This window comes from Sinohyriopsis cumingii, chromosome 8, assembly GCF_028554795.1.
Source record: "Sinohyriopsis cumingii isolate HCF-2022 chromosome 8, ASM2855479v2, whole genome shotgun sequence".
NCBI lineage: Eukaryota > Metazoa > Mollusca > Bivalvia > Unionida > Unionidae > Sinohyriopsis > Sinohyriopsis cumingii.
Window position 1 is genome coordinate 95,171,744 of NC_142968.1, and position 144,179 is coordinate 95,315,922.

General features: G+C 36.1%; 1 protein-coding gene across 1 annotated transcript; it reads right to left on the bottom strand.

Moving 5' to 3' along the window:
- Positions 1-26,572: 26,572 nt before the first annotated feature.
- Positions 26,573-95,208, bottom strand: LOC149794172 (lysophosphatidic acid phosphatase type 6-like). The gene is made up of 11 exons (XM_089968277.1): positions 94,971-95,208; positions 81,150-81,284; positions 73,272-73,402; positions 67,228-67,319; positions 65,115-65,273; positions 62,328-62,398; positions 57,906-58,006; positions 53,995-54,075; positions 51,918-52,083; positions 46,106-46,241; positions 26,573-40,300 (listed from the first exon to the last, which is right to left on the bottom strand). The coding sequence occupies exons 1-11, from the start codon at positions 95,187-95,189 to the stop codon at positions 40,236-40,238; spliced, it is 1,356 nt and encodes a 451-aa protein (XP_089824403.1). The 5' UTR covers positions 95,190-95,208; the 3' UTR covers positions 26,573-40,235.
- Between the last annotated feature and the right edge of the window lie 48,971 nt (positions 95,209-144,179).

The window sequence follows — 144,179 nt, forward strand, 5'->3', positions numbered from 1 at the left end:
AATACTTTGTTGGCATGGCCTAATGAATGATTTCTTTAGAGAATGAAGTGACATAGACTTTGATTAAATTCAGTGACATTGGTAACTAAGAGCAACATACACATGAAAGGTCAAACGGATGCTCTTATTCTGTTGGGTGACAATTATTATCTAGTAACGATGAAAAATCCAATAAGAACACTTTGCTGCACATGGCAGTGTAAAAGAATAGCAAAAATTATCTGTGACTACAGTGATGTATTAGAAAAACACAACGAAAACAAAATATGACGGTAAGTAATGAACATTTCGCTTTTATGCCCGGTAGCTGGTGCATGATGATACAGAACCAGATCCCTGTCCATAGATTATACAACAGGACTGAGAATAATGTTTGGCTTGGTGTGGTGTCTACTTCAGGATACCAAGGAAAATAAGTGTGCTCATGAAACTGGTTGCATAAAAGGCGACAAGACGGTTACATAGTTGAGTTCTCTTTGCACTCTCCAAAGAATTAGTAATCTACCAATACGTTTGTAACTGATTTACTCCAGATTGTGTCAACATACCAACATCAGAAAGTCAAATTAAAACAATTCAATTGGCTAACTTGGAAATCATCTACATCTAGCAGAAACAAGGAACGAGTAGCTACCTACCATTACCAATTATCAAAACAATTGCTTAATCACTTGATCTCGGTAAATGGGATAAGCATGGTTCTTCTTGTGTGGGTTTTTATTTTTTAGTTTGACATTGCACAAGATAGAGAAACTAAAACTATTCTATATCGATTTTGACCTTTGGGTGGCTATGAATTTTTATGAATCACTTAACTTATTGATAGACATGAAGCCGCGATTAATATGATAGGTTTATTGACTTTTAAATAGTTACCAAAAAAAAAAATCTGTAATTAATGTATCCTGCAACTAGAAATCGCATTCACTCAGTACAGTGTATGCAATATGTAGAAGCTTTGCTGGGTTAGTACCCCGATCAAGAAACGTACGGTCTCAGACATGTACATAACCTTGCACTATTTTCAACACCACACATTAGGACTTCCTTTTCAGGCATGTACAGAGCTCACAGTACCCACAACCATCCCGGTCTAAAACTGATAAGAAAATGTACCCCGAACGTAATGCAAACTGGTGGAAATAAAAACCTGTAACATTTCACAGTCTACAGCACCATCACAGAAGAGCAATTCGAGTATCTTAACTAATAACCACCGATCCGCCTACACAGCTCAAAATCATCCCGCAATTGCACATCGCACTTTCCTGTTTACAACGAATCTCAGCCTTTACTCACAAACTTTGCATTCAAAAATGGACTACATACCTCCTTTCAGTTTGTGCAACACGTAATGTGCAAAATATGAACATCAACAAAACAACAGATCCGCATGCAGATACATGTAATCCAACATGAGCGTCAGTCTGACAGAATCAACATTTTGCTTCGCCAGAGATCCTTTTGATTGACTTTTTGACGACGATATTAAGGAACATGTTGATATTGTTCCACGAGTCTTCAATTTGCAAAATGAATAAGTATATTTATGTGATATGTTGTAATTGTGATAGCATGTAGTTCATTATTTGACGCTTTATTGACAGATTTTGTAATTTGTTGATACCTACATTCACGCAGAGTATTAAGTTGAAGATAACGTGATAATTCTTATAACCGTATAAGCAGAACAAAATATTTAATTACTTATTTTATTTAAATTCTTCTGCGTTTATCTGGTCTTATGTTGACACTTTCGCCACGTCAGAACTGAGACATTACACAGCTGTAACTTCAACTGATCTTGGGTCAAATAACATCAAGACAACTACAAAAACTTGAGATCTAACTTGCTGCAGAAGAGCGAAATTGCTATTTCATCCACATAACCCCATCAAATATATGCGATGGCGTCAGGACTAAATCAATAACGCTATGACAGCGCAATATGTACAGATTATAGTGCTTGTACTGTTGGACATTGTAGGCGTGCCTGAGGTACAATGAGACAGGCTTGCGATCCTAGTGTACTTTGAGCTACGCCACAATATCAAACATTACAAACACTAATGTATTTCTAATGTACCTCCATGTATTAAATAATATGTACTATTTAAATTTATTTCCACAATATTAAAGCCAGGTAAATATGCTTTAAGATGAATTCGATTTTATTATTGACGAGTATTATTGATAAGGCAAAATATCCCTCGTAGTGCTAGAGTACATGTATAATTGGACGTGACTGTATGACACAATGTACTAATTGTATGGAAAAATGGGAACCAGCCTGGAAATGGGTGAACATAAAATAGGGTATATATTGGTTAGGCTGGCCTGGGTTGGTTAATAATGTAAGTTGTTTATTTAGGAAAAAGAATATTTTGAGAGCTAATCCTAATGATAACTGAAAAAATAGAGACATTGTCTTATTGATGGAATTTCAATTATTTAACAGTCTTGAGTTTGGAACACTCATCACTGAAATTAGCAGCTGACTCTCTGGTGCGAAATTGAAAGCACGTGTTTCAAACACACGTAGGTCCCGAAAATGCCTTCGGTTTATATCCTTTTCTCCAAACAGAAGCTGACATCCAGGTTTCATCGATACTGATAAATATAGGTTTGATCGTGAGCACTCAGAAATTTAAAGTTATTGAATTTTTAATATCATGATGTTTGCATAGGTTTACTATGGGAACTGAATTAGTACCGTGAGTCTTAGAGACTGCTACAGCAATACAGTGACTCCACATATGCAGGTGCAATTAACTTTTCTATAAATGCAATCATAGTGTTATATTTATAGATAACAAGCAAAATGAATACCCTTTGTAAATTTTAGAGTGACTTTCAGTGTTCTATTAAAAACATATTCAGATACATTAAATGTTGCCAAGAAGGAGGGAGGGAGTGCAGTGTGTAGAGTGTACAGATTTGACTATGTTAAGTGGAGTGTTTTGCATAATGGTTTGTATCTATGCAATTACTTATATACAATGTACCATTTATAGAGTGATACTGGTGAGCAATATGATATTTAATAGTTGTGTTTTGAAACAAAATGCTTCAGATATGATCACTTAGATCTCTTCCACCATGCTTAATGGTGATGACCTCTCATGACTTTGCATCACACTAATTTCTCTCAGTGAATGTTTTGAAAGTTCATATTTTCTATTTTAACGGACTTATGCCTAACTTACTTTAGTTTTAATTTATATGTCTTCAAGGGACAAGTTTAGGTAATTTCTGTCATTTAAATCTCCTTTTCTGTAAAACTGCATGTACATAAGATGGTCACCTTGACTTTTACTCATTAATTACATAAGATGACAAGGCTGGTAATATATTTCAGTATAAAATTGAAGAGCGATAAATGGTGATTTAGAAAAGGTGACTCTTATTATATAGCTTTATTTAAATATTATTTTCTGATATTCTTAAATAAAGCTCAGATATTTAAATGTTGCCTGAAATACACCATTGCTATACAGGTGAACATGAACTTGCAATATAATTTAATATTCACTAATGTAATCTTTGACAAGGAGATCTATGCACATTGCTTACTTATGCATTGAACTACTATTCCTAGATCTGTCAAGAAAATCACGGGTGGATCAAGGACACACGGTACTAATTGTATAGAAAATTGGGAACCAGCCTGGAAATGGGTGAACATAAAATAGAGTAAATATGGGTTTGGCTGGCCAGGATTGGTTAAAAATGTAAGTTATTTTTTTATATGAAAAATAATCTTTTGAGAGCTTATCCTAGTTGGAACTGAAAAAATAGAGACATTGTTTTATTGATGGAATTTCAGTCCTTTAACAGTCTTGTGTTTGGAACACTCATTACTGAAATTAGCACCTGACTCTTTGGTGCAGACCTGAAAACACACGTTTAAAACACATATAGGTCCTGAAAATACCGTGGCCCATATCATTTTCTCTACACAGAAGCTGACATCTAGGTTTCACCTATACTGATAAATATAGGTTAGATCACGAGCACTTAAAATGTAAAGTTACTGGATTTGTAACATCATGGTGTTTGCATAGGTTCACTACGGGCACTGAATTAGTACTGTGAGTCCTGTATGAACTTGTGCATCATGACATACCTGCTGTTACATCATATACCTAGTAACAAACTTATTGGATCCTGCTGGTGCATAATAGTAACCAATATGCGCTTGACAACGTCCAATAGGTGAAAGACTTACTGCACTGGAAGTCACAAACTATAACTCTCATTTATTCATGTGAACACCAGAAACATCAGGCATAAAAGTACACGAATGTGGTACTCAGTTGAGTAACTGAAACCTATCTTAATTGAGTGGTTTACAAACGAAAAATACATCGGGAGAGATATAAACCGTTTAGGAATTATTTATATAAAATCAGTTGTTGAAAACATGCACTGCAATTGATGACGTGTTTAAACTTTAAACTGCAAAATGAGTTGCAGTATTTAGTTGCGAAGCGGGATTTTCCTCTTTTAATAAACGGAAGACAACAGTGACATTAGTGACATTAGTCCATATGTTTCATGAGGGATTTTAACGTTGACATTTTCAAACCACATAGCAACACGTCGTTATATAAAAAAATGTAGCTAAAGCAAATTTCTGTAGATATTTTCTTATCTATTAGATATAAAATAAAGTAGAAATATTACTGGAATTTTATGAAAACAATTATTAATGAATGTAGTCTTCTATCAATATGTATTGATATTTCTCCAACTTAAAAGTTCGATTCTAATAGGATTTGGTTCCGTACATTATATATTATCAGCAATGTAATTCATTGCAACAATTTATCACCAAAGACGGTCATCATGACCAACTTGCTATGTTCCAATTAATTGTAAACAGTATATGTGGAAGGATCGTTTGCATAGCCTGTGCTGGAAGCACTGTAGTGAATTGTGATGAACACGTACATGCAATGTGGTAATGTGAGTTATTGTAAGGTGCGTGTGTGCGTTTTACGACAAGGGATGAATGTTTACAGTTCTTAAATTTGTAAACATGTATGTTAAGTTTAAACTTTTGTTTTAGTTTAACTCTATGAACTATACTTGATGCATAATTTCAAACTATTTGTAGCTATGAATCGCTGTCAGTCTGATTCACCTTTCGATAACCATATTTGTGCAAACGATATCGCTTGAGCGTGTGTGGGTGGTGGAGGATGTGGGTGTTTTATATTGTTACAGCGGGGTGTGGGTGTTGGAGGATGTGGATGTGTTTTATATTGTTATAGCTTGGTGTGTGAGGTGGAAGATTATGGATATTTGCTATTGTTACAGCTGGGTGGTGGAGGACGTGGGTGTTTTATATTTTTACAGCTGGGTGTGCGTGTTGGAGGATGTGGATGTTGATTTTTTTAAATATTGTTACAGCTTGGTATGTGAGGTGGAGGATGTGGATGTGTTTTATATTGTTACAGCTTGGTATGTGAGGTGGAGGATGTGGATGTGTTTTATATTGTTACAGCTTGGTATGTGAGGTGGAGGATGTGGATGTGTTTTATATTGTTACAGCTTGGTATGTGAGGTGGAGGATGTGGATGTGTTTTATATTGTTACAGCTGGGTATGTGAGGTGGAGGATGTGGATGTGTTTTATATTGTTACAGCTGGGTATGTGAGGTGGAGGATGTGGATGTGTTTTATATTGTTACAGCTGGGTATGTGAGGTGGAGGATGTGGATGTGTTTTATATTGTTACAGCTTGGTATGTGAGGTGGAGGATGTGGATATTTGCTATTGTTACAGCGGGGGTGTGGTGTGGTGGAGGATGTGATTTTTTCTTAATTCTCATTCTTCTATAAGATACTTTTATTTTCTCCTGAAACAGGGTGTTGTAATTATCACCAACTAAGGGACCATGCAAAACATATTTAGAAGAAAGCAAAACACAAGAACAATATGTCTTAATTATAAAAGTAAATTTAAACAAACTAGGGTGTCTGTTTGGATCCGCAAAAACGATAATGAGTTTTGTATAGAGTAGAGCCAATTGTAATAATGAGCATTGTTACAGGATCCAGACAATTATCTTCCTTACTTATGATAGGGCGATGTAGACCTCGTAAAAATACAACCTAGTCATGTACGTTAGGTGCTGCTTTTGTTCTAAAACACTAAGAGCGATAATTTGCCTTATCAAGTCTTGACTGAGAACAATTACACTCGAGTTTATACCTACACTGAAGTCTCCCACTTTACCTGAAGTACATTTATCTCTCCTCGCGATAAATATTAATGTCGATATTGACGACTGTTAATGTGGTAGTTGCTGGAAAATAGTCCTCGTCACGGAGAGGACTGACAATTTAATGGGAACGGTGTCATTTCTGAAAAAAATATGTTCGGTCTCAATAGACCCCCTAACAACTTTAAATAATGTCCTTGCTCGGAGTTTTTTTTTTTTTTGCACCAAATAATTCATATGTCCATCATATTAGTTGAAACAAATTTGGTTTTCTGATTCCTATTAACATTTGGTGGACACGGATTTACAAATGTACCCGGACAAACTTTTCTTGGCTGAGTCCTGTCAACATAATAATAATAATAATAATAATAAAAGCCAGCTCTGTCAAGTTATTATAATGCACATAAACACACATTTATCCTTTTAGAGGCCACGAGTATGCTCCGAATAAGTTTACATTAACTACCTAAAGGCGTAAGTTGCTTTTTTATGGAAGTGGTGGTGGGTTATAGAAGTGTTGTTGTTGTTGTGGGGTTTAACGCCATTTTTCAGCACGATAGGCTATACATGGCAGCCAGTATTAATGGTGGAGGAAGAACCCGGAAAACCCTGGAAAGAACCACCGACCCACGAGAAGCTACTGGCAAGCTTTCTCACATGCCCACATTGGCTGAATCTTAGACTCGAACCGCCGCAGACAGAGGTGAGATGGCAGTGATCCGTAACGAAGAGCGCTTTAGACCACTCGGCCACTCGGGACCCCGTATAGAAGTGTTAGCAAAGGCGTGACAGTCATTCGCAATAGATAGAAGCGTTATTTTAGTAGTCTTTTAAAATGAGAAAGCTTTAACGACTTACTCAATACCCCGCTGCTGGTCCAATTTTAAATCAACGTATGACGGTATCTGAAGTTAAGAAATTATAAGACAAAAGCAAGGCAGCGCAGGCGGACTCCACCTTTGGGCTTGTTGGAAAATGATGCCACTGTATCTTTCGTTCACAGCAATTTTTGTTTCGATATCGGCTTTATTCTTACAGTATGATGTATAATATTAAAATTCATGTAAGCAAATTCAGCATCACTGACCTAACAGTGCATTTATAGTATATAGAAATGAACCTAGCCTGGTCTACGTCCACACTCTATACCACTGTCTTCAATGATAGACTTTTACGTTGTGGTCTGAAATAAGTTAGAGGGTGATTTATGAACAGAACTGTTTTCACAGCTAAGGGTAGCTCTGCTAAACATGTGCTTTCCCTAACCAGTATCATAAATACCGGAAAAGGGCCGATATTGTCATCCTTCTGTGCTTTTATAGATTTTCATAAAGCGTACGATCTTACTGTTAGAAGAAAACGTCGGAAAATACTTCGGAAGTTATTGGAAGATATTGGTTTCTCCATAAGGATGAAACAAAGTATATAGCGCTATAAACTCTTTGTATGAATGGGTTTTGGTCTTTGCGTAAGGACAATTGGTTCAACCACAAAATGGTTAAATGATAATTCTTGTTTTAGGCAAGACTGTATTTTACCACCGATACAACTTAATGTGTTTATAAATGAGTTAGCTATGCATATAAAGTTTGTAGATATTGGTGTTAACAATGAAAATGTCTTTATTTAATTGTAAACTAACGACCAAATACTGCTTGCTAAAAATCAAAATGAGTTATCGGTCTTTGTTGAATGCACTACATGGTTGGTAAGATGTAAACATCCCTTCTGTAGACGATTAAAAGAAAAAAACATTGTTCATTTTAGACCTAAATCTGCAGCAAGATCTACTTTTTTAAGTTTCGTCATGATGTTTTAGGACATGCGTGTTTACTTTGGTATGGCATTAGTTGAATATTTATATTATGCCTTCACAGCATGAGCAATTGCCCAAAGTACAAGGACACCAGTCTTCTTATTGCCAATTATACAAGTAATGATTATCCCATAATATATTATTACCAAAGTATATGATTATTTGCTTTGTTTAATTAGGTATCGTCAAGCGATGGCTGTTGAACCGTATTTCAAGCGTGAAAAGCAGCCGTCTTCATAAGTATATTTTAATTTGATCAGGTAACCAGTCAAGTGGATTATGTAAAATATGGTGTGGTCTGGTGAATAATTAACTTAGTAGTACTGAGTTACTCGGATATTGTCGTCCCATTCTGACCCAAGATATAGCAGAAGCCACAATATATCATTATGTGTTAGAAAGGGAACATCTGTAGTTATAATCGAAATATATGAAGACCATGCCAAATTTTCAAAGCTGAATACAATGTGGAAACTTATTGTAAGGCGATTCTGTGATAAAATCGTAGGTCAGCTTTTGCCAAATATCGATCTGGTGTTGCTCAACTGAAAACTTAGATTAGAGTCTCATCGGGAAAGCTCCTGTATATCTTGTCTATACCAATGCAGATGAGGATGACATAAAAGTTCCATTCAAATGCAAACTATAAAATGATCTTGGAAATGTTTTAATAATCAAAGCCACTCGTTTGTTTCCTTTTCTTTTAAGTTATTTCCATAAATTTGTAGATTTTAAGCAAGAAAAGTTTGGTATTCTTCCAAGCAAAATATGTGCAAAAGTCTGACGTAAATTTATACAGAGGCTAACTTCATACTTTTACATATTTAATGAAAGGGCTGACCTGTTAAAAAAAAAGTGTTTGCAATTATTGCTTTCTTCTCATTAAATATTGCAGGTCATTTAATGATAAATATTTTGGTATATCAGTCTGTATGGGTCATAATATGTAAATTTCTCCTTATTTATGAAAAACTCTTTGTCGTGATCATTTCTTCCTTTCTTGATTAACTAATGTTTAGATGGTCCTGATTCAATGATGCGCGTATATTTTATATGGTATTACTTTGCTTGCAGGTGGGGGGTGGGGTGGCTTTTTATATAAAAGTGTATCGTGTTAACAATCATCGTTTCTTAATATGCTGAAATATTAATCTCAATAAATCTACATAAGATTGGTTCTATACCTTAACTATTTTAATATATTTTTCCTTGAATTTAAAACAAATTACGATCTTTGATTAAGTCCCATATGTTAAATGCACGTTTTTCTTATTATATGGACGATATATAGGTAAAACAAAGTTTAAAAACGGTAAATCATTAATGATCACATAAATCCTTAATCTTGCACAATACATGGATATCATGTTACGAAAAAGCACTGATTCTTCCAGCAAAGTAAATATAATACTGGAAAGATTGCTAACAAATGTGATGACACCTAATAAGACCAGGTTATCCTCCCTTCTAAGAGTACGTCACATAAGTAGGACATGTCAACTGATACCAATTTGGGACAGTATCTAAACAGGAATATTGCCAATTTTGGAACAACATTTTCTTAAGTTAAAATTAGTTCTAACTTCTTTGGCGTAAGCGTGGCAAAGGAACTGAATCAGTTATTTGTCAAGGAACGCTGGGCTATTTCGGATTTAACAAAACTACTGGAGGTAAAAGGCAACGTAAAATGAATCCTACAGGTAAGCAAGTATAACTAGGATAAACTTTCTTGTTATCTATTCAATGGACACTGACCTCCGTCAACTTTATTGATTAAACTGATCACACCTGGTTTACCTGTTCATGTATCTTCTATCGATAATCTGTAAATAGATCTCTTGCGTGTCAAGTTTAATGGGTACAAAATGCGCGCAACTCTTTAGGAAATGCCTCAGATGGCGTTAGTCAGTATTGGGATTGAAGTTTTGAGAATAAGATCGTAAGAAAGTAAGCCTATTTTGGTTTTATTTATGTTCAATTGTTAATATCATATAATCATAATCGTTTAAAATAAACGTTGCAAGTAAGCAGGGAAAAGTAATTACCTAATTATGGTGAAAATTTTACCTTCCTTCCGTCATTTGCGAAACGTACTTTACATGCTTTTTATTTCAGCTTTTCTTGCGTTGGTCTTCTTCATGGCAGAGAGGGGCATTTCTGCAGTCTTCGGTTGGTACATTCGAGATCATTCCAACTTCTCCAATGGTGTATCTTTCGAAGAAGAGCAAAAATAAAACAAGCACAACCTGCAGTATATATGATGGCGTTCAATACTGACATCTTTTATTGAAAAAAATCAATTAATTCATAATTATTCATACACTATTATTATACTCCCACTGCACGCTATCATTATATCTTTACTGTTTCTACTTTCAATAAAACGTTGTAAGCTCCATTCATTATAAAAGTAGGTACAATAATGTGTTCCCTACGAGAACGAGTTTCAATAAATTTAAAATACCACACGATGCTAGTGTGCAACTTTCAGCTGTTTCACGACCAAGTGTCATTATCTTCTTCCTTTTAATTAATTTTTTTCTTTTGTATTCACTTTTTTCAGTTTTATTTAAGTAAATATTTTTCGTGTATTTTTTTAATGAACTGAAATAGAAATCTTTTTGCATATTATCATTCACATAGTCATATATAACGGTAGCACTTTGTTTGCTTGATTCATTCACAGGGAAGTGTCCACCATTTCCCGATCAGTGTGAACCCTTATACCTTTGCGTGACATTTGATTACAGCTCGTGTCCGATATGCAAATGTGTGACAGGTAAGATACCTGAAAGCAGTCGACTGTAGAGTTCAAGGAAACAGTCATATAATGCTTCAAGATTAAACGCAAGTCTGACATCAATTTCAATTACTTCCCGTTTCCGGTCTGTGTTGTCAAATATATTTTATAATGGACATAATTCATTGACAAATACCTGATTCTTTACCGTATATTGCTTTCGTACGAGCTTTGGGACTGATAAACCTTTTCTGACTTAGTATCATAGCGACACATCGTTTTCGTTACTTTAGGACTGCTGTAAATAGCATTTATTTAAGGACTTAATGTAACTTTAAAGTACATGTTTAAGGCCTCAAATCAGGCCCTGAAGTATTTATTCGGTCGTTCAAGCAGTAGCTGAAATATAAACTATATTTATCGCATTCCACGGTACAAAATACTACCCATGATAGATCTAACCAGATTTATTCCACAGAAGCAAGGTATAGAGGATGCGAATGTTGGGGTACCATGCAAGTGCACGAGTCGAATACAATTATGTTTCCAGCGCGCATTGTTCTGCCTTTAAAAATCAATATACTGTACTCACTTTTATGTTACATAAGAAATATGCATACTTAGAATTATTAGCTGAAATTCGATGTCGTAACCGTTGACGGTTGTAGCAACGTGTGCTCGTTCCATGATATTTTAACAAGATGAAAAGGTTGCCATGCTACATTGCATTGACAATAAAGTGTAGAATTCTCCATATATATATATATATATATATATATATATATATATATATATATATATACACCGACAGAGAGCGAGAAAATTAAAAGAAAGACAAAAATTAAGTTAAATTAATAACAACACAACAAATTGTCAATAAGATTGCGAAATTTCGACCCACATTCGCATATCTAACTACATGTCTATGTGGTTAGCGTGCCGGACTCGCAATCACACATGTACGGTTTCGAAAAATACCATCAGATGGCAATGATAAACACACAAATTCTGAAAACCACTAGTCTACTTACAAAATATCTTTTTACCTATATGGTGATAATCACGTTACCCATTTTACTCCGTTGTATACATTATATATCATTACATTTTCTACACGACGATGATAAATATCAGAGTATGACGTTTTTAAGAAAATGACATCTCTTTGACTGAACTGAATGTGTCTTATGCACTTTATTCAGGCAAAATATTTTTTTTTTACTGTCTGGCAGCAACTTCTACAAGCACTTCGACAGCCTATACAGGAACGGTTGGGCTTTCTAATGCAACTGCTAGAACTACAACACATTTATCGCACGTAACCGGTAATGCTGGAATGCTTTCTTCATTACTTACAAAGGTATGGGTTTCATGTATTATCAAACGTAACTATGCATTGTCAGTGAGATTAAAGTACTTACACAAATACTGCTACCACAAATAATAATAATAATAATAATAATAATAATAATGTAATATTTCAGGACTATACTAAGTAGGATGTTGAAGATATCATTTTATGTAGCAATTATCGTCAACAATCAATATAATTGGGACCCCGGGTAACCGAGTGGTCTAAAGCGCTGGATTTAACCAATCACTCCGCCTCACCTCAGTCAGCGTGGATTCAAATCTCGGGCTCGGTCAATGTGGGTTAGTGAGAAAGTTTGACAGGAGCATCCCGTATAGTCGGTGGTTCTTACCGAGATTTTCCCCGGTTCTTCCTACACCTTTTATACTGGCCACCGTGTATAATCTGTCTTACGCTGAGAAATGGTGTTAAACCCAAAGGAAAAACAATTTAATATAATCGTCAAGAACACAATTCAGTACACTAGTACTCTATTTCTTCTTTTACCGGAAACACACATTTTCTAAAGACATCAAGCCTAATTGTCATAACATGTTTATGAAATCTCATAATTGCTTCCATTCTGGTTTGATGATGTTCTTTTCAATATCTTGTTCTTACCTATTTACTTTGACAAAAAAACACGATATACATGTATCTATATTTTCCGTGCACATTATACAACAGGTGCAACGTAGTATGTAATAGTTAATATAACCTCGTTTTATTACTTAGTATGTAATATTTCATATTACCTAGTTTCATTAACTGTCATGCATCGTTTGTTAAATACAACTTCAGACATATGACAGATTTACTAGCTGCCTGTAGCTGGGTCGTTTTTTGTGAATGACATTATTCTGTCTGGAAGCCAAATTTGAGTATGGATGCATCCACCTGTATGTCTGTCTCCGTCTATCTCTGTATTTCATTCCAATCCTTAAAAATAGATAGTAAGATAACGCCCTGATTCACGGACTATCTTATGAAAATAGGGAAACAGGTCAACAACACTGATGACATCTCATATTTCTATCACAGCCATCACTAAATTCTATATGGACAACGAAATCTGTTGACGTAGCATCGACTCTATCACCAGTCTCAAATACAGGTACGTTTCAATCATATACCATTCGTCATCTACTTCGTTTACAGGCAAGCTATTGAAAATAAAATTATTAACCTTAGAAATCGTGTAAAATTCACCTGTGGGAGAAAAAATATAACTAAAATCTTAAATCTATGACAGCATATATATATTTCTGCTTAATCTGTTTATGTATTATACCTTACTGCACTAAGATTTTATTAATTTCAAGAAGGTCAAGTCAGAGAAGCAAACACTCTTTTTGCGTCATTGTAGTTCTTTTAAAGATAAACATGAAACAAATTACTCTTTCTTATCCTTTCATATATCGGTTTTAAAGTTTTCGTCATTACCAACAAGATTCTTGAAGGTCTTTACAGTCACATAGGCACTAAATAATAGTGTATTCCATGTGGGTTTGAGCACAGTAGCTCGATGTGAACCGACTTTAGTCTTTAAGACGCAAGCGTTTCGTTATCTCTCTCTCTCTCTCTCTCTCTCTCTCTCTCCATTTGGTGGGATTAAAGACACGGTTTCAAACTAGGATAGGTGGTCAATCAACCAATGATAAGTGGCCAATTTTAAGGACTCAAATCAGGCCATGAAGTATTTATTCGGTCGTTAAAACAGTAGCTGAAATACAAGCTATATTTATTGCATTCGCGCCACGGTATAACATACTACCCATGATAGATCTAACCAGTTTTATTCCACAGAAGCAAGATACAGAGGATGTGAATGTTGGGGTACCATGCAAGTGCACGAGTCGAATACAATCATGTTTCCAGCGCGCATTGTTATGCCTTTAAAAATCAATATACTGTACTCACTTTTATGTTACATAAGAAATATGCATACTTAGAATTATTAGCTGAAAACGTTCGATGTCGTAACCCTTGACGGTTGTAGCAACGTGTGCTCGTTCCATGATATTTTGACAATAGGAAAAGGTTGATACGTTACATTGCATCGACAATATAGTGTAGGATTCTGTATATACCGACAGAGAGCGAGAAAATTAAAAGAAAGACAAAAATTAAATTAAATTAATGACAACACAACAAATTGTCAATAAGTTTGCGAAATTTCGACCCACATTCACATACCTAACTACATGTCTAAGTGGTTAGCGTGCCGGACTCGCAATCACACATGTACGGTTTCGAAAAATACCATCCGATGGCAATGATAAATACACAAATTCTGAAGTCCCCTTGTCTACATACACATATCTTTTTAACTATATTGTGATAATCACGTTACCCATTTTACTCCGTTGTATACATTATATATCATTACATTTTCTTACACGACGATGATAAATATCAGAGTATGACGTTTTGAAGAAAATGACATCTTTTTGACTGAACTGAATGTGTCTTATGCACTTTATTCAGGCAAAATATTTTTTTTTGCTGTCTCGCAGCAACTTCTACAAGCACTTCGACAGCCTATACAGGAACGGTTGGGGTTTCTAATGCAACTGCTAGAACTACAACACATTTATCGCACATAACCGGTAATGCTGGAATGCTTTCTTCATTACTTACAAAGGTATGGGTTTCATGTATTATCAAACGTAACTATGCATTGTCAGTGAGATTAAAGTACTTACACAAATACTGCTACCACAAATAATAATAATAATAATAATAATAATAATAATGTAATATTTCAGGACTATACTAAGTAGGATGTTGAAGATATCATTTTATGTAGCAATTATCGTCAACAATCTTAATATAATTGGGACTCCGGGTAACCGAGCGGTCTAAAGCGCTGGATTTAACCAATCACTCCGTCTCACCTCAATCAGCGTGGATTCAAATCTCGGGCTCGGTCAATGTGGGTATGTGAGAAAGTTTGACAGGAGCATCCCGTATAGTCGGTGGTTCTTACCGAGATTTTCCCCGGTTCTTCCTACACCTTTTATACTGGCCACCGTGTATAATCTGTCTTACGCTGAGAAATGGTGTTAAACCCAAAGGAAAAACAATTTAATATAATCGTCAAGAACACAATTCAGTACACTAGTACTCTATTTCTTCTTTTACCGGAAACACATTTTCTAAAGACATCAAGCCTAATTGTCATAACATGTTTATGAAATCTCATAATTGCTTCCATTCTGGTCTGATGATGTTCATTTCAATATCTTGTTCTTACCTATTTACTTTGACAAAAAAACACGATATACATGTATCTATATTTTCCGTGCACATTATACAACAGGTGCAACGTAGTATGTAATAGTTAATATAACCTCGTTTTATTACTTAGTATGTAATAGTTCATATTACCTAGTTTCATTAACTGTCATGCATCGTTTGTTAAATACAACTTCAGACATATGACAGATATACTAGCTGCGTGTAGCTGGGTCATTTTTTGTGAATGACATTATTCTGTCTGGAAGCCAAATTTGAGTATGGATGCATCCATTTGTATGTCTGTCTCCGTCTATCTCTGTATTTCATTCCAATCCTTAAAAATAGATAGAAAGATAAGGCCCTGATTCACGGACTATCTTATGAAAATAGGGAAACAGGTCAACAACACTGATGACATCTCATATTTCTATCACAGCCATCACTAAATTCTATATGGACAACGAAATCTGTTGACGTAGCATCGACTCTATCACCAGTCTCAAATACAGGTACGTTTCAATCATATACCATTCGTCATCTACTTCGTTTACAGGCAAGCTATTGAAAATAAAATTATTAACCTTAGAAATCGTGTAAAATTCACCTGTGGGAGAAAAAATATAACTAAAATCTTAAATCTATGACAGCATATATATATTTCTGCTTAATCTGTTTATGTATTATACCTTACTGCACTAAGATTTTATTAATTTCAAGAAGGTCAAGTCAGAGAAGTGTACACTCTTTTTGCGCTATTGTAGTTCTTGTAAAGAAAAACATGAAACAAATTACTCTTTCTTATCCTTTGATATATCGGTTTTAAAGTTTTCGTCATTACCAACAAGATTCTTGAAGGTCTTTACAGTCACATAGACACTAAATAATAGTGTATTCCATGTGGGCATTTCTTCATTTCATGGCACTTACGTAGATACTTGGTTCTACAGATATTATGTGTTATGTAGTCAGTCTGTTAATGCCATGTTCCTAGTATGGTAATTAGGACAGATGGTTTCTAATGAGTACAATTTAATGTGTTAATAATAATCTCGCGCCCCCTTTGCTGTCGTTTCAGTTGCATTAGGTGGAACATTTGGACCAAAAGCTCCAGGGTGTACTTTTATGAATTGCTTGCTGGATTGTGGCAATCCACCAAAATACAGCAAAGATATTTTTGGCTGCGATTTATGCAAATGTGCGACAGCATAACGTAAAAATAAAGATAACATCATCTTTAAAAGCAAGGTTTTCCAGTTTGTCCCTTTTTAATGCTGGAATTATATGTTCATAAATGACTAAAATAAGAAACACTAAAAAGTAAAACATAAACCTGATGATATATTACTTCAATTCTTGTTTCCATATGAGAATGAAGTCTGTCGGTTTCGTAAAATACTGGAGTAAGCCTATGTTGTGCTGAGGTAAGCCGAATGAGGTGCCTTGCACAGAGAAACACCACGGCAGCTATTCCTGTCTGATCTGCTGATGCGAATCGAACTCTGCCGCTTTCTGGCTATAATCCAAGACCACAGAACCTCCGCGGTCTCCTCCTCAATGGTTGGAATTATCTTTATAAAACTTTATAGGTATATGAATCATGAGATGACAACATGCCGCATAAAAATTTGGAGTCTGTCAGTTAAAAGCTTTTTCGTTACCTACCTACTTTTCAAACTCTGCGTTTCCTCCTCAATTTCCTGTGCAGATTTTGTCTCATGATTCACGTGCATCATGATCAATAGCTTTTTTTAAGCCAACATCCACCTGGCGGATGTTAATTTCTTGCAATCATTTCCAGGCAATGCCTAAATAAGACGGTGTCCCTGAAAAGGACGACTTTGTGAGAAATGTTTGATAACGATAGCCAACACCATATCTTACAACAGAACGTATCTCACACACGCCTGTCAGGTTGTATAATTTCAAAAGTCTTATGGCCTTTGTTTAAGATCGAGGACGATTTGAATTGTTTTTATCTACTGTTGGACATAAACTAAACCTACATTATGCACATACATTTGATACATTTCAATGCGAAGGATCTGCGTGTCAACCAGTTTTAATCATTTCTAACAGATATCACCATGGGTTTGTGCAGAATCTGCACAAAGTCTGTCATTTCACTGAAACAATACGAAGGTAGATATGTATGGAAATGCACATATGCTTGCACTGAGTATGGTTGTGGGTCCTTCAGTCGGTCTAACTTGGAACGTCGTTTAAAAGTACACCATTTGTTTATATTGCACGACCAAGGTCATTTCACGACAGGCAAACGGAAAATACACATCATATAAGGTTTATTCACATTTAATTATGAATGAATTCTCAACAAAAGAACAAGATATGTCTAAAGTATACCTACTATCAAAATATCATAATTATCGCAGTAAGACATTTTCAAGACTTAGTCTCGCTGTACAATGTGCTTATAAATATAATCTGAATTTCTTTTCTGCAAACAATTTTAAAACAATAAAGTTTTTTTTTTTAAAGTATAAGAAATATTTTATTTCTATTATTCGTCCTTTTTATTATTCCTTGGGAAAATCTTTTGTTTTATTTATATATGTTTGTTTACATATATGGCAAATTAACGGTGATAATATGGTATTGTAAACATGTCTGTAACTAAACACAAACAGTCTACTATACACGTCATAGGATATGTGGATTAGCATGAGACTTCTGCTGTTTCCATACTGGACAATGACATAAATGTTAATATATAGTGTGCCTCAAATCAATGATCTTTAAAGGATTAAACTGACTGACCAATAAAAACTATTTCAGGCCAATTTAATGAACATACTTGTTCCGCATTACCATCATAGATTTTGTACCTATCTGGTTTTACCAACTGTTTTATAACTTACAATAACGGTACATGGCATTACAAGAACGCATGTTGTTGTATGTTTAGTTGATATCTTTGGCAAAATTATTAATTAATGACACAAAACACTGGTATTAGAGACGTTTATACTTAACTTCATAAACAGCAAAACCAACTTTAATTTAACAACCCTTGATTTGTGCATTAGCTATCACGAAAGATCCATCAATGGCGGACATCTTTATACCAGCGCAGATTATATTTGTTCCTTGTGCATTTGCTATGTTTTTTGCATTCAAATGTACACTATCCAGGTACAGTTAAATACCTTCTGTTTCACTTTGCATAAGAGTGTCATTTATTTGCTGATATATACAATAAACAGCGGAAAGTGCTTCACTGGAACTCATCGCCTTGCCTGCAGGCACCAAACCCAATACCCCCTTCGACCATGCACACATTACCAAATTTGATGCTACAAAGTCGCTTGTACAGGCTTTGGTGAGAAGCAGACACACACTCATATCAACCCAGGAATTAATTCTCATCAAAGTGCGCAATCACTCCGGATTCGTGCGACATAAATCAGGTTATATACAGGCTATCATACAGAAATACAACTTTACACTAAACATAGCAGAAAGTGCTGTCTATAGATTCTACATGAGAATGTTTGATAGCATTAATAGACTTTTTAAATAAGACGAAATAATATTATCATACAGGTTAGAAGATTTGAATTTTTAATTCGTACTTAATGGAGATTCGAGCCCAGATCTACCGGCTCCGATTTTATAATGCACGAATTAACGAATTAATATTCTTTAGGCTTTGTCATAATATTTTGTTGCTTCTACGATAGGTACGTTTTAAGTTTTGTTTTGCAGGGGAATAAATTAAATTAAATAGTCTTTTATATAACGTTTCAACAAAGTAACATATGCATGATCTAAAACCCACTAAGGAAAAAGTGTAATGCATTTATGGCCACAAAATTGTCTTTTATTATTTACTGTATATTCTTATATTTCAATGGCTTTGCTCATTATTACCGAACTCCAGTTTAATCATAAAAAGAACTCCGCCATATTTGCCAACTATGGATTTTGCCAACCAAGTCAGAGAAGAAACTCCTATGTTACTTGCATTATTCGCTATCTTAGTCCATTCTTTCTATTTTGTGCAGTATACAGCTACAATATTAGGAATCTGGAATTTATGCCAATGATACTGATTTGTCGTTGAAGCTTAACTTTATTTCCTATGAGTTTCAGATTTTTGTTTTGGTTCATCCATGATAAAGTCAGCGACAGTTCTGTTCAATCAAAGCAGGTTTTAGCTTATTGCAGACCTGACATCAGGTGATAATGCCTGAATGTGCTTCACACACTGATGCTGAAATACATTTACTTTCTTAATGTTTTTGAATCCAATCTTTGACCACATTACGAAACAATTAATTGCTATTATTGTAGAGATTAGCCGTGGTTAATGAGGTTTAATTTAAATTCTGTTTTCCCGATTCCAATAAGGAAAGATAGTGAATTTCCACTTTTGAATTTGAACCTTAGGTCATAAGAATATCTACGCGTTTGGGCGTTCTGATCATCAAACCAATTTTCCACTTATTTTGCGGTATTTCTTCTCTCTGTTTCGTTTGAAAATAAATGTGCAATTCTTATTCTCGTCGATTTTAAAATTCAAAGTTATCGTATAACAACTGAGCAATAGCAAGAGTTTATGGTAAATGAGCATGGGTTGTCGCTATGAGTGACACCATAAGCTAACGCAGGATTTTCAGAAGGAATTGATCCTAAGGTTATACTGGTCTACAGCCAAATAGAAGGGATTTCAACTTAAACATACAAAAAAAAATGACTAATTTACATCTTCGACTGGATCGATGAATAAATCTGTGACTGGGTTTGGACAGTACTTGCTTTTTAGGCAAAACAATAAATGATGCAATATGAAGCTGGTATTGCATCATACATGATCTGAATTGCATCATGTTATTCCTAGAAGTCACGGAGATGCAGTCATAACTAAGCTTACATCACTCTGCTGAAAAAATTGATCTATCTCTGCTCTATAACTCATACAGTGTCGTGCTCTCTTATTTGTCAGTGTCTGATTTCGCAAAGGGACATATTTGTTTAGCGAAAATGAGCAGAGATGCCTCGTGCTTGTATGAACAATGCAGGTAACTTCTGCTATGTTTGTAGTGAAGTAAACTTTGCATAATGAAAGCGCAGAATAACCGCCATGGTTAAGAAAGCTTATTACCTTTTGTTGCTGCAAAATTGGAGATCAGGACAAGAGGTAGGCCCCACACATATGCTGCAACACTTGTGCAACAAATTTTCGCCAGTGGTTGAACAGGAGAATGAAATATATGCCTTTTGTGGTACCAATGATTTGGAGAGAGCCAACAGATCATATCAGCAATTGTTACGTTTGCATGGTGTCTCCAGTTGGGAACCCTGTGTCAAAGAAGAAAAGGTGGACTGTGTATTATTCAAACATTCCATCAGCTATACGCCCAGTACCCAACGGAGAAGGACTGTCGGTTCCTGATGCACCAGAATCATTCTCACTTTAGTCAGATGGAGAACAGGAAGAGGAAGAAACTTCTAGTCCTGAACCATCAATGTCACATGACCCATATTTCTCCCATCCTCCTCCTTTGAACCTCACCTCATAAGACAAGTTGAACTGAATGACCTTGTCAGGGATTTGGAACTATCCAAGAGCAAGGCAAAGCTGTTGGGCTCCAGAGTACAGCAGTGGAATTACCTGGCAAATGATTTTAGGGTTTGCATGTTCCATGATTATCTAAAGGACCTTGTCCCATTCTTCTTCATGGAAGGTGATCTTGTAACCTGCATTAACATCGATGGTGTGATGGCAGCCCTCAACTTCGTTCCCGATGAGTGGAGACTGTTCATTGATTCATCGAAGACTAGTCTTAAATCTGTTTTGCTGCATAATGGCAATGTTTTGCTATCAATTCCAGTTGGTCATGCAGTCCATATGAAGGAAACCTATGAAAACATGAAGCTACTTTTTATGTGCATACACTATGACCAACATCACTGGCAGCTTTGTGATGAGTTGAATGTTCTCGCTCTCTTGCTCGGTCTGCAGACTGGATACACAAAGTACTGCTGTTTTCTCTGCGAATGTGATAGTCGTGCGAGATTCCCACTACATCAAGAGAGATTGGCCACTCCGACAGTCATTGGAGCTTGGGAGGAAAAGTGTTCAGCATGCACCACTTGTTGAATCAAGGAAGATTTTGCTATCATCCTTGCACATCAAGCTGTTTCTGATGAAGAACATTGTCAAGGTCTTGGACAAAACACAAGCAGTTTTCAAGTACCTCCTTGGAAAATGTCCAAGGTTAAGTGAAGCTTAGATCAAGGAATGTGTCTTTATTGGTCCTTTGATTCGTGAACTTCTTCGAGATGATGCATTGACTGTGCACTGCGTTACAAGGAAAGGACAGCATGGAAAGCCTTCCATTTATTGGTCAAAAGAAGTCTTTGAAACAACAAGGTAGACAACTACAGGGAGTTGGTGGAAAGCTTCCTCAAGGCATACAAAAGCATTGGTTGCAACATGTCACTAACATATACATTTTTTGTACACACATCTCGATTTTTTCCACTGAACTACCGAGCACTGAGCAACGAGCATGGCGAGCGATTTCACCAGGACATTGCAACAATGTAATGGAAAAACCCTATCACAACAAATGGAGCTCATCAATACTTGCAGCCTATTGATGGGCAGTTACAAGAGATGATCCATTGAATGAATACCAGAGACAAGCCAAGAAGCGTCGAGTAGACACTGAATAAGGACTAAACTTTGTATTTAAAAACACTTTTTTTTTACCTTTTGTTTCATAGTAAGTTTTATTTATATAACCCTTTTTTTAAAAAGTGTTACATAAAAATGGATAGGTGAAATATTATCCTGTAAAGTGACCATAAATACATTATAAACCTAGGTTTACAATTTATGATTAAAACTCTAATATCTACACAATATACATGGACGTAAAATGTAAATACTTAATTATCTTGAAATCAGTAGCCAACCAGTTGCTTTAATTGTCGTATTTAAATTCAGCACATCAAAATCCATAATAAATAACACACGTTGTCTCTTAAGCAGACGACTTCTAACAATTTGCAGACCAGTGTAATTCATAATTTCGAATCTTGTAGAGACTTGAACGTGTAGAGAAGCGCAGAAACATCCCACCTTGATGAACATCTTGCTTGACTGGTTCATATTCGTGTAAATGTTTAGGATGCATTGAATATGTTTGTAATCCTTTTCCTGATGCCATATCTTATATGTTCATTCTATATACCATCTATCGACGGGGCTTTTTCTTAATTTACGCTGGTTAATAGATGCTGCTATGTCAGCAAAGGTAAAACTGTCATTAAAAACGGTGTCGTAAAGATCTGTGCTTTTCAATTCACTTTAGAGCTAGAGGATGTGTAGGCAAGTAGGGATGTGTAGGCAAATAGGGATGTGTAGGCAAGTAGGGATGTGTAGGCAAGTAGGGATGTGTAGGCAAATAGGGATGTGTAGGCAAATAGGGATGTGTAGGCAAGTAGGGATGTGTAGACAAATAACTTATATATCTGATGCAGATTGCATGCTGTTTCTCCAGACAGCTTTTAGTGTTAATGCCATAATTATATAGTGTATCATACAATTTCCATTAAAGTTTGATTTCAAACACTGCTGCTTGGTCTGTATCAATAATGGTAGTTTCTTCATATGCATTAATAGCGTGTTCTTGAATTTTCCTAAATTCTTTCTTTGCAGCCTTGTATTGCTCTTCTTTGTGGTGGACCTCTGATCATTGAGTCTATGTACCCCATCGTGGGCTATTACCCTGGCGTATTTTCCTCTTTTGTGAAAGTAATACAGTGGAGGTTATGGGCGGATATTCTTCATACATCTGTATAAAATGTTTCCTCTAAGGTCTTATTTGTTGGTTGGTCTTCTATGTTGTTGTTTTGTTTCCTCTCTTTGGATTCTGCATCTGGAGTTTCGTCTTTTGGTATCTTTGGTTCAATTACTTCCTCAGAGACAAGTTCTTCAAGGATATAGTAAGGTTTGTTTCCTACTTGTACAGTTGGCATACTTTGCTTGTTCTTTCTCAGCTTTTTCTTTTGTCTTTTTCTTTCCCCATACTACCTGAAATTTCTTTTCGCTCTAGTTGCGAAAACGCTCATACCCAAGGTATAGACCTGCCCCTGGATTTTGTGGGCTTTCCAAATGCTGGTTTTGAGTCTGAGTCTCATCGATCGACTTCATCTCTAAATTTTGACACGTGATAAATCTCGTTCCATTTATATTGCTGCGATGTCAGCGTATGTTGTTGACCAGTTGGTTTGGGTTTCGGGTTACGACAGTCACTTGTGATGTACCCGGTATTACCAATGGTGTGTGCAGCCTTTGTACCACGTCTTGAACAGAAATCCCATCAGTTTGAAAAATTTGGGTAATTTTTAAGCATCTTCTACCCACCCCCATCCTCCGTTAAGATGGATGAATAGGCCCAGGAAGTGGTCATTCTTTTTTCTCAACTAGCACACGTAAACTCTTTTCCGGTTTGATATTTAGCGCTTCACCATCTATTTCTAAAGGCATACTGGACATATGAAATTCGATCATCTTATATTTTACAATTGTCTCTGGTGAAGGGGCGTCCTCGGCTTCTGTCTTCCTCTATTTATCTATAGTGCCATTTGGTATTATTCGTAGCCATTGGCTTTGACATAGAGTAGGTACTTGCCATTCCCTCCAGTTTGCAAGGCTTTGTATGTCATCTATAACTACTCCTTGCACAACCAGTGCCCTCTGGACCTCGGCCGACCAAGGGTCTCTCTCTTCTACTAACAGGTCTTGGCGGTCTATCAGCTGACATCTCAGTTGCTGGTGGTCATAGACTTTGAGAAGAACAGAGAGTATGAGAAAAATGATTGTGTCCACGGCACGGGATGTCCACAGCGAAAGAAAAGAAAAGATAAAGACGCAATATTCTGAGTAAATCTTACCTTACTGTTTTAAAATATTGGTTTGGATATGTACTTTATGGCACAGCAACATAAAATGTTATATGTTGCCAATTAGAATAAAGTGCCTTGCCCAAGGACACACCACATTAGTTGACTCAGGCTGGGTATGCACACTATTGTTGACAAGACACTAGGCATGTGCACTATTGCTGACAAGACACTAAGCATGCACACTATTGCTGACAGGACGCTGGAGAAGCACATTGTCTGATACGACAATGGGAATGCATACAATTGCTGATAAGACACTTAGCATGCACAGTATTGATGATAAAACATTGTGGATGCAAACTATTGCCAATGAGACACGGCATTCACAGTATTACTCATAAAACACTAAACATGCACACTATTGTTGACAAGACATTACGCATGGAAATTACTGCGATAAGACACTGGAGATACACACTACTGTTGACAAGAAACAAAGCATGCAAATTATTGCTGACATTACACTGGGCATGTGTTATGAAATACCTGATATGGCTTGGCTAGACCACCATAGATTCCAGTAATATTTAGGTGATGTGTTTGGCGCACAACAGTATTTTTGTAAATAGACTTTTTCTTTGCATCACATGATGCCTATATTGCTTGTGCGGCACGTGCATGATACATGTTACCGCGCGCTACTATATACATTACTTAGGAATCTTGACTGGGACAGCCATTAGAGGGAAGCTCTTTGTACGTTTAACTGTTGGGGCCACATGGGCTCATATCATTGCTTAAACGATACTATATACCTATTGACCTGTCATACATGTACTATATAATTATTATATATTACATGTATGACAGGTCAATTTTAGGCAACGATACGAGCCCCTGTGGTCGGGGCGGGATAACCATTGTGTTTTGTCTAGTTCGAGCCAACGAGATGGCTAACTAGGTGTGAGTGACTATGTGTGGATAACTGGGTGCGAGCTAACTAGATGTAGCTTGATGTCCATCCCAGTCACATTATCCTGACACCAGGCTGACCAGTCCTAACACTAACCTCTTAATGCTGAGTGTCAAGCGAGGTAGCTGTTTGTACCATTTTTGTAAGTCTTTGGTATGACTCGGCCGGCAATCGAACCCATGACCTCCCACATCCGAGGTGGATGCTATAACCACTAGGCCACTGGAGCGGTTGCTGCTGATAAGACACTGGGCATTGCTTATCATACACGAGGCATGCACACTATTGCTGACAAGACACTGGACATGCACACTATTGCTGACAAGACACTGGACATGCACACTATTGCTGGTAAGACACTAGGCATTGCACACTATTGCTGACAAGACACATGGGATGCACACTATTGTTGGTAAGACACTTGACTTGTTTACTATTCTTGACAGGACACTGGGCATGTGTACTACATGACACTGGACATGTATACTAATTTTGATAGGACACTATGCATGTGTGCTACAAGTCACTGGACATGTTTACTGTTATTGCTAATGCACTGGGCATGTTTGCCATGTACTGTTATGGATAATTCACTGGTTAAATGTAATATTGTTCATCAGACACTGGGAATGTTGGTAAGACACTGGGCTTTCACAGTATTGTTGGTAAGACAGGACAGGGCCATCCATTTAGTATGTATGCAAAAATCTGGCAGCTTGATGCCTCCCCCCTCCCTGTAAACATGCATACTTTTTTTTACAACACCCACCTGCATGAGTACACTTGACACCTCCCCAATTCTATAGACTGGCCTATATTTAATCTATGCAATCACGATCAAGGATTAATAATATTAATGTGTTTATTAAAACAGCCCACCGACGTCTGGCTGCGTCAAAGAAAAAAGCTGCATAGCTTTAAAAAGTTTTTCTAGTGTCCACTGAAGTTCAAACGCCGACTGAACCCAGTCAAACAGGTTATGTATTAGACAAATTATTAAAGAGGTTTCACCCCCCCACAATGTCCTATGCGTACATACATTATCAGTAGACACCCCCCATATGCAAGGGTATGCATTTGGGTCCCCCCTTCCATGTGTACATACTAAATGGACAGCCCCACACTGGGTTTTCACAGTATTGTTGGTAAAACACTGGGTTTTTACAGTATTGTTGCTAAGACACTGGGCTTTCACAGTATTGTTAGTAAAACAGTGGTCTTTCACAGTATCATTGGAAAGACTCTGGGTATATGTACTATTGTTTATAAGACAGAGAACATGTACACTGCTGGAGGCAAGAGGGGGATATAAAAGCAAAAAACTTCATTAGTAAATAGAACAAATCAGGAAAATGTCTTTTATTTCAAACAAAATAGATCAAACTAGCCCATGTATTTCAACACTTATATAAAATGAGTCCAATTTCTATTCGTTTAAATAAAAAGACTTTTGGAAACTTACTGAATAAATAGTAGTGATAACAGCAGCTGATTAATATGTGTAATTCAGTTTTCAGTAAAAATATTAGAATGCAAGAACTAACTCAAAGGTAACAATGGCATAAATCCTACTGCCCTTGATAACTGTTGCTAATCTATCATTCAAAATAAAACTTCTTATGCTTAAAAATAAGACTTTCTAAGTATCAATGGAAAAAAAGAAACAGGACAGGAATAGCTATAAATCAGGTTTCTATGGTAACATCGACAACCAGAGATACTTTAATAGTCAATCAGTAAACATATCTTACATAAATGTCAATAAAATAATTACAGCAGAAACTCTCTCCATTCAATAAAAATATTATTTCAGTGCTTAAATTTGTAAACATTGTAATCAAAAAATGGAATTTACAGTTTAAATTATTTTGTTTTGTAAAGTTACTTTCCCTGTAAAGAAAATGTTACCTTATAGAAAACGACATAAAACACAGAGGATGAAAGTATATAAATATCTCTTAATCTGCCAAACTTACAGTAGTCAGAACTATCTACAGATTTTTAAAATGCATTCCTATATGATCTTAAGCAAACATGATAAGTCTATTTCTTTAAGAGAATGTGTGGTACACTGATATATTCACATAAGCAAATTTTACAATAACAAGTACCAAAGGAATAATATTTAAAAAAAGCTTTATGAAATATGCAGATTCTGATTTTAGATTTCCACAGACCTAAAAGGAAATCATTCACTGTTTAAATAATTTCAATAAACCAATTGAATGTTGTCTGTTAAAAAAACAGTAACAAAACATCAAAACAAGCCGACTAAAACAAAACCTGTATAAATTAGGAACACTTATCTTTATTTGTGTACCATAATAATTCTTACACTGAAAATAAAAATAAATTCTTACACTTACAATAAAAACAAATAAGTAAAAGGCCACAGTGGGTCTGGTATTACTCACCTAGTTTGTATAACTGAAATGGTCCAATGTGTCATTTGGTATTACATAAATGGTTTTCAGGTGTACATAAATAAACTAACAAGAAATATTTGGTATTTTCTCATTCTGACTGATCTATTGAGCCTAATGAAAACCTATTTTCACCATTATGCAAAACAGTTACCATAATCAAATTAGTTGAGATTTTGATGTTACAAGCTTACCCAATCAGATGCAGTTTTACTCCATTGACAATGACAGATGTCACCCATAATCCAACTCTTTTAAATCTTGTTTTCAGCTTACATAACAAACTGTGTTATAATCTTCTTGTACTCTCTCAAGTGGCAGCACATCTGACCAATAAGATGCGAGATCACCTAAATAGTTTACACAAATGTGGCTCACAAAGTTCAGTCAAACTTTTTTCTGAAATACAGCCTCAGGAATAGTAAAATGTGAAGCCAATCGCATATCAATCACCCAATACATAATAGTGCTGTTGCTTATAATCACACTATCTTCAGACGTTGATGATGTCAGCCTATAGAATGCACAAAGAAATATATTCTGTTGAGAAATACAATATACAGCTTAACCAATTTTATACTTATTAGCTCATTAATATGCATGAAAGTTGCACATAAATGAACTTTTGTGAGTTCTTAATTATACAGACCTTAATGATAAAGACCAATATTCCAAAAGACTGATTAAAACCTACTCTTAATACAAGCTCAAGGGTGCAAACAGCTAATAAGCGAAGTCAACCGGATGGAAAATCACCACATTAATATGCAGTGCTGTCCCTCATAACCAAACTCATAGATCTTGATGATGGAAGCTTATATGCAAAGTTAAATTGAGTACTGTTCAGAGAAAAGACAGCATTCGGAGTATCAAAAATTTCTGCTAATCAGATGCTTGATGTCATAAATATGTATGCCATTTCTCTTTTAAACTTGTCCGAGATTGGACGATGTAGGCCTAATAATTATCCTTGATGAAAATCCTAAGAAAACTATAGCCTCTACAGTACCAATAAGAAACTGTTGCCATATGCACAATATAAAATACATCACTCACCGCACATGATGACACAGGGCCAAGCCACGAGCCTGGAGTGTTTTGACTACATGTTATGTGTAATTTGTACGAAAGTAACAATAAAACATGATATAATTAAAAATTACATAGAGAACTATGTAACAAAAATTAACAGTATGAAAAGAAACCACATTCATTGCACTGTGGACGCTTTTATCCTAAAAATATTTAAACTGGACACAAATAATATAAAGTTATATCACAGTTAATTTTATAGCTCATTTAGAGTTAAGATAAGTATATTTGAATGAGGGGAAGTAAATAATGATTGGAAAGCTTAAGAAATCAAACAGTTTTTTTAAAAGGTTGTTGTTGTTGTTGTAGGTTTTAACGCCATTTTTCAGCACATGATAGGCTATACATGGTGGCCAGTATTAATGGTGGAGGAAGAACCCGGGAAAACCTCGGAAAGAACCACCAACCCACGAGAAGATACTGGCAAGCTTTCTCACATACCCACATTGCCGAATCCGAGACTCGAACCCACAAAGACAGAAGTGAGATGGCAGTTATCCATAACAAGAGCGCTTTAGGCCACTCGGCCACTCGGAGCCCCTTTTTAAAAGGCGGTCAGTGTCATTAACCATATACATGTAGTTTAACAACAGAACCTCAACAGTTTAAACTCCATGTGTCCAAGTAAATCCTCTAAATCCAATTTAAAGTTTTAGAAAATCTACATTTAATGCTGTAGAGACTGAATATATGACCTATATTTTGATCGATTTAGTCCTAGTCAAAGACCCATTTTTTTCTTACATTACTATGACACTGTATATTAATGTATTTTTGGAGATTAACGTAGCAGTGAGTAATAATTAAACAGCATTATTACATTATGTCTGTAACGTACATTACTTGCTTTAATGCAATGTCAGCAAAATACTGGCTATATTGTGCCAATTAAAAGTTAAAAAATGATAGAAAAAGAATTGGCATGAAAACTTTAATTAAAACTATTAACTTTCCTTGTCTGTACCCAGTAGACTAAAAACTGCCTATACAATTCAAAAAGCCAATGGTACTCATTACAATGTCAACTAGAATTTTAAAATCAACTGCCTTGCACTTGTTCATTATGGGAAGCTGACATACAGGCTGGTTTCTATTCATTCTACAATAAAACTTGCTGTATGTTGTACACGTCCACTCATAGGTGAGTGATCAGTGTGGGTGAGATGTTGTGTCATTGGTAATATGGTAATGCAGCAAGAAAGGGACAACTGAATCAGAGAGTTTTAAGCATTTTAATGAAAAATTTCAAGATGACATCAATGCTTAAAGGGCACTTCAAAGGGGTTTAAGCCAACCAAATTTAAGCCAATGAGATTACATTTCACAGAATCTGGGAAAATAAAAATGGCAGGCAGTTCAGCAAGTAATTTCTGATTGATAGGGTTGTAGATGACTGGGCCAAGAATAAATCACAGTCAGTGCAGTACAACTGGAGTGCTGTCATCATTGTTTTTCTTGTAGACTATACAAAAATGTAGGACAGATCTACCAAGTCTAACTTTTCCAAGTTATTAATTGGCATATAGATTTTATAGATGATGTTTTTCAGGCATACTGTGTTTATTACTAAAAAACACCAACAGCTCATTTGCAACTATCATGGAAAAAAAGGCGGTATTAGATGCCACCAAGTACAGAACAAATGTTGTATGAAAATATCAAGTATTAATCAGTTCAAGAATAATGAAATTACTTCTTCCAAAATATACCTTGTTTGATTAATTTTTCTTCTTTTTAAAGGATTTTGATTTTTTTAGATTAAACACACATTAGATGACAGGTATCCACATATGACCTAAAAATATGGAATACAGATCCTTATAAATATTTGAAAATGACTGACAGCACACATCATGGTACTACTTTCACAATTTTGACAAAATTTTATAAAATCTTTTAAAAAAATGCATTTCAAATTTTATCAAAAATATCTCCATTGACAGGTAAAAACAGGTCGGTAATTCTGATATATGATATATGATCTTATTGACACTTATATGCCATGTTAAATGAAAAGTCCAACAAAATCCTAATTTAGTATCACTGCTGGATTATATACCATACATAAGTTGAGTCCAAATGCAAACAACATAGACCCAAATCTGCTGTCACTTAATGCACTGCAGATCAAGGTCTATATTTTTTGTTCTACTGATAAACTGCGTGGACTCAGATCTGTTGGCGCATCATGCAATGGAAATCTGGATCTGTGTATTTGGATTCGACATAGAAGTGATATTGCAATGCATGTATAATTATACTGAATAAGTGATATTGCAATGCATGTATAATTATACTGAATAAATATATATAAACAATCCCCACAAAAATACAAAAATTGGAGCACACTGAGATCCAAATTGTGATAACCTGACCTGATCATGCAATAACAGAAACATACATGTACCAAAACTATCAGCATTAAAAACAGTTTGCAAGCATTAGAGATAGATGCACAACAGGTTTAATAGCATTCATGAAAAAATCACGGGTAAGGTATAATATATACTCAATAGGTTCTTTTTATTTTATGGAACTGTAAAATCTGAGCACAGCTTGGTTATATGTTTAGGATACATCTGTCTTTAATTTCTTAATTTTTCTGATAAGCGTGTTTGCCACTGTCACTAGGTGACATGTAATAAACACTTCTGGTAACTGCTGTTAGCACTATCAGATCTACTTAATTCAACTAAACTGCCACGTGCTTGTGCAAGAGAATTAGATATTTGTGTGCATATAAGTGAGCTTGCTACATGATCATTAGTAAATTATCATATATATAGTTTGTAAAATAACAAAAGTCACTCGAAGTGGATGACACTCTATTGGGTGGACAGAATTTCCATGAACCCAAGACAAAACTTTCTCTTTTAACTGCTGAGTGTTGAAACCATATCTTATATTATGCAGCAATAACAAGATTTTCAATTAGCTGTGGCTGTGGTCATCATATTAGATGTCAGATTGGCAAGTAGATATTATTATAAGTCTTTAGAAGTAATGATAACACGATTTTCCTGATGACCACTTTCACAGCAGCCATACTGTACACCAGATCAGCACCATTTTTATTTATGACCAACTAAACACCATAAGGAGTCTTTTATTGAAAACCTTATGTTGAAATGACTATCCATTTAAAACGAGTAGTATTAACAAGATTTTATTTTTTAGAAGTTCGCTGTGGCTGTTATAACGAATGCTTCAGCAGCACTATTTTCCATTTAGGACCAGCTAGACAATGAGATGAAAGTGCATGCAAAGTTTCACGGCAATCCTCCATGTTGTTTAGGAGCAGTAATCCTCCATGTCGTTTACAAGCAGTAATCCTCTGTGTTGTTTAGGAGCAGTAATCCTCCATGTCGTTTAGGAGCAGTAATCCTCCATGTCGTTTAGGACCAGTAACATTATCAAACATGTGAACAATGTACAAAGTATCATCCCATAAGTTCATCTGGCCTATGTACAATAGAGCTAACCGCTATGAGTATGAGCAAGTCCTATACAGATTTTACCTAATTTTTAATGTCTACAATCATTGTGTTGTGAAGATAACAAGCTAAGTTAAACAAATCAAATGAGAAGTTCTATTCTAGATCAGTCAGCTGTCACCAGGTTTGTGAAGTGCAATTCAACATTTTAGATCATAGATCTGTTCACACTAATAAAACTACAACAAAATATTTGAAAAATGGCATTAGCAGTATTTACAAATTTTTCATGCTTAACTGAATTTATTTATTTGTAAACTTCTTTTTGTTTAATCAGTTTCTGTCATTTACAAGATTTCAATTGAGAAAAGTCGATATTGTATGGGTTTCATATAAACTGTGGGAAAAATGATTACCACTAGTTATAAATAACAAATGTAGAATTCTTATGTATTAATTATTATAATAATTATTATGTATTAATTAATATTAATGTTAATAAATATAATTTACCACATAACAAAAAAAGGAAACAATCCAAGGAGTACAGCATAATATAAAAATGTGTACATTCCAACCATAGTTATCAGAAATTTCAACCATTATCACCATAGATCCCAACCATTATCACCTACATATGTGCTGAAGCAGCATCACAAGACAAGAACAGAGATTAAATTAATTCAGTTGATCTCCGAGTACCCAGATACAGCTGCACGATGTGGCCCTATTATAATTAACTTTACACCCCTGATTAGACACTGCTGTGAACATTGTTAAAGAAGCTTATAATTTAAAAAGGATTAATTTAATAATCACAAGGATTAATTTTACCTTTACCCTGAAAGGATACAATAAAGAGAATCCTTATAGGAGTGACTCAAATGTGTAAATTACTTGTATAAGTGCAGCAACCCTAAACTGAAGAACATTATAGCCGTGTCACTGTGGGTCATACTTTACAGAAAAACACAATGATACTGTATTTTTATGGTCAGGAACTAGATTATAATTACTTTTCTGGGGACAAGACTTCAACTGAAGTGAAATATAAAAGGTAGCATTGACTGGACTAAACTTAAATCTGAACCCTGTTTAGACTCATGGTAATATGAAAGACATCAGCAGATTGATGGGCTTCAGGGATGAAGCAATGTTACCATATAAATAAGAGCTATACAAAAAAGGAAGATAAGGAGAACATCTGCATCTGTAACTTAAAGAAGAAAGTAATATTAAAATAATACAGTTTAATATCTGATATCAGTGGGGTTTCGGAATGCACATTTACTACATACATGTATAAAAATGACCACACGCACTACCCACCCACCCCCACAACAATAAATAGGATGAATATTTTGTTATTCTTACACACTGACTGTCATTGCTGCATGTCAAATCATATATGCAGAAACATCTTATTCCTTTTTGTGATATGTAATCTGATGTTGCTGAATATGGCAACAACAAAAATAAAGAGCTAGATTTGTATTCGTAAAACCCTACTAAAGAAGAAAAAGTTAGTCAACAAATATCTAAAAAGTTGACAAATCTTTATATTGGCTTGAACTAGGTATGGATACAAATAATACCTACAGATTTTTATATTCTGCCTTAGGTTATTTCACTTAATTATGATAACATGGTTTCCGCCTCAATTGTCTAAGTCCACAAGTTAGAGAATATATACATGCACATGAAACTTTGCTGTAATGGCTTGAAAATCCTGTTAGACCCTCTACATACAAATACAAATAAGTTTCATATGTTTATGCTTAATGGGTTTGGCACAATCCTGCTAATAAGTTTCTTGGGATAGATGGATGGTTGGACAGATGAACATGGCCAAATCTAAACAACCACACTGCAAACAGTGAAGATATAATAAAAATGACTCAATATATAATACAGTTTGCACATAAATAATAGGCAGCAATGCTTTTTATTTTGTGGATAACACAATACCCTGAGTATTTTATTAGTTGCTCTTTACAACATACACCCCTCATCCATTTAGATGACCATACGTACATGCATGTATATTACTATATATGCTCACTTATAAGACAAGTCCAACCAGAAATAAGACACACCATGACCTGCCATCACACAAAGAACAATAAGACCAGTGTCCATGTTGTTTATTTTACTAATTACACTAATAACCTGCCAAAACCCAGACCAGCCAGCACTTACTAACTGCTGAAAATTATTTTTTAAATCAAAGGAATGGCCAAAAAAATGTTGTAGTGTAGAATTTTACACTAAATTTCTATGAAAGAAATATCTTTTTAAAAAAAAAAAACAGCTGAAATGGGAAAAGTAACCAATAGATGGGTAATACTACAGTACTAATACAGAAGCAACAGCAAATCCAGACCAGAAAACTACATATTTTCTGTAACACAAATTTATGAACTACAGTAATATTTTAAGAAAAATAACATCAACAACTTTAAATGCTTTTATAATTAATTTCATCAACGTTCTGCAGCTATGTTGATATTTAAGGAAAAAACATCTGGCAAAGACATAAATGTTTTAGAAGCTATGTATGTATGTATGTATGTATGTATGTATGTGTGTGTGTGTGTGTGTGTGTATGTGTGTATGTATGCATGTACGTATGTATGTATGCATGCATGCATGTACAGATGAATGTATGTATGTATGTATACATGCATGTATGTATGTATGTATACATGCATGTACGTATGTATGTATGTATGCATGTATGTATGTATGTATGTATATATGTACGTATGTATGTATGTATGCATGTATGTATGTATGCATGTACGTATGTATGTATGTATGTATGTATGTATGTATGTATACATGTATGTATGTATGTATGTATGGACATATGTATTGATGTATTCATGTACATATGTATGTTAACTGTTTTTGGAATATTGCCATGACTTGAAAGGACATATATATTATGTTCATATTATCTTTCTTGGGACTTTTATTTTTTACAAATTGTCTGGAGTAAATAATCAATTTTTTGAATAAATGATCATTACTTAAAGATTGAAATTCATTGCTCTCAAATTTAATAAATTATTACATCAAACATTGAAATACTCAACTTTTCATCTTGCTGCATCTCTGAGAACATAAACTCTGAATGTTATTCTATCAACTGTCTTGATGTTACATGTAACCAATTTTCAATTTTTCTTCAAATCTAAATTTTCTTCTGAATATTTACCTCAACCAGTTTACACATATAATACATATCTAAAATTTATAGCAAAACTACATAATCAATAGAAACATAATCAAGGCAGAAAGAAAAATATAGCAATTTGTTTGATACTGACAAAATAAACCAGTACTACTTTAAAAATTATCAACATGTCAAAAACATTTTCTTAACAACTCGGAACTTAAATCAGCTTTAAAACAGTAAATAATTGAACAATTATGACATAGGGCACACAGTGGTTCAGAAGAACTATGTGTCTTGCCTACAAAACATGCCGTAATATACCATTCTGTTAGATAACTGTCAGAAAAATGAATGAAAAACTTTTAACACTAATGACATCATCACGATTATACTGATATCAATATGATTATACTGATATAAATATGATAAACTGATATTAATATGATTATACTGATATAATTATGATTATACTAATATCAATATGATTATACTGATATCATTATGATTATACTGATATCAATATGATTATACTGATATCAATATGATTATACTGATATCATTGATTATACTATCATTCTGATTATACTGATATCATTATGATTATACTGAAATCATTATGATTATACTGATATCAATATGATTATATCATCAGCAGACATGTGCTGTGAACACATTCATGATCCCACCACAGACAAAAGTTCTAATCCAGAGAGTGAATATGTCACAAAAAATCATTGAAATTGCACAAAAAATTCACACTATCTAAATATGTACATAAACAAGCATGCAAAAAGCTTTTTTTTGCCAAGATCTAATAATGTTTGCTTAAACTTGCCTGCAAGGCTTTTCCTAAAAACATGTCCAAGTCCAAAAGTTAGGTTGAAAAACTTGTAAAAAAGTATTAAAAATAATTAATATACACCTGTCTGAATAACTTGTGGGTAACAGGGTCCACAAGCACATAATGCAGCCTAATAATTTAAATAACCCCTAGGGTTTGCAAACACAGAGTGCAGCCTAATATTCCAATACACCTCTAGGGTCTGCAAACACAGAGTGCAGCCTAATATTCCAATACACCTCTAGGGTCTGCAAACAGAGAATGTAGCTTAATATTCCAATACACCTCTAGGGTCTGCAAACACAGAGTGCAGCCTAATATTCCAATACACCTCTAGGGTCTGCAAATAAAGAATGTAGCCTAATATTCCAATACACCTCTAGGGTCTGCAAACACCGAGTGCAGCCTAATATTCCAATACACCTCTAGGGTCAGCAAACACAGAGTGCAGGCTAATATTCAAATACACCTCTAGGGTCTGCAAACACAGAGTGCAGCCTAATATTCAAATACACCCCTAGGGTCTGCAAACACAGAGTGCAGCCTAATATTCAAATACACCCCTAGGGTCTGCAAACAGAGAATGTAGCTTAATATTCCAATACACCTCTAGGGTCAGCAAACACAGAGTGCAGCCTAATATTCCAATACACCTCTAGGGTCAGCAAACACAGAGTGCAGCCTAATATTCAAATACACCTCTAGGGTCAGCAAACACAGAGTGCAGCCTAATATTCAAATACACCCCTAGGGTCTGCAAACACAGAGTGCAGCCTAATATTCAAATACACCCCTAGGGTCTGCAAACACAGAGTGCAGCCTAATATTCAAATACACCCCTAGGGTCTGCAAACACAGAATGTAGCTTAATATTCCAATACAACTCTAGGGTCAGCAAACACAGAGTGCAGCCTAATATTCCAATACAACTCTAGGGTCAGCAAACACAGAGTACAGCCTAAAAGAGAGTACAAGACATAGACTGAGACCAAATTTGGGTTAAAAATAGGACAGTGGTATGGTAGCAACCATCAATGATGGATGAGAATGGTATTTATTGTCTAAACAAATACAATCATAACAGATTAACAGTAATGACATCTTAAAATGTCAATTAAAATCAATAAATTAAAAATATTATTCTAGTTAATTCTGACACAGAGTACTTATGGTTGCATGCAATAATAAAGGAGTTGCTAAATATGAGAAAAGATATATATAATTACAATTAATTTTTGAGTATAAATTAAGTTGTTTTTTAGCAAGCCACCATATTAACAACAGGTAATATTTTGATGGTCTTTGATTTATGCAAGCAATTAGGCTGGCTCCCTACCCAAATATCACCATCATGGTCATACCTTTTATGTCATGACTAAGATGTCTTGATGCAGTTTTTATTTATTCATATTCCCCTTTAATATCAGCCAATAATCACTGTTAAATTTACAATCGTGAGTGAATCATGAACTTTCAATTATCTGCATATCGTAGTCATATTTGTTTATACATTCATTTCTTAGTTTTGGATGCAAACCTTTAAGAAATGGGATCCACCAACCCTTTTATGCAGGTGAGTGAGTTGTCCAGGCATAGATTAAAGAGGGAGTGGTGCAATATGAGAAAACCTAATTATCTACATACTCATTTGGCTTGGTAATTTGGTGTATTGATAATCATACTTACAAAATTTTGCAATGTAAAATGCTCAAGTCTAAAACTTATTTAAAAAGAAATTAAATACCATAAAAAATCTTAAAATGTTACCACCATATGGATAACGACATTCCTACCAAATGGACATGCCTACTTAAAACGTTATCGAGATATGGATAAAGACATTCCTACCAAACGGACATGCCTACTTAAAATGTTATCGAGATATGGATAAAGACATTCCTACCAAACGGACATGCCTACTTAAAATGTTACCACCATAAGGATAAAGACATTCCTACCAAACAGACATGCCTACTTAAAATGTTACCACCATATTGATAAAGACATTCCTACCAAATGGACATGCCTACTTAAAATGTTACCACCATATCGATAAAGACATTCCAACCAAATGGACATGCCTACTTAAAATGTTACCACCATATGGATAAAGACAAGCCTACCAAATGCAGAGATGCCTTCTTAAATTTGTTATCATTACATTGATAAAGACATGCCTACCAAATGCAATGATGTCATCATTATATGGATAAAGACATGCCTACCAAAGGCAGTGATGTCATCATTATATGGATAAAGACATGCCTACCAAAGGCAGTGATGCCATCATTACAGTGATAAAGACATGCCTACCAAATGCAATGATGTCATCATTATATGGATAAAGACATGCCTACCAAAGGCAGTGATGTCATCATTATATGGATAAAGACATGCCTACCAAAGGCAGTGATGCCATCATTACAGTGATAAAGACATGCCTACCAAATGCAGTGATGTCATCATTACAGTGATAATGACATGCCTACCAAATGCAGTGATGTCATCATTACATTGATAAAGACATGCCTACCAAATGCAGTGATGTCATCATTACACTGTTAAAGACATGCCTACCAAATGCAGAGATGTCATCATTATATGGTAAAGACATGTCTACCAAGTGCAGTGATGCCAACTTCAAATGTCATCATTAAACTGATAAAGATATGCCTGCCAAATGCAGTGATGTCATCATTACATTAATAAAGACATGCCTACCAAATGCAATGATGTCATCATTATATGGATAAAGACATGCCTACCAAAGGCAGTGACGTCATCATTATATGGATAAAGACATGCCTACCAAAGGCAGTGATGCCATCATTACAGTGATAAAGACATGCCTACCAAAGGCAGTGATGCCATCATTACACTGATAAAGACATGCCTACCAAATGCAGTGATGTCATCATTACATTGATAAAGACATGCCTACCAAATGCAGTGATGTCATCATTACATTGATAAAGACATGCCTACCAAAGGCAGTGATGTCATTATTACACTGATAAAGACATGCCTACCAAATGCAGAGATGTCATCATTATATGGTAAAGACATGTCTACCAAGTGCAGTGATGCCAACTTCAAATGTCATCATTAAACTGATAAAGATATGCCTGCCAAATGCAGTGATGTCATCATTACATTAATAAAGACATGCCTACCAAATGCAGAGATGCCAAACCATAAGTACATTTATCAGGAATTCTAGCCCCAATTTATGTAGCCCATCTTTTGTAGATAACATGTTCATTAAAAACAACAAATACAATTCATATAAACTCATTCCATAAGCCAATGTATACTTTTTAAAGTTAATAACAATTAAGGTCTCATGAGAATAAATATCTTTCCAATATCATAACTTTGAATTCTTGAAACATTTTTGGCTGAAAACAATAATCATAAACATTACTGTTTTAAAATGAATTTTCTGCATACATTTTACTCTTCACCTCTGCCACCAATGTCAGCTATTTCCAGTCTAACCATCTTAACTGTTGTTAAGTATATACTGCATTTTAAAACTGAGAAACTACATTCAATGTACCAGTCTACCATACTGGTGCTTAAGTATTTTCCTCTCTATCTGTGTCCATACAGAAAATTCCTGTTAGAAACTACAATTCCATAGTATTTTGTCTTCAGCAATTTCAACAATATAAATCAGGATGAGTAATTTTCACTAAAAATTCTTAAAAATTCCAGATAATCCTGACTGGTTATTACCTCTGCAATTTTCATTGGAAAATTTTCATTTTCATTATCTCAATAACAGTAAGATTTCTGACAATCAAATTAAAAACTTCCTGGAATGGATGGATATATATATATATATATAAATACAGGCATGCCTACTAAACACTGGGATGGATAAATAGGGATGAATGGGAAAAGACTAAATTAAAGTTTCCTTGTGGTAAGCGGTCTGAGTATAAGAAGAGATGCCTTTATCTTGCTATCTGCTAATCCTGGCTGTAAATATATAAGGCACATTTCTGGTAGGATTGCAAAAAGAACTTGAGATCTACATTCCTACTGGAGGATTAGATCGCTCCTTCGTTTCATCATCCTTCACCATCTCCTGAATAACTGAAATTAAGTAGTAAATAATGGATTAAATACTGTCATCGCCTGAATAAATGAAAATAAATAGTACATAATTCATTAAATGCTGTATTCTCCTGAATAACTGAAATTAAGTTGTAAATAATTGGATTAAAAGCTGTCATCTCCTGAATTTCTGAAAATATGTAGTAAATAATGCATTAAATGCTGCCATCTCTGTTGGCACTGGCATCAATATTATGTTTTATGCATTTATCTCAAGTTTCTCAGATTATGTTCAATGTTGTTGCTATTTTTATTGTTGTGGGCTGAATGACATGTTAATGTAGTTGTGAAACCTTCTAGGTGCATTCATTTTGGAAGGTACTACATATCTAAGGAAAGGTAGGTCACACTGACCTACTTTTCAAGCTCTATTGAATATTTTTAGGTCTTGCATTGTTCAAAAACTGTCATGAACCTAACAATATTGTTTTATGCTGGAATGTACTATTCACCAGGATAATAAGTAGGTAAGTGATCTACTTTCTGCATTCTATAATTTTTTTAGGGTATTTGGATTATTGCCAAAGTAGAGTTAACATGATTCTGTACTCCATGGGATTCTTATAAAATAATCTGTGTAGCTATTTATCTATCTACTGATGTACAATCAATGAAATTGTCTATCTCTATCGATCAGACTGAGTATTGGACTATTCTTTTACAGTGCCTTTATGAAGACCATGTGTACATGTTTTTGCCAAATGAATTCAAAGCACCATACTTTGTACAAACTGTGACTCAATGTTACACTACTTACTTGCTGACTAGACATATTTTATAAACAAACATTTTGCTATTGATCTTTCACAAGTTATTTTCTTTGTATTCTCTCTCTCATATATATATATATATATATATATATATGAAAGATGATATATATGAATAGAGAGACAGGGCTCAAAATTAGCGGTGGTCCGCTAACAAGAGGCTACTAGATTTCCTGTCGGACTAGCAACTTTCATAATGTTAATAGTCCGATGGGCTAGTAAGTTTCAGTTGTCAACAGTCAGCGTTTGTTTACACCATTCCCTAATAAAGACTTGACTTTGCAGGTGTTCTGTAGAATCAAAGCAGCGGCCATTGTAAACACAGTCATAAAATATTAGCATGAGAAGATGAAGTCAATTTCTGCCTCGGAAAGGTACGTTTTTATAACAAGAAGCCATTCCATTTTGTGCATTTTGCTTAATTGCGCAAATTTATGGTCGCGTCATTAACAACGGAAGTTTGGTAATTGATCCTAATTAATCTGATAATGAATTAAATGAAAAAATGACGCAGTATCACAATTTATTAACTCGACCACAGTAACAAACTATAAAGCGGTATACTACACAAAATAACATGGCAAAAATTATTCAAAGAAATTAGTTTGCATTTTTTTTTGTTTAAATATTTTTTAAAATTCTTTCTGCTTGCTAGCCGACAGTCACAAATGGTAAAAACGGCATATTTTACATTTGCATCAAAATAATTATAAGAATTAGATCAATTTATTACGATTATGTTACTGACATGTACTTTCGATACAAATACTTTTTATATGATGATAAGAATAGTTTTTATATTTTTTTCCCTTACAAGACTGAACAAATAATTGAATACAAGTGGAGATATCCTAGCAGAATGCCATACATTTGTAGGGAATTAAAATCTCTGATCATGGGGATATAAGATTTGAAAATTTTCTGCCTTAATATTAATTTCAACAATACAATGAGGTCCAATTAATTAGGAACAATTACCAAACTTAAGACTGATGAGACGATAATTAGAGCTGTTAAATACAACACACCGAGTCAGATGGCTTCGTTTGATGGGAACATACCTTTTCCAAGCTGAAACTAACATTACCATCTGAAGCTAATATTTGATAACAGTGTTTACAATAGCCACTGCTTTGATCATGCAGAACATCCGCTATAGTCAAGTCTTTATTAAGGAGAGGCCATTTAATTTTAGGGGTGGGGGCAAAGGCACAATGATATGTTTTGAAACGTGTTTCTTGCTCTGACCTTTTTACATAAAGGACACTGTGCCATTCCTTTCCTTACTTTAAATAATTCACATCAGCTATACTGTAACATCTCATATTTCAAAATGAGGACAATTCTCTCTTTATAAGAGAGGCAAAATGTGGCATTTTATAGATGGTGTTCAGCCACCAGAAAAAAGCAAAAGTTGATTGAAAATGACATAAAAGAGGAATAATTCATATGATAAGGAAAAGCGTAATCAAATGTTTCAGAAGACATGGACAAAAGACGGAATGGCTGAATTATGATGAGGAAAATAACATTATTCGGTGTAACTGGTGTACACAATTTGCAAAAACAAACACAGAGAAAACATCCAGTTTTGTTATGGGTTGTTCAAACTTTAAAAAGGAATCAGTAAACGTACATGAAAGCTGTGGGCAACACAAAAAGAGTTCAGAGAGAAAAGCAACTATGCAGATACCACCAAAAGGATCAACTGCTGGTCAGATCTTGGAAAGTTTAAATTGGAATGTGTTTGACCAGCTCATTAAATTTGTTTAGAAATGCACATGCTATCATAAAGAACAGAAGACCCTTCACTGATTTTGTATGGATGTGTCAGCTGGATGAGGTGAAAGCAGTTGATGTTGGTGAGACTTCCAGGAATAATAAACAGGTTGTTACATTTACTCACTACATGTTTGAAAGTGAAAGGCAGAAATTTGTGAAAGGTGTGAATGAAGCAAGGTTTCATGCAGTAGTGTGCGACGGTTGTACTGACAGTTCAATTCAGGAGGAGGAGAGATTAATCATCATTACTAGCAACTGATAGTGTAGATAAGGCAGATGCTGAAGGAATCCTGAAGGTGATCACCACTGCACTCAATAATGCTGGAATCACTAATTGGCAGAAAAAGATTGGTGCATTTGGTAGTAACAGAGCAAGTGTAATGATGGGCAAAAATGCTGGAGTTGTATCTAAACTGAAAAACATCCATCTCGCTTTACAGGGTATTCACTGCTTTGCACACTGGCTTGAGTTGACATAAAGATGGGGATGATAGCATGTCAATTTTGGTGGATCATTTCTGGCCAGTGCTTGTCAGTGCAGGTGTGGATGCTGATGCAGTGTAATTGGAATGGGACATTTAAATAGTTTAGTCTACAGCAAGTAGGTATATATTCAAATATTTAAAAATAAATACAAGAAACATCATTGATGCCAGATTTATTAAAAATTCTTTATTTAGCATAGTATCTTGATTACAAAAGGTAACCATTTAAAGAAAAAAAAAAGCTTTTAAAACCAATTCCATATAAACATTATTTAAGCACTGACGTTACATTCTTCTGTATCTAAATTTATTCAAATTAATATTTTCCTAATGTATTCTGTTATCTTGCAGCTACAAAGACATCTGTGCTTTGACTTGGCCCACAGCTGTAAAATCATGTGCTGCTGACCGAAAGAATATTCTGGCATTGATTGACCTTATCCTGACAATCCCAGCCCACTCTGATGACCGCAAGAATATTCTGGCATTGATTGACCTTATCCTGACAATCCCAGCCCACTCTGATGACCACAAGAATATTCTGGCCTTGATTGACCTTATCCTGACAATCCCAGCCCACTCTGATGACCGCAAGAATATTCTGGCATTGATTGACCTTATCCTGACAATCCCAGCCCACTCTGATGACCACAAGAATATTCTGGCATTGATTGACCTTATCCCGACAATCTCAGCCCACTCTGATGACCACAAGAATATTCTGGCATTGATTGACCTTATCCCGACAATCTCAGCCCACTCTGCTAATGCTGAGAGGGGTTTCTCAGAGATGAAAATGGTGAAGAGTGACTGTAAATCATGTTTGTGACCTTGGGTTCTGTCCGACCAACTCTTTATAATGTTCTATACAAATGATAATCCAACATATGATCCATCACCAGCAATACATTTGTGGAATATTTCAGGGAGATGGGTAAGGAGACTAAAATAATCCCATATGGACCCAGAGTGCAGGTGGAGGATGAGAAAGGAGACCTGGGTCCCTTTCTGGAATTGGATCCAGATTATCTTGAGAAACAAGAAATGTAAAATGACTCAATGATTTGAAGTGGGATTTATGCTACTGTACTTCTGCATTTCATATGATAATGCTATTATGAAATAAAATTGTTGTGAATCTCATTACAAGTGTGTGACATTGTTTTGTGGACAGGACTAGTAAAGATTTGGCAGGACTAGTAAATTTCTCTGTATACTAGTCCTTCTGGCTAAAAAGAAATTTGTGTTGAATTCGAGCCTAGTCCTACAATGTAAGACATAGCACATGTTGGTTTTGTTTTAGTGCTATGTCTTACTATCCAAATAACGACCTTGTATAGCATGTTCTGATGTCATTGACATCAGAACGAGTAGTCAAAGTTTCCATAATATCTCACACATTTGGCAACATATATCGACACTCTTTCACTAATTTATGTGTAATTAATATACTTACTGTGCTGTCTTTATCCTGGCAGAATGAAAATATGACACTAGCAAATGTATGCATTTTCATGTTCCGTTGACATACATTTGAATTTGTTGCAATGCGATGGTAGTTGAGGTATGCCGAAGTATGTTTAAATAGGTTCATGTGGTGGATATATTTCCTGTACGAAACAAAATGTTGCTTTGCAGTTCCAATTGGCATAATATATTTTTATTTGTTTCATTAAAGAATAATATTTTAACTTAACCCAATTTTGACATTCCTGGCTTTCATCGCTTTTCAGGCCAACAAAACTTGAAAACAGGTCCATTTGCTTTGTGAGAGTTTGAATTTATTAGAGAAATGACATCAGAGTAACTAAGGTCTGACTAAAACATTATGACTTTATTTTGTAGAAAAGTGTCATTATTTTAGTTGCAAGTTGTGAAGGACGTTCCTGAAAATTTTACTTTCACTAAAATGTTAGTCGACATCAAAACACACTACACAGTGCTGTTAGTTAGGCAGTAAGACCCTGATGCCCAAAACCTAAATATTAGGGTCAAGGTCTTACATACAGGACTAAATTTGACCCCTTGGTATATTAGGCAGCTTGGGCTCGCTTAAGATGTGCTTGTATAAAAAAACTGCTAGCTCTGCATGGTCATTTTCACTTCCTGGACTTCAGAGGTAAATTGTAAAAAAAAGAGCCGATAACTTTTTTTACTTTTCAGATATTTTGTAATTGGTTCATTGCACTTTCAGTAAATGCTATTGTCTACTTCAGCAAAATTCGTTTTCCCTATTTTAATAACTGCTAAAGTTAGTGTACTTTTGATTAATTCTGGCTAATTTGTCAAGCACAGGGGAGCATCCATTTTGTTGTACCGTGTGCTTAGATCATGCACAATTTCCACAAGTACAGTATCCAAAGAAATGTCAGCCACATTACATGAAAGTAACATAGAGGTATGCCAACATTATCTCTACTGTGCATGTTACAAATGCAAACAACTTCACCTTACCTACATCACTCTCTCAAAAGTACAAATTAACTGGTGAGCGCCCCCTGACTAATAGCTGCTGACCGATGCTATGAATATTAACTGCTGACTGATGCTACGACTATTAACTGCTGACTGATGCTATGACTATTAACTGCTGACTGATGCTATGACTATTAACTGCTGACTGATGCTATGACTAATAGCTTCCAACTGATGCTATGACTAATAGCTCCTGAAGCTTATTAAAAAAAGCACATATTTTCTTTTGAAGAAAATCCTCTTAACAATTGTATAAGACAAAAATTAAATCTTACCACTGACTGTTGCTCCCAATGTGTTTGATGCACACAAAGATTCATACTCCTTCTTCTGTACTGTATACTCGCTTATAGCTTTCTTAAAATCCGAGAGAGAACAAAGTTCTTTTTCACATCCACGTACAACTTTATTCTGTCCAATGATAAAATGATACATTAAAAATTAAAAGTCCACATAACTGATCATTATTAAACTAATTAATCATAAAGTTTAAATATGGACTAAAAAGAAAATATAAATTAGAAGAATGTTAATGTGCAAAACAAACACATGATTACCATACCTGGAAATGTTCAATTTTCAATAACTGTGTATTACATGTTTTCAATATCTACTCAGTTTCCTTATTTATGGTTGAACTGAAATATAATCTATAGAATTCAAGAAGTGTTAATGTTCTCATCCCAGGCTCATTTAGAGACATCTTTTTTACGACTACAGTTTGTCTGTTATGGTAACATTAACATGTACTCTAAAGAAAATAATAAGCTTATGTAGGAAATTGGCAAAAAACTTTTGTTTTCTTTTGATAATTAACTTGGTTCTAAATTTTATTTCTCATCTATAATCTCAGTATCTGAAATTTCTTCGTGGTTATATGGTAATCAATGCTTCATTGATTCAGTATTGTTTTTTTTCAAGGTACTCAGTGATGACTGAAGCCTTGATGTGCTAAATATATTTACATTGCTTTTTCAGTGTAAATTTGCACTTTGTTTGCTTCTCTTCAGACCTGGTTCTTTCTTTTATTTCTTATCTTACACCAGACTATCTGATGCTAAAGCTTTGAGGTGCCAAATATGATTATGATGCATTGTCCTGGTAAATTCTAGCTTGGACACCAAGACAAATTTCATGTGTTCTGATTGTCCAAATAAGTACAAACACTGGACCTGAATTTTCACATAGCATCCAGAGTCCATCTTGAATCAGAATGAATACAGCCAGACAAAGTATCAATGTGGGTCATGTCAGAAACTCATACACTGTGAAAGGAAAGCTAACCATCATTGCCTAAGCACATGGTAACATAGCCACTGGGAGGGTGTTCAATAATGGAGAGTTTTCTATTAGGGAGTGGAGAAGAATGAAAGAAAGACTGAAATAAATGCTGAGGACAAAACAGGCAGACTGAGGTACAAGCATAAATTATTTGGACATAGAAAGTAGACTCCTCAAATGGTAGATGGATCAAAGACAGTGAATCTCTGTATCCAACAGATATTCACTTTCAGTCACAACTGATTGCAAAACATAAGATAATAGCTACATGTGTATGTGAGCTGGATCTATACATTTCTATGATCGCAGTGTACCAATTTGGCAATGCATGCACAAGCTGCTTAAAGATTATGACAATTTGCTCAAAGATCCAGTTATTCATCATTAAACAGTACAAAAGATACAACTCTTGAGTTAAACCATATAGGAATTGCTGAGCGATTTTCCTTGTCATATGATCTTACAACCAACACCACTACCCAGACCAGCAGTAAGAGGATTCTCATCTGGTACCAGAAGAAAGGATGGATTGACAAAATACAGATGAAGGACTGTTTAAAGAATGCATGGAAAAATGACCTGGTGGTTACACCAGAAAAAGCCTAATGGTTCCAAATGCTGTCCGATGCTACAAGTTGGACCCTGTCAAGGATATGCTAAAAAGACCGACCATCTGACCACTCTGGGCATACTTTCTGGTGGTATGACATTAATGCTCCAGCCCTAAGATGTCACCATCAACATGCCCATGAAAAAAATGCTCAGAATAAAATGGTCTGAGTGGTATGCTAACAACTAGCACACATTTATGCTGCTGAAGAACGACAGAACACCACACTGACCAACCTCCATTGAGGATGCATCGGCAGAGATAGATCTGAGCATCATCATCCATTCCTTCATAGAGTGTTGCATCTAAAACTAAATGGATGGCAAAGAGGACGATGTCTTGTGGGGAAGATATCTTAAGCAAAGAGTGCGACAATGAAGACAATGATGACAGTTATTATGCAGCAATGTCCAGAACGATGACTGACAATGATGAAGAGGAAACTGAAGTACCTGATCAACACGATGAATGTTAAAATATTGAAAGGCCAATCATAATATTCCAAAGATATGCTTTCAATATTGCTACTTTTTCATTCTTTAAGATATATGTTAAAAAATAAATTGGTCAAGACCACGGTGCCATGTACTAACAGTGGTTTATTGTAAACTAATCATATGATGTGCAACAAATGATCAGTGGACTATCAAAAATGGCTGACTAGTGTTGCACTACAAAAAAGGAGTCAAATTACAAAGGTTTTTAAAATGTACTATATCACATGCACATCATATGGCAGATATGTTTTTATACCTCATTTTGGGTCAAAAATAGGGGTGCATGTTACGCATAAAAATATGATAATCAGTGTAATTTACATTTTCATTGCCAACACTATGAGTCACATCAAAGGAAGAATAAATTACTTAACAGTGTTGTGTAAACTTTACTGGTCTAAGTCTACCTTTTACAGCAAAACTAAGACAAGTCAAAATATCATCCAGTATAGCTTACACGTCACAGATTCATAGACAACTACATTTATTTAGGTACACCTAAATAAAAGCAAACATTTTATTAATTCTGTCTCACTATTCTTTTAAACTATAACAAATTATGGACAGGTTGCTTTTTTGTATAGACAAGTAATTTATTTAACTTATATTTCTTTGGACTATTGGATTTTGAAAAAAATTCAGCAAAGTTGGTCTAACATCACAAGGTTTGAAGAAAGAAAGTATGCATGTTGCTATTTCTGGCATCATTACTGATTATCCAATGAACCTCCCACTCTATACAAAAACAGCAGTTTGCATGAAATGACTGATGCATGGTCACAATTCTTTGTACATATGCTATTAAGATTTTCTTGTCTGTTGTACAATTATAATAAATTCCATTTGCTTATCTGTCAACAATTCATCAAATCATCCCCATTATAAAATGAAGGGCCTAATAAATGAGCAAAACTCTTAAATGCAGTATCAGTGCAGAAAAAGATTGCCATCAAATTGATACCCTGAACCATACTCATATTGTTGTAAAATATTACACAAAAACTATGGTGCAATTATGAAGTAAACAATTTTGTAAATATAAAGGTCTACAACACTGTTCAGAATGAAACATTATAGCATGCCAAAGATCAAAGCAGCATACTTCATTAAAAGTAAACAACAAAGTACATGAACTTACTGAACAGTTATATAAATGTTGTTTTGCTTGAAAACTTCTGACATAAAGATTGGACACTATGATTTATGGAGGACCTTATCGCGACTGTTGGAACCTAATGATCTCTGGTGAAATCCTGGAAAAGTAATGTAAAAGTAAATTACTGAACCCATGTGAGATCTTGATAACATAAACCTATATTTGAAGTCTGAATAATATCAGTAAAAACAATTGTGGTTTCCATAGTGGTAAAAAGAAATGTGGTTTCCATAGTGGTAAAAAGAAATGTGGTTTCCATAGTGGTAAAAAGAATAGTGGTTTCCATAGTGGTAAAAAGAAATGTGGTTTCCATATGGTAAAAAGAAATGTGGCTTCCATAGTGGTAAAAAAAACTGTGGTTTCCATAGTGGTAAAAAGAAATATGGTTTCCATTGCATTAAAAAGAAATGTGGTTTCCATAGTGGTAAAAAGAATAGTGGTTTCCATAGTGGTAAAAAGAAATGTGGTTTCCATAGTGGTAAAAAGAATTGTGGTTTCCACAGTGGTAAAAAGCTCAGCCATCAGGCACCAGATCACCTCAAACATATGTTTGGATATTGATTATTATCTAAAGTATCCAAGATCTCTTGATCAAAATCAGAAAAGAAATGTGGCTTCCAGAGTGGTAACCACAGACAATCAGGTGAAAGATAAAATTGTTAATGTACATGGATCTCAATCAGTATTGACCCCTTACAAGGATCCTGATATAATAAACCTAAAATTCAAGTTGCATTAAAATTGGGTCAGAAATATGGCTTCTAGAGTGGCAATAAGCTCAGCCAATCAGACTGAAGATTGCATCAATAATATTTGTGCATCTTGCTCATTCTCAACTTTGTCCACAAACTTGATGACATAAGCATACATTGCATGTCTGATCAAAATCAAATCACAAATATGGCCTCAGAGAGTTAACAAGCTTAGTACTCATGTGCATGATCAAAAAATTAACATGGATGGATTTCACTCATTACCAAATGTATTCAAGATCTTAATGCTATGAAGTACATACCATAGTTATTCTAACAGACACCCCTGGCACGGTGCAATTTACAAAAAGTACTATTAGCATTAGTGCCATCATCTAAAATACCCTGCAGAAAAGAGTCTAAAAATAAAATCAACCAAAGCCAGCAACATACCAGCCACACATGTAACAACTGATCCAGTGTTGTAACTTTCCACTCACTTTTAATGAGATTCTAGTTGTTCTGATTTTTCTAACAATTGTTGGATTACTCATATACATTCTTAATTATTTAGACATACCATAATGAATATATATATGGATCTATAAGCTCCGAATAGGTAAGAATTTCTTCTGTTTTTAAAATACGGCCTCTAAAGTGGGAACAAGCTCAGACAATTTGATCCAAGATAATCTCATCAATATGACCTCACTCATTACTTAACTCATATCTACCAAAGTTGATCTAAACTGGATCAGAAATCTGACCTCAAGCATGGTAAACACAGTCAGCCATTCAGATATAAGACTACATTATTAATATTTGTGAATCTTGCTCTTTACTGAATCCATCCATATCTGGATATCAGCCCTTATCTCCATTTTGATCCAAATAAGATCAAAAATATGGCTGACTGAGTGGAAGCAAGCTCAGCCAATCAGAACACCTCATTAGTATGCATAAATCTCACTCATTACTGAACTTGTCTGAGATCTTGTGTTTGTTTGTGATTTGGATTTTTAACGTAGCTTTAACAATTTTTCAGTCATATCACTAAAATGTGTGCAGTGTGACAGTTTATAGTGATGTCTAGCACTGGAGCATCATGCCGCAGACATGTAGCATGATGTCCCACCCAGTCACATTATCCTGACACCAGGCCGACCAGTCCTAACACTAACCTCTTAATGCTGAGCACCAAGCGAGGATGCTGTTAGTATCATTTTTGAAAGTCTTTGGTATGACTCAACCGGGGATGAAACCCATGACCTCCCACATCCGAGGCAGACACTCTAACCACTAGGCCACCGGAGCGGTGCATCTGAGATCTTAATAATGTAAACATAAACTCTATGTTTAATCAAAACTGGATCAGAAATATTAACTCCAGAAGGGTAATAAGGTTAGAAAATCAGAAGCATGATCACTTCCTGGATCCTGCTCATTATCAAACTCATTTCAACGTTATTCCGTGTTTATTTGAAATTAAGATGAAAAATATCTACTCCACAGTGGTAACAAGCAACTGTTTAAGGATGGACAATTAATGACTGACAATGCATAATGGATGCAGGGCCAGGTAAGCTAAGAACTAACTGTGCAAATGCAATACACTAAGCTTTGCTCAACTGTCTTCTATTGTATCCTTTTTATAGGTGAAAGAAAAATTACTCATGGCAGCTACTTTTCTTGATGGATATCTTTTATCACTCAGTACCACACATTAAAAGCCAATCACAAAAAACCAATAGTCTTGTGCGACTAAACTGGCACCTAATGCTATCGTTATTACATACAATACAGGTTTTGTGTCTCTACTCTTGCAGTAAATGCAGACCTAAAGGAACTTACCTGTCCATTATACTTGATCTTTACATATTCCATTTTCTTGGAATCCTCATACAATTCAAAGCGTATGTTAGCTGCAAAGGGAGGCCACTGGTTGTCAAAAATATTTAAGGCATGGAGAACACCAACAATAGTGGAATCGTGAGCAGAGAAGAGGTAAAGTTTAGGTCTGAAATGATAAAATACACATAAGAGGTATATAATCTATGCAGAGTATGTTGAAAAGTGGTTTTTATTGGTCGGTGTTGACAGAGGTAATGTTTGCTCTTTTATAAAACAAACTGAATGATGAAACTTGGCTGATATTGGAGAACAGTGATTTTTCTGGGGGTTATAACGTTTCATTACAGATGGGCAAATAAATCTTAAAGGATATTTAAAGCAGGAGCTAGAAAAACATTTTTCTGACTTAATACATAGAAAGTTTTGTATATTTACAGACTTGTCAACCCTAACCAGACCTTCTACCAAGAAAGTCAATATCTTTTTAACATTCGATCAATTTTCAGTCATATGTAATAAAATATCATGTATTGCTTTTATCGACTTGGAAAATATGCCTCTAAAAAGTTCACAACTGTAATCTGAGATAGTGTAGGCAACATTATCTTTTGTGCAAAAGCTCATAGTTCAGTTACAGAAACTAGTTCCATAACCCATGCAGGTCAATGTATATTTACTAAATCCTAACAGGACATCATCATTTTTATTCTTAATTTCACTCTTTGGTAGGAATCATCTCTCCCATCATGAGCAGAATTAGCGAATATGACATGCAGGTTATCCAAAATTCTCCCAACCATGCAAAAGCCCATCAGGGAATACATGTCCATGTGTTATACAGTTCAATTCATACTCATATTACCATGTTACAGTAATATTTTAAAAGACTCATTTCCTATTCAAACAATGAATAAAGTTCAAAATAGTAAATGAGTCTAATGTTGATTATATAATTATATTTTACATTTCAGCTAACTGAAATTCAAGGGTAAATTATTAAAGATGATAACCTGTTTAATTTTTATATATTTGGTAATTCATTCATTGCACTTTGACAACCTGATATTGTCTCATCTGACAAAATTTGTTTTCCCTATTGTAATGGCTGCTAAAGATGGAGTAATTTAGACTAATTTGGGCTGATATTTTGTGTACCTGGGATCAGCCATTTTGGTCAGCTGTGTGCTTAAATCATGTACAATTTCCTTCAGTGCAATATCCAACAAAAAAACTTTGGCCACCATACATGTAAGAAACATAGCAGTATGCCAACATTCTGCATTGTGCATGTTGCAAAAGCGGTTGACTAATATGGAAGGGCACTCTATGGATATTGTATGTTTTAGAAAGTGACAGATGTAAGGTTAAGTGTCATCCCAGTGAAGGTAACAAATGCAGGTAGCAGGTGCTGTATTACTGCCATTAAAAAAAATATGGGTATCATGGGACATAATATGATGTATGTCGTATGACTTCTATCAACAATGCATTACACAATACCCCTTTTTTGTTGAGTCAGCCTTTTTGGGGTACAAAGTATAATGTTTAATACTGTGCTGAATCAAAAAATTTTGAACAATAATGTATTTACTGAACATGCACAATGATGCTAAAGTGATGGCTATGTTGAGCCTCCAGTAAGGCTGCATCATAATCACTGAGCTTAAGCAAAAAAACATCAATACTGACCATAATTATAGACTGTAGGTCAACATAGGATGGATGTAAGTACAGTTACACAAACATTACTATTGACCATAATTATAGACTGTGGGTCAACATAGGATGGATGTAAGTACAGTTACACAAACATTACTATTGACCATAATTATAGACTGTGGGTCAACATAGGATGGATGTAAGTACAGTTACACAAACATTCACCAATGCTAAAGTGATGGCCTTTTCAGGCTTAAAATAAGATGGGTTCAACACAAATTAATATATTTTCTATTTTACTTATGTTCATATGCAATGAGTGCAGACACTGCCTGCACAATGGCTGATCTGGGACTACACACATTTTGCAGCTGTATGATCATAATACACTGGTATTTACTGTGCAGTAAAGCCTTACCCATTCTTTTTCTGCATATTTTCAAGAACACAGGAAAGAAAGCGTCCTGAGGTAAGTTTGGTTGCCAATGGCTGTTCAGTCCTGAAAAAGTAAGGAAACATTCCATATACAATGAACATAACCAGTGTACTACAGAATGCACTCACTCTGCACTTCTGCAGTCTTAGGTTTAATCAATGATTTAGTCACAGGAAATGAATAATAGAATTCATCATATGCGCTGATATGAAATAATAAAAAACTACCATAAGGTGCAAAATGTTAGCCATTATCAAGCTTCTGCCCACTGATTATGATTCCCCACATCAGCAATCATGATTATTTTCCATCATTTCTCATCAGGAAGTTGTGTAGGGAAAAAAGACGGTGTTTCCTTGGCATGGATATAGCTTTATAAATATAAAGCATTCAAAGTTTAATTCACAATCAAGAATTTGCTGCAAACAAAATTTGATTTTTATAATCTGGCAAACTTTCTAATACTAAAATCCAATTCTTTTTATTGTGAAGATCATGACAAATTATAAATACGACCACTACCTCACAAATTCAGCACTTACATGCCAAAACATGATACTGCAACCATCTTGCCTTGCTTTAGCAACAATAGTGCAAAGAGATCAATTGCTTGCTTAAAAAGTAAGTCAAAATAGCCTCCCTTGTAAGATTTCTCAATGACTTCACTATAACCAGGGGACTCCAAACATGGAAACTTTCAAACAGAACAGAAGAAAAACAAAGAAATGGAACTGCATTGATATCAACCAAAGAAATAATTTCACCCAAGAGTGAAGTTACTCTATAATTTATTTTCATGATAAATTTGGAAGTGATGTTCATGTATGAATGTAGCTAATTCATGCGAAAACATTTTACAGATTGGCTACTCTGATGATCCCAACCTAGACTGCATTAATCTGTCTCAATATCAATACAATGGTTATTGATGAAAATTTTAAATGCAAAAACAAAAGAATGCAGATATTGCCAACTTAAAGGTCAATATGGGGAAATCTTCAAACTGTTAATTTTTTCATGCTTATTGCCTTCAGAGGAGCAGCCCTTTTTATAATTACTACGGTAATGATTATCTGTTAATTAGTCACAATGGCCTGTTTACTAGCCTTTAGCTGTTCTGCAAAGTGGCTGTAAGGGGAGAGTGTCCCAGGGGGAAATGAGGCATGTCAAAGGGAAATCACTACCTTAGGCTATCTTGATCATTTAAAATCAAAATGTAAACAAAAAATAACAGTATTCACTTTACTTATGCTTAGAATATTCCAGCTTTCAGCAAATCACCGCTTTATGTAAAACCTGTCATCCAAACTGAACCCGTAATGTAAGTTATTGAACTTGCAGAACCTGCTCATTAAGTTTGAAACCCATTTTTCTGATGGAGATGACAGTGATAGCATTTGGCATTTATTGCACTGACTCCATGAATGCTAGCAATGAAACAGCAGTTCATTAGTTCCAAGTGTTTCTTTCCTTTTCAATGGTTACTTAAGGCAGCAATTCCCACTAAAGCACTATCTCTGTTTTTCTTCTGCACTACTGTGCTGCAAGGTTGCATCTTTCCTCATCCACTTAATAAAGTCTTTGTCTTGTTGCCCACATTTTTCCGGGCATTAATAATGATTGTTTGTTCAAAAGACTGTCACAAATCAACTGCCCTTGCTTGGCAGAAAATTTAAAACTTTGTGAAGTGAAAGAATGCGCATGTGTTATACTCAAACCTTACAAACCGTAACATAAATGACTAGAAAGTAAACTTTTCCATCATATTTTATTTTTAAGCAAAATCTCCCCCAGTGCAATGACTTTCATTGACCTAGCTGTAATATCACTGACTTTCAATGACCTTTAATGACTGTGCTGAACTTGTATGGGCCATTATTGGCTATACTGAGCAATAGCCATTGCCACCATTCTTAGACTGGCATTATATCTTGACCATAGTGTGAGCAGTCCAAGGCATGGTGATATACTGGGATGAAATCTGTTACTGGCTATCACATGATAGATCACTGTAGCCAGTACTGGGAAAATTGATGTCTGGTCCACCTTTGTCCCTGTATCATGCCAAAGGTTGCAATGATGGGTGTAACAGTATAAAAAGCTGTCAGAATATTCTAACATACACAGATCAATTTTTTTTCTACCCTCAACTGACCATATTGTACATGCACTGCACATGTCTACAACTGCACCTGGTATAATAAATGCAGGTGACATGATTAATTTAAGATGGCTCTGACTCATACTGCTAAAATTGACAAAGTGATAAATATTTGTTGGGAATGAAAGTCAAGTGAGAAAAAGGTAGAAAGCAGGTGAAGTGTACATCACAGAAGTTACAAAACTCCAAGATAACACTCCAGTAGTGAAAAGGCACCAATAAAAGTGGAATCTGTGAGGTCTCCGCACTCCAGAATGAGTTGAAATAGAAAGTAGTGACCATAGAGTTCTTGGTGCCAATTACTAGTCCAAAGGAAGACCACTCTTGACTTACTTTTCAAGAATGCATGTTGTTCCTCAACAAATGCAAGATGGTTTAACAAATCTGGCACTTTATTTGTGGGGTAGTGGCTGCATATTATGCACAATAGTTGGTAAGAAACAATGCAAAAATTCACGACAAGATAATGGCATCTAAAGAGTCGTTGTTGTTGTTGTTGTTGTTTGGTTTAATGCCAGTATTAATAGTAGAGGAAGAACTCGGGGAAAACCCTGGGAAAAACCACCCTGGGACTACGAGAAGCTACTGGCAAGCTTTCTCACATACCCACATTGGCTGAATCCCAGACTTGAACCCACGCAAAAAGAGGTGTGATGGCAGTGATCCATAACAAAGAGTGCTTTAGACCACCTGGCCACTCAGGGCCCCTTCAAAAGAGTCAATGACTGCACTCATGCATGATAAGCATAAAACACATGCCTTTCTCAAACGGGCAAACTGTATTACACTTATACAAGGATAAGAAAATAAGTGGTTATCCATCAAAAGCATCTCATATCTTCTAAAAAAAAATCCACAACAAAGACTACCATATGGCAATATCTGAGCTGCTAGTGTATGCAAAACTAGTAACCATAAAATGAGTTATGCAACACTAGTAACCATAAAATGAGTTATGCAACACTAGTAACCATAAAATGAGTTAGATCAAAATTTGAATGGTGTGACAATCACAACCACCAGCATCAGTGTAAACATTTTCATATAAGGCAGCAATCAGAAGGGATCGACCTTTAACAGAACCACATATGTATCACTTAATACATATTCTGCATATAAAAATCATCTATTCGTTACAACTATTATATGGTCAAGTACAGGGGATAACAATTCCCAAGTCAAACTAAGGCAGAAAACTAGAGTGAAATGTTGTGTTAGTGAGTTTCATCAAAGGAGTTTTATATTTAATGCCCAAAAAAGAGATAATGGAATTCAAATGTGACTTTTACAACCATTTTCTGCAGTATTTATCCAAGCCAATAAACCATAAAATGGATCGGTCAACCCCTGGAGTGGTCAGCCCACACATGTATGAGGGTACTTTTACTTTTGTGGTTGGACCACCCCAGTGATCTAAGTGGTTAGAGATTATGCCTTGGATGCAGAAGGTTGTGGCTTTAAACTCTAGCCGAAGTATACCAATGACTTATAAAAATGGTACTAACAGCTGCCTTACTAGACACTCAGTATTAAGAGGGTAGTGCTAGGACAGGTCAGTCTGGTGTCAGGATAATGTGACTGGGTGGGTAATTATGCTACATGGAATAGAGGTGTCCGAAGATGCTTGCATGAGGTAAATGGTTGATATTGTTTCCAATTTTGTCTTGGTAATTTATGTAAGTTATGTCAATTTAACAACTCTGTGCATTTGTATGATTTTGAATGTACTTACTCATGCAGCCCACAAAATGAATATAACAGCATTTCTACAGCTCTCCTATCTATCAAGTCTTCAAGCTCTAGTAACACCTTTGGCACAGGAAGCCCATGAGTCTGAAATGAAATATGTTTTAATTATTTTCCCTTATGAATACAAAATTTAGACTATGCATCCTGTATGTAAAAGAATCAATTCAGACAAAAAAGAATCCACTTATCAAGATGAGGCAAAATATATGGGAGAGGATTTAAGGAGATGGTTAGCCACATCCCTGTTTACCATAGTTTTGTTTAATTCCCTTCAAGGGGAGAAATGGTTTCAAATGACCAATAAAATAGGTAGAAACTAAAATCTAAGATGAGTACAGACGACTGATTTCTCCTATTACATTAATGTCAGTGAGACAATGGAAATATGTCATGACACATGATAATGCTGTGTTGCCTTTTACAGTCATAATCTTTGGTGAAATGATGTTATTCATACCCTTACCACAAGAGTTTGTCAATGTGACCTAATTTTACAATCACCTGAATCTGATTTGTCTGAGTTTAGGTTCTCTTCTTAAGTACTGTTGATAGTAGAATTACGAAAGTTTCAGTTTGTTTCAACAACATACATTAAAAAAGTTCACTATGATCTACATTTCATTTATTAATTAAATTAATTGGTAAACTTTAAATCTGAACTAGTTTATATATCTACCTGACAAAGAACAGCATTTCACAGGTGTTTCATAAGTAGAAATAAAATCAAAATTATATAGAAAAAATATTTAGATCCCATATTATAGAGATACATAAACCCTATAATTTGTATATATTATATAACATTATTACAACACCAAATAACATTACAAAGGACATAATAATATTCTGTATTGCAAAGGCATAATGACTGAAGCACCCAAATATTTTTCTCTAAACAATACAATCTTACATTTGTCCTCATTCCAAATTAAATGAAATAAAAACCTAGGGTTATAAAAGACAGAACTTCCTTTATTCATTTCATAGATTTCAATGTGTAAAAGTAAATATTTCAGTAAATCATATTTCCCCCAAATTATTTACCAATTACATTAATGTTAGAGAAATAAACTTCACTGCCTTACAAATCCAGCAGTATCAGTTGAAAGACGAGAAACTACCAATCACCTCCTTTTACCCCCACTAGGTGATTAATCATCAACTTATTGTTTACAAGCGTAAGCTGAGCAATGCGTCAAAGAGGATGCTCAAATCAATAATTAGGTTTGGGAGGGTTTAACAATAATCTGATTGGCTAAGTATAATGAGAAAAACATAATTTACCAATTTTTTAAAAACAATTCAGTGAATATACTCTCATATTATCAAGACAAGGTCACATAACATGGGACAAAAAGCACCCTGTTAAGGAAGGAACAACTTTTTCTTACAAGCAAAAGCTAATGAGAAATCCAATAAAAGTGCTAAATCTATTCCCATGCGGAGGTTGTGCTGGCATAAAATGTGTCTGGGCTGCAGCAAACGGGTATTCAGCAGTTTAAATTCTCATGACACTAGATCATGGAGATAAATGGATGCCCCAAAAATGGCCAAGTAAATTCTGGTGCCCTTTTTGACAAGGAATGTCAGCGTATTGAGTCTGTGGAGAGTATATCTGATCTGGACTGCTATAATCTTCTCCTATTGTCCAAAGAAAACCAGCTTAGAAATTCTCAGAGCAGAATGCATAAGACAGATGATTTGTTTAAGGAGACATTACCAGGATCACCATCCTTCAGAGTTGATCATTTCAACAACGAAAGTCACTCATTTGCCACTTACCAAACTCAACCCCTGCAACCTCCAGCTAAAACAAGTTGGCACACAAACAAACCATAATGTCTGATTTGGGTTTCTTCAAAGGAATTCCTTACAATAGCCAATGACTGTCATCGCACTGAGGAAGAACTCCTTTATCTCATGACTGAAACATGAGGATCTAGTTGACTGAAAAATGGACACTACTAGCCAAGATTGGCATCTGCATAGGGTGCATAAAAAAGGTGGCCTGGATGAATAAAATCTACTGCTACATTTAGTGGACCAAAGTTTTGCAGAAAATTTCCAACAAAAACCCACTTCCCATTTGGAGATTGAAACTATGAGTTCAATAATCCGTGCAATATGCATGAAGGAAAGAAATGGTTAAAAATAACATACTCAGATGGATGAATAGTTGGGAAGGGATAAGATCTATTTCCTGTAGTAAAACTTAATTTACCATGTGTTTCTGAAGGACACTGTCCAGTTAAAAAGAAGTAACTGTTGATGAAGAGGTCAGGAACAAGCTCTCAACATGCCTTCATAATGCCCATAAGCAGAAATTCAGGCTGAAAGACAGAGTGCAACATTGCAAGAAACTGGCATGAAGTTGGATGGTTACGGACATGAAAATAGGCAACAGTTAGTTTGAGACTGATCACAAACTCATACCCCTTCAAGGAAGGACAAATTAATCACAACATTTTGATCTTGAAGTTTGGTGCCGATATGTATCTGCTGACCTGGCTGGGATCTGTCACTAGTTAGAGTTTGCTTTTAGTACCAGCATAAGCCTTCAATAAAATTCCCAACAGTTTGGTTTGCAAAACCTCTACACCAATCATTTGGAAAGTAATGAATCAATCTCCTCTATTAAAATCTCCACCTTCAAAGGATCAGTTGGAAGTTCATTCATTGTAGGAAAACTCACAAAAAGGGAGGGGTCAGAGAAGCAAAATCTAAAGATCCTCTGAAACAAAATGGATCTCCCATCATGGAGAGGTCTGGCTCCAACCTGAAGATTATCAGCAGATGGTGGGCTTGGTAATGTCAGTGGCAGTTGTCAGGAGGCTTGGGAAAAGAGAAACCTTGAAACTAACTCCATCCTTTCCACGGCAGGATCAAAGTAGGTGGGCAGATCAAAATTTTCCCTGTGTTAACTATGAACTTTATTCTCATCTGACAAAAACTCCATGTCCTTATCCCCCAACAAACCATGAGGCAAGGAAGTAGTGCAGGCTAGTATCTCTCTACTGGATATGGCAGTAATGTCAGACCTACTAGAAGTGCTAGAGTCCAAGTAACCAACAATATTATGTTGCACTGGGACAGAAGACTAAGAGAAAGCTAGTAGTTGGCAAAATGACTATACAGGTTATACTGATCACAATATGGTTCTGTGTATCCTGGGATTGTTGGCCAGTCTACAATATGGTTCTGTGTATCATGGGATTGTTGGTCAGTATACAATATGGTTCTGTGTATCATGGGATTGTTGGCCAGTATACAATATGGTTCTGTGTATCATGGGATTGTTGGCCAGTATACAATATGGTCCTTCAATAGAAACAATCTCAGAACACTTTGTGGTATGCACAGACCATCAGAAAGCTGGACTAGAACACTGGCAACCTGAATGGCAGCATGTGGCAATGACATATTGTAACAAAATCACTTTCACACTTTATGTACCCTGTCTTACTGGCCCTAAGGACATGTATGGGCATATGGAGGAACTTCTGGCCATGGGGTTGCCAAACTTTGGAATAGCAATTTCCATGCAAATTATAACCAGTATTTGATAGACATTAGAAAACAGTGGGACAAAAAATGTCTTAAAAATGTCTCTGTCCCTCCATCTCCTGAATCAACCTCCTCATGCATGACTATCCACGCACTAGACTGGTGTAACACAGATTTATCGACACCACCGAATTGTTTCTCACCAGCTGTCCAAATGTTGACTTTGTATTCCTATTTCTTGCCTTCAGATTCTTACATGGGACCAATTACAAAGTCCATTCTGATAAAGAGAAAAATAAAACACTGTATGGTGCATTTTATGTACATTTAGAACAATCAAGACAGGTGTCATGATCAGTCTCAATGACCTTGAACATTTTGAATTCTGCACATTCATTTACATTGTTTTCTCAAAAGTTAAAAATACTAGAAAAGCCAATATATGCAGTACAAAAATACAATCCACATGTATAGATGATGTTACATAAGAACCTGTCAGCTCACCAAAATTAAGTCCACCAACCCCAAAACATATGCAGGTCTACCCAGGGACAGCTTCATGCACAATATTTTACCACACTTTTTTATGGATGGATTTATGGAATAAAGATCTTGCAGAATTCTGACAGGCAATGAAGGATGATGTTTACCATGCCACTGTAAAGCCATGAACTGGTAAACAACCAGCTGATGGTTAGCTGCCTAGGAGTGGTAAGATGAGGTAATTGGTAAGAGTTTGTTCCCTTTGTCCATATTGCATATAGAAAGTAAAGACCACAATTGTGTCTCTTCCAGGATAGCTGGATTCGAGAAAGTAGCAGAATTTACTTCCCTAATGTTAATGTATTTGATAGAGAAATAGGTATTCATATAAGACGATCTATATATCTTGCTTTCTTACTTTTCTAGCAACTATATCATCCCTGGCATAAATAAAATCAAGTTTCTTTCCACCATTTGTTGAATCTAATCCTGAAAATACAAATGGTAATGTCAATAAACAATGATGACAAAATGTTATTTCTCTCTATTCTTATATATTTATTCTTACCTGTATTGCAATTACGTTTTTAAAGAGCACTACTGACCATATCACATCATTCAATCAATTCAAGGCGATCAGAATTTTGTTACAGAAATTAATGTTTCAATAATCCATACTCACAAAAAGTAATAATTTTCTGTAAAATATTTCATTTATACAAAAATTAGCAAAAGAAACTTAAGAACATTCTTTATCATGAACATTTACAAAATACAAATGAGATTACTGATCAACACAGTCTTAGGCAAAAGATGATGATGATGATAATGATAATGATGATGCAGGTGAACAGCTGATGGAAATGAAACAGAACTGTGGTACACCACAGTTCAAAATTAAAACAGGAATAGTGTGGCAGTTACAACAAAATACAGCAAATAATGTAGAATATTTTTTACAAAACAGAACCGTAACAAATTTATTGAGGTTGACACCAGTCCTGACAGAATATCACGTGTTTTGCCATTCACTGAACAAGTAGCAATAACAAGATTTTCAAGATGGTTGCAATGTCAGCAATATAGGATATCAGATCAGCAAACTAGACCTTGAGATGAACGTGTTATTTTTTAGTGGCAATCCTCCAAGTAGTTTAGGAGGAGTGGTCATAACAAGGCAATCCTCCAAGTAGGAGGAGTGGTGATAACAAAGCAATCCTCCAAGTAGTTTAGGAGGAGTGGTGATAACAAGGCAATCCTCCAAGTAGGTTAGGAGGAGTGGTGATAACAAGGCAATCCTCCAAGTAGGTTAGGAGGAGTGGTGATAACAAGGCAATCCTCCATGTAGGTTAGGAGTGGTGATAACAAGGCAATCCTCCAAGTAGGTTAGGAGGAGTGGTGATAACAAGGCAATCCTCCAAGTAGGTTAGGAGGAGTGGTGATAACAAGGCAATCCTCCATGTAGGTTAGGAGTGGTGATAACAAGGCAATCCTCCAAGTAGGTTAGGAGGAGTGGTGATAACAAGGCAATCTTCCAAGTAGGTTAGGAGGAGTGGTGATAACAAGGCAATCCTCCAAGTAGTTTAGGAGGAGTGGTGATAACAACACAATCCTCCAAGTAGTTTAGGAGGAGTGGTGATAACAAGGCAATCCTCCAAGTAGTTTAGGAGGAGTGGTGATAACAACACAATCCTCCAAGTAGTTTAGGAGGAGTGGTGATAACAAGGCAATCCTCCAAGTAGGTTAGGAGGAGTGGTCATAACAAGGCAATCCTCCAAGCAGTTTAGGAGGAGTGGTCATAACAAGGCAATCCTCCAAGTAGTTTAGGAGAAATGGCCATAACAAGGCAATCCTCCAAGTAGGTTAGGAGGAGTGATCATAACAATGCATGGTTATAGAATTACAAGATAAGACCATTTCTATGTTTTAACTGCTGTGTGTCAGAACAATCTCCAATATTCCTGAGCAATACAATTTTCAAACTGATGATTTGCAAAATGTTTATGTTACTGGATGTCTATGGCACACCATTTGCATTTAGGACCAACTAGATATCATAAAAAGTCTCTTGGTGAAAATCCTATACTGATGTGACCATCAGTTATGACGGAATAATTATTAGAGTTTAAAGATGGCCATCTTGATGGCATCATTTGTTGACATGACCATCCATTCATCAGATGTAGCAATAACAAGATTTTCAAGATGGCCACTGTAGTAGCCAGTAATAATGTCCAAGTTGAATGATCTTCATTTAAGACAAACTAGACATCACAAGAAGTCATTTGGGAAAACCACTTGACATGACATTATATTCAGAAGGATTAGCAACAGCAAGATTTTTAAGATAGCCATTGTGGCAGCCATACTGGAGAGCAAGATTTTCTAAATGGCTGCCACTTTGGCCACATGACTTCTGATCAGCATCATTTTCATTTAGGACCAACCAGACATCATAAGAAGTCTTTCAAAGAAAACCCCATGCTGATATAACCATCCATTCACAAGGAGTAGTGATAAGATTTTCAAGATTACCACTGTGGCAGCCATACTGGATGTCTCAGCAGCATAATTTTCATTAAGGACTTACTGTGTATGCAAAGTTTCATGGCAATCTTCAGCTGAGGAGTAGCAATAGCAAACCTGTACTAACAGTTAGGCAGACATTAGATGACAGATGACTGACAACAGGCCAACCCATAAGCTCTTATGGATATGTCCTGTGGAGCAAAAAACCTATGCCAATGCAACCATCAGTTCAAAAGGAATAGCAATGACAACAATTTTCAAGATGGCCACCATGGCAGACATTGGATTTAAGATTAGGACCATTTTCATTAAAAGCCAACTAGTCATCATTAGAAATCTTTTCATTCTGGAGTAGAAGTGATATTTTAAGATGGTTATCCAGAGGGTACTATTTTTATTAAAGGTCATCTAGACCTTGGGATGAATGCATGTGCATTCATTACACATACTTAAATAATATCATATGTGTATCATCAATTTAGAGATGGTGCATTAGAAATTGCATATCATGATATCATATAGTACTGGCAGTCAGCTGCCAATATGAACCCTACTGTGTAATGTCTTAAATGCAACTTGAAGAAGAAACATGAGAAGAATTATATGTTCCTTCCACATTCATGATGGAAAATAACAACTGTACACAAGAGAAATAACAGACAGAGTACACATTTACCTATATTCTTTTCTACAAGTAACCTATCCCTCTTTATCTCTGGAAGGTCACCCCAATATACTAGAGCATCATGGGTAATTTGATGAAGGACATGACAGTCACTGGTCTGTGGAATCAGGAAATCTGTATTCAAGTTATCTACATACAGCTTTAATGGCTCTGTAAAATAAAGGATAGATGAAATGTAAGCTCTTTTTTAGAACAATCATAAGTACTTTTGTTGAATTATCCATGAAAATATATAAGTTCTTCTTTCATATTTGTTTTCAATAATGTTATAAATACAGAAAAATCATCTTAATTACAAAAACAGGAAAACCACAAATGCTATTATAAGAGCTTAAAAGCAATGCAAGTTGTGCCTACACTTTGAAGAACTCTTCATCATGCATCTACATATTGGCAAGTTAAATAACAGGCAGTGACTGAGAAACTGTGTTCAGCCTAAAATGTAATGTAGGTAACTGAAAGAAAAAAAAGGTTAATGTGATACAATTTTATCTGAAGAAAGTACCACTCTGTGTGTTTCATATATTATCAAGTTACATGCCTCTACTGGCTAGTGTTTAAAGAAATGAGCATAGTGCAAAACTTCATGTAGATCACCGGATAATGAAACACAGAACAAAATGTCCTAAATTTGTCAGAAATGGTCTCCTAAACAGCTGGCCCAAGATGAGCTGCTGCATCAATGGTAGACCCAACAAGATGAGATTTGATTCTTTGAGGGAATAAAAGATGATTTTCAAGGCACATTCTCCAAGGGGACAGACCTGGTGACATGTTTTAAAAATCAGATTCGTTTTAGTTCACAAGAAATCCAAGGCACAAGCACCAGTCAAACAATGGATTTCATGTCTTCATCTTGAATATAATTCCCCTACCATTTTTTTCATGTAACTGAACCAAGTATCTGATAGTTGTGGATGCAGAGGTAACTCCAAAGTGTTCGGTCCATAATTCTTGTGAAGAACCGGGGACTGATATTCAGACCCAACTGGAGCACTTTTAATTATTAATTGTTTTAATGTATCACCTCATTGTGCACTGCAGGAATTGTATGGAAGACGTGTATTGGAATATGAAGGTACATATCTTGAATATCTAATATGATGGAGACATCTCACTCATACTTGGTGGTGAGAAACTGTCTGTTTTAATATTTTAAATCATGGCCCCAGAGTGGAAAGATTGAGAGATCCTAGATGTATAAAATGCTCAAGTATGGCATTGGGATTTGGCATGGCTCCAAGAATCGTCTGGAGTAAAATCCTGGAGAGTTTACATTTTGAACAAGCTCTACTGCCAATTTCCTGAGGAGGTTGTCTATTTCTTGCTGCAGAATGCCAGCCCTGAATAGGCCACATGGCTCATCTGTAGCAAAGGCAGCCCTAAAAGTGGGGAAGGACGCTGACTGTGATGTGATAACAAGGGCAGCATTAGCACAGCATCAAGGATCCTGATGTGGAGAGTACTGGGATAGAAGCGATCCCATAACCCTGCCTTTTTTTGTAGGGCAATAGCATAATCTTGCTCTACTATACAGCCTGCTGAGCTAAAAAGGCATATAAAACAAATATAGTGCCAAAATAGGTCAACATTTTCCATACAAGTTCTTTTTTTAAACCCAAATTTTTTAAATATTTATACTAACTTTTTTCCTGCTCTAAAAATAAATCAATGAATTAATGAATTTTCAGTGCAGGCATGACTATTCTGAAATGATGTACCTATAAAATTTCAAAATGTACACACACAAAAATAAAAAGTTATCACTTTAATAATTTACATATGAAGGTCAAAAAGTGAAAATGGGCATGCAGTACTATGAATCTTATAAAAGATGCAATAATGCCCAGCGATGTACTCCAATCCACACAAAAAAGATCCCTATAATTAAGATGATCCAAAATAAAGCACTGCATGTTCTTCACACTCACCCTAAAAAAGCACATTCTTAATTTATAAATGGGAGGATCAATGAGAAAAATCAAGGAAAGATATCTCTTTCAAGTTTTTAATGCAAGAAGTGCAAAATGGAACCTTAATGACACTATTATAATATGATTTACAGTATATGCTCATGAAAAAATAACATGGGAATTATATTTACCCTGTAGACTATTCAACTGCTTACTGCCATACATTCCAGCTAAAACACATCTGGCTGATGTTCTTGTCCTCTTTATGTTGGTGGACCTTACACTGCAAAATAAAAATAATTACCATGTACAAACGCTACTCTATAATCATCAGTTCAGTGTAAAATCTGATATTTATAAAATGAAATTAAACCTTTATCAGCTTACTACAGCTATCGTTTTTAATTTCAATAAAACCATTCTTCACCTGGAAAAGATATTTGATGGACTTTGAAAGTCATTTTTTTTTACATACACCACACTGTCAAATACTAAAAGTCAATTCTGGACTCTGTGTGCTGAGGTTATGATAGTACAATGGGAACATTGCTGAGGTTATGATAGTACAGAGGGAACATGCTGAGGTTATGATAGTACAGAGGAAACATACTGAGGTTATGATAGTACAGTGGGGAACATTGCTGAGGTTATGATAGTACAGTGGGAACATGCTGAGGTTATGATAGTACAGTGGGGAACATGCTGAGGTTATGATAGTACAGAGGAAACATACTGAGGTTATGATAGTACAGTGAGAACATTGCTGAGGTTATGATAGTACAGAGGAAACATGCTGAGGTTATGATAGTACAGTGGGGAACATTGCTGAGGTTATGATAGTACAGAAGGAACATGCTGAGGTTATGATAGTACAGTAGGGAACATTGCTGAGGTTATGATAGTACAGAGGAAACATGCTGAGCTGGAAGAGGCAAGAAACCCTTTAAAAAATGTAGGGAATTATTACTGAGAATGATAATGAGCAGGGTGATTCACTAATATACACCTACCAATCTGGAATTTTGTAACCTGAATAAAGCATGCAGAGAAATACAGATATACATGGATCAGTGAATCTTATAAGGTTACCTGACATTTAACATTGTAAATATTTATCCATCTTACCTTTATATACGAAGGGGTCAATGTAAACAAGTTTTACAGAAAAAGATGTACCTGTCATTGACTGAGTAGTTTTCATAATTGGAGTTGTTGTGGGTTTGTGTGAACAGAGGTGTATTCTTCCCCATGTCACACTGAAAAATTCAGTTCCAAGAACCAACACAACAATTACCATTTTCAAACTGCATGGCCGTATGCAAATGTGATATATATTTTGAAGAAGTCTGAAACCAATCATGTACACGTTTTTTTCCTGTGTTAATGCCGGATTTATTTCGTTGTACAGTGTGAGCCATAAAAACCAATGTTTAAGCTAGTGGTAAAATATAATGCCAAAAAGGTATTGCTTTTTGCACCTCAAGGTGAAATACTGTTTAAACACAGTAAAATATTTTTCTTACAATCAATTTTGCACCTTAGCTAATAAGATTAAACTCAACTTACTTTTACATCCACCAATTGTTCACCTCAACTTGATTCATACTCATAGTGTTCAACACTACCATTTGACTCCAGGCAATGTTTGTGCCTATTGATTGATCCCATTTTTCAAGACTGTATTTTAACAAATGATGCACACAACAAAAGCATAACTTGAAATGTGTCAAAACACAGATAATAGATCTAGCATCAGCACCATCTCACCACTGCCATCTTCATCTTGGCTCAAAACCTGCACTCCTAACAGTGCCAGCCAAGCAAGGTTATACTTCATTATAAACTCAAATGCTCAAGCAGATACAAGCTAAATAGTGCCTATTTACTTAACACCTCATTCTCCCCTATCCCTGGCAAACCCAAACACACTCATCATATTGTGGAAACAATGCCACTAAGCAAGATAATGAAAATCCAAGCTGTGATAGCCAAGACCCCACATCTTTACATTTTTACAGGTAGGCAGAATCTAAGTAGTGCCTAAATATATAACACCTCTACCAGCTCTAGCTCTCTCCCCAAGACCATGCAGATCTAGATGACATGCTTCTTTCAAGCATAACGCAACTCACAGTTTACAGTGCCAAGGAATATTATGTATTAAGTGACTTTTTTTATTTATGATCAGTGATAGTAACATATATGTGCACGTGTGTATTTGGATGTTTGTGTGCATATATATATGTATGTATGTATATATATATATATATATATATATATATATATATATATATGTATACATATATATATATTACACAATTCAATCAATACTTATGTCTCTAAAAATGGCAGTATTTCCTGCAACACTGAATAAAACAAAGCTGAGGCTTATGACAATAGAGGATAAACAAAAATAGATCTATAACTCAATACAAGTAAAATGAATTCAACACTTCAAATCTTCAAGTGAAATGTTAAGGACATTCTCAGTTTTTTACTGTGTCAGAAGTGATGGCATCACAATTAACTGCCATCAGTAGTGATGGTATCATAATTAATTGCCATCAGTAGTGATGGTATCATAATTAATTGCCATCAGTAGTGATGGTATCATAATTAATTGCCGTCAATAGTGATGGTATCATAATTAATTGTCATCAGTAGTGATGGTATCATAATTAATTGCCATCAGTAGTGATGGTATCATAATTAATTGCCATCAGTAGTGATGGTATCATAATTAATTGCCGTCACTAGTGATGGCATCATAATTAATTGCCATCAGTAGTGATGGTATCATAATTAATTGCCGTCACTAGTGATGGTATCATAATTAATTGCCATCAGTAGTGATGGTATCATAATTAATTGCCATCACTAGTGATGGCATCATAATTAATTGCCATCAGTAGTGATGGTATCATAATTAATTGCCATCAATAGTGATGGTATCATAATTAATTGTTTTCATTAGTGATGTTATCATAATTAATCACTGTCAGTAGTGATGGTATCATAATTAATTGTTGTCAGTAGTGATGGTATCATAATTAATTGTTGTCAGTAGTGATGGTATCATACTTAATTATTGTCAGTAGTGATGGTATCATAATTAATCACTGTCAGTAGTGATGGTATCATTAATTGCCATCAGTAGTGATGGTATCATTAATTACCATCAGTAGTGATGGTATCATAGTTAACTGCCATCAGTAGTGATGGTATCATAATTAATTGCCATCAGTAGTGATGATATCATAATTAATCGGTCAGTAGTGATGGTATCATAATTAATTGCCATCAGCAGTGACGGTATCATAATTAATTGAAATCAGTAGTGATGGTATCATAGTTATTTGCCATCAGTAGTGATGGTATCATAATTAATCGCTGTCAGTAGTGATGGTATCATACTTAATTTTGTCAGTAGCAATGGTATCATAATTAATTGCCATCAGCAGTGACGGTATCATAATTAATTGAAATCAGTAGTGATGGTATCATAATTAATTGCCATCAGTAGTGACGGTATCATAATTAATTGAAATCAGTAGTGATGATATCATAATTAATCGGTCAGTAGTGATGGTATCATAATTAATTGCCATCAGCAGTGACGGTATCATAATTAATTGAAATCAGTAGTGATGGTATCATAATTAATTGCCATCAGTAGTGATGATATCATAATTAATTGCCGTCAGTAGTGATGGTATCATACTTAATTGTTGTCAATAGTGATGGTATCATAATTAATTGTTGTCAGTAGTGATGGTATCATACTTAATTGTTGTCAATAGTGATGGTATCATAATTAATTGCCATCAGTAGTGATGGTATCATAGTTAATTGTTGTCAGTAGTGATGGTATCATAATTAATTGCCATCAGTAGTGATGATATCATAATTAATTGCCGTCAGTAGTGATGGTATCATACTTAATTGTTGTCAGTAGTGATGGTATCATAATTAATTGCCATCAGTAGTGATGGTATCATAGTTAATTGTTGTCAGTAGTGATGGTATCATAATTAATTGCCATCAGTAGTGATGGTATCATAGTTATTTGCCATCAGTAGTGATGGTATCATAATTAATCGCTGTCAGTAGTGATGGTATCATACTTAATTTTGTCAGTAGTGATGGTATCATAATTAATTGCCATCAGTAGTGATGGTATCATAATTAATTGCCGTCAGTAGTGATGGTATCATACTTAATTGTTGTCAGTAGTGATGGTATCATAATTAATTGCCATCAGTAGTGATGATATCATAATTAATTGCCATCAGTAGTGATGGTATCATAATTAATTGCCATCAGTAGTGATGGTATCATAATTAATTGCCATCAGTAGTGATGATATCATACTTAATTATTGTCAGTAGTGATGGTATCATAATTAATCACTGTCAGTAGTGATGGTATCATAATTAATTGCCATCAGTAGTGAAGATATCATAATTAATTGCCATCAGTAGTGATGGTATCATAATTAATTGCCATCAGTAGTGATGGTATCATAATTAATTGCCATCAGCAGTGATGGTATCATAGTTAATTGCCATCAGTTGTGATGATATCATACTTAATTGTTGTCAGTAGTGATGGTATCATAATTAATCACTGTCAGTAGTGATGGTATCATAATTAATTACCATCAGTAGTGAAGATATCATAATTAATTGCCATCAATAGTGAAGATATCATAATTAATTGCCATCAGTAGTGATGGTATCATAATTAATTGCCATCAGTAGTGATGGTGTCATAATTAATTGTTTCTCCTTAAGTGGAAATGATGTATGTGTAGTGCAAAATGGCAAAAGTTGTAAAAAGAAATCACCAATCTAATTTTCCTAACTTTTTTCCCCCATTAATGTAGATCGGTTTTATTTTTGGAATATAATACCTTGAATTCCTACAAAGTATTGCTAGCAACTGGTCTTATCCCATCCCAATACAATTACGTGCAAAGTTGTAGATCACTGGGCACATGGACCAATAAACTGTGTAATCATGATTACAAATATCAGCATGGCTTTGCATATATACACTGTTCACCAATTTTAGGCATGTGCACACAAAGCGTGCATCCAAGAATGAACAGTAAATAATGGTCACATACCCAAAATTAGAAAGTTGTTAAAAAGTTCAGCTGAAACATACATCATTAAGAAAACAAAACAATGGAAGCAAACTATGTGCAGGATTGTTAAAATTCTGGTGCGTATTTTTTTAAATTTGAAAATGCAACACAGTACAAAGTAAAAACACAAAGGCAAGCACTCAGGCACTGAACTTCTGCCAGTAAATGAAACATGCAGAACTATTTTGATGGACAGATCTTCAGGAAGTAGAACAACGATAAAACATCACAAACTGATATGATAACACATTATGACTGGGAATTTGTTCTGTGTATTAAGTAATGTTTGTAGAATGTATGCTATGATACCACTTGAACGTAAGAAATGCACAAGATAACAAAACTGCTTTAAAATATAGAAAATATTGTTGTATTAGTGGATTTTATTCATGGCAATACCATAACAAATATGGCTAAAACTTTTTTCTTATGTCAGTAACAAACGGTATCTTGTACAGGTAAAATGAAAGATGACTGACATCTTAAAGGACATATAAAAGAGGAACCACTCAAATCTATACCCTAAGTATTTTTATTCTTCGCAACTTCGGCACAAAAATCAGGTACTTTACTCTGGCCTCTTTAGCACTGATTAGCCACTGAATATTCTTGCTAATGGATAGACCAACATTGGATGATGTACAACAAAACAACAGACCATCCCAATAAACTCTTCTGGTCTATTACCAGTATGGTTAAAACATGAAGAACAATATATAACAAAGGCAAAGTGACTTACAGTATGTGCTAAAAATATTTAACCTGACATATTTACATCAGTGCTTCAACTACAAAGGATTGGAGCTGGGTATGAAAGACGGTTACTTTGCCAAAATGGGACATTATTATTGTGAAGGGTTTACCTTTAAACAATTTGGAAGTCTGGTACTGGAAAACTGATGTGTATGGTGGGCAAAAAAGATACACACAATTGTACACTATTGCACAATTTTTATCAGATATTTCAGTCATCTAAACATGGGCTATAACTATGGGTATGAACAGAAAGTAGATGTTTGGCACCGGGTGGAGTGGTCTACCCTCCATTTCTAGCTGGATCTGTTCATCTATATATGCTATACTTACTATATTTCTGCAGGATTATATTCAGGACTAAGGAGCTTTGCTTTGTTCATGTATTCTCTCTTCAACTCTTTACCAAATAGGTACATTTGTTCCTGTCCCAAGGGAGTTAACATTCCAACATTAACTCCACCCTGAAGTTTCATGAAAAGAAGGGAAAAGAATACTTTACAAACAAAGTCACTGATAAGAATTTGCTATAATCATCTATATCATAATGTTAAAGTACTTTCTATTATGACATCATATTTAAAAATATGTAATGTCAGAATGTTATGCATATTTAATTGGGATTGTTAGTTTATCTTGTTTTTTTTCTTCATTTTATTACATGCTATTGATAATCTGACATTGTCTGTTGGACCTGACCTTGTCCAAAATCAAGTTCATTTTCTACCTGACCTGAATCACTGATTTTGGTTTTGTAATAAACTTATTAATCTCAATCTTAGTCTGGAACTTTGTAAATTCCCCACAAATTGCCAGTTCAACATGTTCTTTACTACATTTTATATTATAATTTTACCAAGAGGCTTCTAATTATAACTAAGATTTTATCTTATAAACATTTGCAGCCTTCCAGAAGGAAACTTTCATTAGGAAATAGTTTCTTTTAGAAAATGATAATTGTGACCTGTGGTCAGGTAGAGGACTATATAATTTTGTTTTTCTGTAATTAATTGTTTGTGCTTTAAGACCTTAGCAGAATCAACTGTTGTATCCTGTAGCTCATTTGGTCCATAACTGATTTTTCTCACCCATGCGACAGAAAAATGTAGCTGTTTTGCTAATTATACTTTTCTTATCTCAATCTAATCATCTCAGACCAGTCGTCTCAGTCAAGGTGTCCACACGCTCACAATTACTTTAAAAAATAGAAACCCTTGCTGTCTTCTGCTGTGCCTGAACAGTTGTTCTAAAATCAAACAACAACAAAAACAAATATATAACAAAAACATAGCAACTTAGGGGTCAATCTATCTTTGAGAACACACCATACAAAATCATCTCGAGAGAGTCAAAATCACAAGCATATGATGTCAAGCTTTTTGGTATTATGCTAGTTCGTTCCACACAGCATGGTCAGTTTTATCCTATATGCAGGCCTAGCTCAGTATATTTTCAGGTCAGCGTCATTAAATGTAACTAAAGCTACTAAATAGTTTTAAATATTTTGTGTGAAACATATTATATACTGTTAGCTACATTTAATGATGCTCACCTGAAAATTGACTGTGCTACAGATAGGATAAAATTCTCAATGCTGTGTGAAATGAACTATGACAGAAAACACTGATCCATGCACATAGACTAAAGACCTATTCACTTCATGGCCTTCCAACTCTCTTAACAACTACAGAAAACTTAGTAACAGCCAGAAATTATTATATAAAACCAGTATTTTTCTAATTTTGTTAAGCATCACCACTGTGCCCCAGTTGAATATAAAATATACCTACAAAATTAATGACAAATAATGCACTTACCAGCCAGAAAGAATCATTTATCCGTCAACACATTAATCCATAAGAAAATTTCACTGTAGCACTTGCCGTATTTCCAAGACAGAAGTTTTTTTTCTTCAAACAATCAGTGAACTTGAAAGTTTAGCACATGGTTATCCGCCAGTTTCTGTATTTGATGGTCTTTCATGCACAGGGGTAATTTTACAATCAATATCAAGAACAACACGACACAGATCACTAATTACCCATGAATAATCTAATGCAACATGTTACTCTTCGGTACAGCTTGTACTAAGTATAACAACAGTAAAGCTGAGTACCCAGTATCATTTCATTTACAATATAATATTTCAAAATTGGAACTGAAGAAAATGAAACAGTTTCTTGTAATAAATATGAATTATTTATTGTCAATTTCATATCACATCCATATATTAAATGTGATAATACCTCATTACTATGCAACGTTTTATTTTGCCATTTTTCTTTGCTCAAACATATAAACTGTGTACTTTGGATGCAACAGTCACACCACAGCCCTCATTAACATATTTGTATTAATGAGCAACATGTAAACATTTGCACGAGAATTATATTACACCAGTGAAGAGTTTTTTTACTTAAAGGAAAACAATGGGTGAGAAAAATAATATACATTGGGGTTTGGACTGAGACAAGTAAATCCCAGTTGTGGGGTTACACTGCCTCTCCACCAGGCAAGCCTCGTGGGGAAACAAATAATGTAATCCCTTGACTGGGATTTCCTTGTCTTTGTCCAAACACCAACATAGATTCTATATATTATTATTAATGCACTGGAAATACAAAGTGGTCATCAAAAATAATATTTCTGAAAATAGATATTTGAATACTTGAATTTTGAGTAAAATGTTGAATAAATATATATTCCTGGATTGTTATACTGTGATTCAACAAAAGCCTGTTGCACACTGCCATTACACGGGCCTTCACAGGCACATCAACACTTTCAGCATTGGATTTAATTTGGATTTCCACTAAAGTTTATGCAAAACATTAATCAATAGGATTTGTGTCTGTAATTCAGTATTATTTGGGATTTAATTCATTATACCACAAGTTCTTTTTTTGTAAATTTTCACTTTGTATTTTAGGGAAATAAATTGTTTGTAGAACTTAACAAAACTTGTTGCTTCTCACTCTTATCTATTATTTATTTTAAGACCACAGAATTGTAATATGAAGCATCCAATTAAATTTCTAACTTAAACAATGCTATTTTCAAATGAACTAAAAGTTTCTTTTCCAAGATGTGCAACTCATCCAGACTAAATTTAAGGCACACCTCTTTAAAAATCAGCAATCATGTGAAAATCACAATTTGCAATGAGCCTAACAAGGTCTGTAAGCTTTATAAATATTAAACAACTCAATCTACATTTGAAAGCTCAAGGACCAAAACTGAGTTGGTAAGGTTATGCAATGGCAGTTACATAGTTTTTAGTATCTGCTGGTAATATCTGAACTATTACATGCAGTTTTAATGCATACAACATTATGCAGTAACATGACTACTGTTGCTCTGATGATAATGAAAGCAAATAATTTTAAGTTTCATCTTTATTCATTAAAAGTTTTTATCATACAAACATTTATTGAATCAAAAACTGCATGCAGTGTATTCAAAGATACAGTTCACGTATAAAATAAATACACCTTAACCTGAAAAATACCCCCTTACAAAAAAGGCAGATAGAATTCCTACATCATGTGAAAATTCTGGAGAAATCAGTTCTATTCATTGATACAGATTTAATATAAAACTACTCCTTAACAAATTGTACCATTTAAAAAATGACAGTGGAAATCTGCCTTTGGTGTGAAATTCCTGTAAAAAAAAACAATTGTTCTATTGAAAATACAAGTCCACTATTTTGTTTAAGCATAAATAAAATCTTACATTCATGTTCCATCCAAAGGAATATCTAAAAATAAATAGTGTTGTTGCCACGGCTAACTAAGTCAAAAAGAGCATATTCTATTTATAAAATAATGAAGGAACTGAATGGCATTTTTTAAAGCAGACTCACCATCCATCAACTTTAAGCTGAAAATACAACATAATGGTAAACAACAACACAATTACTCATTCTATTACTATCATCAACAAGTATTTCAGTTATCTGTCTTCGACTTTTCCTTACTTTAACCAGGAAGCACATGTGGGGCCTATTCTGGTGAAATAATCATGTCAGCTATTACCTGACATTTTGCCCAAGTATGTTTAGAAAAATAAGTTCCCAAAGCCTTGCCTGAGTTAGCGTCTTTACTCCCATTATCTAAATGCTGTTTAGACTCTAGGTCTAAAACTATGTAACAGAAAGAAGCAAAACCAATAAGTTTAATATCAACAAATACCCTATCTCCCTAAGTAAGAAAGTAAAAATGTAAGAGATATTTACAGTATTGTGACTTAAATGCCACTAAACTGCAGTTGTTTTCTGAGACAAGTTGCAAGAGTTGTTTTCTGAGACAAGTTGCAGGAGTTGTTTTCTGAGATAAGTTTTAACAAAACAGAATTATTTTAAGTATATTTATGCGGACCTTAACTGTTTTATTTCAAAAGACAAGGTGTTCAAAAAAATGCATGATAAGTCAAATACGTACATACAATGCTGTTTGTGGAGTTAAATCTAGGATTCATGTATTCCAAAGAGGGCAATTTTATTTCTTGCTCAGAATCAACAATCTAAACAGGTTCTGAAATTATGCACATAAAAGCCACTGAGTGACAAGTTTACAGGTAGAAAAATAAATAAAAATACCATATAAAATCTTGTCCAAATGTAACATTTCAGCTTTATAGCTACAAAGTTGTAATCATGGATGGCAGATTTACAAGGTAGTAGTAGGTAGTTAAAATGCCAAAATCTAAACAAGTGAAAGATCACATGAAATCATTAATGGATGGAAACAAATTTCAGTGGTTGAAATCAAGATCAATGGGACATGAATATACATTTTGCCATTCCTGTAAAGTCAGCTTTAAAGTGTACTCCCCAAATTCAACCCAGCTAGCAACAATCTTGAGCAGTTTTGGCAGGCACTCAGAAACTCAACCTGCAGGCTGGAAACAATTTAACCTAACTGATTTGTAATATAATTGCTACATTCCAATGCAGACATTTTCTATCCTGAGATAAATCAGGATCCAGCAATAAGATCAACAATTTGTAAGGCAACATGTTACTCTGAAAGGACTGATGTGCTGAGATGTACATATTAATTACATACAGAAAAAGGAAATTTGTTAAATAGTTGTCATTTTTATCTTTTTGCATACTAAAAATCAGGTCCATGAAAATCCTTTGGTTTGAACTCAAATCTCCTGAATAGATTTTGCTAAACAATATATATGATTTTCATTAGAATAAAATGAACATTATGGCCTTTTCTCAGCGAATTTGAATCTGGGCAATATTTAACACATTAACCCCTAGCGACGACTTAACAGGGCAGGAGGTAGTAGCCTACTGCCGAGCTCTGTAACGTCATGGTCATGCAAGATACACTAAAGTGGGTGGTATTATAGAAAGGTAGGCAGATGTAGCTCTACAATGATACCAAATAATCTGGAATATCTAGTTGAACTACAAAAAACAGATTAAAAAAACTCATTTTGTGGACCCTACTTTTTTTAACCCAAAATTCACCCGTGGTCGGAATCCAATTTTGTGTCCATATTTTAGACTTTTTGGTCTCAGATCTAAAGCAAACCGGTATGAACTGGAAACAGACAGATAAGCCTTTGCAAAAGGTAGGATAAGATGGGCATTTGGAATAAAGAGTGGTCTCAATACAAAAATAATGGCTCCGTTTAGCACCAAAAATATAATTTAAAAACTTTTACCCTTCTGCTCATGCGCGAGTCAAATAGCCAATGAAAACCATGTTTCTAACACAACTAGGCAGTATGTTAGTGAAAGATGACCGGGGATTTGGTGTTTTCGAGTCTATTCAGAAATAGCTTTCAAAATGTGTTTCCAACTCAATTTTCAGGCAAAAATGACAAAAAGCTCCAGGGGTTAATGTGTTAAAGAAATGATTAAGAAAAATCCAATTTAATAGAATCTCACATAGCTTTGACCTTTAAAAGGGTAATTTTTCTGGTGGTACATACTATCATACTCTTTCACTGACCATTACATCGCTAATTTATGTCAGTCAGTAATGTACAGAAATTCCTGAGTAATCTGTTATAACTTACATGGCATTAACAACAGGTTTTCATTATCTTAATACATTAATTTGCTTTTACAAAATGGTTTTATGTCAAATATTATTGGTGAATAATACAAAAATGTATTTTTATTACGGACCCCTTTACAAGGCTGATCTGGTGTGAAAAAAGGATATTCAATCTGTGATTCTGTGTTGCATACCTAAATTCCACATCGTACATATAAGACTGGAACTACTTTACAACTTGAAATATTAAATAACAGTCCACTTATAAAATATCTGGAATTATTTATTGCTATACATTTTAAATTATTAAAAAATGCCAATACACAGTTGTAAGTTTAAGAAATGCAGTCATATTTCATTAAATTTGATGCTTTTGTCATTGCATTTTACAGTATGTATGCCAGGAAATTTGAGTTTGATGAGGTGGACAAAAACGTCTTTGAAAAAATGCTTGACGATGAGTTCTCAGATGAAACTGGTGAGCACAGCATACATGAGAGAGAGAGAGACAGAGAGAGAGGGAGTGTGTGTGTGTGTGTGTGAATTGGCTTTTTAACGTAGCTTTAAAAATTTTTCAGTCATATCGCTACAATGTCTGCAGTGTGGCAGATTATAGTGATGTTAGCACTGGGGCGTCATGCTGCAGACATGTAGCATGATGTCCCACCCAGTCACATTATCCTGACACCAGGCCAACCAGTCATAACACTAACCTCTCAATACTGAACGCCAAGCGAGGAAGCTGTTAGTACCATTTTTTGTAAGTCTTTGATATGACTCGGCCGGGGATCGAACCCATGGCTACAACATTTGATATTCAGATGAGTTTGCTAATTGCCACAAAGTACTGAATTCTGGGCACAATGACCTTAAACAAAAGGTTTAAGAAATCAGAAGAAGAAACAAAAAATTTGAACTATGCACACCATTCCAAGCTGCAGTACTTATGACAATGAGAAGAGATATTCCACAATGGAAATCATAAATAAAACAAAACCACCCAAAACATCACTTCAGCTTCCGAGTTTCAAAACTTTGGTCTATGGCATTTTTATTTTTTGATACAATTTTTAAGGAGCAAGTTTTAAGTGTAGGGTCTTTCAATTTGTCTAATAATATTACTGTGGAATTTAGTAAATCATAAGATAAAACTGACAAACATCTGCAACATAAAGGCTGACGTATCACAGAGAGCAGCAGCTGTTATGAATGTGATGCAAAGACAGAGTTACATCTTGTTAAACTACTGTTGTTAAGACTTTTTCATTTCCTGAAACATGCTGGGAATTGTAGGTTTGTTTAAATTTTAAATTCTTGCTACTGTTCAAGTAGAAAACAAAAAGAAGAAAACAGAATAATATTGTTGAGAATTTTCTTTAAAAAAAATATCCAAATGATTCTTAAAGATCTAGTCCGCATTTGCTAAGACTTTGACTCTTTGTTTAAAATAAATGCTTAAATGATCACTTTAAGTTCACTGCAATCAATAATTTCTTGTAATGAAAATATATAAATAGTTTGTAAGTACTGTATACTAATAGTGTAGCCAGTAAATTATTGGCTTCAGTATCAACACTTTCTATTTTTATCAATAGGATCCTGAAAGTCTTTAACAGTATCAGCTATAGCGTAAGTGTAATCATCCCACCTTAGTTACAGCTTTTAGACTGCAGTTTATACAACAGTTACACAGAGTAAATTCATGTCCTATAAGGGGTTAGCAATTTAATTTTCAGGGTGGTGGGTAGGACCATGATTTTCTTTGAGCTGAAATAATTTCTTTACTTATTTTCAAGATAATTAATATCTTTTTTCCAAATAATATCACAGATATAATTTGGTGTTATTTAGCTAAAAATCAAATCAAAATATTTTTGGAACATCTGACAGAAAGAAATTAAACAATGTCTCAGGCCCCTGCCCTAGACCATTTAATTGTTGGTCCCTAATAAAATTGTGGTATACTGTGGTATACATTGCGGTATACTGTGGTATACATTGCGGTATACTGTGGTATACAGTGGTATGCATTGTGGCATGTTCAGAAACACAGTGGTATAAAGCATTACAAAATATTCTGCAGTACCCTGAGCTCTAATTTCCAATGCAAGATTATTATTTGTCAATGGAGTACTTAATTTGGAACAAGACTATATTTCTGATAGGGCTTTTCCCTGTCTTTTCTCACCTTCAATTTTGGCTTTTTATCACCTTGTTCATCATAGGCTGAATGTGTCTTTGGTCTCCCATCTAGACTGAGTTCATCATACTTAAAAATGGTATGTGCTACATCAAAAGAAAATTGATCCTTGGTGTAATTTGCCTGAAAGTAGAAAATAGGTCTGTAAAGAAAGAATGACCTACAGAGAACCTGCAGTATATAACCACTTATAAATCTAGTCCAACTGCAACAGATCTGGGTCTATGCAATCTGTTAGGAGCAAACACTAGAACAAACAGGCCCTAATCTACTGGTACATTAAGTGTCAACAGATCAGAATCTATGCTGACTGAAGCTTGACTCGACTTGAAAACTAGTACACATGGTTGTTCTTTTGCATGCATTTAATTCTCATAGTTATGTAATAGCACCTTCAGGATTCATTTTCTTGAACTCAAACATTTTTGAAAGAAAAACAACAGCTGACAGCTGGTCAACACTGCCATGAAATTCTTGCATTCGCATATTTGACAAAAAATTTTAAAAAGTATTACTGAGTGCTTAGATCCAGTATTGCCTTCACTAACTGATGTTATTAATTCCTCTCTCTTATCCGCCATTGTAAAGCCTCTGCTGAAGAAACCAACACTAGACCATAACGATTTAAAGAACTACTGCCCAGTTTCTAATCTCCCATTCATTTCAAACATCTTAGAAAAGGTTGTTCTATCCCAGCTTGTATCTCATCTAAATTCAAACAAGTCTTTTTAGCAATGTACAATCTGCATATTGCCCGTGCCACAGTACTGAAACTACTCTTCTAACAGTAGTTAATGACATTCTCTCTCCGTTGGATAGCGGAAAGATTACAGTCATGATGACTTGATTTGTCTGCAGCATTTGACAAAATAAACCATGATATATTACTTCACCGTCTCCAGCATGTATTTGGCATTCATGATACAACCTTACTGTGGTTCAAGTCCTACTTGGTCAACAGGACACAAATTGTATCTGCAAATGGAATACACTCCAGCCCAGTTGATCTATGTTGTGGTGTTCCACAGGGGTCTGTTCTTGGACCTGTTCTCTTCATTCTGTACACTCGGCCGCTCTCAAGTGTCATAGATCATCATCCAGTGTCTCACTAATTGTACGCTGATGACACCCAAATATACAAATCTAGCCACCCAACTGAAGTTGATGCTACCATCCAAGGTGTAGAGAGGTGCATTTCTAATGTGAAATCATGGATGACTTGTAACAAGCTGCAGATGAATGATGATAAAACTGAGGCCATTTTGATCACAACACAAAGACTTTCTCATTCACATCCTTTACCTCAAACAATAAATATCAGCAACGCCAACATTAAATTCACACAATCAGTACGAAACCTAGGTGTTACTCTGGACAGTACTCTCACATTGCACCAACATGTCATGAACATATGCAAGGCTGCATATCCTGAGCTGAGAAGCATCAGCTCAATTCGCACATATATTTCAGTTGATGCCACCAAAATACTTGTGTGTTCATTAGTAAATCAAGACTGGACTATTGTATTGTTGTTGTTGTTCTAGGGTTTAACGCCATTTTTCAGCACAAGATAGGCTATACATGGCGGCCAGTATAACTGGTGGAGGAAGAACCCTGGAAAACCCAGGGAAGAACCACCGACCCACGAGAAGCTACTGGCAGGCTTTCCCACGTACCCACGCTAGCCGAGCCTTGGACTCGAACACACGCAGACAGAGGTGAGATGGCAGTGATCTGGAACGGTAAGCGCTTTAGACCACTCGGCCACTCGGGGCCCCTGGGCTATTGTAACTCAATTCTGTCTGGTTCATCTCAATATCTACTCCAGAAACTTCAAAAAGTTCAAAACACAGCTGCTCGGATCATACTTAGAGTACCACGATCAGAGCACACCTCCCCGCCGCTCTGTACCCTACACTGGCTATCCATTCGATCCAGAATCAAACACAAAATTTGATCTCTGTGCTACATTTCACTGTCGGACTCTAGTCCAACATACCTATCTGACCTCACCCATGTGTACACACCAGCAAGATACTTACGCTCCTCTTCTGACAATCATATACTCATTATTCCCACTATGAAAACAAAGTCATATGGACAGCGTTCTTTTGCATACCAGGGCCCAGCAACATGGAATGAATTGCCCACTGAACTTAGACACAAAGACACAGTGATCACATTCAAGAGGGCTCTCAAAACTCACTTATTTCGACTGCAAGAACAAACTTAAAGACCTAATAATGTTTCCTACCTGAAATATTCTCAGCATGTTTTTTTACTTTTTAATGTTTTTCTAATTTCATGTTGCTTGTTTTTGTATTATTATTATGTTTCTTATCTTATAGGTGTTGTCTTATGTTGTAAAGTGCTTAAAGCTTCTAAAGATTAGGCGCTATACAAAGTCCTCATTATTATTATTATTATTATTATTATTATTATGTATTGAAATTTTAGGTATTGGAATTTTATACATTGAGAAATTGTGACACATACAAAATTAATCTACAAGTATATCAACAAAGAACTATAACTTATAAGGTATGTTCCAGCTGAATCAGTGGCTGACACAACACCTGCTGACATATTTTTGCTTGACAGTGGGTTAAAAATTCAACCATCTTATCAATAGCTACATTACATTTTTAATTTAAATGTACCAGAACAATTTGATGCATGGCCAAAATAAAACCACAAAAAATGGACATAACTGAAACACAGTGAATATTTATATATCTCCCAATTTATAGTCAAACTGATTATGTAATGAAACCCTCCCTTTCTTGTCACAAAAAATAATGAGGACTGTAAAGATCGTTTTTTTTGGCTAGCCCCCCCCCCGCCCGTAACAATCGGGTTTGAAATTACAAATGGATGAATTAAATTACAAAGTTTTGTGTATTTGTTATATCCTTAAGACTTTTAATTTTAAAATTGGAAGGGTGGAGTGTGTGTAAATTGCCAAGGGGTTTGTCAAATATTACAGTATAGCATCAAGTACAAGCTGCAGAACAGTACTGTTCTATAAAGACCAGATTATTTTTTTTAATCCAGGCTGAACTGTGATAATCTTCATTTGATTTACAATACGTGTATATGATACAATGATTATTTCATTTATTATGCATAATCTAAAAATGAATGTTTAACGATTTCAAGCATACGTACTTACTTGCAACCAGAAGGCAAAAAGCAGTTTCACTTGATTTTTTTTGACAAGTTAAAATTACAGCTAGTTCAGTGCTGAGTGTTAAAAACAAAGAAAATTAGAAAACACAATTTCAGAAACTATTTTATGTATCTGGAGAAATTTCAGAGTGGGTGAGGTACTTCATTTATAATCTAAGTCTAAACAGCAAGACTACAGTATGTGTCAGCACAATGTTCTTATTAAAGGGTTTGTGAATATTGGTGTTGGGATTATGATATTGTTGTTGCTCTTGTTGTAGGGTTTAATGCCATTTTTCAGCACACGATAGGCTATGCATGGCGGCCAGTATTAATGGTGGAGGAACCCAGGAAAACCCTGGAAAGAACCACCGACCCACGAGAAGCTACTGGCAAGCTTTTTCACATACCCACATTAGCTGAATCCGAGACTCGAACCAACGCAGACAGAGGTGAAATCGCAGTGATCCGTAACGGAGAGCGCTTTAGACCACTCGGCCACTCAGGCCTGGGTGTTGGGATTAGGTTTAGTACTGATTTCCAGTAGCACAATAGTAGATACTCCGATAGGTAGCAGTCATAGGAGCCTAGAGAACCAGCAAAAGGTCACTGCTTTCAAAATACACATTTCACATTTTATTAACAAATTCTTGATGCAGTTTTTTTTGGGTAGGAGATTCCTATCAGTCCATGTTGGTATACTTAAAGTCATTCCTGTTTCAACTTCATATTTTATCATTCTTTTAAATTAGGTTCACAATCACAACTGAAACGTATACCAGACAGACCCATGCCTAACTGTATAACAACTCACCGTTTTATCGATAAAACATGTGGATCATGCTACACAAATCTGTACTGGAAGTATAACGTCAGATCAAACATCATTGGAATGGATGTCTTATACTGTTGTATTAATGCTGTCGGGGAGGGGGGAAACACATTATACTTATTTCACAAATTTAGAAAATTGCTGACCATTAAATGAGGGAGGCATAGACAGGGATACAGCTCTTTCTCTCTCTCTCTCTCTATATATATACACACATACACATGTACATACATGGGGCCCTGGGTGGCAGAGTGGTCTAAAGCGCTCTCCGTCACGGATCACTGCCATCTCACCTCTGTCCGTGTAGGTTCGAGTCTCATGTTCGGCCAATGTAGGTATGTGAGAAAGCTTAATACTGGCCGCCATGTATAGCCTATCATGTGCTGAAAAATGGTGTTAAACCCTACAACAACAGACATCCATACATATATAGACACACATATATATACCACATACATTAAAAATAACATGGCATTTAAAGTGTTGATATACCAACACTATTGGCCTATATATCAATAACGAATTTCCACTCATTAATCATTAATAACATATGAAAATAACGATAAAAAGTTACTGATAGTCCCCATTTTCGAAATGAATTTAACATGGAACACAATTTCCTCGCAATCCTTTCTTCATTCCGTTCCTTAGTCATCCCTATCATGCATAATTGGCAACAAGCACAGAAATATAGAGTGAGAGAGAAAAACATTTTGGGTTGGATGAAAACCATAAAACTGAACTTGCACCAATTAACCTACATGACTATGGTTCATTGTAATGGTATATTTACATTTTCCTTGGGACCTGTCTACAGTGCTCGTAATATACATGATACATAGTTACAATAGCCTGATCAAAACGTTTCATTAAATTTGTCAGTTATGAGGCACACATACTGTAAAATATTTATTGCTTTGTTGTTGTCATTTCTTAAATCTAATAATCGATTATTACTTAAATATGAAAATGTACAAATGGCAGCCCCCTCTGCTTCCTCTCTCTCTTGACAACTGTAGAAGGATACGGGCAAAAATCCATGAAAATACGAGTATTGGTGATTTTTTTTGTTTGTGTCATTCAGCGATGTCTCTGGACCTATGAATGATGGTAAAGTTAAGTCAAACTGTCCAAAGGAAAAGGAGAGAGAGAGAAGCAGAGAGAGAGAGAGAGAGAGAGAATTTAATGGTCAGTAGTACTTAAAGCAGAATCAACTGTAAATATATTACAATGTTTAACTACCTCTTGCCGGTTCATCATTTCTCTTAATTTCTATTCCACACTAATTTCCATATGCTAGTGTGTGAATTCCTGACCTTTCTGACCTGACAAGAAGCTAACGTGCTCATAGTGCTCTAATTTCTTCATAAAACAATCTTTCATGTTTAAATCATAAGGGTATCTTAGATTATTTAATCAATGTGAATAAAACAGAAACTTAAAAAGAAAACAATCAACTTATCCATTTGTAATGTGATTGTGAACAAAAAGAAAAGGCATAGTGCTACATTTTGTAGCAGAAACGCTAGCAGTGTGGAGTTCAAACCTTGTTGCCTTTTGATGAAAATTGTATATATATTGTGGTATATCATTGATACAGCATACATGCTATACATTCTCTCTCTCTCTCTCTCTCTCTCTCTCTCTCTATGCTGGTCAATTCTGCGTGTCAGGTAATTCTGTGCAATACGATACGTCATTTCTGTAAACACAGGATCACGTGTTATTTGGGGTCAAAACTCCATTTTGTATCAAGAAAGAATGATCGTACTTTAAATAAGAAAAGTGATATTCATATAGTGTACAAAAATATCCCACATTTTGACTCTATATGCAAATGAAAATATAATTTATAAATGTCAACATGAAGACCCACTCCATGGCCTTCTTGAACCTGTAACCCAGAAAATCCTACTTAATATGTATCTTTTAAGAACCATACAAAAAAAAAACAACATTATTTAAAAGACGGAAATTCATGTTTACCTTAAAAAAAATGTGCATCTTAATCCAAGTTTCCAATTCTGCAAGAAGTTGTCCCACATGTACACAATTGTCTGCTACCCAACATGTCAACTTGCTACTAGAACAGGAGTCTCAAGAAATTCCCAACTTATAGTCTGTTTCTGAATTCTTTAGTTGTTTCCCTTCCACATAATAGCTTATGTCTTTTATAAAATGTTGAACTTTTACAAGATCAGTTTAGTTTGCTTAATATCTCTTGCCATTTATTGGCATTTTTAAGTTGAACTTTACATCTTTTCAAAACTGTGTCAGGATAGTGTGACTGGGTGGGACATCATGCTACATGTCTGAGACATGATGCCCCAGTGCTAGGCATCACTATAAACTGCCACACTGCAGACATCATAGCGATATGACTGATAAATTATTAAAGCAGTGTTAAAAATTCAAATCACACACACACAAAGCTGTACACAGGATAGGCTGGCATGGGTGGCATGATTTACCCAAATATATAAAAATACTGCCGAAAATACTCTCAAATACTGTCCAGAAACAAGCATGTGATACATTTACTACAAAATAAATTTTTAAATTCATGCAAAGTTAAGTACTGGGTCAAAATGAAATACGTTAAATTATTAAAGCAATTAGAAATTCTTTGTATGAAACATAACAAACATCTCCAATTACCTATTTGCACTGAACATTTTAATGAATTGTTAAATATTCAATAAAGCAGTTTGTCAAAACAATGGAATATCATCAGTATTTGTAATTTTTTATGTCATTTAAAACAACTGCTGAAAGTTAATTGTGAGTATATATTTTATATGTACATATGGTGAGTACTAGAAAAACTAAATGTACAAAAGCGGTACAGAGACACTATATATTTACAATACTAGAAAATATTTACAGCTGATACAAAATTAAGATTTAGAAACATTTTATTTGTCTATATGTTGGTCATTATAGTTCTTTACTTATTTAAATGTTTGCAAATGCAAATGTAACATTCTAAACATATCTAATTAAATGTTGAGAGAATGAACAGTACATGCAAAGATATTGAATTTATATGAATAAAAACTGTCTACTGTTGATACAACATTCAAGGTATAGGGTAGTAAAGTGCTAATGTAATCAGATTGATACATGTACATAAGCGCTACCTCAGTTAGCATTGCGACACTACAAGATCAATACAACATTCAAGGTATAGGGTAGTGAAGTGCTAATGTAATCAGATTGATACATGTACATAAGCGCTACCTCAGTTAGCAATGCGACACTACAAGGTCAATACAACATTCAAGGTATAGGGTAGTGAAGTGCTAATGTAATCAGATTGATACATGTACATAAGCGCTACCTCAGTTAGCATTGCGACACTACAAGGTCAATACAACATTCAAGGTATAGGGTAGTGAAGTGCTAATGTAATCAGATTGACACATGTACATAAGCGCTACCTCAGTTAGCAATGCGACACTACAAGGTCAATACAACATTCAAGGTATAGGGTAGTGAAGTGCTAATGTAATCAGATTGATACATGTACATAAGCGCTACCTCAGTTAGCATTGCGACACTACAAGGTCAATACAACATTCAAGGTATAGGGTAGTGAAGTGCTAATGTAATCAGATTGACACATGTACATAAGCGCTACCTCAGTTAGCATTGCGACACTACAAGGTCAATACAACATTCAAGGTATAGGGTAGTGAAGTGCTAATGTAATCAGATTGATACATGTACATAAGCGCTACCTCAGTTAGCATTGCAACACTACAAGGTCAATACAACATTCAAGGTATAGGGTAGTGAAGTGCTAATGTAATCAGATTGATACATGTACATAAGCGCTACCTCAGTTAGCATTGCGACATTACAAGGTCAGTTCAAAAGATTTTCAACAAAAACACTTGTAAAATTTAAGCTGTCCCATGCTGTTGGTTTGGCAAATTTGTCTTGCGAGAAAGCCTAACCAATATACTCGTTGAAAAGCCACGATGTTGACTATAAAACTCTTGGGACAGGGCAGCGCACATTTGTGGACTGATCTGTATATACATTGTATATGTATCATAATTAGATGCAAAGAAATGAGTACTAAGCTAAATCTATTATATCTTTTTTATCTCTTTATCTTTTCCATGTTAGTTTTATGTGTAAATCTTAAAAGAAAAGACTTAGAGATTTTAATCTCTTTTTTTTCTCACTTTGTTTAAATGTAAATATTAAGAGTTTTGATATTCTGTATCAATTTATTCATTTGTCATCTCTTTATAATTACACATCCTAAATTGTAGATTCATGTATTAACAACTAAATAATTTGCATTGGGAAATCAAAAGTACTTTCATGCATGTAAAACCAATAGGTATCAAATTCAAAATTGTGCAACTTAAAAAGCAGGGTCTATGTACCTAGTCTCGGGTAGACAAATGTGTAGCAAATTTTTAACAAGCTACAGTAAAGAAAATTGTCCAGTACAATAGTATCCAATAACCTTTTTGAATTTTCTTTGCAGATCTTTGTATGTGTTTACTTGTATGACCAATATTGCTCTAACTGATCATATCTTTCTTTCAGATTTAGAATCAATTCAATTTTCATTTTCTGCATTATATATATATATATATATATATATATATATATATATATATATATATATATATATATATATATATATATATATATAGTCTGCTGAAGCAATAAAGTGAAACCGGTCATACATTCTATGTGTTGGCATTTTTTATTTTATTTAATCATTTATATATATATGTGTGTGTGTGTGTGTGTGTGTCTGGATCGTCAGAGTCCATAACTTTTCTAGGGGTGCATGATAATATATTGTGGTATTAAACCAATGATACAATAATCACGATATAACTTTCTTATTTCAATATAATGTGATATTGACATAAATTTTTATAAGTAGCAAACAATCTCAATTATTATAATAAATTAATATGACATATTTCACTACTTATAATAGTTTCTGATTGACAATGACGTATTGAATTCTATACCTTTACCTCTGGTAATCAGCTTCAGCAACATTTCTATTTCATTTCCTGAGCAGCTGCAGCATGGATAATCAAAAGTTACATATCTGTGAATCTCCTTCTTTTTGAAGCTTTAACTTCTTTTTGTCAACAAATAAGCACCTTGCTGACACTGATGACTAAATGACATTGACCTTGAGGAAGATTTCAAGCATGGCTGATACAATCTGGTGCAAAATTCAAAAGAGCGGTCTGTCTTATGGACTAATTTTGCATTAAGAAAGAGTAAAAGGAATGAGAAAATTGATGAGGCAATTGCTGTGTGCCGACTATGTGAGACTCATGTTAAGTTTTCTGGTGAAACCACTAATCTAGCATACCACAGGAACAAGCACCATCCCAGGAAATATGGTTATTTCAAGATGGCAGACAGGATATCATCAAGACCTGCTAATGCGAGTTCATCATGTGAAGATACCTCCAATCTTTCTTAAGCTAAAACGTCACAGCCAATCCAGATACCCTTACCAGGGCTCACTGGTGCAAAATACCCCTCACATTCTTCTCATGCTTTACATATATCTGACAAGGTGTGCAGATTTATAATAAAGGACATATGTCCATACCGAATAGTGGATTCGCTAGAGTTTAGAGACCTTTTACATATACTGGACCCCAACATAATGTTCCAGGTAGAAAGCAGTTTGCAGGTGATGATTCCTCCAAAAATATGCTCAAGTCAAGGCACTGGTAACAGAAGACCTACGAAATGCTGAGACAGTTGCATTGACAACAGATAGTTGAGGTCAACTGAATCACATCTGACAATCACGTCAACTCACATTGATGAAAACTGGAAGCTGATAAACTATGTTCTTCATACTCGGCCCATGTATGAAGGGCACACAGGTGAGAATATAGCTGCTGCAATTCATGAGGCCCTCAAAGAATGGGAAATACAGTCTATCCCCATACCATATATTGTATCAGATATGCATCAAACATGGACAACACAGGGACTCTTATAGGATGCAACTTTCACATCAAGTGCTATGCACATACAATTAATTTACCTGCTACAAAAGTGTCTAAAGATTAGGCACATTAAAATTCTCCTCAGCAGGATTTATCAAATAGATTCTTCCACCGATGTACAACTGCAGCAGATAAACTGCGAAGCCAGGCTGAATTGCTGATCTACCAGATCAAAAGCTTATAGCTGAGGTGCCCACTGGATGGAACAGTACTCATGACATAATTTCAAGGTTTCTTGAAATGCAGTGTGCAGTAACACATTGTCAGATGATAACATTTGCTTGGCAGACAAGGCAATGGTTTGTCTAAAACCTCTTAAAGTGGTGACAACCACTCTTTGTGCTGAGTCAGTTCCAACCATTTCTGTTATCATGCCTCTTCATCGCAAAATTATTGACAGCATTTTCCAACATAATGATGTAGCGATAATGACTCTCCAGTAAGAGCTCAGATGAAAAGGGCCATGGTTGATGACCTTCAGGATAGATACACTCATCAAGAAGAACCTCTCACCATTGATGCTGCCTTCGATCCACGTTTTAAAGCCTTACCTTTCCTCAGCGATGCATGAGGAAATGATACCTTTACCAAAATTTTGCAGAATGCATCAGAAATCATTGTTAAAATTAAGGCTGAACATGACACTGATCACTCACCTGTGGGTGACAGTGGGCAGTCAGAACTGCCACCTTTACCACAGCTAACCGAACAGTTATGTGTGTCTGTTAATTCTGCTGCTAAGGATGTTCAACCAGTTTGCAAGAAGCTCAAGTCAGACATTGGTCAGAGTGATATGATAGATGAAGGTACCTGATGTTCTGGCATGCAAGAACTTCTTGGTGATGTCTATATAACTGGTGTTGAGATTTCAAAAACACAAATAGAAGAACTAGAAGATGAGCTTAAGAACTATAGTGTTTCCGCCAATTCCCTTGGATTCAAAGCCTCTTCAATGGTGGAAAAATCACGAGCAGAGATTTCCTTGATTAGCTAAGCTTGCTAAATGCTTATTGTGCATCCAGCAACAAGTGTCCCTTCTGAGTGGGTGTTCTCCACTGCTAGAGATAGAGTAAATGCAGAACATTCAGCCCTAAAACCAAATCATGTTATCTTCTTAAAATAATATGAAGTAAGTTCCATAATGTGATTTTCAAAGCAGTTCAGTTTGAACTACAAGGGGTAAAATGACAACGAAGAGACCAATCTGCAGTTTCATGCATTTTATGGTTATCAAAAAGTAAACCATAAACTGTTCAGACAAAAGAAATAAATTATAACTCTTTATAACTCTTTATTTCTGTGTTAGATTGCAACTACTGTACTGCATTTTATTTTATTTTCTCTTCTGTATTTTACTACTAAGTAAATTTTAAGTACCTTTTTGCAGTTTGCATTCATTTTATTTCAATAAATTAAAAGTAATCTGTAATTCTTTCTTAAATCAATAAATTGCAATAATATTGCAATATTTTGCTTAATAAAATATGATTTTTAATTCAATACCCAGCCCATATCTTTTCTAGGAAAAATAAACATCAAATAACTAAAAGAATTTTTTAAAACTAAACAAATGCCAGTTCAGACACAGAAACTATACAGCAGACAAAACATTATAGCATATACATAGCAAACATGGATGATTGTTGGCCACGATCACTGGAAATAGGGATTATCTTATGTAATTATCCACAGACATATATGTCAGTGGGTGATAGTACAAAACAAATAACAAGTTTTACAGAATAAAGCTTATCAAGTATTGGGAGAGGAGGAAATAAAGGTCCTGTATGTACAGGAAGCTCAGAGAACAACTCATCCAAGAATGTAGCAAATTAAGAGAAACCATCGCAACAAAAATGATCATATAAATACATTTTCTTTTCAAACTTCCTTTTGATTGTTTATGGGAAAAAACAATACACAAATATCAGAGGGTAGGAACACAAACACATAAAAACCTTTGAATGTTTAGAACAATGAACCATGGAGGGGAAGACACACTGAAGACCAATAGCTAATTATATCTAAATGTTGAAGGTGTGCCCACAAATAAAAATTAATGTCATTCTAGATTATAGATATCAATAATTAAGTATGCAATTTAGGGACATATATGTCGTCCTGGACTCTGTCAATAATTTCGAAGCAAATGGTAATTGAAGATGTTCGTTATGTTTTGTACAAAGAATTTCTAATTGCTTTAGTAATTTAACGTATTTCATTTTAACCCAGAATTAACATTGCAATGAATTTAGAAATCTATTTAGTTGTAAATTTTTTCACGTGCTTGTTTCTGGACAGTATTTGGGTACATTTGATCAGTATTGGGGTTTATTATATGCTCATTTTTTTCTCCATTAACTTTACATTATCAGAATCGTTCAATATTTTACGATACTGCACACCTTCATATTGCACCCATGTGTGCCCCATACTGTATTAGGAACTAATATGTAAACAAATCATGTACATTCGCATAGTAGACATAATATGTTTTGGTTGATTAAATTTGTTTCTGAATGAACTAAAGAAGGTGTTTCGTGGACTGCAACATACCAACTGTTTTGCTACATTCCACATTAACTTTTTGATACATTGTTTCACATTTTGCGTTAGACACCAGATTTCATAAAATTGCTTGGTACCTACAAATAACACGCAAGCTATAAAGACAAAAACTGTCTCCTTTAGCTGGTAATAAGAATGGCAAAAATATACTTACAGTTTTACATACAGAATTTCCTCAGAATGTAAATTCTTAGTTCTGCAAATCCAAATTACATGAGCCATGTCATGAGTTCTCAAGCATGATTACATATTTTGAAATTGTACTGTAATTTCAACTATATTCCAAGTGCAATTAAATATTCCTTACTGTACTGAAAATGAAAAAAATATTAAATTCAATAGCGTCTTTTTGATAATTGCAACTGAAACACTTCATATTTTCCCCACATAATGATTTCAAATAGTCAATGACAGAACAAACACTCTTGCAGATGTAAACACGCTTCTCCCGCGCCGCTTCAATCCGATGTATTTCATGTACAATTTGCACAGATGAATCTAGTCCAAAATCACAAACTTTCATTGAATCGAAAGAAAATACCAAATCTATTCATTCCAGATCAAATTGAAGTTGTTGAATGCACATTCATTCACATCATGACCGAAAATTTCAATATTAACCAGACACGTCATTTTCTTTCGAAAGTTATGTCGAGTGCGCAACTAAGTTCAAATTTATCTGGGCGGAGTTATGTGAGCATTAATAATGATGTTGTGTAAAAGTAATGATAAATCTGCGCTTGTGTATTTAGTTTGGAATACGACATACATTCATTTATGTTGTTTTTTTGTAGTGTATTTTGTTTATATAATTAAGCCTTAGGTAGAATAAGAAGATGAGCATATAATAAAAAGGTCACTGCATTTGTACGGGCAAATATGAACTCCCAAGGTCGTGCAATATTCCATCCAAAAACGAGTTTATATTTTCCCATACAAATGCAGTAACCTATAAATATTATGTTATCATTTGGCAGTATTTGGGTAAATCGTGCAGCCGGGCCGTCATATCGCGAATCACAAAAACAAGAAGTGGTATACCGTAACACAAAATTAATATTATTTTGAACATAATTATATTCTGGTGACAATTGCCTCTTTCCAAATGGCAAGCATTTCAGTTTTTCGTCAATCGGTCGAATTCGGCATGCGTTTTGCTTGTTTGTGCAAACAAAAGAGAGAGACAGAGAGAGAGAGAGGGAGAGAGATCCTTAAAATATGCACCTGGTTAATATCTGGAATGACTGCAATCGGCGTTCGAGCTCCATGGCGAAAAATTACTTGAGCTTTTTTTAACTTTAACTCCCGTAATTCGTCGATTTTATCGTTAGGCTTTGCCTTTTTCTCCGCTAAAACATGCTTTGAGTTCAGTAAGACCCTTATAACACAACCTCCGCATACAGACAACCCCAATAATCCCAGTAATTTTCGCCGATAATACATAGCGATGGTGATGAAATCACTGAACACTCCCTTCTACAGAAGCATCCCGCATAGGGGTCTTGACAAAATATTGGAATAGACAGGTAATAGACCGGAGTGAACATTTCCGTATTTCGCTATTATCGACCAAAAAATATCATTACAGAAAATACTATTTGCGACTTTTCACAGACAGAACATTCATGGTCTTTTCCATCACGTCATGCTAGATTGCTAGAAAGAACAAAAAGAGCAACAACAACAAAAATCAGCTGTAAAATAGATATCTACCACATGTAGGAACATTTATAGACCAATCAGTTTATTGAGGCACTAACACATTCGACTTCCTTGACCACATTATAATCTCTTCTTGGTTCCCTGCATAAAGCGCAACAATGCAGATTTTTGTCCAAAATAAACAATGGCACAAAACCGTTGTAATAGATTCAACAGATTTTTAAAGAGATCATTTGAGGAAACTTAATGAACTTTGCAAATCGTAACAACCCAAGAGATAACGTGAGTTTTCGGCTACAGGTGTTAAGTTTTGTGAATTTCATTGCACATTCCTTTAAATAGCTATTATTTACTTTATTTCGTTTCTGGTCCACCAAAATTCCAAGAAAAGTCAGTAAATCAATGTCTTGAAAAATACATTCGACAAAACGTTAAAGTGCAACGTCAATTTTTGTGTGGAGGGGAGGTCAGATAAAAGGTTTAAACCCGCTCCAATGTCACTGACGTTTTACTGGTAGAAATGAAATTAATTCAAGGTGGAACTATTTCTTTACTGATATTTTTTTAACTGCTCAGTGTGGAAACTATATCTCACACTGAGCGAAGACAATAGTTTCAGATTAGTAATTGTGTCGGATTTTAGGACCAACTATAGACATTATTAGAAGTCGTTTCTTTAAACATTATGTCAATATAGCCATTCATTCAGGAGCAGCATTGTTAATAATGTGTTCTAGATGACATACATGGTAGGCATACTGGACGTATTAATGGCACCATATTCATTTAAAACAAAATTCGTTTCAAAAGAAATACTTTGGTGATTACACCAGATGGATTGTGGCCATCATTTCAGCATGTTTTGTTTGGTCTGTCTGGTTCTAAACTCGTTTTAAACATATTATTGACTATAACTGTGCCAATAGGAACCTAAACAAGACGATTTAAAATTGTAACCATATTGGAAGTCTAATCGTCGCCATTTTCATTTAGGGCCAGCTACACATCACAAGACGTCTTCAAGTGAAAACGCCCTTGCTAAAAAGATTTTCAGTTTAGAAGGAGTAGCAAAAGAATGAGAGCTAATTGCCTTTCCGAAGGACACTGAGAAGCTGCCGATTGGAGATACGTGATAAGCAAGATTTTCAAAATGGCGGCCAATATCAGAGATACAAAGATTATGTGAAAGAAACTAAACCAATTTCAGTGGAAACAATGAACAGATTAAGGTGAAAAATAAAGAGAACCGGACTATGTTTCTTTTACATAATCTATGCATCAAGGGTATTTTATACTTCGTCTTTCCATCACCGCTAGCAGTCTCGTACAACATTTTAGTACGAGAGAGATACACATTTTACATGATTCTGGCGGCAACTTTTCTACGTAGGTTTTCTGTACCATTTTGTATAGATCACAGGTTTATAATTTTATTTTCTTCTTTTAAAGAGAGAATGAATTGCGTTTGTTTGCAGATAACGTGAGTGCACCCTTTCAATCAACCATGAAATGCATGCTCAATACTTCCTTGACAAATCTGCATTCATGTTTTATGTATTGCCTTCAATAATATAGTTTTCTGCAACTATGATTCGCAAAAGAGGAAAACTAATTATAAAAGTGTCATTTACTTTACAGTTGTCCCCAATTACCGTACATAAGAGTCTTCTTCGTTTACAAATATTTAAAGAACAATATAACAAACAATTGAAGCAAGAAAGATAATCTTGTTGAACTTTGAACTTTTAATGATACAATCCAGTCATCTGGTCCTCGTATAAAAACAAACAACAAGCCAACAATCATTACAGATTTAACTTATACGATAAACTGCAAATTATCGCACAATAAATAATGGATAGCACCCTTTAAAATATATTTATTTGCCGGCGTGGTCTATATGCAAAACAATCACACGAATGATAGACGGTATAATACTGAGATTTTTGTGGGTATCTGTCATTCTTCAGAGTTCATAACATTTAGAGCAGTAGGATGTCTAATGTACAGGTTGGAAATGTCTGTAAAAGAATACACTGAAACCGACATCGCACATATCATCCAAATTGTAAAAGAAACTTTTTATATTGTTTCTCTCTCTCTCTCTCTCTCTCTCTCTCTCTCTGTTAAACAAACAACATTACTTTCAATCAGTCGCCTGCAATTCACACGTTTGAAGATAGCAGCTGGATACACAATAACCACAGTATTCTATGGGCAATCGGTGATTTGTACACTTGAAGCCAGTACATAACGTCATTATGTGAATTAACACATGTTCAAATTTAGCACACATAAGTATATTACAACAGGAAGCTAGTATATAGATGAACATTTGCGACACTAATATATAGGTAGTCTGTGATTTATACACTTGAAGCCAGTACATATATGTACAATATTAGGCTAGTACATATATATCAATATGAAGCTAGTACATAGATGCACATTAATTGGCTGTAGCTGTACAGAAGCCCGGTCGCGGAACACTTATCCTCCCATAGCCACACTTTCAGTGATATGGACATAGTACACAATTAATTTTACTATATGTTCTCTACATTTGTTTCTCAGTACTGACCTTTCCACTGTGTGACAATCAATGCAAATCATATGTTAATCTAAAATACCTTCAAAGATGACTTCACGGTGAAGTTCTTGTCAAAGGTTGACCTGCTCTTTTTTTAGATTATTGACTGTCAACATAACAGCATGTAACCAGAACACGAATTTCACTTCCGGATCATCACCAAGGCCTTATTACTCACTGTGCACTGTCGCCAAAATACATACAGACAACAACACCCTGAGCTCATATTATCAAGAATAAACAGTTACCTTTAAATCCCTACCAAAAATGCATAAATAAAACTCTTCTATCACCACCAAAATGAGAGAGGAAAAAATGTTCTAAAAATAGACTAGAACTACATTTGTGGGTACTGAACTGGAAGTATTAATTGTGATGTAATTCCTGACAGGCTACATGTTTTACGCCAATTTTAGTCAAACTTTTATATTTGCATGCTATACCTATTTCAACTTTATACATGAAGTCTTTTTGAATTTCCTTGCAAGGAAAACATGTGACACCTGTCAGAAAGTATGTAGTGCTGGTGTTCCACAGGGTGCAAGTTCTGGTCCAAGTGCTCTTGAGAAACCAAAACTAAATTTGCTATATCTTCCTTAATTATAGGAATTTTTCAATGCAGTAAAAACCTAATTGTGATACAAGATAAGCCCTGTCTGAAAATATGTTTGAAAATTACAAATGTTGATAAATTCAGTTTTAATGGCAAATTAAATTAACATTTAAATTTTAAAAACTAAATTTTATTGAAAACTTAAATTTTCATACAAGTTTTAAAACACAGTTTGACAAATTTTAGACAGAAAAGTTGACTAATGAATGATATTTAAAACAAATGGTAGTTTGGGTCTGTATAACTGATAACATTTTCCCCAGGGGTAGTGAAGCATCATAGCTCATAGTGATTTTGGCAGCAAACCGCAATATGCCTGTCCAGATGCATATAGGTGTACACACTAAAGAAACACTGACAGGTGCTATGTTCCACATTTATTGTGTCAGGTACTTAGGCAGTTGTTTCCATAACTAATAGCACATTCAGATTTAAAGTTCTAATGGGACCACTACCATGTTTTATAGCAAAAATGCATTCCATTTCAATGTCGATAACAACAAAAGGTGGCAATGGGACAGGAAAATAGTTTCTAGGGAGGTTCTACCTTACTGAAAAATGCTGCTGATCTCTCTCATGAAAACCTAAGCCATGTCTTTGAGGTGCCATATATCAGTGTGGTGATATGAACTAATCTTGGTCACTTATGGCAGTACACTGCACATGCCCTTATGAAACCATGCTATTACCACCAGACTACTCAGGAGAGCTTCCAAGCTAATCCAACTCTAACACTTTGTTCCAGATACCAGGCTAGACCTGAAAAGATCCAATATGTTTCACTTAATTCTAGAAAACAGTAAGATCTATGTAAATGAAGTTAAACTGTGTTAGATATGGTGATTTCAAATTAACATTAAGGTTGCAAGCATGGGGGAAAATATTAAACTTGACAGAGTGACACTCAGAAATGTGAAGCAATGGCCATGTATTAAAGTGTTAAATTCATCCTAAAAGTATATGAGGTTTCTAGAAGCACATTTAGCCATTTACAAGTTAAAAAACTAATCAGGTAGACTATGTATCATAAAGTTTAAGGCAATGTTGGGGCGGTGAGGTTTGATCATTGGTGTAAACATTATTACATACCAGTATACAGGAAAGTCAGGTGACAATGTACTAAATTAGAATGTGTTACTATAAGCATTCTTATTCATGAGGGAAATAACAATTTTGGATATTGCAAGTGAATACAGCCAAATGTGGTCATACAAATCAACTATAAGTACCAATAAATCCTATATCATCAGCTAAATGTGAAATTCTCATCCCCAAAACTTGTAAACAAGGATGGAAATTTGCATATGTGGGACATATACAATGTACTTGTTAAGATCAAATGTGCAAACATAATTCAAATTATCTATTTGAACATTTATATGGTATTTTGAAGAGTGTTGGTTACCAATTATTAAGCTCATTGATTGAATGGAATCAGATATCAGCTGATGTTTCAATACCGCACTCTGTCAAAGTACTAAATTGAAATATGTTACCATACATAGGCATATTCATGATGAAAATAACATTTTGGGATCTTTTCAGTGCACATAGCCATAAATGTGCTTTACAGGTTCACTATAGGTACAATGTCAGCCTATATGATGTACTGAATGTGAACTTTTGATCCCAAACATTCTAAAATGGATGGATATTTGTACATGTGGGATATGTAACCATGTACAAAGTTAAATTCAAATAATTTGTTTGAATGCTTCTTATGTAATCTTTAGAGTGTCAGTTAACAAATAGTATTAGTAATTAATAATGCATAAAGCAAGATGGATCATTAGAATTCCCATAACATCATATAGGCCACAATGCCGCACTACACCAATCAATATCTTAACCTAACTGAACAATAAAATGGAATGCATTTTGTATTCAACTTACATCATTTTGCTTTTTTCTTACATCCAAGGGTAAATATACCTGGGGGAAGCATATTTTATCCCTTTGACCTGTATTTCATTCTCAGACAGTTTAAAATGATTTAGTAGAGAACTTGAGTAGGTTCTAGTATAAAGTTTTCATCGCTGTCCTCTCACTAAATACCTTATAACTATGTTTATAAACAATTACTGAAGGCTATACAAGCAGAAGTTTGTTACTCAGGAAGTGACCCCATCATAAACACATAAATTAACTGATTGGACCCCTAATAAATAGTCTGAATGGCCAATACAAATTATAATTTTGTCTTCATGTATTTTTAATGAAGGTCTCATTTTGACTACAAAGATATTTTCTCTGACAAAATGTGACAAAAATCCAACATTGGAGCTTTTATATGGTGTAGGAATATATACATGCTGATAACATTTAATATGATTCCCAAAAATATTATATATGTGCATTTTAGGGGTTTTTTAATTATTTTTTTTAATGTTTTTAAAATTTTATTAAAATTTTTAAAATAAAAATTAATTTTTTACTTTTAATTTCATTCTTATATTTTAAAAGTCAATATACATGACATATTAAAATTTCATGTGTCTATCTTTAATAATAAAGATTTTATACCAATTTAAACTTTGCTCCAATACTGCCCTTACAGGACATAGTACACAATTAATTTTACTATATGTTCTCTACATTTGTTTCTCAGTACTGACCTTTCCACTGTGTGACAATCAATGCAAATCATATGTTAATCTAAAATACCTTCAAAGATGACTTCACGGTGAAGTTCTTGTCAAAGGTTGACCTGCTCTTTTTTTAGATTATTGACTGTCAACATAACAGCATGTAACCAGAACACGAATTTCACTTCCGGATCATCACCAAGGCCTTATTACTCACTGTGCACTGTCGCCAAAATACATACAGACAACAACACCCTGAGCTCATATTATCAAGAATAAACAGTTACCTTTAAATCCCTACCAAAAATGCATAAATAAAACTCTTCTATCACCACCAAAATGAGAGAGGAAAAAATGTTCTAAAAATAGACTAGAACTACATTTGTGGGTACTGAACTGGAAGTATTAATTGTGATGTAATTCCATATGGCAGTTATTGCAGTTGATCACAAAACCCCAACTGGAGTCCCCAAACAAGGAAAGAAAAGGAATCTTACTGGATACGCCACTTTATAACATTGCAACCAAGCGGTTTAAACCAAGAAGACTAGAGAAAGACAAACATGCACAAATAAAATTATCTCTTGCAGCCGATAGATTTTCTTTTAAATAATTTTCTAAATTTGCTTAATAGTCTATCACTACTATAACAATGAAATATCCGGGATATAATTTGCGCTTACATAAATTTATATAAAATAACAGACTTATCGCTCATCAATTTCTAGGTCAATACAAATGTTTTCCAGTATCAGCAACAAGCTAAAATAAACTAGCTGAAACATAATAAAGTTAAAAGGTTGAATTCCTGTAGAAAAAGCCATGTAAAGTTTAGCAAACATAACTGTTTTTGTTTTATTGTTTTGTCTTGTCTACGTTTTGTTGTTGTTGTTGTTGTGGGGTTTAACGCCATTTTTCAGCACACGATAGGCTATACATGGCGGCCAGTATTAATGGTGGAGGAAGAACCCGGGAAAACCCCGGAAAGAACCACCGACCCACGAGAAGCTACTGGCAAGCTTTCTCACATACCCACATTGGCTGAATCCTAGACTCGAACCGCCGCAGACAGAGGTGAGATGGCAGTGATCCGTAACGAAGAACGCTTTAGACCACTCGGCCACTCTACGTTTTGTACTTGCCTTTGAAAAAGACTCATTAAAGAGTTGAAAGGCCTCATGCTTGCTAGATACTTGTTTTGCACTGTTTGTTGTCAGTTTACTGCATACACACACACACACACACACACACACACACACACATATATGTGTGTGTGTGTGTGTGTGTTTGCTTCAAATCTATAAATCACAGACTACCTTAGAATGTTGTCATTATTGTATATCTGTATAATTAATATATTCATATTGCACATCTTTGTACATTTTAAACTAACACATAGACGTACAAAACGACATTATTATATAGGTTGGTTGTGACATACTTTGGAGGCTCGTACAAAGATATAAAATCAGAGCCTAGTACATAGATATGGAATATAACGCTACTACATAGATATACACTGTAAAGGTGGTACATAGATAAACAATATAAAGCTAGCATATAAAATAGTCAGTATCTTGCTATGAATATAGATACACAAAACTGGCAGTATTATATGGGTAGTCTTTAATTATACAATTTAAGCCAGTACATAGTTTGTACAATATGAAGCTAGTACACAGATATACAAAAGGAACACCAGCAAAGGATCACGTGTGTCGGGATTAATTAAGATAAATGCAATAAACTGACAAAGAACAGTGCGAAACTAGTATATAATTAGCATGAGTGCTTTCGACTCTTTAATGAGTCGTTTTAAAACGCAAATACAAATATATATATATATATATATATATATATATATATATATATATATATATATATGCTGGCACAAATACACATGACATAAGCACTGCGTATAATGCGGTGAATTACGACTTATCTTGTTGAAGACGCGGTATTGTTGGACGACTGAAAATTCTGCTCTGAATTCACTTGCGAAACATCGTAAGCATTTCGATTTTGATTTGGACATATTTAGTTGTTTATACTCTCAATGTTGAACCCGAATAGAGGTTACATAAAGCAAGTTCAAAGTTAGACCCAAATGTATTGATTGCATCATGTCATTTCCTGACATCTTGTAATAAGCAAGCAATACGAGATGCTAACAATGCAGTGGTAAACAATTTGGATAGACATCTTGGAAAATATATTATCTTACCCTTTGGAAGTTAGGAACTTTCTCACTTACTAAAAGAGCTCTATGCCATACAAATATTGTTGGTTACCTAATTCTGTTGAAGCAAATATGATTCAACAAGGCATTATACATGACAGATAAGAAAGTGGAGATGATGGTACGCAAAATATTGAACTGAAACTTTGCTGCTATGGAAACAAGTATTTAGAATAACACTGGACTTGCACTTACTTACAAGATATTATACAATGCATATTTGTGCATGAGTTCAGATTAAATATTACAATGCAACATTATCTGAAGTGACAGAAGGTTGAAAACAATTATATGATCAAAAAGACATTTGTTTTAAGTATAACACGATTATTCAACCAGTCATTGACTAGTACAGAAACGAAATTGTTTTCTTTAATGACTTCATTACAAGAGAGAATATTCGAGTTAGCAACCAATAAAACATTAACAAGCCTTATTCTTGACTGTTCCAGAATAAATTAACAATTTTGAAGTATGTGTAAAACTAATAGACCATTAATCAACTTAAAACTACTAACTATAGAAAACTGTCAATGTATTCTCGGGGTATCTAGTTAAAAGATCAATTTACATGAGCCTCAATTATTTTTTTTAAATTGTGAAAAATATATAAAAAAAATTACACACAAGCATGCATTAGTAACGAAAGCGTTAAGATTCTTGACATTTATGACCGTTTCATCTGACTTGATTTGAAAAGTACACTTGATAACAGACTGCGTAGTAAGCGTTACGATTCTTTACACTGGTAACAATTGCATCTGTCTTGATCTAAGAAGTACACTTGATAATAGACTGCGTAGTAAGCGTTACGATTCTTTACATTGGTAACAGTTGCATCTGTCTTGATCTGAGAAGTACACTTGATAATAGACTGCGTAGTAAGCGTTACGATTCTTTACACTGGTAACAACTGCATCTGTCTTGATCTGAGAAGTACACTTGATAATATACTGTGTAGTAAGCGTTACGATTCTTTACATTGGTAACAATTGCATCTGTCTTGATCTAAGAAGTACACTTGATAATATACTGCGTAGTAAGCGTTACGATTCTTTACACTGGTAACAACTGCATCTGTCTTGATCTGAGAAGTACACTTGATAATATACTGCGTAGTAAGCGTTACGATTCTTTACATTAGTAACAATTGCATCTGTCTTGATCTGAGAAGTACACTTGATAACAGACTGGATATTGTTCTTAAGTTAGCTAAGATTCAATAACATATACAAACATTACGATATGGATGTGTTACGTATATTTGATTTAACTTATATTTGATTTAATTAAATTGTTTGTAAGTTTTAAAAAAAAATGTAATTTCATTATATGTCAAAATAATGTAACTTTGTAAACTAGAAATTTGATATTTTCCAGAAAGTAGTTTGACCTTAGAGTTAATCGTAAACACCGAACTATGTATCTTATGCTGACCTAGTTCCTGACCTTAATTCAGAAATCACTGAGACAAGGAAACAACGTTTTTAAAAATATCTTATTCGTAGAGTAAAAGGATTGGTTTTTGTCAAGGTCGTACCGGGACTATGTGCTTTTGGACGTAAATAATTCTCGAAAAATTCTGGAGAGTTGACCCTCATCCGGGAATCTGTTTTGCGTTTCAAGTCACTTTACAACCTTTGTTTATAGAGCTATTTCTCAGTTGGGTTTTTCTTTTTACTGGGAAGTGTTTGTTGTGGCTGCTATACGTTAATTTTTATTCAAATTATTTGGATTCTAAAAGATTAATTCTTTTCCTGGAAATATTTGGGTGCTCAAACAGAATTATTGGACAAAGACATTTAGTTAAATTGCATTCGGAAATTCAAACACCAGAATATTATTTGTAGATTTAAAAAGAACTGTAGACGATAAACACCATATTTACTACAGTATACGTCATCGCCTTCCATTTTGGATTTTTTGTCGGGACTCGAACATGAATTCATTAGACAATTTCATTACTATGATTTCTAAAATTTAATTAGTGGATTATTCTTAGATTATTTTTGTATTTGATTCTTAAAACCGTAAGTTCTTATTATTTTTTTTCTCTCAGTCTTTACAGTATTTTTCCAGGGAAATAAATTATTTGTTAAATTTTTCAAAGCTTGTTGTTTTCACTCTTTCTTTTGTTGCTGTTTATTGTAGCCTAAACACAGTAACACAAGAGGATGTATATTAAATTCGTTTTAAATGGTCATGCAAACTTCAATAAATTAACTGGAGTTATATTATAGGCATTGAATGAGCGTAGTATCATGAACATATGTGCAGTGCCTAATTGCGAGATGACTCTGTTGGCATTGAATTTAATTGAGATTGAACCTAGAAACGTATCTAAATTACACCGTTATCATTTCTCCAACTTTCCTCATATACAAAATACTTAACAAATACACAGGTTAATAAAAAATGAAAGTACGATTGCGATAAAGCATGGAGTTTAAACTGACTAAGCGGTTAGACCTGCTGGCTCATGTGTACGAAGGTAAAAGCGCTTTATTCTTGCTCGATGTCTGCGCGAATTTAGATCACGTTTAACAGAAAGGAGCTATTAACCTAACAAAACTTAATTTTAGAAGTAGATAAATTTATATATCCGTATGGCGATTGTTCAAACATACAACTCTATAATGAATGATTTCAGAAATAATACACGTGTTCTTTTTTAATGTACTTTACAGCAAGGAACAAACAACACTGAGAATGAAGCTTTGCAGAGGATTATAGAATAATCTATTATTAGAGAAGAAATAAATGTTGGAATCTTAGATACTTTAAAATATAAAGATGGAATCAAACTTTTATCTACAATTTAATTAAATGTTTCAATTTAAGGTCTTTCGTCGCATGTACTCCCGCTCACATTTGGGATATATATGTGTCCACAAGGTAATGTGTTTGGGTTGTCAGCCAAACCACGGTTATTGTCTTGCACAGACCGGGATTGTTCTTTATGAGTAATTTTCACATGTTATTTATATTTGATTTAATTATATCTGATTCAATATATATTTATTTCAATTTAATTGTTTGTCAGTTTATTTTTATTTTTATTTTTTATTACATGATTTTGCAATGTAAATTTATTCACAAGAGTTGATACACTTTTTAGAAAATAGTTTGACCTTGACTGTTAGCTTATAAACACCAGGTGTTGATCTAAATCCTGACCTTATTTCAGAATTTATAGCAACCTTCGTAATCAAGTTCTATTTTATTTTAAAATGATTGGTTGTTTCCAAGGTCATGATGGGACCTTGTCTTTAAGATATAAACAATTTGTTTTATTTTTTTTATTTTTTTAGAGTAAAAATAATTGGTTTTCGTCAGGTTCACACTGGGTAAACGTGATTTGTAACAAGTGTTTGCTTCTACAAACTGCTAGAAGATGATCACGTGACCTTTGTTTACGCTTTTGAAGACCATATAGCCTCTATTTTGGAAAATTATTTTCAGCAGAAGTGTTAAAGTGTTCGTTGTACGTTGTTCTGTTTGGATTTTTTTCAGATTACGTAGATTCAAAAAGATTAATTCTTTTATTTTTCTGGAAAATACGTGTGCTCATTTAATATTGTGGAACAAGGACAGTTTTTTTTTAAAATAAAAATTATTCAGCTTTCAGAAACCGGAGTGATAATTCTTATTTTTACAAGGAACTGTAGACTTCAACACTACAAATTGTAGCATACACCATCTTCCATCTTGAAGTCTTCGTCGAGATTCGAACTTCAGTAGAAGATTTTGTTATTAGGACTACTAAAAGTTTATTCTCGGATTCTTTTTGGATTATTTTTGGATTTGATTCTATAAAACCGTAAGTTCATATTTTTTCATTTTTACAGAATTTTCCCAGGGAAATAAATTATTGTATTTTTAAAAGCTTGTTGTTTTCACTCTTTCTTGTGTTACTGTTTATTCGAGCCTAATTTACTTTCAATCACACATGCTTTTCATTCATTTCTTAACGTCCTTTCGGCTTTGTCTGTTCTGAATGAATACTGTTTTGACATTAACCCACAATGCTCTTTAACAATTTAAAGTGTCCGTTAAAAGTTAAGGAAGTTTCTTATACATTTATTGTCACCCGTATATGTAATAATTTGAATAGTGAGTATTTTCATAATAATTAGTGTTATTTTTCATGTCAATACATTAGATTTGTTCAAATTTATTTTAAACGTTTGCTTAAAGCTCAAAATATATGCACACAGATTCGATGCCAGTCATGAAGTGTTTCATTCCGTCATCAATTTAAGCAATAAGTAAACAAATTTAATATAAATTCGTGTCTCAACTATTTTGCTCTACTCTAACACTGTAAATCCAGAGTGAAAGGGTTTTGTAATTTTTATTTTCATGTTTTTAAAACTTCCTGATGCTAAACCAACCATAATAATTGTTTTCCTGATAAATGATCAATCTTTTTGGCATAATCATTTTTAAAAAGTTATGCAACTGTTGGTCTTTCTTGAGAATTTCCATATGTTTATCAAACATACCGTTATTTGTTTCTTTGAGAATGACATTAGGAAATAAATTATTTCATTGAGACTCCAATTTGTATTAAATTCAACGTACGACATAAGCCACGGATGTTGCATCCGGCAAGACAGCTTGTCCATATGTTTGGTAAATCTTCAATGACTTATCCATATCACCTCTGTTCAATATCTATATAAACCTTACTATGCAGCCAAACTATACACTCAAGTTGTTCCCAATTTGAGTGAGTCATTTTCTGTAAGACTAGTTGAGCTGATGCAGTCCAATAGCTCAGTTTTTTTTGAATGATGGTTTTCAAATATTATTAATAACAAAGTGCTTACAAATCTTAATTGTTGACACCATAAAAACTATTCTTATTTGAAGTCTCTTGAAAGAATATTGAAGTTTTCTAGTAATAAGAAACTAGAGAATTGGTTATATTTACGTCCTTTTTTTAAGTTTGAGAACGTACTCAGGGGTATTTATAATTTGCGTTCTCATTTGTTTTGGTATTTGTGATTTCAAGGTTCAATTTGATTTTATTTAACTATAAATATCTAACTACTAATTATTTCTGATATATTAAAAGGTTCGCGTTACTTTTTATTTAAAAACATAATATATTAAATTTATTACGACCTATGAGAAAAAAACCTAATGTAATTGATTTTTTAGTGAATAAAGAATGTGATTTGTTATGTATTGACAAATTTCAAGTCGGACCATTTTCTAAATGGTCCTATCATTATTCTATTTCATGTATGATTTACCGCTCCGGTGCCTAGTGGTTAGAGCGTCCGCCTCGGAAGCGGAAGGTCGTGTGTCCGATCCCCGGCCGAGTCATACCAAAGACTTACACAAATGGTACTAACAGCTGCCTCGCTAGGCGCTCAGCATTAATAGGTTAGCGTTAGGACTAGTCTGTCTGGCGTCAGGATAATATGACTGGGTGGGACATCATGCTACATATCTGTGGCATGATGCCCCACTACTAGACATCACTATAAACTGCAGACATTGTAGCGATTTGACTGAAACATTGTTAAAGCTACGTTAAAAATCCAAATCACACACACACACACACACACACACACACACACACACACACATGATTTTGTCGAATGCAAAGCTTAAAAATTATGTATAATGGCAATACATTGAAATGGTCATAATGGTTCAAGAGATATATTTGGAAGAAGTTTAATTTCTCAAAAACCTAGCTGGAATCGTATTACATAAACGCTACAAATAGGCAATATGGATATTTAAATGACTTTGTATTCGTGATTCCAGGAAATATAAATCCTCCCTAAAAAGAAAACCTCCAAAGAAACCAAAAATACCCTCTCAAAACAACGATTCAGATAAGGTTGAAAACGACCTTGATTTTGGACAAGGTCAAGTTGAAAGTACAACTGTCCATAGTATATAATGAAATTAAAGAAAATCTAATAAAAAATAACAAACAGACAGTGCAAATTAAATAAACTAAACACTAGTTTCTATAGCTCGTTTCATAAACCATTGTGATTTTTTTCCACTTGTAACTGAGTTAATTTTCAGTTAAATGTAGCAAAAAGTACCCGATTAGTTTTAAATAACTACATTTAATGACGTTACAGGCAGGAAAAATTCACGATGCTATGTGGAACGAAATATAGCATACTTTAATATATCGACTTCGTGTGCGTGTGTGTATCTGCTTCAAATGTTTTGTATGGAGTGTTATTAAAGTTGTAGATGCCTTCAGTTGCTTTGTGAGTGAAGTTTCTTTTGTTATATATCTGTTGTTTAATTTTAAAACTATTCCATCAGTTACAGAAGTAGACAAAAAGAGTGTTTCTATTTAAAAGTAGTTCATAGCGCATGGACACCATGACTGATACGTCCTGACTGAGACAACCATGCTGAGAAAGAAAAAGTAATTTCAGCAAATTAGGGAGACTTCTCTGTCGCATGGGAAAATATTAACCCTGGCACAGCTATTAATGATTTGCAATAGATAATGATTTATTATATGCTATGTTCTTTTCTACATTAACTTTACATTGTTAGAATTGTGCAGCATGTCCCCCTATTGCATGGCTTCATATTGCACGACACGTGTCACAATATACCGTCGTGTATTAGTAACTATTTTGTAATCAATGTACGCTCATGTAGTAGACGGTTTAGCTTTTGATTGATTAGATTTATTTGTGGATGAAATAAACAAGATGTTTCGTCCATTTAAAAGTATAGATGATAAAGTTAATGATGTGGACGAGTTCACCTAGTCATAAATGAAACTTTCAAAGAAGCATTCGAATGAACGTGATATTCATACTGTCCGAAATAAATATGAGAGACGCAGTATCGAAAATACTATTTTGAACATTTAGTTCGTTTTGAAGACAGAATGGTTGAGACTATGAACAGTGCTCTCTACGGTCCATAACAACAGCATACAAACTTATTGGGGCGAAGGGATATCATCTCAAATGGGTAACGATTTAATACTGAATTTATGAAACGAGTTGACGCGGCTCGCAAAAGCTGGACATTATTCAACGAGTTTCACAAATTTAATATTAAATCGTTACCCATTTGAGATTCTTTTTATCACATAGATTTTATTTCAGTGGAAATTATTTAGATAGAAAGAAGAACGAATAATTTCTTTCATTTTGACAGACGGTGCACCTTTCATTTGTTGTGCATCAAATATAGTCCCAAACAAAGTTGAACTAGTAAAAGTAGATTGTACATTTTTACAAACTATAAATCAAAGAAAAAGCTTCCATCCGAATACACATAACATCTTGAAACGACAAAAATTATTTTTCAAAACAGAATGATTAATGCGATATGAAACCATATTGATACGGTAAACAGTATGCCTAGATTACATGTTTACCCTAAAATGTCACTTGCAGAACTAAACGTTACATTGTTGCAATTTTTATGTGGAAATAGAATAACTGGATGCAGAAATTCCCACATTTACTGCAATGTATTTGTGACCGGATATTTACAGTATTTGACTGGAATAAAAGACTGTACAGAAGACGTAAACACATCTGTTTTTGAGTCGGATTTGCATCCCATATATACTGCGTAAAGATGCTGTGGTTGGACACAGTTCTGTCAGATAAGAGTCCCATATATGTCCAAATTCTTCTGTGAACAAAAGTGAGCTTATTTACTTCTGTAAGTTAACATTTAAACCATGCTTGTATATTCGGTTTTACTCCTTATTTTTGTTCTTGTCTTGTAGTTTTATGCCCTATTTCCCGTTATGATATTGTTACACATGACATAACATACCCCTGTGGGTTTAAAAATGGCCGCCAAAAATGTTCATTCAAAACCAAACATTCAAGAAGGCGGGGTTAAAAACTTTTCCCCACGATCCCAGCCAATCAGTAAAGAGGATACAGCACAATAATTTCAAGGCGTTATTTGGACCAGTCAGAATCAAATAAAGTGATATTTTAAAATGTGGTAATATAAAAAATATGAAACTGCACATACTAAAGGAAAATTTTACCTACTATATATATATATATACATATATATATATATATATATATATATATATATATATATATATATATATATATATATATATATATATATATATATATATTAGAGTAACGATGGAAGCCATCAGATAATGTGGGTTTGCAAAACACAGATGCCAGACTACCAATTACTAAATATATTCTACTAAATAACTAGCCAGGAGTTCAACCAAACCCTGCGCACATTCCCTATGCTATATGCTTTTAAATCTCAGTTTGTCAAGAATCATAGGTTTAGGATAAGGAGAGTAACAGAGGTTACTGAGAAACGTCTGTCATGCAGTCAGATTTGGGTACATATTAGGTGAAAGTCAGATGTCTTTAGGAAATACACCCGTCTGAGTGCTAGAATTTCCAGTTTATGCTTCAGGACTGGCCACATTTGTTTTACACGTCAACATAGCATCTTTTACTGTCTAGTTCTGCTTTCAAATTTTTCTTCAGGTCTTATGGGTAAAGAGAATGGTACACCAGTCCACATCAAACAGGCACTCCACTTCACATTGTTTCATTGACGAACGGACAATCTTACGATAATTGATGCCTCCAGTGGGATTTAGTGACTTTGAATATCAGCATTTCAGAACTTGTTAGTGAATTTTGCACCATATGAGAAAAACAGTTCGAAACACAGCATCTTTCTTTTTGCCTTGTTCAAGACTTGTAACTGAGTGTTTTTTTTTTTGTTTTTTTTTGGTGTTGTTTTGCTTTGTTCCAGTACTCTGCTCTGCTTGCAGCAGGTCATTGTTATTTTGGACTACACATATAATGCGGTAGGTGTCTGAGCCCTCTATGTGCTGACGGTCTAAGCCCCACGTTTTAGCCAGTTTAGCTTCATTAATTCTGTAAAGTAATGTTAAAGAATGTACGCTGAAGTGACCATAGAAAATCTATGCCATTATAGAAGTAACTTTACTATGCCTTTGTGTATCTATTAAATTCGGTTTTACCTCGACATGCAATCTTCATTGAAAGCCACTAAACGTGACATGCAGCGAAAATAATGGAATACAATATTATTGCATCCTTGATTCTAAAGTCTATGGATCGTCAGCTGGCAGTTTCATTGTTTAATTCAGTTATCAGTTTCCTCAGTCGTTATTTCGTTTCTGCTATTCACAAACATCTAACCATAAAGCTTCTCACTCTGTCGTAATGGGTGACTACTGCCATATTTTTTAATGAGTTCATTCCTCATTGATTTTTGTTTTAGATGGTTTACACACATGCCTATACATATTTTTATTCAGTTCTTCGTTTATCTTTTGCAGTTCACTGTAGTAAAAGTCTATTGTTTAGCCTTTTGCACTTTCCAAATCTTGCTATACTAATGTTCACCACCTGGAGCGGATGAAATGATAACCTCGTGAATAAGAAACGGATGTTATTGTCACAAAATTAGGCAAAGAAATAACTTGGTTTTGCCTTAGAATTATATGACTATTTCTCGTTGTACATGCGTACAACGTTATCTAGGGTGAATACGTGTTTTTCAAGGTAAGCGACTGTATTAACATGTACCTCGCCAGAAATTACTTGTGACGAAGGAACATTAATAACATGATATACACGGGCATTTTACCCTGCCTTTTGCTCACTCTCATATGGATTTAAGTAAGATCAATTTCTAAAACCGACAATGGTCGTTTTGGATCACGTCAAGGAGTGAACGCTCTCAATTGTTCTCCAGCCATAGGGGTAAGTGTTAAATTTACATTTCATTTGATATGCGAAGTTTATTCAGTTTGTAATGTCTTATCGCGTAATAATGCATTTATTTCAATGCAGATTTGAACTTTGAATTACAAGTCACCATTAGAGGTTAAAGTATTATCATATATCTAGAGATTATACAGAAACTATTATTATGACCAGTTTGGTTTTATTGTAGCTGATTGTGACTGTCACTGTGATTGTGACTGTGAATATGACTAGAGCTGTCTGAAGCTGTCTAAAGTTGTTTAGAGCTGTCGGGAGTTTCCAGAGTATTTAAGGCTGCGTGCTGTCGATACGTATGTATGTATGTACGTATGTCTGTGCCACGGACGTAGACGTAGCAAATTCAAAAGGGTGCTGTATGCTGTCTGTACGTGTATACATATGACTGTACATGTGGTGGATCCATAAAAGGTGCGATCGGCCGATTAGAGTGTGGGCCAACCCAAGGATTCGTGTGACTGTACAAGGGGTCTAGAAGCATCCGTTTGGTTCAATTATTGTTCCAACTGCATTTTTATGTTCATAAAGGTTATTTTGAATCTTAGTTGTGTTCATAAGATTATTTTGAATCTTAGTTGTGTTCATAAGATTAGTTTGAATCTTAGTTGTGTTCATAAGATTATTTTGAATCTTAATAGGAGTTCATATTCGAGATTATGTGAATCTCTCTTGTAGTGCAAAGTACTGTTTGAAGCGTATCTGCAGTCCATGAGGTTTCTTGGATCTGTACTTCATATTGATTTAATATTTTGGTTTATTTTCAATGTGTGACTGTTGTGTAGAGTGATTTGAGTCAGTCGTATGTTGAGAGCGTGAGAGAATCATATTTTTACAGCATATATTTTTTTTCTTTATTAATTCATTTCATAAATTTCCATCTTTCTCACAATGTGTTTGTCTTATTCATTTAGTCCAAAAAACCCACTCGGTTTCTATTCTGCGACAGTGATCATAACCACGTGAATAAGAAACGGATGTAATGATAACCTCCCGTATATGAAACTGATGTAGCAATAACCTCCTGTATATGAAACGGATGTAATGATAACCTCTGTATATGAAACAGAAGTAATGATAACCTCTGTATATGAAACGGATGTAATGATAACCTCCTGTATATGAAACGGATGTAATGATAACCTCCTGTATATGAAACGGATGTAATGATAACCTCGTGAATAAGAAATGGATGTGATGATAACCTCGTGAATAAGAAATGGATGTGATGATAACCTCGTGAATAAGAAATGGATGTGATGATAACCTCGTGAATAAGAAATGGATGTGATGATAACCTCGTGAATAAGAAATGGATGTGATGATAACCTCGTGAATAAGAAATGGATGTGATGATAACCTTGTGAATAAGAAACAGATAATCAGCTGTATTTGAAACTTTAAGGATGCACAACGAACAGCAAATTGTTAGTCAAGATTAAGATATAGAAATTAATTAATTAGGGGTCATTAATAGTTGAAATGAAATGATTGTATTATAATGTGTTCGACGGAGAATCAATACAAATTGCTAAAGACAATACGTCAAATAAGATGTGAACACCTAGCTCTAGAACTACGCAGAAGGTGGTATTTTTCTCTTTACGTCTTTGGACTGGAGGAGAAATTGAAATAATCGATATCACAAAAAACGTACCGCGATTTTGTCGAAAGATTTCAAGAGAAAATATGAATGCAATTAATCAACAGCCGGATGGACACTAGAAGTAACAAAAATATTGCTTGATTCCAGCTGTGATTTAATTTATCAGTTCTTCCCGTAGTTATCATCGTGTTGGTACAATTACGTTGATTATTTTTTTTACAGCGGAGATAATAAATACAATTAGTATTCTATTTCATGTGTATTAAAAAAAAAAATAAACAAGATGACCGCTATCGCTTAACCGGCTTGAAGCAGCTCTTCCGTTTTTTAGTGCCGTTTTCATGATATTTGTGCTTGTTGTCTGTTTTAATCTTCGTTATTGTGTTCATTATGTATTGGCTATTAAATTTGTATGTGTTTTTTCATCTCCTTGTTTTGGAAATGAAAACAATTAGACTTTTTCTCAGCTGTCTTGCTCCACTGTTTTTGAACAAACCGCCATCACGTGATACTCGCCAGTCAACCCCTTTATGCTACGATGGACCCTCATCAATTGCTTTAAATGATCACTCCTTGGCTCTCCACACTACATTATACTATAGACTAAACGAACTGGGGCTACATTCATCATTATCTAAATGTAAACAGAAGCGAAAACCGAAACGTTGTTTCAAAGCTGGCCGGCGTAGAACAGGAAGAAGAATTCCAGTTATCTCCCTTATTTCGGCTCAACAATTTAAAAAAAAAATTCTACCGTTAATTTAGATAACCTAATTCAAATCTCTATTAATTCGTCAACCTTTGTGTCAAGCATCCAAGAAATACCTCTGCGCATTGCATTATTCAATGCCCAATCAGTAGGACCACCGGAAAAGCGCACATAAATAGTTAATTGTATCAACGACCAGAATATTGACGTATTTTTCCTGACAGAAACATGTCTAAAAACATTGGGCAATGAGCCCAAGTGTGCAGATCTAACACCCACTGGTTACTCCATCAAGTCGTTCCCCCGTAATTCTCGTGGAGGTGGAATTGCTGTCATGACAAAGAACTCCATGATAAAACGTCTTAACCATACCACAACATTCAATTTCGACCACACATCGTTTGGACTACTCCAAACCACATATACACTGGAGCAAAGGTCAGTCCATTTTTTCTGCCTATACCGCCCTCCTCCTAGTAGAAAAAACAAGTTGGCTGACTCTCTCTTTTTGGAGCAGTTTCCGAATCTCCTGGACTATGGAAATTCGATAGACTGGATTCTTCATAGACCTGATGATAACATTCTACGGTCATCCCTGGCATCCCATGACCTTGCATCAGACCACCTCTGCATTATATGCCACCTTGACGTATCAGTCCCTAACCCTCCACCTTTATCTGTTACTAAGAGAAACCTCAGTATGATAAATAGAACCAAACTCATGCACGACATCCAAGCTAACCTAACAACTTGCTTACCTCCTATCGCAGAACAACTCGATAACTGTCTGCGTTCATTGCTTGACAAACATCCCCCAGCTACCAAGTGCAGAGTATTAATTCAAAAGTGTTCTCCATGGTATAGCAGTGTTAGGGACCAGCTTCGCACTGCTAAAAGGGACCGCCGTAAAGCAGAGAGGCTTTGGCTTTCCACCAGTCTCACTATTCATAAACAAATCTATGAAGCCGCTAAGAAGAATGTCACAGATATAGTCCATGCAGCGAAATCAGCCCACATCACTACTAAGATCATGGAAAGTACCAGCTGCAAAGAACTCTTCGAGATTACTAACAAGTTAATGTCAAGGAACAGATCTACACCACTTCCAGCTACCTTCTCTCCAGTCGACCTTCCAGACATGTTTGCAAATTTCTTCAGTGACAAAGTACAAACCATTAGAGATAAGCTTGAAACCACAATTTCAATTGACTATTCGTCACCATACAGTTGGGATACATACTTTTAGCGGCAACCATTAGCAGCATTTGAACCTATCTCTATGGATTTCGTACGTACAATCCTGATGAAGAGTGCACCAAAGTCATGTGAACTTGATCCAATGCCAACATCACTGCTGCTTGAGTACTTAGATCCAGTATTGCCTTCACTAAATGATGTTATTAATACCTCTCTCTCTCTCATCCGGGTAATTCCCATGATTTTTCAAATCTGCCATTGTAAAGCCTCTGCTGAAGAAACCAACACTAGATCATAACGATTTAAAGAACTACCGCCCAGTTTCTAATCTCCCATTCATATAAAAAATCTTAGAAAAGGTTGTTCTATCCCAGATTGTATATCATCTAAATTCAAACAGTCTTTTCAGCAATGTACAATCTGCATATCGCCCTTGCCACAGTACTGAAACTACTCTTCTAAAAGTAGTTAATGACATTCTCTCTCCGTTGGTTAGCGGAAAGATTACAATCCTCGCCCTCCTTGATTTGTCTGCAGCATTTGACACAATAGAACATGATATATTATTTCACTGTCTCCAGCATGTATTTGGCATTCATGATACAGCCTTACTGTGGTTCTAGTCCTACTTGGTCAACAGGACACACATTGTATCTGCAAATGGAATACACTCCAGCCCAGTTGAGCTATGTTGTGGTGTTCCACAGGGGTCTGTTCTTGGACCTGTTCTTTTCATTCTGTACACTCAGTCGCTCTCACGTGTCATAGATCATCATCCAGTGTCACACCTATTGTACGCTGATGACACCCAAATATACAAATCTAGCCATCCCACTGAAGTTGATGCTGACATCCAAGGTGTGGAGAGGTGCATTTCTGATGTGAAATCATGGATGACATGTAACAAGCTGCAGATGAATGATGATAAAACTGAAGCCATTCTGATCACAACACAAAGACTCTCTCATTCACATCATTTACCTTAAACAATAAATATCAGCAGCACCAACATTAAATTCACACAATCAGTACGAAACCTAGGTGTTATTCTGGACAGTACTCTCACATTGCACCAACATGTCATGAACATATATGCAAGGCTGCATATCTTGAGCTGAGACGCATCAGCTCAATTCCCAAATATCTTTCAGTTGACGCCACTAAAACACTTGTGTGTTCATTAGTACTTTCACGACTGGACTAATGTAACTCAATTCTGACTGGTTCATCTCAATATCTGCTCCAGAAACTTCAAAAAGTTCAAAACACAGTTGCTCGGATCATACTTAGAGTATCACGATCAGAGCACTGGCTATCCATTCGATCCAGAACCAAACACAAAATTTGATCTCTGTGCTACGTTTCACTGTCGGACTCTAGTCCAACATGCATATCCAACCTCACCCATGTGTACACACCAGCAAGATACTTACGCTCCTCTTCTGACAATCGTATACTCATTATTCCCACTATGAAAACAAAGTCATATGCATACTTTTGCATACCAGGGCCCAGCAACGTGAAATGAATTGCCCACTGAACTTAGACACAAAAACACAGTGATCACATTCAAGAGGGCTCTCAAAACTAGCTTATTTCGAAAACAAGAACAAACTTAAAGATGTAATACTGTTTCCTACCTTAAATAGTCTCAGCATGTTTTTTTAAATGTTTTCTAATTTCTTGGTGTTTGTTTTTGTAATAATATTATTATATGTTTCTTTTTTATCTTATAGGTGTTGTCTAATGTTGCAAAGCGCTTAGAGCTTCTAAAGATTAGGCGCTATACAAAGTCCTCATTATTATTGTTATTATTATTATTATTATTATTATTATTATTATTATTATTATTATTATTTTACGACAATTTATTTTAAATTTAAAAAATTATGTCAAATGTTTATAGGCAATTATAACAACCTTTTCTAATGCAAAATAAAACGGAAACGTTTAAAATGCAGAGAGAGAGAGAGAGAGAGAGAGAGAGAGAGAGAATTATAAATATACACCAGAGAGGTCGGAAAGTGCTGTCCCTGGATTCCTATAGAAGAATGTTTGACACTAGTAGGCAGAATCAATATTTTAATACAAATAATAGTGTCATATAGTTTAAAGAATTTTAAATTCATAAATTCATACTCTACGCAGATTGGAACCCAGAACCGCGGGTAAACGGCACCCATCGCCTTGCCTGCACACACGAGCCCATATTTCTTCACGACTAAGCACAGATCACCTAAACACGATGCTACTCATTCGGTGTTATATGCACTCGTGTGTAGCTGACACACTCGCATGACGAACTAGCAATTCATTCTTATGTATCTACACAGTTAATACGGATTCCTATGAAATAAATCAAGGTATATATAATTACAGAGAATTATAAATATACACCAGACAGAACGGAAAGTGCTATCACTGGATTCCTATAGAAGAATGCTTGATAATAGTATAGAGGTAAGTACCTATTCCTGGATTTCACATTGTGTGTTTAGGCACATGGTTGGCATGAAATATTTGAATATATAATGATATATAATGAAAATAATATAATTAAACAGGATAGAGTTATAATTTGTTCACAGTCGGAATCGAACTCGTGCCACTAGTGACAGCACCTATCACCTAACGCCTTAATCCACATGATTATGCGCTCATCTCTAAGAGTGCATAGAACACAGTTGAAGAATTCTCAGAGAACACGAAAAGTCACTGAAAAAACAAATGGAACTTAACATGTGTATATGGACAAATTGACTGGACATATATTTAGAAATGTAAATACAATATCCAACGAGAGAGAGAGAGAGAGAGAGAGAGAGAGAGAGAGAGAGAGAGAGAGAGAGAGTCACTAATACGACTCTATAATCTTAAACGAAGTAATAGAAAAGAGTGAAAACCAACAAGCTTTGTAAAATCAAACAACTAATTTATTTCCTTAGAATGCAACGTGAAAAATGTAAAATTAACTTACGGTATTGCGAATCAAATCCCAAATAATCCTAGAATTTCTAACACAAGTCCTAATGATTCAAGTTCTTAATAACTTTAGTGGTATTCCAAAACAAAATCCAACGCTGGAAGTGTTGATGTGCACGTGATGGAATGTATCGTAGTGATGTACCAACAGTCTTTTGTTGGATCACTATAAAATAATCCAAGAATATATATTTATTTGTATTTCACTATAAATTCGAGTCTATATTTCCATAAATGCTATTTTTGAGCACTTTGTATTTCCAGACAAGAACAACGTGAATTACATAATTTAAATAAATAAATTCCAGCCCAAATATAATACTTGACACAGCAATAATAGAAGTGATTCTGGTCAGATCGTAAAGCACGAATGAATATAGTTTAGATAAATAAGATTATATAGTCCTCTACTTGACTTCAGCTCACAGTTAGTGATTTCTAACTACCTATTACCTAATAGAAAATACCAGTATGGAAGGTTCCAAATGTTTTCAAGATAAACTCTTAGTTATAATTAAACGGTATTTTTCTTAAATTTTAATATAAAATTGGTAAACAACAGGTTGAACCGGCATTCTCATGTGGAATTTCCAATGTTCTGGATTCAGATTTTGATAAACATGCTGTTTACAAACCAAAACAATGATTCGGGTCAGGTAGAAAATGAAACCAGATTTTGGACAAGGTCAATTTTAAAACACAATTATCCATAGCATATAATGAATAAAAAATATTAACACACATGGCAGATTAAATATGCACAAAAACAATAAGTTTTGGATTGATCAGTGCTAATGCAATAGAACATAATACGAAATCTCACTGTGCCCAGACACATCATTCTCTTTTCAGCTAGTGTATGCTACGTTCTGAAAGTTTACATGTAAACGTGGAAAACAGTTTAATCGGAAGCATGACACAACATATTGTGTTTACGTTCGCCGCATAGTCAACGGTGTATCGAAAGAGTCATCTACCGTTTAGGCTTGTACTGCATAAATAAGAAGCATTCATTTAAGTGAGTTGGACTAAATCGTTGAAGTATATTGACCACTAAAATTTATATATACCCTTAACATGTCATTGTCTGTAGTACATGTTTTAAATAGTTTACACAGTTGGCCAGTATTGAAATAGTTGATTGTATTGTAATAACCTTATATAGACCGAACTATATTGCCAGTCTGCGGAAATAACCTTATACAAGAAGAAATATAATGCCAGTCTGTGGACAATAACCTTCTATAGGCCGAACTATATTGCCAGTCTGCGGACAATAATCTTACATAGGCTGAAATATATTCCCAATCGTGAACAATAACCGTATACTGGCCAAAATATGTTGCCAATTGGGGAACAATAACTTGACATAGGTCGAAATATATTGCCAGTCTGCGAACAATAAACTTATATAGGCCAAACTATGTTTCCAATCTGCGGACAATAACCGTATAGGCCGAAATATATTGCAAATTTGTGGAGGAAGCTGGTTACAAGTTGACCTGTTCATGAAAGGTTCTCCACATATGAAACATATTTTTAAGCAAATACTAAGACATTTAAACCGAATTCAATACAATAAGGTAGAACTTTATAAACTTACATGCCGCTTCTGACCAGAATTTGTTCTTTCTTCAAGCTTGGAGTTATATTTTCTACAACATTGTAGCAACTCACGTACGCATGACTTTATTAAATAAACTTAATCATCTAATATTAAATAGGATTCCTCAGTTTACTGCACCAAACAAATATGAATATGATATGTTTACGTGTTAGGCGTGTTTAAGAGGGAGACGCCCAACAGCATTAAATCTAATAACTTCAAGAAAATATTGCACCCTGCTGACTGCTTTAGAACTGATGTTTAAGAGAAATTAACATAATCGATTATCGTCACAGTTAAGCCGATAGCTTTATATGTACACCAGAAACTGCTGAAAGCATAAAGTATGAAAATATTCATCAAGATATGTTAAAAATAAAAACATAATTTTGGAGATTGTAAGACTTTATGATTGAAACCAGTTGACGGCAAAAGGCGCTGAAGTAAAAAAAAAAACTGGGATTGGCTTAAAGGTTGTACAGGATGTAATATCGACGAGTAGCGCATTTAATCTGTTGATTCTATTAATGGAATCAGTAAACAAAAATACATGTGATTTTGCAGGAAATGAGGACAATATCAAATCCTATAAATCTTGGTCATGACTTCAAATCATCCACATTAAAAAGCCTGAGTTCCAATTTGCGTGTGTGTGTGTGTGTGCGTGTGTGTGATTTGGATCATTTTAACGTAGTTTTAACAATGTTTCAGTCATATAGCTACGATTTCTGCATTGTGACCGTAGTAGTAAATAGGGGCGATCTAAGGACAATGGGACTTACCATTAAAAACAGGGTCCCGGCACTCTGGGGACTATGTAAATTTAACATGGGAAATATTGTCGCGGGCACTCTAGGGACAAGGGGAATTTAACATGGGAAATATTGTCGCGGCACTCTAGGGACAAGGGGAATTTAACATGGGAATAGAGTGTGGGTCTGTCTAGGGACAAGGAGAATTGAACATGGAACTATAGTTTGGGTCTGTCTAGGGACAAGGAGAATTTAACATGGAATTTAAAAAAAAAAAATAAAAAAATAAAAAAGGGTAGGTAATTGAAAGTCAATCTCTTTTCGAGAAATGTGGGTGGCCCTGAAAAGGGCCTTTGGGTTTTTTCTTCTTCTTCTTCTTCTTCTAACTCCTCCAATTCTTTATCCACCCCCTTATTTTTTTCCATCATTCCTTTCTTCTTCTTCTTTTCATTTTCCGGTATCCAATCCGGGTGACCCATGGCTCGGAACTTCTGTTGGATTTTTATCCAGTTAGCATTCAGTTTCTCTAGTTCTTCCTTTTTCTTTCTATTTTCTTCTTCTTTTCTATCTTTTGCCCACCTGTCCTTTATTTTCTCCACTTCTTCATCTATCACCTTTCTCATCTTTTCTTCCCCTTTTTTCAATCTTTCAACACTCCTTTTGACAAAGGGCCACTCTGACCTTTTTTCTATCTCAGCAAAAAACATGATCTTAATCTACTATCCACACAAACGTACGTGAGCACTTACAAACACACACAATCATATACACAAACATATACACTCACACTATAAAAAAGAGTCAATGTTTATATTCACACTACTCTACATACACACATTGGCAAATCGATTGTTATTTCTTTTCTAGAGTATTGGGTAGCCCTAAAAAGGGCTGTTTTTTTGTTTGCTATGGCAAACTTTTAGTTTCTAAGAATGCGACGTCCTCTGAGGATAGACTTTCTGACGATAGGTCTGCTTCTTCGGAAAGAGAAGAAGAACTCTTTGGTGTCGATACGACAATCGACAAAGCCTCTGTCAGGTTCAGGTTGCTGCTGCTGTTGTTGTTGTTGCTGTTGCTGCTGTCTCTGAAGTCTGTACTTCTCTGTCCATTCTTCTTTCTCCCTGTTCACTTCTTCTCTGAAGAGCTCTTCTATCAGATCTTCAGTGACTTTTAACATTCTCACATTCTCTATCTCTTCTGGCTTCGGTATCAGACTTTGTCTGACCCTATGCAAATTCACGTAGGCTTCGTTTAGCTTAGCTAGTTTGGAGCACATCTTCGTAGGAGGATGAGTCGACAATGGATGGTTAGACTGGAAACTGCCCCGGTTCTTAAAGTCAAAGCGCGGACGTGAAAGAAAACATCCCTCTACGGTTTTCGAGCCGCAACGTTCAATGAGTGTCATGAGAGGGATAGAGAGAAGTCAAAGAGCATGAGTAAACATTCTTATAGCCAAACAAAAGACAAAGGCATTTTTTTTTCAAAACACAACATTTTTTATTCAAAATCACTTAACACTAACAAACAACTCTAACATTTTTAACAATAATCCAACAATATAACATCAAACATTTTTTTCACATTTTTTTTTCAATTTACACATTATTTTGGACAGGGCTGACAACGTTGTGAATGAAATTGTGATTTCCACTGTTGGAAGTCATTAGGCCATTGATGGACACTACGTTTCCTAGCTTGAGACAAAAGATAAGCATAATGGTCACAGAACCATCGATCTACTTTCACATCGTTTCTTGAAGAAGAACGAGGATCAAAATGAGTCACTAAATGTTCTAAGGAATAGCCCAGGCTGCGATGATGCAGAAAATACACACAGTACTGTCCACACACCAAGGAATCTGTACCTTGTAATTTCACATTATTGAATCGGGTGGTTTGAGCATTTCTTCTCATAAAGTCAATGATATCGTCTTCCAAAGGGGGCAATCCGTACGAATCGAAATATTCCACACATCCTTCTTGAGGAAAGTAGACGGCTACCCAGTGGGTTCCTGGGAGATGACTGTCGTCCGTGTTGATCACATAAGCTAGGTTATCTTGAGGTTTGCGATGAGGGAGTTCATCTTTGACACAGACGACAGGACTCCAAGAAGCCGCATACGAACTGTGGTTCAAAAGGTAATAAAGTTCCCAGGTATCCATGTTTTTTTCTTCTTCACAGGTAATGATAAGTCATCAATTCGATCCTGACCTTTTGCTTGAAAATGTCTGACAAGTAAAAGGCGTTTGGCTCCGACTTCTTATTCTGGTCAAAGAGAGATTCGATGCGACGGCGCTCCAGAGACGTTAATGGAGGAGAAGAATATTTATCCAAGCCTTTATACCACTCGTTCAACACGAATTCTATCTCGATGACACCCCAAGCTTTGTCCAGATAGTCGTCCAATTTTTCTTCTTGGCTCAACATCAGACATTTGTCGTGTTGAATTTGACTGGGATGATCGTTGTGACATCCATAGCACTCTTCCTTAATCAATTCTTTCATTACATCTGTCAGGAATGTAGCAAAACAGGAGATTCAATGGGCTTCTTGTTCTGGCCATCTTGACTTCATCATGATAACTTCTTCGTCTTGGGATTCTTCTTCTTCCATGGTCCCCTCACATTTCATGTCCAAAGTTTCTTCACTAGGTAAAGAGGGATAACAGTCTTCCATAGCTTCTAATAATCTAGAATGGCTTCTCTCAAACTGTTGATTTCTATGGTATTATCGAATTCGGCATACAGGAGGATGTTCACCGTCTCTGTTAGATTTGTAGTAAACTGAATTTCCACACGAATCTGGCCGGATTTTATAGGATGGAAATGTCCATCGTCGCTGCCTTGGTCTGGAGTGAAATCGAAAGCCCACAAAGCATAGCCTCCTGCGTAATCCTCGTACGAAATACCGTGACTGGTGTTGGTTCCTAACTGTCCGGTGGCTTCGTATAGGGACAAGTACGATCTCAAGTGATCCTTCTTGTCAAAGTTAGGTTCGAAAGGTCTGGTACACAAGGTCTTGCCATCGCGACTGACTTCGATCTTGGACACGTCAAAGTGTTTAAAGTGGAAAGCATTTTTAGCCAAAGCTCCGTTGAAGGCTGCATTCTCGACGATACCAATGATCAAACGTTTGGGTAACTGTCCTTGGAACAGATGATCTTCGATCATGGATCGCATCCCAGTAGGAATGGTGAAGGTTTTCACTTCCACGCGTCGTATGGGATACTTGGCGGTCGTTCTGCTCAACGTCTGACTGATGTCGTTACCCACTTTAGGTAACACTTCCACGCGTCGTACGTAGAGCCTGGCTTCCTCGATGACAGTTTTGCAAGCACTAGTACCTATCAAATGGAAAGCGGCACTACTACGATTCAGTCTCAGGCGGAGATTCACTCCGTTCAGCAAATACTTTTCTTGTAACCACATGTCCAAATGCAAACAATCCATCAGTTCTAAACTATCTCCACTTTTGATTCTGTCTCTTCGTTCTACAAATCACGCAATGTGTTCTTTGGTTGTATTAATTTCGAATTCTTCAAACTGGCCTGCATCGTCAGCTTCCCATACCACACAGGCATTGAGATGAGTGTTCTTGGCGTTTATTCCGTACGTCAAGAGATTTTCCAGGTACGCTCGATAAGGGTAAGTATCCATGCTGCTACTGACTAGTTTGTTATTCAAGTACAAGTCCACTCCACTGAACAAGGAATGCATGAAATTGTTGACGGGAGCTATTACCTCATCACCATCTAGGGGCGTATTATCCTCATCGACAACTTTGACTTTCAGGTACAAGTAACTGCTATTCAGATCGATGTAATCTTCGGGCTGTCCTTTGATTTCAAACTCGATGGGAGCTGAGGCTGTCAAAGAGGAGACGGGGTGAAATTCCACCCACTGGGATTCTTGCATGGTCATCATGGTGGGTGGCATGGCAAACAGATCCAGTTCCGACTTGGAAAAAGCGCAAGACTCTCGGTGCATCATTTTTTGTTCTTTTTCAATAATCGAAAACGTCTAGGTCTCGAACGGTTTTTCTTTTCTTTGCCTTTCTAGAAGTGTGAAGTCTGGTGAAAGGGTGTTTTCTTCGTCGTCTCTTTCTACCTTGTCTTTGTTGAATGCCTGACTCGGTAGCGTGCAGGGCATTTATAGGTGTTTCTCGTCGGCCCAGAAGGTCTTTACCCGTTTGCAACAAGACATTTTTGCCTGCCCTCAAGAAAGCTTCTTTGGGGTTTTGTTTGTCGATGATGACATTTTGGAGAAATTCTTTACTGTGTGTCAGTGCTGCATCTTTCAAGGCGTGCAATCCACGTGTCACCATCAGTTTCAACACGGGGGCCACCGGACGAAAGGCTGATTTTAACATATCTCCTAAACCGTGTCCTCGCTGTCGAGCAACCCCTCGGTACACTGGATACATGACTTACTTACGAGTCGTGAGAAAACCGTTTTCGAAAATGGAGTTTCACCGTGACTTTTCCTTTGGTGAATGGAATATTTTGTCCCAAATCTCCTTTTATAGCAATGTTGACCGTGTCCAAATACGACTTGCTGACCGGCAAATAGTGAGGATGTACAAATTCGCGGTGGACGTGGTAAGTGTTTCCACCTTCCTCGTCAGTGTTCGTGGCAGAATCCACTTTGAAAGGAATGACACGCAGTAACGGTACAGAGGTGTGTCCCACCACCTTATACTCCATCACATCGGAGTACACGAACATCAAATTCAGTCCTTGGTTCAGTTCTACCGGGGCATGAAAAAACTTGCTAAAAGAATCGTTGTCGTAAATAACTGCTGATTCGCCTTTTTGTTGTTCTACTTTCTTCCTCAGTTCCATGTCTCCGCCCAACATGTCAAACAATTCAGGACAAAATAAAATGGATACGATTTTACTCCCGTCTAATTTCATCAAGAAGCGACGAGCTGCTTTGTGGTATTCCATAGTGAAACTTTTTTTTGACACTTTCCAAAGCTTTCAGAAACACGACATTAAACCTGGAGGCAATGGTGCTCACCAAATGGTGACCACTAAAATAATAGCCAGGGGGAATGAACAAGTGATAGGTGGTCCACTTTTGATTTTTGTGCTAGGGGTTTTCTTGTCATATTTGACATGGATATCCAAGTACTGTTGCAATGAATCGTCATGAACTTCCACCGTAAAAAAAATTTTGATTGGGAAGGACATTGAGGACTTGGGTTGGGTGAATGATTTCTACTAAAGCCACTTCCCAATGGGCTTCGTGATCTAATGGGATGGCCTGAGGTAATTTGGCCGTGTAACAGCACAACGTGTTGTTGGGAAACACCTCCATGGAACTGTCACTGGGTAAGGTTAAGTAAAATTGGTTTTGGTGACTCATAATTCCAGAGTTCTGTGGCTGTCCGAGGGGTTACTGGACGTCAGAGGCGTGTCTCCGCCCAAAATAGGGTTGTTGTTGTTGGAGTGGTGACTGACACTGGCACTGGACACAAGGTTCCCGTTTTTCCCGTTCGAGGTGAATTTCAGGGAGGGATTAGGAAGCAGGTAACCGATGCAACTGCTCAATAAAATGGTCCACAATTGTTTGTCTCCTTGTTGCAAACTCAAATTGGCAATGGCTGCACCGATGACACAATACACCACGAAGATTTGGCAGAAAAAGACGATTTGCGTTTTAGGCACACGTTCTCCGCACCACACCCACAAAGGTTGTTTTTTTAAATCTTGCAGAGAAGAACTGGGTGAAGGAGTGGTCGACATAGCTGCGTCTGTGTGAAAGGGCATGATGATCACTTCTTTTTGTAGTCGATGACTTGCGAAGCGTCGATCCAAGAATCAAAACTGGGTGGATATCCTTTCCAACGTACTTTGACTTCTTTGACACGTCGTTTGCCCACTTTACGGGTTCTGCGTTCGAGAATGCTTTCGATGTCGTACACGTCGTCTTCTTTTTTGGTGACACGTTGTAATTCGGGCAAATAAAACGTTCCTTTGAGCACTTCTCCGTTCATGTCTTCCAATTTATAGGCGGCAGGATGACGGCCATGCACTCGTCCAGTGACACGAAACAATTCGGTCTTCCAGTTTGGTAAGTAACCTATGTCGAAAGTGCGTTTGGTTTTGCCAATGCGCACCCAATCACATACGGTCAACTCTCCACTTTTCTTGGGGACAGTCCTCGTCGGGGACGTACGAAACAGGTGCTCAAACACCATCACTTCGTTGTCGGGAGTCACTTCTTGCGGGGCACGTCCAATGCTTCGATGGTAAGATTGGTTGTACGCTTGCACCAGGTGCGGTGAAATGTCGATGTACTTCAGAGTGTGGTGATGCGTAAAATATTTCCACATGCGTTCTTTCAAAGTGCGTTGAAAACGTTCCACGATGCTAGCTTTGGTTTCGGGATTCTCGGTGGTAAAAAAATGAATGTCACGTTTCTTTAATTCTTTTTGGAAGGCTTGGTTCAGAAATTCGGTACGTTTGTCCGTTTGCCATCGAAGAGGGTGACGACCGCTTTGTTTCAACACTCGTTGCAGGGCTCGCACTAATTCGTTGCTGGATTTGGAAGTCAAGGGCACGACCCAGGCAAATTTGGAAAAGACGTCGATGACACAAAACAAATATTCGTAAGCGCGATTGTAGCTGGCCAAATGAGAGACATCGGCTAAATCGGCTTGCCATTGATGATCGATGCTTTCCACTCGGGTGTGACTTCTGGAAAACTTGTGTCGAATGGGTTTGTGTAAAGTGTAGGTAGCTTGTTCTTGTAACCATCGTTGCACTTGAGGTAAACGGAGATTTTTCAGTCGAGTTTTGGCAGCACGATACAATTTTTGAACTCCTGCGTAACCTGCAGGATGGGAGGGATCGTAGTAAATGCTGGCTAAGACTTTTTCCATTTTTTGTGTTTGTTTGTGTGTTAATAAGTCACCCACTCTTCGGTGATGCTACTTTGGGTGGGTCGAAAGGGTGGTTTAGAAACGGATTTACGTGTCCGATGGGCTATGGGAGTAGAAGTCGAAGGTAGTGGTGGTGGAGGTGGCAATGGAATGGCTTTGGTCTTCTTTTCTTTTTTCACTTCTGGTTTCCCTTCTTTCTTTTTCACTTCTGTCGAAGGAGAAGTGGACATCATCTTTCTAACCCAAGCTTTCATTTTTTCTCGTTGGGGTGTGGGGGACGGGGTCAACAAGGATGCTGCAATCTTACTCGAAATGGGAGCTGCTGACGGTGTTTGAAACACTTCTCGCATCTCTTCTTCCTCAGGTCTTCGTGGGGTAGCATCTCTGGTGACCCCTGGGGATGGTAGTAGTGGTGGTGGTGGTAGTGATGATGGTGCTGGACTTTTCATCAAGGTCTTAAAATCTTTCAGAGTGGGTAGAGCTGTTTCGTCTAAAGCTTTCTGGTGAAAGAGTTGCAGTCGTTGCAAGAGTTGACCGTACTTTTGCGATTTTTCTGTTTCGGACAAATCTTGGCGATCCATCAAGGACTGCAATTCGTGTTGTAACTGGGACATCTCGCTCAAATGGGGATTAGGAGATAAATGCGGGGTGAGTTGTTCTTGCCAACGATGGTATTCCATCCATCGTTTGTAAGGCACTAAAGCTAGTTTTCGTCCTTCCATGGGGTTGTCAGGGGTCGATTCTGAGATCTTGGGACTTCAGAGGGCCTTTTTATCTTGCTCCCACCAGTCCTCCCAACATGGTTCCCAAGACTCCTTTCAGTAAAGAGCCTAACAAGAGGGGTAAAATGCCTCCACGTTGGACCAACATCTTCTTCTTTTGACGAAGGGGAATTTTCTTTTGAACCATTTGGCGAAGAACGTGACGATGTTTGCTTAAGCATTGTTTCTGGTGTTTGGACAAAGGGATCGTGCCTTTCAAGACGTTCAAACAACATTCGCACACGATATCGATGACCTCTTTGGAGGCTGTTTGAATGAGTTTTTTTCGTAGAGGTGGAGAAGCTTTGGACAGGACAGATAACATGTCCCCATGTTTGACTAAACGAGGAGGCAGTCCTTTTCTTTTCTTTCCTTGGGGCTGTTTAGAAGAGGGATGTTTTCTGGAGGGTGACATCTTTGAGTCTTCAGCACCAAAAACACTGATACCCCGACTTGGTCACAGGCCTTTTTTATACTGGAACGCGTCGCCACTGATTGTCTTTACGTCGTATCAACTTCAGGACAGGCATGACACGTCGTGCAGGGGGTACGCAACGGACTAAATCGAGCCAGTTCTTGCTTGGACAAATCCAGTAAACTTTGTAACATGCCCGATCTTTCTTGGACTTTGATTTTTGGAGAAGGTACTTTACTAGCAGCAGCCACTGCCACTAAATTGGAGGGTCCTGCCACTGGGGAAGTTCTTGGGGTCATCAACGGAGAAGTTCTTGGTGTGATCAACGTCTCCAAGTACTCTTCAGTTCTTGGTGTCATCAACGGAGAAGTGGATGAACGTGAGGCTGCCGGAGACGCAGTCACCGCCGTGGCAAGTCGTGGTTTGCGAGTGTAAGGTTGCGTCCTGGCCGAAGTGCCTCTCTTGCGACTAGTTTTCTTCTGTGGGCTTTTCTTTTTCTGGGGACTTTTTCTCTGTTTCTTTTTCTGGGGGCTTCTTTTCTTTTTCCGGGGTGGTGTATGGTAAGAGGAGGGTCCGCCACTAGAGAAGTTGTCCTTGGGGACCTGGTCTTTTTCTTCTTCTTGGAGCATCGTTTGACTTTTTTCTTGGGGAGAAGTTTGGGGGCATTAGGATCCCATCTTAAGAGAGAGCGAATGATGACTCCTCCAGGAGTACCGCTCCCTCCAGGTTTCAAAATGATTTGTTTTTTGGTTTGAGTGTCGATGCGGGGATCGGCCAGTTGGGTCAAAGCGACTTTGTTTCGATCAAAAAAGCGTTTGGTTTGATGAGGAATCTGAATGATCCCTTGGAGTAATTGACGTGCTGTCACCGTGAACCATCGTAAGACTTCTTTGAGACTAGTTTCTAAGACACGAGCTCGTGTTTGTGGATTTTTTTCTCGACTGATGCCATACAAGGTACGAATCAATTTGACGGGAAGATGCGACTGAAGGGACGTCATGTTGACGCTGTGTGAGACAGACGAAAAGGGTCTGAGGTTTTTATAGATCTTTTTGTGGAGTGAAGTTAAGTCGAGGACGGAGACGTGTACAGGACAGGCCCTCCGTCTTGGCACCAGTGGTGAAACAAGTGGGTACGAAATCGCAAATCATCGGGGGGTCGTAGGTTTCAAATCGACGAGTAAATAGGCGTGTGGAGTTTGAGTGGCATCGTCGTACGCCTGAGTCAGCCAAGGCGTTCCTAACTGTTTGGCTAAGACTTGCACTTGCGATTTATCTCGAGGTCTTTTAAACAAGACCACGTAATGCGCATTGAGACTGATGGTGCGATGGGCTTTACTTTGTTGAAACAAATTTTGGGTGATGTAAACGACACTGGCATTACGGTGATGCCCTTTGCGCGTGAACCATAGTTTAATTTGTTCTTCGTCTTCTCCTAACATGTCGTCAAAAATGACCAAATGGGTTTGACGGGAGTCAGAGACGATGCCGTCGTCTTCTTTAGGAATGCCTTCCACAAACACGATGGAATCGCCTTGACTTTCTTGCAAGAGGCTGTACGCCGATTGCCACTCTTTGTAACACCACACGATCCGCTGAGGTGGTCGATCGATCAAATGATGTTTATGTTCGATCAAACGTTTGACGAATTCGGTTTTACCTGAACCGCTAGGTCCAGCAATGAGCATGTTAAAGGGATGGCGAAGATACAAAGCCTCCCAACTTGCACGATCTAAGTGTTCGTCGATGACTTTGACAGTGGAGGAAGAGGAAGCAGAGACAGCAGAAGTAGCCATAGTGTCAGGAATGTCACTTGTGACACGAAAACAAACAAGACGAGAGTTTATATACTTTTTTCAGAATACGTTTATTGAATGTTTTAAACATGAATACGAAAGACAAAAATACATAAAATCCAAAGGCTTAAGTACAACGATAAAAGGCACATGAAAATCATTAACGTGGAATAAAAACAAGTGTCTGTACAACATGTTTTGGGTAAAGTTCTGACCAGTTCTATAGGGGGTGAGGTCACACAAGTGTCCTCCCGAAAGGGCCTTTCAAGCCTGTCCACGACAGTCCTGTCCTAGGTGACGGGTTCTTCTGGCACCATCACTGACACAGGTTGAAAAGTAACTTTTTTCTTTGGACGTTGAAAGGAAGGATCACAACTCTCGAGCATACTGGGCCACTTCTTGGGTCCAAGCCTCAAAATCCCATTTTTTCCAGGCACGTACATCTGTCCAGTGGGGGTGTAAGTCACAAGCTACACACACATCGTCATACACGTCTTGGGTAGCTAAAAGTTGACGAATCTTTTTTTCCCGTAGAGGTCAAGAAGTATCCAGATGAAAACGTAAGGCTTTGAGCAAAAGGAGTCTCTCGTGAACATTTAAATGCACCACTTTCATGTTGAATGGGGTGGTAAATACTGTTCGTAAAGAGTCCACAAGGAATCGGCTGGTAAACGAAATCCCAGAAAACAAGTCACTAAGACACACACCACTTGCCGACCCAAATTGAATGGATACAGTTCTTGTAATAATCGATGGTAATGATCCACGGTTTGAATATGGTCATTGAGTTCCTTCCACGGAATCTGTTCAATTACATGCGACATAAGTCGTGGCACGGCAGCCTGTTGTTATAGTCTCTTTGTTTCGGAAACAATACACGTACTTTCTAGCCAGAGATCTTCGTTCTCCAGTGGGGAATCTAAATCTTGCATACTGTAACCTAAACTTCAAAGTTTGTTTAGATGTTTCCTCTTCCACTAAGTAGATTCCACGTAAAATATGTTGGTAATCCTTTAACTTGTCTTCCTCAATGCGTTGCACTAGGTGAATCTCGAAGTAACCAAAATGATCAACACGTGGATCATCGGGGGCCTGGAAGTATTGAACAAGGTCTGACCACTGAAACAATTTCTGACGAATCAGTTCTCTTATACCATTCAGGTACCAGTGGTTAAAGATCTGGTGACGAAACGGATGCAGCTGTTCTTTACGTTTGACTTGTATTTTGACCAGCTCTCGGTTAATGCGTTCTCTCAACTCCACAGGCAAAGCACGAATGTTCTCTTGTAAAGTATCCATGAATAGGTCATACTAAATCCTCTTTTGTCTGACACAGGAAATGTACCGTTTGCACAGACATGGTTTTAATTCATTGTCGAATCTAAATCGTTTCATCACTAATCTACACATTAAAATTCGTTCAGAAGTTTCCTCTTTCACTAAGTTGACATTGCGTAAAAGATGTTGGTAATTCGTTAACTCTTCCTCTGGAATTGGATCCAGTACGTTTACAATGTAGTATATAGAATCATCCATACCAAACCAATTCTTTTTATAACCAGGGGGTCGTTGATCAATGTCTGTCCAATGGAACACTGTCAGCTCAATCAGTCCTTGTATAGCATTCAGGTACCAGTAGTTCAAACACCGGTGACGTAACGGATGCAACTGTTCTTTACGTTTGACTTGTATTTTGACCAGTTCTCGGTAAATGCGTTCTCTCAACTCCACAGGCAAAGCACGAATGTTTTCTTGTAAAGTATCCATAAACAGATTATGGTAAGTTACTTCAATGTCTCGGTCCCACTAAGGGTAAGTAATGACAATTCGGTGACCATCGAGCATGTTCTACGTAGGCCGAATCTTGTGGTTCCCAGTTGTGAAGTGACACACCGCAACTGAAGCACTTGACTTTATCTCCTTCGCCCAAGTAGAACAATCCGGCTCTGGCTAATTCTTCGGGGGTCGGTCCTCCCAGATACTTAGGCCATTTCCCTTTGAACGATTGAAGACGATTTTCAAAGTCGCAGTATTCCGACAAACGCACAGGAAACGAATATTCGTCTTTCACAGGTTCGTTTCGATGAGGGTTGGGTGACATGGACAGGAGTTTGCTCAGGGCTGGATGACATCCGTAGGGGGGTAGACGTGAAGGTGAACATTCACCTTTAAAACGAAACCCAGTAAAATGTCCAAGAGGACGAGCGGCATCGCTTTCGCATCCCTCAGGTTTGACACGCACAGCATCACTTTCCATGAGAGGGGTAGTGAGAACAAAGTTCCCATGATGCTTTACGGCATCGCTAAGGTCACAGCGTACAGCATCGTCCCCATCGCAAGGCTCACAATCGCATTCCACTTCAGAAGCCCCACACTTGAATTGTGCCTGTCTAGACTTGTTTTGTGTTTCTCTGAAAGTATTCATTTTGTTCGCTTGGTCTTGATAGTCACAATGAACTATTGATCTTGCCTAGGGTTCCTTTTTATATACAGACCAATACCGACGTGTCCATAGGGTAAGGTGAAATGATTGGGAAGTCGCACTCGCTTCTGGTACACGATTTGATAGACTTTTTCCAAGGGCCGACTGACGATGTGGTGAGTGGGTAAACGTACAATCTTGTTCGGTTGATAGGTGGTCACTTTAAAGTGTTGATCTTTTCCAGACTGCAAGGCTTCTTTCAGTACACCAAAGTTGACCACTCGACTGGTACGATAATTCAGAGTCAATCCTTTCACTTTGCACTGCGTGTGCACTTCTCCTTGTTTGTCCCGGTATTCGTAACCGTAATTTTTAGGACCACCACTCGCGAAACTTAGAATCTTGTCGTCGGGATGCTCGTCTGTCCAGGCTCCTAAACGGTCTCCTTCGATGTCAGGGTGCTGTTGACTCGGGTGATGGATGTAAATGCAACTGTCCGTGTCAAAGTACAGGACGCGTTCCCCTAACAGTTCTAAAGCTTCGTACAATTTTATGCGAGCATGGGCTGTCACGTAAGCCGCAATGATGACATTTCCAAAGAGGTCGTCTTGTACAAAGTCCAGATCTTCTTCGTAATTGACCAAGATCAAATCCTCGCGAACGACGTCCACGTGTTTCATGTATCTGGTTTTGTCGTGAATCATCTGGAAGTAGCGGGAAGGTTCTGTCAAATATTCCGTCTTGGGTAAACACGGTCGTTGTACCATTTTACTCCACAAGAAATTTAACATCACTTTGGCAAACGATCGCCTGCCTTCGTTTTTCTCGATGTGATCTAAAGTGATGCCTTCTTGTTCATAGTATTTCTCTTTGAATGTCTTTTCGTCTTCGGGAGTGTGACACCAGGAAGGATAGCCGCTGGCTTCTTGCTTCAGTTTCAAAAAGGCATCCACGTAGTCGGCGAAAATGCCTTTCTGCGTGGGGTCACCCATGTGGTATTGTTGTGTCTTGGGAAAGTGACAAATTTCGTACACTTCTAACAGTTGGTATCCCATGTCCAGAGCTTTGAACAATTCTACGCTGACCCAGGTTCCCGTCAAGGCACGTTCTTCCTGGCTGTGCTGACAAGCTTGGTCTTGGTTGCACGTTTCGGCACAAGTACGGCACAAGGGAAACATCAGTTTGCCTTGGCAATGGCGAGGTAACACGGGATGGTACAAGTCCGTGGGAGGCAAAACATTACCCTTGATGAAGCCTTCGTATTGTCGAATGTTTTCAGGTCGATGTGTTCCGTCAAAAATTGTGGGTGCCCTACAGGAAAGCGACAATATTTGCACACGTAGGGATACAGCGAACACACGTCCAAGTATTTCATTTCTTCTCCTTTCTCTTCGTCGGCTTGGTACAACAAACAGGTGGCATTGGTTCTTCCTCCGTACAAACTATCCCTCGGTTTCAGCGGGTCCATGAACTGGTAACTTTCCACGAGGCGTTTAAACTCGGGATCAGTTTTCAAACGGTGATTGTACTCGTGTTCCCACATTTCCACCACTTGGTATCCTTCCTGTTCTAACTTTAGGCGTCGCTGACAAGTGACCTGGTACAAGTCTTCCATGGTTCGTTGTAAAAACTGATTTTTAGTGCCACGGTCAGGGTAACAGACTGGACATCCGTGAAATAAGCAACCGTTAAACTCGTACACAATCTTTGGGTTTTCTAAGTCCCAGCCATCGACCGAATGCGTTCCGATGGTCTTTTCACCTCCTCCGTTGCGGGCATGCTGAATCCATTTGTCTTCCTTGTCGCACAAGTAAAGTAACCAGCGTAGGGCTTTGACCGAGTATTGACGTTTGACATAGTTGGTCGTTTGAGGACTGATGACAGCCACGGTGTTTTCAGGCATGAATCGTTGCCTGTACACTAAGGAACACGCTTTGGCAATGGTACAAGCTTCTCTCAAAGGATCGACCCCTCCGTGTTCCATGAACAGTTCTCGAAATTTTCCACAGCATCGCCGTAAAATGTCCACGTCGGAACGACAATACTTTAGCATTTCTTCCTGAAAGTCGAAAGGGTCGGAGGCGTGAGCATGGTACCAAGCGTAGAAAGCTTCTCGTTGTTCGGTACGCATGTTGTCGGGGTCGTAATAGTGAGCCTGAGGTAAATGGAGTAGAACGGCGTGTTGATTGGCTTCCGTATTGAAAAAGTGTGGAAAGTACCCTTTAGCCATTTCTGTCATTCCAAACGTTTTAGGCATTCGGCTCAAAGGCACGGCCAAGTAACTCATCGAATCTTTAAACTGTACTTGTCCCACTTGCATGAAAATGATTTTGGCTCCGTTCAAAGTCACTTTAGGACGCTCGGTGCCATGTTCCGTATAGTACCTCAAAAGAAACTGTCCATCGTATCCGGAAAAATTGTGAGTCATCACCGTGACATAACGATGACAATCTCCGTAACGTTCGATGTCCTCTTGGCTCCTCGTCTTGTCGATGGGGTCTAAGACCCATTGGGTGAAATCGGCTAGCGTGTTCGGTCCTCGAAAGATTTTTTCACGCCCTCCAGGAATCTTGCTGCAGTGAGGGCAATGACTGAAGATAGGTTCTTGAATGCACTTCTCGCATGCTCGATGAGCCACGCAGAAATTAGGAATATGAATGCCGGTCTCTTGCATGCATTCGAAATCGAAAAAGATGAAATTACCTTTCTTCTTGTGTCCATCCTCTTTCTATGGTTGGGGCTGGTATTTTTGCACGTAGCATTCGTGTTCTAAGTCCACGATGTCGTGACATATGTGACATTTTTTCTTTCCTGAACATACGTGTCCCTTGACACTATTGGTATATAGGCCTTGTTCACACGTGGGGCACAATCTCAGCAGTTGACAAGCGCATTTCTTCTGTGAACCTTGCGTCTTCAAATGCTGTTGGTAACAGGCAGGGCTGACAAACGTGCGCAGACAAGTGAAACAATGCACTGGTTTTTGTCCTTCGCTCTGACGGGTGGAGAGGCCAAACATCCTGAACATTTCGATCCGCAATGCTTGTGTTGCTCTCGATTGTTATAGCCATAGTAACATTTCTCACAGTAATAACTGTATCTCAGGAATCCAGTGATAGTGGTAATGGTATCGAAATGGTCATCGTGATGATAGACATGAATGTATTTTCCGTCCTTAAAGTCTTGGCCTCGAAACAACAGAGGTCCGCGCACTTCTTGCGGGTGCACTTTCAAGGTGTAGAATGGAGCTAGGACATCTTGCAATTTTTGCATTTCAGGAATGCCGCAGGGTGTGTCTTTGGACAGGTCGGCTTGTTGCAACAGGAGTTCTGCTTCACTTCGTTGTTTGGCTCGGTTCGATTTTCGAATGTTCTCCCAGTCTCATTTCCATTCTGCCGTGTCGGCATAGGTTGGTCCTACCACGATGTCTCTGGCTAAACACATCTGGTCTTGAGAATTGTGAATTTGGACGAGACTCGTTTTGGTGCTGCGAAGGTCGTTCACCAATAACACCTTATTGCGTTGTCCGGTCCCTTGAGGAGGAGAGACGTGGGTCATGTCGAGTGCGGCTTTTCCATCAGTGATGTCAAACTGGTCATTGGATTGTTGTACGTGTTGAATCTTGTCCATGACTTTGGAAGCGGTCAATTCTGCAGGGGTGCTAAACTCGATCCAAACAGGGGATTTCAAACCGTCGTGTTGTATGGAGAGTCTCAAGCGATCGTCTTCTTTGGGTTGACATTGTCGCTTGAGTGTGGTGAGCAAAGAATCCCACACCCCAGTGATGAACCCTTCTGCATTCTCTAACGGTACTTCGGGCTTGAAATCTTTAAACTTCACCGTGTATTTGTAAGCCATGGTTCTAAATTTTCTAGAGGAGCGCTTTTCCGTCTCTCGAATGGAATGTACTTTTCAGAGTTGACTAAGGGTAGTGAACTTTGTTTAGAGGGTTCGGATTCTGGTTCACTCATGTCCTCTTCAAAATCACTGGCATGAATTTGTGCCAAGACTTCAGCCCTGATACGAGGCGATAGATCACGTTTCTGCCTCTTACTTTCTTCTTCTTTCTTCTCAAATGAATTGGATCGTTTCATCTTGAGTGAAAAACGTCAAATGACTCAAGTTTAAACACCATAGACTAATTTATAGTCATGGCAGACCAGCGTATATAAAAGGGTGTGTGTCTTGTCCTTTCACTATTCATTTCACTCTCAAACCGAGCACAACGATAGAAGAGACTAGCCAAATCGAACGTTTCATCAGAGCTTTGCGAGGGGTCATTAAAAAATTCTCTTCAGACCAGCCGACGGACTACTCTCCTTCCTTTCGAGATAAAAGTCAAGATACTTGCTATATCTGTCAGAAGAAAGGGCATTGGTCTTCAGAGTGTCCAGACCGTCAAAAAAGAAAAACAGGGGTTAAAAGAGACAAAGGTCAAGATACCTGTTATTATTATCAAGAAAAATGACATTGGTCTCTAGATTGCCCAAAAAAGAAACAAGAGGAGTCAGAAGAAAAGAGGGATTCTTCAGAAGAAGAGAGGGATTCTTCAGAGGAACAAAACAGCCAGGTGAAGAAAAATAAACAGGAGAAGAAAATAAGAAGGGAAGAAAGTGAGGAGAAAGAGGAGGAGGAAAAGACTGTGACGGTGAAGAAATTTAAAAAACAAAGAGAGTAAAAAAAGAAACAGAAGAAGTGAATGTACTTTTTAAAGTGCTCTGTTGTGAATTGTGAATTGGATTGTAACTATTGAGAAAAGAATAAATTAGGTATAAAAAAGGTAAGTGTCTTTGGGTTTTGATTTTAAAATAAGAACGTACACTCACTCACTCATATACACGTAATATAGGGGTAAAATGGTTTGTTTTGTTTGAGTTATTGGCAATTGAAAAGTGTATCTCTTTTCGAGAGACGTGGGTGGCCCTGAAAAGGGCCTTTGGTTTTTGGTGTAGGGGTGAGTTTAAGCAATCAACTTTAACTGTCTTAAGCCTTTGCCACGGTCGAGGCCTACTTTTGATGATGATGATTTGGTTGAAATCACTAAGGGTGGTACATTAGGCTTAGTCACAGGGTTGGCGTGTTTAGCTCGGGAAGGTCGTATTCTCTTCGGTCGTGATAAAGAAGTCTGATGTTTCAGACTTCTTAACTCCGCTAAAATGTCCAACAGTACCGTGACCGTTTGATTTTCACCCTCTTGTTTCTTTGCTGCTACTTCTTGTTGTTGTTGTTTTTTTTCTTACCTCTTCTTCTTGCTGCTGTTGCTGTAGGAGAAAAGCTTGTTCCGCTTCCTTTTGTCGTTGTATAAATTTCTCCAATTCTTCTTTCTTTCTCTGTCTAAAATTCTCCACTTGCGGTAATGAAGAAGGAGACGAAGGTTCCGGAACAAATTCTTGTGAGGTAAGAAAATCCACAAAATCCCAATTTACCTCTTCTGAAAGTAAGTCCGGGTTCCCTTGGGTGGTCTCCACTATTGGTGCACCCCAATGGATCGTTTTCTGAGTTTCCGTCATGTTGAAAAACTGTCGCATGGATTGACTACACACAGGCGCTAGCGAATCTATATAGACCACGTGACATCACAGACTGCTCTCTTCCGATTGGACGTGGGTTGACTGAATTTTGTAACGCGTGTTTGGATTGGTCAATGAACTCAATCCGTTTCAATCCTTCCTCTACCTATAAATAAGCGCAGTTCACTGCATTGATTCACCTGTTCTCGGCGCCTCAAGATGTGGACCGATGTGCAATCTTCTACGCTTGTGTCTTCAATGATGTTCCGGACGGACATACCCATGTCCGGTCCAAGTGGCCAGTTGTCCACAGGACAGACACCAGTATGTGGATACGTAGGATCTACGTAGAAAGACAAGGATGCCTCAAAAGAGTCGTGATTTACGGTCCTACAGTGAGACGCAGCCTAAGGACAAGAAGAAGACCAATGCGGTGCCCTTTATGTTAATGGATACATTAACATAAACCCAAAGGCCCTTTTCAGGGCCACTCATAGGTTTCGAAAAGAGATTGACTTTCAATTGCCTACCCTTTTTTATTTTTTTTTTAAAACAACTTCCATGTTAAATTCCCCTTGTCCCTAGACAGACCCACACTCTATTCCCATGTTAAATTCCCCTTGTCCCTAGAGTGCCGCGACAATATTTCCCATGTTAAATTTACATAGTCCCCAGAGTGCCGGGACCCTGTTTTTAATGGTAAGTCCAATTGTCCCTAGATCGCCCCTATTTACTACTGACCGTTTGTAGTGATGTCTAGCACTGGGGCATCATGCCGCATACATGTAGCATGATGTCCCACCCAGTCACATTATCCTGACACCAGGCCGACCAGTCCTAACACTAACCTCATAATGCTGAGCGCCAAGAGAAGGAACTGTTAGTACCATATTTGTAAGTCTGTGGTATGATTCGGCCGCGGATCCAACCCACGACCTCCCGCATCCGAGGCGGACGCTCTAACTACTAGGCCACCGTAGCGGTTCCTATTTGCAATGTTATCGTGACCTGCAATCAAATGAATATGTAAGAAAGAGGGGGTTGGTGGGGTGAGCTTATTAAAACTTCTTTATTTAATGTGAAATGAAAGGTATCAATACAAAGATCAATCTCTTAGTAAAAGATGAACAAGAATGATACGAATCTTATGGAACCCAATTATATCAGCCCTACTTGTTCATCAAATGTAAACAGGTATATAAAATATGACGGAATAAATTGAAAATACACTAACAAAAGTCAAGCCCATGTTTACACGACGAAAATATGATTATCAAATAATGCTTACATGTCTGTATTAGACTTGAAATTACTGCAACAAAACTTAAATACGATGTGAAGAAGAAAAAAATCAGATTAGAGCTGGTGGCTGGGGGTGTAGTGTGGCACTCGTTGCAAGATGAATAACTGAAAAAGGCCTTGCAGAATAGGTTACAAATATGTATTAAAGAACAGTTTGGTATACCGCAAGAAATACAATTAGAATACCAAAACTTTACTACTTCTACAGAGCAATCTTCGATTCTACTTCTGATAATAATAATAATAATAATAATAATAATAATAATAATAATAATAATAATGTTATTCTTCATCTTATTTTGGCGGACGGATCTATCAAGAAATTTTGCATACTTACAGTTTATGTATTATATCTGATCAAAACTGTGCTCGGGTCTTATTTCCACGTACAGCGTACCGTGATGGGTTTATTTACGTCCTACATTATTTCAAAATACTGAGATTGGTTCATCGCATACTGCAAGAGAAAAGTGTTTGTAATGATAAAACCAATATACCTTGGGCCCACAGGGCATGGAATTCACCATAGTCAGGGTACTAAGACTCGAGGTAGACTAATATAACCTATGTTGGGGTTTGGACCGAAACAAGAAAATCTCAGTCAAGGGGTTATATTATTTGTCACTCCATGAGGCTATTCCGAGTGGAGAGACAAATAATAGAACCCATTGACTGGGATTTCCATGTCCTGGTACAAACGTCGTCATTGATTCCCCCCCCCCCCCCAATTTGTTTCCAACTAAATTAAACTAACCCTGTATCCTTGCAATTTAAGTAGCAGATTCAAAACAGTATTCATCAGGTACTATTATTATTGCTTCTCATTCTGTATAAAGGTCATCAGATTTTACTATTTTATGAACCGCTCCGGTGGCCTAGTGGTAAGAGCGTCCGCCTCGGATGAGGGAGGTCGCGGGTCATACGTGTGTGTGTGACTTACGTGTGTGATTTGGATTTTTAACGTAGCTTTAACAATTTTATAGTCATTTCTCTACGATGTCTGCAGTGTGGCATTTTATAATGATGTTTAGCACTGGGGCATCATGCCGCAGACATGTAGCATGATGTCCCACACATTATCCTGACACCAGGCAGACCAGTCCTAACACTAACCTCTTAATGCTGAGCGCCAAGCTGTTAGTACCATTTTTGTAAGTCTTTGGTATGACTTGGCCGGGGATAGAACCCACGACCTCCGGTATCCGAGGCGGACGCTCTAACCACTAAGCAACTGGAGCGGTTCCAAAGACTTATAAAAATGGTACTAACAGTTCCTTCAGCTCAGCAAGAGGTGAAAAGGTTAGTGTTAGGACTGGTCGGCCTGGTGTCAGGATAATGTGACTGGGTGAGACATGATGCTACATGTGTGTGGCATGATACCCCAGTGCTAGACGTCGCTATAAACTGCCACATTGATGACATTGTAGCGATATGACTGACAAATTGTTAAAGCTACGCTAAAATTCCAAATCACACACAAAGACACACACACACACGCATACACACATTTTATGAAAATCTGAACAGTTACCTGGTTATTTTCTAGCTATATATGCCTATCTTAGAAAAGTTATTTTTAAAAAAAGAAAAAGGTTTGATTGTCATGTTGGAAGTATTGCGCAATAATCGTCTAGAGCCACGTGCCTTTATTTTACCAAATACATGTACTGCGCTTAGGTGAATATGTTAATGAGGACAAAGGGGTGACCTGTTGACCCTCAGTACACAAGTTCTTCGCATGAGAAAATATAAATATAAAATAGTTTGATATTATTACTGTATTATCACATTTAATCGATGGATGTCAAATGAAATTGACAATATTAATATCTTTTATACGGTTAAGATTTAACCTTTATCAGTTTGAATTTGAAAACATTCTAGGGTAGGCAACGGTACATACTGTGCAGTACTTTATACCTACTGGGTACAGTTCTAACGGCGTGTGCAGTGACATCAGAAATGTCTAATTCATGACTTTCGTGGAAAAAATTGTTTCTGTCCTGAAAATACGGCAAGTGTTGCTATCACTAGTACAATGATACGCTACATGGCAATCCTTTTGCGGAATAGCATCTGGACTGATGAATGAACCACTATGGTTTTCATACGCAATCGCGTCATTATATTTGATTCAACTGGGGCGGATAGTGAGTGTTCGACAAGGTTAAAAGAAACCAGACTTAATACATTTCTGGTTTTTGCCGGATTTGCAGTAGCACTGTGGAGAGTTTGGTTCTGTGTGGCCAGTGATGTGTTGTATTTCATGTGTGTCTAGAGCTCTATCAAATAGGTCGACCCGCGCGCGCGTGTATGTGTGTGAAAATGTTTTGTATGGTGTTATCGAAGTTGGAGAGACCTTCAGTTGTTTCGTGAGTAAACGTCTTTTTGTTATATGCATGTTGTTCGTTGTTGGATTTATAACGAATCTGTCAGGTGCAACAAAAGACATCACGGGTCATTTTTGACACTATGTGATGCTCGCACTGCAAACACAAGCCCATTTCCTAGATGTCAATTCTGCAAAACAGTTTGTACTAAACAGGCTGATGCAATTGAAAATAGTTGTCATCCAAGCCATTTGTGAGATATTCTACTTGCCCCCAAACTATGTGTTTACTCCTATGGGAGGCTAGCTCTTCTTCCTAGCCGATTATTGTTATTTCGCTATCAACATACTGCAGAATAACTATGGAAGGTGTACATGCCTGATATCGATTTAAAGAACAGAAGCCCAAAACACCTAGTTCACAAATATATTCATATCTTTAAACAGTAAACAATAATCGCTTTAAAAGTAACACCATAGGTTTTAGTTTAAAAAAAAATTGCCAGGAGCCAGTTTACGAAACCGGACCCTGCCACCTTCTTCAAAATTTACCAATGTCACATAATTCTATTCTATTAGATATACTATATCTGTTTTCAAGTTCGCCATTTCAAAACTGAACAGATGAATGTTACAAGTACTGAAGGATCAGAAATTGTTCCAGTTCTTAAAGTTCTGTAAGATTCTTCTTGTCGGATGCAG

Excerpts from the sequence above, each read along its gene's own strand:
- LOC149794172 (XM_089968277.1), bottom strand. The coding sequence starts at position 95,189 with ATGTATTATCGGCGAAAATTACTGGGATTATTGGGGTTGTCTGTATGC. Across the intron at positions 52,084-53,994 it reads AATATGCAGAAAAAGAATGG|ACCTAAACTTTACCTCTTCT; the intron begins GTAAGGCTTTAC and ends TTATCATTTCAG. Across the intron at positions 40,301-46,105 it reads ATTGGGAGCAACAGTCAGTG|TTATTCAGGAGATGGTGAAG; the intron begins GTAAGATTTAAT and ends ACTTAATTTCAG.